This window comes from Corapipo altera, unplaced genomic scaffold (assembly GCF_003945725.1).
Source record: "Corapipo altera isolate COAL_440 unplaced genomic scaffold, ASM394572v1 61281, whole genome shotgun sequence".
NCBI classification, from domain to species: domain Eukaryota; kingdom Metazoa; phylum Chordata; class Aves; order Passeriformes; family Pipridae; genus Corapipo; species Corapipo altera.
In genome coordinates this window covers 3,052,525-3,196,021 of record NW_020884921.1, presented here as the reverse complement: position 1 = coordinate 3,196,021, position 143,497 = coordinate 3,052,525, and the positions used below count along the sequence as shown (strand labels likewise).

At 37.4% G+C, this 143,497-nt stretch overlaps 4 protein-coding genes and 1 long non-coding RNA gene across 37 annotated transcripts in view; 4 read left to right on the top strand and 1 right to left on the bottom strand.

The window, feature by feature from the left end:
* The window catches only part of PAM (peptidylglycine alpha-amidating monooxygenase), a 121,384-nt gene extending 65,563 nt beyond the window's left edge, over positions 1-55,821 (top strand). The window contains exons 6-27 of one of the 13 annotated variants that reach the window (XM_027656821.1): positions 4,417-4,502; positions 6,273-6,356; positions 14,565-14,613; positions 15,088-15,155; positions 16,744-16,824; positions 16,920-16,996; positions 17,279-17,382; positions 20,204-20,391; positions 20,976-21,047; positions 21,290-21,361; positions 32,090-32,395; positions 37,399-37,528; positions 42,467-42,583; positions 43,106-43,178; positions 44,477-44,684; positions 45,357-45,557; positions 48,294-48,412; positions 49,407-49,506; positions 50,853-50,906; positions 53,473-53,679; positions 54,436-54,492; positions 55,004-55,821. In XM_027656821.1, the coding sequence (XP_027512622.1) occupies positions 4,417-4,502; positions 6,273-6,356; positions 14,565-14,613; positions 15,088-15,155; positions 16,744-16,824; positions 16,920-16,996; positions 17,279-17,382; positions 20,204-20,391; positions 20,976-21,047; positions 21,290-21,361; positions 32,090-32,395; positions 37,399-37,528; positions 42,467-42,583; positions 43,106-43,178; positions 44,477-44,684; positions 45,357-45,557; positions 48,294-48,412; positions 49,407-49,506; positions 50,853-50,906; positions 53,473-53,679; positions 54,436-54,492; positions 55,004-55,188 (2,638 nt within the window). In that variant the 3' untranslated portion in view covers positions 55,189-55,821. Of the gene's footprint in view, positions 1-4,416; positions 4,503-6,272; positions 6,357-14,564; positions 14,614-15,087; positions 15,156-16,743; positions 16,825-16,919; positions 16,997-17,278; positions 17,383-20,203; positions 20,392-20,975; positions 21,048-21,289; positions 21,362-32,089; positions 32,396-37,398; positions 37,529-42,466; positions 42,584-43,105; positions 43,179-44,476; positions 44,685-45,356; positions 45,558-48,293; positions 48,413-49,406; positions 49,507-50,852; positions 50,907-53,472; positions 53,686-54,435; positions 54,493-55,003 lie in introns of all 13 variants that reach the window. The other 12 variants (XM_027656820.1, XM_027656825.1, XM_027656824.1 and 9 more) reach the window with 12 other exon arrangements.
* Positions 22,821-28,603, top strand: LOC113953568. Its single transcript, XR_003529923.1, has 2 exons — positions 22,821-22,921; positions 28,078-28,603. It is a non-coding gene; the product is annotated as an uncharacterized LOC113953568 (long non-coding RNA).
* A 10,275-nt stretch (positions 55,822-66,096) lies between the features above and the next one.
* On the bottom strand, positions 66,097-78,063 carry GIN1 (gypsy retrotransposon integrase 1). Of its 3 annotated transcripts, none has more exons than XM_027656890.1 (9): positions 77,962-78,041; positions 75,843-75,887; positions 73,702-73,847; positions 72,612-72,805; positions 71,267-71,572; positions 70,389-70,577; positions 70,126-70,293; positions 68,751-69,039; positions 66,097-66,964 (listed from the first exon to the last, which is right to left on the bottom strand). In XM_027656890.1, exons 3-9 carry the CDS (start codon positions 73,838-73,840, stop codon positions 66,657-66,659), a joined length of 1,593 nt encoding a protein of 530 aa, XP_027512691.1. In that variant the 5' UTR covers positions 73,841-73,847; positions 75,843-75,887; positions 77,962-78,041; the 3' UTR covers positions 66,097-66,656. The 3 variants fall into 3 exon arrangements, with proteins under 3 accessions (XP_027512691.1, XP_027512692.1, XP_027512690.1); XM_027656891.1 differs by lacking the exon at positions 77,962-78,041 and adding an exon at positions 77,547-77,695; XM_027656889.1 differs by lacking the exon at positions 75,843-75,887 and having other exon boundaries at positions 77,962-78,063.
* Positions 77,887-125,377, top strand: PPIP5K2 (diphosphoinositol pentakisphosphate kinase 2). Of its 14 annotated transcripts, XM_027656887.1 has the most exons (32): positions 78,093-78,168; positions 87,730-88,091; positions 89,542-89,737; positions 90,385-90,475; positions 91,434-91,519; positions 92,770-92,924; positions 93,296-93,397; positions 95,137-95,298; positions 96,406-96,527; positions 97,732-97,833; positions 98,384-98,470; positions 99,378-99,453; positions 99,535-99,644; positions 100,683-100,768; positions 101,401-101,526; positions 101,637-101,758; positions 103,188-103,370; positions 105,334-105,475; positions 106,528-106,751; positions 107,603-107,730; positions 107,925-108,039; positions 109,371-109,478; positions 109,564-109,680; positions 110,321-110,494; positions 112,832-113,005; positions 114,234-114,303; positions 116,341-116,460; positions 117,333-117,395; positions 119,080-119,139; positions 121,248-121,379; positions 122,909-123,037; positions 123,636-125,377. In XM_027656887.1, the coding sequence occupies exons 2-32, from the start codon at positions 87,948-87,950 to the stop codon at positions 123,737-123,739; spliced, it is 3,810 nt and encodes a 1,269-aa protein (XP_027512688.1). In that variant the 5' UTR covers positions 78,093-78,168; positions 87,730-87,947; the 3' UTR covers positions 123,740-125,377. The 14 variants fall into 14 exon arrangements, 11 of the variants coding, with proteins under 11 accessions (XP_027512678.1, XP_027512688.1, XP_027512677.1 ...); XM_027656877.1 differs by lacking the exons at positions 78,093-78,168; positions 119,080-119,139 and adding an exon at positions 77,887-78,004; XM_027656876.1 differs by lacking the exon at positions 119,080-119,139.
* A 2,917-nt stretch (positions 125,378-128,294) lies between these two features.
* Positions 128,295-139,288, top strand: CUNH5orf30 (chromosome unknown C5orf30 homolog). 6 transcript variants are annotated; one of them, XM_027656892.1, is made up of 2 exons: positions 128,295-128,311; positions 136,952-139,288. In XM_027656892.1, the coding sequence occupies exon 2, from the start codon at positions 136,973-136,975 to the stop codon at positions 137,594-137,596; it is 624 nt and encodes a 207-aa protein (XP_027512693.1). In that variant the 5' UTR covers positions 128,295-128,311; positions 136,952-136,972; the 3' UTR covers positions 137,597-139,288. The 6 variants fall into 6 exon arrangements, with proteins under 6 accessions (XP_027512693.1, XP_027512695.1, XP_027512698.1 ...); XM_027656894.1 differs by lacking the exon at positions 128,295-128,311 and adding an exon at positions 128,807-128,975; XM_027656897.1 differs by lacking the exon at positions 128,295-128,311 and adding an exon at positions 129,081-129,169.
* The last annotated feature ends 4,209 nt before the right edge of the window (positions 139,289-143,497 follow it).

Sequence of the window (143,497 nt, the reverse complement as noted above, 5' to 3'; positions counted from 1 at the left end):
TGTAACTGATTGCAGAGAGTATGTATGATTTAAAAGCATGTATTTTCCTATTAATTCAAATTTGCTGGAGACCTCTAACATAATTTGGTTAAAGTAACTTTGATGATTGTGTATAATTTGTCTTTATTGTTTTTGATTTTGTTTGTTTATTTTTTATTCCTTTTGTTACCTGTGGTCTAGCAAGTGATGATTTCTCTTGCTCTTCCATCAGCTAGGAGAAAGAATGGTTGTTTAAGTGCACCACTAAAAGACTTGTTTAGCAAAGATTCTTCTCTTACATTTTACATGGTCAACATTATTTTACAGACAGACTTTATTGAATTAAGGGCATGCCACATAGAATTTTTTCTTTATTGTAGTTTCTTCATTGAAGTTCTGGGCAACATCAGTTGCATGGTTTGTAATCAGTTATAAGAACATTAAAACAAGTCAAGTCAAGAGCTACTTCTCATAACTTCACGATGTGAACTAGTTGTATTACAGGAAAATGGGTCTTCAGGAGCATTCAGAACGCAAGAAAAAAATTCGTTCCCCTGGGATGTGAAGTTTTATTCAGGCCAGTTTTGAGTGGGGAGAAATGAGAGAGAGGAAGATACAGCATCCAGATAACTGTTGGGATTAGCTGCCCTCTGGCTGGAGCCAGGCTGAGCCAAAATCTGTTATACCCATTTGGCCTGCTGCCTTTTGTGGTGATTTGACACTACTCACGCAAATGCCCCCGGCCTTTTGAAAGACTCTCAAATAGTGTGGGTCCTGTACTGGCTCTGATGTTCACTGCAACATGGTAGAATCTTTATCTGTACAAATGCTAAAATGCACAGGCCTTTCGCTCTTTTTGAAATAACATGGCCTTTCCACAGAAAAAAAAAAGTAGTCTCCTAGGGCTCATTTTCTCAGGTGTTGCTTGGCGTGAAAAAAAAACCAGTGTAGCTGGTTCTGTTTCTTGATCGTAATTGACCCTAAAAACAGTTCAAATGTTATGGCAAGAAGTTTTGTCTGAGCTGACAAACTGTGTTAAATTGAAGTAACATGTCTGAACTGATTGATCAGAAGTTCAGATTGTCCATAGATAATAAGGAATGCACTTGAATGATTTAAAAGAAAATGTTGAATTATTCAAAACTTCGGAGTCTCGTGGAAAGACAGGTCTTGTGCTGCATCAAACCTAACACTGAAATGAACGCCCATGAATGAGCTGATTCATAGACGTAACCTTTAGTTTGAGATCAGGCAGGGCAACTTTAAGTAGTTATCTAATCTAAAGAAATGTACAAGTACAGGTCATAGATCACCACCCAGTAATTCCTGTGTCAGACTAGGTGTTTCTGTTGGCAGGAGAGGATGATTTTGGAAGTCTTTGACAGCAGTAGTTCAGTACAAGTTGCAAAAGATGTCAAGGCTGGTTCAGTGAAGTACTTGCATTTCACTGCATAAGGGAGAGTGGGGACAATAGAAAGAATTTTATTTCTGGGTGTAATTTCTTGCCATTGTCAGCGCTCCAGAATGTTCTGCAACGTTCAGCTCAAGAGCTAAAAACGATCATTTTTCTCAATCACCTCAATTACCTTTTTTTTTACAAGTCTTGTTTAGAGTCAAGGTGTAGAATGTAATAGAGAAAGAAATAAGAAAAGTTTTTTGTTACCCTAATCAATGCAAATACTCTTAAAACAAAAGCCAAATACTGGCCTTGCTGACATAGTAAAATATTTTACTTTCAGTCTAGGTAATCAGTCAAAACCCCAGTGCCATTAAAAAAAACAAGCTCTTGAACTTACCCAAGACTGGGGAGAATGCCATTGGGAAGTCCTGGAGAGTTTGCAAAAAACCCAAAGATTCAAGAAGCAGTCACCAGGCTCTATTTTCATGCCCTCCCTTACCTCTCTCACTCCCAAATTTTGACCACAGTCAAAATCAGTCGTCAATACAGCACTATAATGCACAGTAATAGTCCATTTTTAAGGTATTCTGTGCTACTCATTCTGTTTAGAATGTAATTTTTTGCATGTGAAGAAGCTATGAATTTCAGTGATGTGTTAAATTTTTTATTTGTTTGTTAAATTTATACTTTTTACTAGCCCCTTGCTTTTAAATCTGTTCATCGGTTATATTACCTCCTCGAGGATTGGTTTTTTTTCTGAAAACTTGATGATTCAAGATTAGCATTGATGGCTAAATGAGAGAGTTGACCATTTTTTAACTAAAGTGAAAGAATAGTGTCTGTATTTCATCTTTCTCCCCTGAAATCTTTCTCCTCCATTGGCTAATGTCTCAGGAAGAAAGTTTGAAACAGTCTTTGTAGGTTTTTTTTACCTAACTAATGTGTTCTTAAAAATACTGGGGTATAAACAAAGGCTGGCTGGCCCAGAGTGTGGTGATGAAGCTGTGACTGTGCTTGTAGTTTCTGCTGGTGTTCTTCCTAAACAATCTCTTCAGCGCGTTTCCAAACTTTGCGTCTCAATACCTGGTTAGACCCCTGAAGTCTCTTGTGTTTTTTATATTGTAGCACTGGGAAACTGTGTAGTTTTCAGCTGCAGCTGTGTCAATCAAAACATTTCATTTGCCCTAAAATAAGTTTTCCTTGTCCATTGGGGCATGTTTTAAGGGGCAGATGACCATGCTGTTAGTTTTGAAGGTCTAAAGATATATGTTGAGACCATAATTAATGGAAAGGAAGAAGTGGCATGTTCTCTTTTTCTCTTGACACTCTCATGATTATGGCAGTACTTTCTGTCAGAAACAAATACAGTAGCTTGGTTGCAGTAAGGCTCACTGGGGATCACAGAAAGGCATAATGTCCTGCTGAGGTGGTTTGACATATATGCCAGAAGAGCTGGTTATTCCTGAGAGATGCCTGGAAGGCATCATTGTAGTTTGCACCTGTGGCCTAACCGTCCTCAACGGGCGCATTAGTGAGCCTGCTGGATGTCCTGGTCTTCGATGCTTTTATACTCTTCCACACACTGTGTGGCACTCTGTTCTCCCCAGAATTTCAGGTGACTGAAACCATGCCTTATGTGTACAGACTTTTTTTCAGGTCTCATTTTACAAGCAGTAATAAACAGAAGGGGCTGTACCCTTTTGGTTTGGAATGAAAGCTTGGCATGGTTATCAACCTTTATCGCATCTGGCTTGGATCAGTTGAAGTAGTCTAAATAGTTTCATGGTAGGCTTTCTAGAAGTCATACCTGTGTATGCTGCACCTGTTGAATGACTTCTACACTCCATGCTCAGCAATGTGATGCTTTGCCACTGAAGAAAGTACAAATACACCCCATAAATAAACCTAGAGGATCAAGAGGGAGAAACATCTGCTAGGTAGGTGTTTGGAAAAGCTCCTTGGGGTCCCTTGTTTGATTATCCACGTATATCATCATATGGCCTACACCCATGTAGAGCAGTCAGCACCTTCTTGGATGTGATCCAGGTACATTGTGGAGTCTGTACAACTGTGCCTGACTGGCCTTTTACAGATTTGACAGTGTCTGTGCCCCAAGTTTACCAGCTCTTGCAGATTCAAGGTATCTAGAATTTTTCGGTCTTTTGAAGTCTTTCATTCTCCAGCCTTAGTGTCACCTGCAAGGTTAGTTTGCAGAGGCTAGGCACAACTCAAGCTCTAAGTTATTTGAAAGTGTTCATAACTTGTTTGGTCTGTAACTGGGCAAACTCTTCTTTTTTGTTTTTGTTTTCCCATGGGTTTTTGTTTCGGGGGTTTTTTTGGTAGTTTTTTATTTGGTTTGGTTTGTTTGTTGTTTGTTTGGTTTTTTTTTTAATGGTTGTTTCTATTTTGTGTATGTGTGTTGATTTCTCTTTTTATGAGAAACAAGAAATTGTGCAGTGGCATAAAAATTACCTTAAAGCAATGAGCTTGCATAAAGTACAGGAATGAGCATGAGTGCCTCCTATCTGTGGGTTCATACACAAATTCCTGTCATTTTTTTTAATTTAAGAATTAAACAATTTCTAAATAACCAATTTTAACTTAAGGCTGTGATGTCCTGTGGGAGGTTTTTTCTGCTTTGTGCATGAGTCCTGTCCCTGTGTAAATGTGGCAGTCATTGTCATTTTGAGTCAGTTGAGCTAATGGTGCTAGAAATTTTCATGCAGTTCACTCTCACAAAAGTTCCTTCATTTTCTTCCTCACTGGCTGTTAGGCTAACAGGACCTATCAGAACTGTCTATGGTTTTGATCCTATTTGCCTGACACTGTCTTAAGGCAGAGGGAGAGAAATAAAAGAAGTTAGAATATATACTGATACCTGTGAAAACAATCAACATTAAAGCAAATGTGTTTGATCAACATACATCCAGAAATATCTTCACAGATATGGAAATTAGTGGGTTTGCATGTAATTCACCTGCCATTTTCTGATTTCAAGATTTAAAAAATAATATTCCCTTTTCTTTACTCATTTTTAGGGACTGTGATGAAGGAACATGCAGAGATAAATCTAACATTTTATATGCTTGGGCAAGAAATGCTCCACCCACCAGGCTACCTAAAGGTATTGTCCCTTTAATGTGGAGTTCTTGTGTACAGGGGCAAGAGAAAAGAGAGGATATGGAAGTAAGCACCTGGCATATCTGGGAACCTCTTATAAAGTTTCTGTTATGTCTAGTTGATGGAAACTATAAACATGAGACTCACAAAGTATGACATTTATTATGCTAGCTAATGTGCTTGAGGGGTTTTGTCATTCTGTTTGCTATAACATTATGAGTTTCTGTAGGGGGAAGAAAGGTTGAGGGAGAGATAACTGTCATGATATAATGTTTATTTTTATATAGCATTAATCTTGTATTTCCTATTATGTGTTACTGGAAGGTTACTATTTATATATCTTTAGTGGCACACAAACTATACTGAAATATTTTTATGTGTTTGGAAAAGTACAAACAAATTCAATTGAATTTTTTCTGTGTCTTAAATATACTGTACAATGTAAAGTGTTTTGCATTTCTTAATGCTTTGATGCAGTTGAGCAACATGCATATATACCAATTTTCTTGTATGATAACTACTTTGCTGAATTAAAACTTTTAAAGCTCCTTGGAGTGGTATGTCTGGAAAACAGGAAGAAACTGTTCTTTAATAACCACTAAGGGTCCTAGAAATATCTGTATAGCCTCAGTCTGAAAATACCTTGAATTCTAGAAGTTTTTAATTTAGTCTTTTACTACCTATTTTCATAACCAGGATCAGTGCACAATATCGTAAAAATGTTGATTTTTTCATAATCTATTTACACACTTATCAACGTGAATGTTACTTGACTTGGTTATCAGAATGTCAGTTTAAAAAATTGTTACTTGGAAGGTTCTTTGGAAGCCTGGTTCTTGGAGGATTATGTGGAAACTTTGCTGTTAAAACCCAGCGAGTAATATTCTTCTTGTTTCTAAGCTGTCCAAAAATACAAGGTTTGTGGGGAGTATTCATAAAGTGGCCTCATTTTTGCACAGAGAGGCCGCAGTCCCATTTATAAATAGGCTTTGCTTGTTACTGTGGGATTCTCTGACCAAATATGAAAAAATTACTTTCTCTGCTTCTTCTGGAGAGTGTTCATTGCAGAATTGGTTTAGAGAAGTTCCTTTTGGTGATGGCGATATTTTGCAATTTCATTATTTCAAATTATTTTAAACTTCTCCATTGTCTTCCGTGCATGTGCTTGGTTCTGTCAACAAGTAACATAGCTGCATTTACTCAAGATTTTTTCTGCATATAATATGCAGAAATATAATATAATATGCAATATAATATTCATTTACATCTCAAAATATTTTACTGCAGAACTTTTTATCTTATCATTCTCAATGTCTTCTTAATAAGTCAGTGTTAATCAGTTTGTATCATGTACAGGTTGCATGAGAAATGAAAGTTCTACCAAATCATACATGGATGGCAAAACTTGACTTTTTATATTTAATTTGTTTAATAGTGTTTATATATATATATATATATATATGTAAATATATATGTGTGTATATATATATGTATGGAATCTATATCAATATTCTTTGATTGAGAAATTCACTGCACAAAACAGGTATCTGTTCATTAATAACTAAGTTATGGTCCTGCTTCCTAATCTGGGAACACATGTTGTGCTGGTGGTTTGCCTGGATTTCAGGACAAAGTTTTCTTTACTGGTGTCTCAGTGAAATTTTCTACCCCATCTCCTAGCTATTACAGTACTTCGTACTTTTTATATGGTTGACGATGATGAACCATCTTATATTTTATTGTTTCTGAAAACAATGCATTTTCCTTCTCTTAGGTGTTGGATTCAGAGTTGGAGGAGAAACAGGTGGCAGATATTTTGTACTCCAGGTGCACTATGGAGATATTAGTGCATTTAGAGGTATGTATTTTGGAAATTTGTTCTGTAAGTTGTATCAGCTGCAGCATCAAAATATTTGCATTACATGTAGAGAACAATTTTTCTGTTAGTACCATTTACAAAGGTAAAGATCAGTGGGCATATTTGTAATACAGTTTGTATATCAACTTGACTTTATAAATTTGATTTATCTATAAATGTTTGAAAAGTGAACACATTTTTTTCAAAATGTAGAGCAGATGACACAAGGTAATGAAGAAGCAGATTAATGATTCTAAATGTGGAGAGAAACTTAGGTTTTCTATATATAATTCAGTGTTCTCTTTGATAAAGTTGAAACAAATAACTGTGAACATCCTTAACCTATCCCTTACTTGAGTAGATGGTGAAAAGATTATGTACACTGGCCAACCAGTCACAGTATCTGTATTTGGAAGAAATATAACTTGTGGAGACAGTGTCACTTTTTTTTTCTTTTTTTTTTTTAAGGATGAAGCACTTATTTCAAGCATGGCAATATGCTTATTGTTGTCATTGAGTGCTTCACAGAAGCACAGAATGATTGAGGTTGGAACAGACCTCTGGGAGTCATCTGGTCCATCCCCACCCTGCTGAAGCAGGGTAGCCTACAGCCTGTTACCCAGGGCCATGTCCAGGCATCTTCAAGGGCAGAGACACCCCAATCTCTGCCGCTGTTCAGACATCTGCACAGTAAAAAGTGTTTCCTGATGTACGGAGGGAACCTCCTGTGTTTTAGTGTGTGCCCATCATCTGTGGTCCTGTCATTGGGCACCTTTGAGAAGAGCTGACTTCCTCTTCTTTGCACCCTCTCTGCAGTGTCCCAGCTAAAAGATAAAAGAGTCCCAGCTCTTTTATCTTTCTCACAGCAGAGATGCTCCAGTCTCTTCATCATCTTCATAGCCCTTTGCTGGACTCTCTCCATGTTTCTCTTGTACTGGGGAGCCCAGCCCTGGACACAGTGTTCCAGATGTAGCCTCACCAGGGAGGAGTAGAGAGGATCACCTCTGCCAACCTACTGGCAATACTTTGGCTAATGCAGCCCAGCATACCATTTGCCGGTGCAGCAAGGGCACACTACTGGCTTATGGTCACTTTGGTGTCCATTGGGACCTCCAAGGCCTATGCTACCAAGCTGCTTCCTAGCTGGGCAGCCCCCAGACTGTGCTGGTGCCTGGGGTTGTACCTCCCCAGGTGCGAGACTTTGCACTTCTTCTCGTTGAATTTCGTTAGGTTCTTGTCAACCCCTTTCTCCAACCTGTCCAGATCCCTCTGGATGGCAGCACAACCATCTGGTTACGCTTGTCTCACTCATTTGTCCCTGTGCATTGTCATCTGCAAACTTGCTGAGGGTGGACCTGACATGTATATGTATATATATATATATATGTATATGTATATGTATATATATATATATGATATATATATTCATCCAGGCCATTAGTGAAGGTGTTGCACAGGACTGGAAGCAGTATTGTTTCCTGGGCTATGCCATCCTCCAATAAGACAACCATTTAACCAGTGTTCAATTCACATCACTGCTCATCCAGCCCATACATTATGAGGTGGGATGAGTGAAATTTGGATTTCATTAATGCACCTTGAGATATTTGTGATGTGAGATTTTGGGGGATTATTTTATTTATTTTTTTATATTTCATATTGTACCTTTTTCTTTAACCATGAAATGCCTTGTTCAGACACCTTTGGGATGCGTGTATTCTTACTTTCAGTCTGTAAATCACATCCTGTGTAAAGTTTTTAGGTTATGACCTCTCTGGTCATCAAGAGTAAAAAATGAGTGGGTCGTCATTCTCATGGAACTGTTCTGTGATATGTTACTGTGTAGGATTTAAATAAGAATGTGGAGATCCTCGTGGGATAAGAGATACTGAAAATGTTGGATGAAGAAGAAAGAGGAAGTAGGCTGAATAACAACAAAAAAGGGAAGATATAATGTAGCATAATGGCAAAATTGGTACAGGAGGAGGAGGAAGGAATATACTGAGTGTACCAGCATTGTATATGAAGTATATATGCAAATATGCACAACTGAAGTTGAAAGAATTGATTTTCATGAGGAAGTTCATGAGGGACCCTTACAACCCATGGAATTCTCTGCCTGCTAAAATCCTGAATAATTAAAGTCACAAATCTCTAAAGAGAGTGTATTTATTGAGAGCCTGCTCATTATTGCTTGGGGACAGTGAGAGTTCTCACTGTTCATTTTCACTCTTAAGTGTAATATATGAGTATGTAGTTATTAAGAAAAAGAAACAAATGAGACCAGTAATCTTCACTGCATATTAGCTGAGAATATATTTGGAAATTTTTATTAATAACTTCACTTGTTGGTCAAAGCTTCTACTCAAAAAATTCACTTGCAGACTTAGAGAAACTACAGTGAAATGAATTATCATCTGAAATTAGGACATAATTTTATACTCCTGAAACATCCCCCCCTGCAGTAGTCACCCTTATTTTTTGCCTAGAATGTCTTGCAGGACTTAGAAATGTCACAGATATAAGCCTGCAAAATTATGAAAGTTTAAGAAGTGTGAACTGATAGGACTATGATGTAGGGGGTGATACTAGTGTCATTACAAAAGGTAATGAGTATGAGTTCCTATCCATTTTGGAGGGAAAAATGGACTAGTTAAAATCTGTCCACTCTCATGTTCCACTCTTTCTAAAAAGAATATTTCTTCATTTCATTAACCAGGTATTAAACTCATTCTCCTTTCCATCCCTTCTTAGCTTTAATCCTGAGCTAAGAATTCTTATTTAGGTATGTACTTTATGCTCTAATATCAAAATAAAGCTTATTGTACCTTGTCTAAAATGAACATATTAAAAAATAAGCTGGAAAACCAAAAATACATTCTACAAAAAAATGGGATATGTGCAAAGAGCCATCTTAGAAAAACATCAATTTCTTTACTTTACTTTCTTCACTTCTTATATTACAATAGCAAAAAATTATTTTTGTTTGCAGTTATGGCTGATAGTGGATACAGTTTTGTAACAAATAAAAAGTTTTCAGAAATTTGTCTGCCATGCTATTATCTTAGTCCTTTCCACTACATGTGAGAATTTAATTGTTATCCTCAAGAATCAAACTGTTTAGGAATTATCAATAATGTCTTTTAACTTAGTCTCTATGGAAGGTTTTCACATTGTGTTATTTTTGTGTGTGCAAGTGTTGCATTCTTTGAAGCAATTTATAATTTTTGTCAGATGCTTGGAGCAAACTTATGGGAAATTATTTGATTTTTGTCCAGCTCTGCCTCTTCCTTCATTCCCTTTCTTTTTCTCTCTCCTTCTTGCACAAGGAACAACATTTGCATTCTCAGCTCCTTCTCTAACTCCCATCTATCATTCCATACAAAAATTATGATACCCACATTACATATACTAACATAGATGTACCTGCTTTTGTGCAGGGTGTGTGTGTTTCTTTGTGTCGGGTTAGGTTTTGGGTTTTTTTGGTTGGGGAGAGTAATTATTTTGGGCCACCAAGCTGGCAGATATCTTAAAAATATCTGTTTCTTCATAAGTCTGTGAGTTGTATGTTGCCATTGAGTTGTAGCCTTATTTTGAACATTAGATTCGGTGTGCTTCTCTTTGATATTCTTTTGAATATCCTAGTGTCTTGAATAAAATTAATTTTGCATATTCACAGATATTCATGGCTATGACATATTATGATATCCTCTTAGCAAAGCAATCATCTGTGACCCTTACGAGGTATTCAACTGTTAAAAAATTATGCTGAAATAAAAATTCAGCAATTGTTAGTCTCCTTTCTATTGGAAAGTAAGTTGTGAAAATGTGAGTGGGGAGACTGTGTTTGCATTTTGTTTTTCACAAATTGAATAAAGGTAGAGTTTCATTCTATATGTTATTAGACTTCTAAAAAGAATTTTGCTGAATTGATTTTGGATGAGTAAACAGCTTGGCAATTGCAAGCACCTTCACTTCCATGAAAAAAACAAATTGAACTAGTTTTCTTTTATGTATATTATACTAGCTATCAGTATTGAATGTAACATACTGAGTTTGTCTCATTCTTTATGAAGACTTCAAGTTCATTTTTGTGCTGCATGTCTTTGCTTTTTAAATATAACTTGAACAAAGTTACTTCCCTGTGGGCATTAGCTTTGGAATTGCCTTGCTCAGAGGTTGTGCTTACCTTTGAGGCTGCTTCTTATCTTTAGTGAGGCAAAGCCAATTCTGAGGCTGTATGTGGAGATTCTGGTACAAATCAAAGGCTGACTTTGAAACAACAAGAGGTTTGGAGCTTCATGAAAAGTGCCGCACTGTTATAGTGAAAGCTTTTAAGTATTCTAGTCGCCATGGGTGAGTGCGATACTGTTCCTATGAAATATTAGAAATAGAATAATGAAGAAGCTGAATAAAAAGTTTGAGCAGTGTTCAGTAATTTATAATCTGTGTACCAAAAGTGCAAAGAAAGTAGGTTTTGAAGAGTGTTTGTTTTTATGAGTAAAAAAAACCCCAACCATATAATTATAAGCATCTACAAAGCCATGGAACTCTCAATGTCTATGGCAGATTATCATGCATGTAATTAAAGAGTTCAGGATTGTTGATCTGGAAAGACAGATTTAGCAGGAAGCTTGTCAGACTCGTATTGCAAGTCCTGTCAAAATCAGCTTACAGAATGAGAGTGTTTCTCTTCAGGATAATTTGCCTTCACTTCACATATGAGTATTTAATTTGACAAACTTGAGTATTTCTAATATTTGAGATATTTCTCCTAGAAAATATTATAAACAGGAGTAGCATAGGTGATTCTTTTTAACTAATTTAAACATTTATTGGCAGTTAAACTTGGAGTGACCATTACAATGTTGTCATGTACAAATTTTAAAAAGGATATATTTAAAATCTGAAGCCATTTTAACATGCACCGTCGATTGCCACGGTCCGAGGGGGGATGGGGCCGTGACACAGCACGGATGGCTTCGGGAGACAAGGTAGGGGTGTAGATGGAATCCTTTATTGAGGCGTGCACAGGATTTTTATCAGCTCAGGCAGGGAAAGGGCCAGAACATGAGGTGGAGCATGAGACAGACAAACGGGGGAACAAATTGGGATAGGGACACAGGCAAAAGGGGGAGGAACATGGGAGGAGCTGGGGAAGGAAAGGGAGCAGGGAAGCAGGCATGCCTGGGCACACTTGGGAAATATAAATAGAGGGGCAACATACAATGTGTATATTTATAAGCACATAAAAACTGTAAAGTCCGTATAATAAAGTCCTGACAATTGCTGTATATCTTCCTCCATGCCTGAACTGTTACCATCCTGAATCTTGCTCCTTCATAGTCGATTTTGTTTGACGTAGGTAAATAAAAACTGGGAATATATAATATGATTGTGTTATAATTGGACACGACACAAGGCAGTCATAAGCACAACTTCTGGTTTCATTTGAGTTGGAAATTCTGCATGGACAGTTTGCTTTCATTTGAACCTGTTTCTGAGTAATATAAAATTGCATTTTCCAGTCTTCACCATAAGGCAAATAGTAACTAGTGACTTCTTTGTCCTAGAGCAGTGCATGTGTGCTGAATATCTGAAACAGAAATCAAAGGAGTTAGGCTGGACTGACAGATCGCAAAAGAGATGCTAGATTTTGGTTGGTTTGTGCATTGTTTAAACGTATTTTTACTTAGGTCAGACAGTGAAGTTTGAAAAGAATTAGCCCTGAGAACTGACATGACCCCACTGAAGTCAGCATTCTTGGGTGGAGGGTTCAAAGCTTTGAGTATTTCAAAGCTGTAGCGAAGGAGAATCAAGAAAACATCATTTCCATTCTGTAGTTGTTAGAAGAATGTTTAACCAAGTTATGGCTAAAGATAACTACAAACAAAATAATAAATTGCTGTTGGAATTCCCTAAAATTCTAGACCAAAGTATCCATCTGTTATTTTACTCTTAAAACAGCACTGCAGATCAAATACTTGTGCCACAAGTTGATTTGTGTTTCTCCTGATACTGATTTAGATGGTTGCCTTGTATAGTAACAACCACAACTTTACCATTATCTTCACTTCATTTTGAAATTGCTCCAATTAGATGAAAATACTGAATAAAATCTTTTTCATAGTCTGAAAATGTAAATAGTGTTAAAATACCTTAATATTGCCAAACTTAAGTATATTGAAGTTCTTTCCTTCTTCCTGCTGTGCTATTTTTAAAAGAGGTACTATGACATAGTAAAGGTTAAATTTTTCAAGCATGACTCATATTTGGCACATGACAGGTTTGGTTTTATTTTCTTGGGATAGTTTTTGCAGCAATCTTCGAAAGTCCGGATGGTGATGTTTTCAACTAAAATTCCAAAACTGAGAGACGCAAAACTACTGATTGCATTTTAATTCTTCTAATTTTATTACTTCAAATGATAATGTTCTGAGAGGAAGCAAGCATTTTCCAATTTTCATTGAAATTGATTTAGTGCAGACTTTCTAACAATGTTAAACTTATGAAAACTGAGTTCTGCAACATCACCTGTATTACATGAATAGCCAAAAATTTAGTCAAAAAATTTAGTTTGAAATCAGGAGGGTGGGGCAAAAGAGACTTCACAAAGAACTTTGTAGCAACCATAGAGGTATTGAAATTGTAAGTGAAGCTTCCTACAGTGAAGGATAGAGGATGAACAATAAACACATATCTTGAAGTTTTTCTAAAACCACTGACAAAGAATTTAATTTCTCTTTCCTTGAATGTTTTCCAGCCATTCCCCTACTTCTGTCCTAATAGCTTAGTCTTTCTGGTGCTTTTGGATTCTTAATTTGGCAATTTGAAAGAAACATTTATTATCTGTGATTGAAAACTTGTGCATATTCTTGCATGACACCTATTCAATACAACTAAAGTAGTAGGAGATCTTGATGAAAGAGCTACTGTTGTAGCTTTGCTTTTCTGTGGATAGTGAAGACTCCCTTTTTATTGGTATTTTTAAAGGTTTACTGATTCAGATTTTTAAAACCAGAAGTGTTTGTGGGATGCACAGAACTCAAGTAGCTGAGAATTTGCAAATGCCATAATGATGAGCCTAGTGAAATTGTGTTAGCAACTAATTCACATGCGTAACACATGTATTAATTTATACACTTGCATTGTGAACATATGGAAAACAAATTCTAGTAAATTCTAGTATCAGTGGTGAGTAAAAAACAGAGCCCTTAGTAGTGAGATGGCATGTGACTGAAATAACTAATGTTTGAAAAACTAAACTGATACTTTTTAATCAGTAAAGTCTCCCTGTTTTGTCCCAATCTGATCATTGTCCTTGCTTCTGTTCAAATGCACTACTTTTCTCAGTTTGGAATCTAGCTATTGGTGGGAGGAAAACTCTCTGAAGTAACCACTTGTCAGCAGATCCAAAGCTACTCTGTTCTCTTTCTCATCTGAAGCATATACTGTTAGAGGATACTTTTTCAAAATCTTCTTTTTACTTCCTTTGGAATTAGACCCATCTTCTAACTACAGCTGTTATTGTTATACACATAAGAAAAATAATAAACTTCCTTAAAAAAGAACAAAGATTGAACTCCCAGATCAGCAACTAAAATTGAGTAACTACACAGACAATTTTTTCTTTTTATTAAAACATCAAACATTAAGATAATGAAGATACAGTACATTAACAAATAAAATAGCTATTTTTGCTCACCTTCTGGGATATCCAGTGTTAAACAGAATCACTTTCTGTTTTGGTATCTTAAGTTCACTTCTTGACTTTATTACAAGGATTTCTGGCAGTTGCATTATTAATGACTAATGTCATAACTTTTTACAAATCTTTCATTTTTCTAACTGTTATCAAAATACAGTTTTGTTTGAAGCTAAACAACTTTTTCTGCTGTTGTAAACACGATGCTGTTTCATCTCCCAGATGCTAGTTCATGAAGATCCAGAATTTCTACTGTCAGAAAAGCAGTCAGTTTTTCATCCACCACAGTTTTACTCTGTATTAGGCTTTTGCTACAAATGCAGTACTGAGATGTTCAGGTTTGTGCAATTTGAGTAATGTTTACATAGTACAAAGGTTTGACTGCAAACAATAAGATTAAAACTTGTTCTGATATTTTTTACGCAGTGAAAGAATCTTATTAATATGTAATAATTTGCAGGGCTTCAGTTGCTAATTATTAAACTGTTTCATGATTTGTACAGATAAACACAAGGACTGCTCTGGTGTAACTTTACATCTGACACATCAAAAGTGAGTATCTTTAAAATTACCTATTATTTTTTTCATCAGAATAGAAGGTATGGATTCCTTTGAAAACATGTTAAATAAAAAAAAAACATACTTCACAATATTAAGAATTTTGAAGTTATGTGATATCTGTTGGCAAAAGATTTAATTTCTGCTAAGAAACTTGACAGTCAAGTGGTGCTATCAGTACTGAGCTAATCCAGTTTAAGAGCATCATATTTAGAAATCTGGGACAAGAACAGCAATTATGTAGATGATAGTTTTGTCCTATTTCACATACTTTGCAAAAAATGCTTTAAGAATTGTAGCACTGTATGAAAAAAAGGAGGGAGGAGGAGGTGCTGTATAACAGCTTCTTTCTCAGCAAACCTGTTTCAGATGTAATTCAACATTTAGACATTAGTGGTGTTAAATGGTATTGCATATTGTGTCACTTGCAGAGGACTTGTTTACCAGAACTTGGGTTTTGAATTACAGGCAGCCTTTGATTGCTGGAATGTATCTAATGATGTCTGTGAATACTGTCATACCACCAGGCGAGAAAGGTGAGTCATTGCTCTACAAAGGGATTATATAATTTCAACATCTGATTTATTTTTATTACTTTTTGAAGAAGAAAATTTAGTAGAGACTTTCTGAATTCTAGATGGAAAAATTAGTTACTTAATTAAGCAAATTATGAAAAAATAATTATGTTGAAGATTGTATCATATTTCATGATGACTACATCAATAAAGGCAATCAATGCTGTAGAAACACAATGTTGTACAAAACAGTAATGATCTGTGCAACTTTGAAGATTCTAGGGTTCCTAAGAGTATTTCTTTGATTTACTTTCATCTTAATATTTTACAAAAACGTCTCTACCTATTTTCCTTCTTTCCCTCCTAGAAAGCCATAAAATATTTTGGACTCTTCTTCATCTGTATTTGTCATCCATGATACTTGTGATTCTACTAAGAGTTCAGGTTTAATGAATGAATTTCTACCAGTAAGGAGTTGCTGTTTAAGAATTTTATTCCTATGTTGCTGGTCGGTTAAAAGGTCAAAATGCTGAAAAAACATTGTAAAAGAAAGTTTCCTAACAGTTTTGATTCAGAATCCTACTCAGTGGATTTTATCTGAAACTTAGCTTGGATAGTCCCAGTATTCCTTCTTCAGGCTACTGTGCAACGTTCTGTTTTAAGGAAGTTGAACACTGACTTTACATTTTCCTCTGTTATACCACGATTTTAAATTAGATAGCTGAGAACACTATTTGTACCATTTATCGTTAGCTGCCTAAATAGGATTGAAGTGATCAAATGCTCAGCTGACTCTGACTGTTTAGTGAACTCAGAAACTTGAAACTTCACATATTTTAATATGAAATTTGATATGAAAACGTATCAAATTAATACCTCAACACCCTCCAGAATCTTTGATCAAAGGGACAGACAAACAGTTCTGTCGCTGTTGATAGCTGCCTTCTCACATTCAATTATATTTACAGTTCTTAAGTAGAGCATGAGGTTTGTTAGAGCAGGAAACATGCAGACACCTCTCAGAGAGGCATCGGCAAAGGGATTTTTCTGTAGGCTCTTCCTTGGTAGTAGCAATATGTACTGTACCTAACACAAGTACTAGTGTTCAAACACTGTACAACACTTCCCTACCAAAGTCTGTGTCTAACACTAGACCTCTAAGTCTGGGCCTTTAAAATCAAGCCTTCATTGTAAATTTCATTAGTTTAGAATTATATCAGTTTATTTTAGTTTTCCCCTGAAAGTTTACATGTTTATTTTAAGTGTCCCTCAACATAGTCTGTAAGCAAATGTATTACTTTATTTTGTTAAATATCGGTAGCGTACACTGGAAAAAATACTTCTGGCTTTCAGCCCAATTTTGTATGTATGGCATCACAGAAAGTAATTTTCAACTGACCTTTATTATATTTTATTGGGTTTTATTTGCAGATTTCTTGAGATAGACACTACAGAAATATAAGATGTTATCTATTATCTTTTGAAGTTGTCTGTTGTCCAGTGTAGGTATACTTTTTGTAAACCATACTGAATGAGTACAGTAATGTTACTTTTCTCTGTTTGATAAATAATGTGTTTGTCATTGTTTATTGCTGTCATATTTTAACAGTGGTTGATGCAGACATTGCCTGCCATTACAAAAGATTTCCAATGCACCTTTTTGCCTACAGAGTTCATACACACAGACTAGGTAAGTCTTGTTTCAACACAGGAGTATCAAATACTTAACAGAAAAATGCTGACACTGCCACATGTTTATGTCTCTTGTTCACCTGTATCTTACAGGTAAAGTAGTGAGTGGATACAGAGTGAGAAACGGTCAATGGACATTGATTGGTAGACAGAGTCCGCAACTACCACAGGTTGGTTGTTTTTTGTAATTCTAACTGTAAATTTTAATTATCTTTATTCAAAACTGAGAAGCTGGATTGGAAATTGTGTGCCCACGGATCTGCATCCTGGTGTTTCCACTGGTACATGTTGTGGTGCCACTGGGAGTGAATGTTGCTAAGTATTATTATCACAATTAGATTATGATGCAAAAACCATTTCACATGAGTATCACTGTCATTCTCATCAGTGCATATTGATGTAAATGATATGAAACACTTCCACTGATTGTGGTGAATCATCCTGTCTTTCAGGCTTTCTACCCAGTAGAACATCCGGTAGATGTGAGCTATGATGATATCCTGGCAGCCAGATGTGTGTTCAGTGGGGAAGGCAGAACTACAGAGACACATATAGGGTAAATTTTGTCTGTTTCCTCCATTTCCTCACTGTGTTTTTCCAGGATACTGGTTCTATGAAGAAATGTGTTTGTTTCATGTCTTCTTCCAAGGTAATTCTAAGACAAATTTTCTGCCAGAATGTTCTGTTTTGTTTCTAGTCTATTCAAGATTTAACTCTACACAATGTTCACTGGCTTTACTTACGTGAATATTCACTTCACTGAAGTGTTCAGAACATTTCTCCAGTGAAGCTTTGCTGCCAAACACCTTACTCAGATGTTGGGCTGATCTGCACTTAGAGAAGGATAGAGAATATCAATTCCAGAAAATACATTTTTAATAAGGTGACATTATTGACTGTTTATAGTGAAATAATAAAGCTTCCCAATTTCTCTGCACTATTCTGGAAAGAAAGCTTATAGAAGCTTATAAAATTCTGATAGTTTGACCTGTTGTAAAATCTAACCTTAAAAATTTGCACCAATACACCAGTTACCTTTTTTCAATATAAAAATGTACAGGCTTTTATCAAGAAAAATCAAACCAGAAATTAATAATAATGATAAAAAGGAAAATCTGAATGGTGTTAGTCAGTGGTGCTATTCAGCTGCAGGTGGCAGACGCAGCCCTATAAGATCAAGTTGACAAATACAGCTTTAAAAATAGATGTAATATTAATATTCTCTTAACTGTTTCTGGCTCTTTGAGCTGTAATTTATTGCATATGTAGAGATATGAAGATACCCTGCAGAAATCTGTCCACTCTGGGAGTATGTGCTGCAGCATCCCAAGGAAAGAAATTTTAGTGCACTGAGCACCCTAAGATTGTATCTCAGTAGAGGGTTAAGGATTCAACATGGATTTATGGCCTTGCAGTGAATAGTTAAAATACTGATGAGTAACAGCTGAGGCAAAATGAGTTGAGAAGAGGTTTTTACAAAGGCTGTAGCACTAAAAAAAGTATCTAAAACCTTAATTTAATTGTTGATCTTTTATTCGCAAGTTCAAAAAGTTTCTGCCGCATTTCTGGAACTTGCAAAAGTAGTTCCTGTTTGCTGAATAATCCTTACAGTTTAAGAAGCAGTCTTAGGACAATTAGGATATTTTCTTTCAATGTACTAGTATGCTTTCAATAGGAGAAGTCTCTGTCCTTTTCATTACAGTTATCGTTATTATTATTATAATTAGTATTTTATTATTTTTATTATGTGTATATAATTGTTATATCACATATAAATATATAGTATAAATAACGTATTATTTATTACTATTATTAGTGGTATTTTTAGTATTACTATTATTCAGTGTTATTTATTTATTATTATACTTTACTACAAGTTTTACTTCATCCCACTCTGAGGTAGGCAGGACTGGGGGGAGCGAGGGCCTGTGTGGTACTTAGTTGCCACCTGGAATTAAACCACCACAAATGCTTAGACACAGTAACACGTGTCAGGAGAATGAGGTTTCATGTGGTTTCCGCATCCCCTTTTCTATTGGAGTTTCAAAGATGAAGCAATTACAGTGACAGACATTGGAGGTCCAGCAGTGAAGTTAATGCTTTCTAAGAGCTTAAGCAGAGCTTTCCCAGTCCGAGCCTCATTTTTGTGGCCTCAAAGGAATGCTAAACTTTCAATGCATGGAAAAATACCGACTCCCCTTTTGAAACAGTCTCTTCTCCTCTGTTCCCCCTGTCTCCCCTCTGGCTTGTGTCATTATTGTTGCTATGGTGAATAAATGAATTCTGCAGGATGCTGCTGGAAAAGTCAGCACTGACGTCTTTTGCAAACAGCTAATAGGCCACCCCTGTATCTCTTTTATGAGTGTGGCTCACTGGTTAATTGTGAAAGTTAATTAAGAAATCTCAATGTAAACCCCTGTGTTTTGGGAACTTTTCTTTAAAAGTCCCAGTTTATTTCATTGTCAGGATTCTAGCTCTAAATAAAAGGTGTCCCCTTATATGGTAGAGATAAAAACAGGAACAGATCACAGTTGTAAAAAGGTCCTGTATGGTCTGCTTCACAAAGTAATATTTTTCAGAAAAAATCTTCCTTGCACCAGCTGTTTTTTCTATTGAAGATAGGATTATGTATCAGTACAGAAGAACCTCTTCTGTTTCAAATACATGCACAACATTTATGAAAGAACTGTGTTTTGCTAGTGTTTAGTCATTCCCCTTGCAGTCATGTTTTTGTTACAGAAGCTTATGAACAAGTTATTCTCAAGATGACAGTGCTATATTCTCTTTAAGAGATACTTACGGTGTTTTAATATGTAATGAAATTAAGTTTTACTGCTTTAGAACCAGTGTGATTGGACAATAAACGGATACACGTGAACATGGGGGCACGGCGAAGATTTGTCATAGAAGATAGCCACTGAAATCAAACGTAGATGTTATTTGCAACAATTTCAAATTGCATTTGCCCAAGATTGACAGAGAAGTGTATGAATAGTGATGTAATGAATGGTGCGGCTCTGTCATATTTCATCAGAACGTGTGCATAGTTAATCACACAGTGTGGACTGTGTGGAATATACTGGGGAAATGAGAAGGAAGAGCAGTTTAAATAGGTGATGCCAATTTTCTGTAGAATCAAAACAAAATTCTTAGGAATTTCTGAGGTACGTGGGGAGCATGTGCAAAGTGGTATGCTTCAGGATAAACCAAAAGAAACTTTTGGTATTCGCTGCAGTGAAGGTATTACATTTTTTAGTGTGGGACATCTAAACATTTCATTGCTACTTTTTAATATTCTAATAAACAAGTAGGATGAATTAAGTAACAGCTGTATTCAGGTCCTTTTTTTTTTTAAGTGCCACGTCTTTTCTGTGTAGGGGTACAGCCAATGATGAAATGTGTAATTTTTACATTATGTACTATATGGAAGCCAAGCATGCTGTCTCATATATGACCTGCACTCAGAATGCAAACCCTGAGATGTTCAGAAATATTCCACAGGAGGCAAATATTCCTGTTCCAATCAAGTCTGACATGCTGAAGATGACACATGGGCATCACGAAGGTGAGAAATAACTTGTAATCCATTTTATTCAAGTTGTCTTATGCTCACTGATGTGTTTCCCTGTGTTGTTTTGATATGCAAAATTCTCATAAAGAGGTAATGTAATTCTGCATAAAATTCAAATTGCTAACTAACAAACCATTATGGGACTCCACTGTTCATTTTGATGGGAATGTGTGCCATAGTCTTTTGTCCATTTTTTCCTAATGTTGACTTCCAGCTTTCAACATTTTTATAGCTGTATAAGCTGTGTACCCTAAAGATTGGCCTCTTTTTCTGTGCTACACTTTATATTAACAATTTTTTAATGTTTACCTTATCTTCTGTCTATTTCCTACAAAACCCAATCATAACATTTCCATAGTTTTAGGATCCCACTGCCTTATGGAAGGAATTGGATGTTTACATTGAACATTATAAGCTGCAGCAACAGTATTATACAGAAGTAATCTTACAGCTGCATTGTTTGGTAAACTTTGAATGGATATGTTCATTTCAGAAGGGCATTTTTTTCCCCAGTAGGGAGGTACTGAATTACCTTCACATGCAGAGGTTAACATCATATCCTAAAACCCCTTTTTCAGAAACCAAGGATAGTGATACAAGTTCCTTGCTGCAGCAGGCCAAAAAAGAAGAGGAAGAGATTTTGGATCAGGGTATGTGCTTGTTTATTTCTCTGCACATCTTTTATTTCTGTGTTTATTTCTATTTCTATGCTTTAAGTACAAATCTTAACTTTTTATTCCAGTTCTTTTACTGCTGCATTGTTTGGTACAACTACTATGGATAGATAAAATACGAAATGTTCATTATAGAGGGGCATTTTTTCCCCAGTACGGAGATACTGAATTCCCTTCGCATGCAGAGGATAACATCGTATCCTAAACCTATTTTTCAGAAACCAAGGATGGTGATAGAAGTTCTTTGCTGCAGCAGGCAAAAAAAGAAGAGAAAGAGATTTTGGATCAGGGTAGGTACTTGTTTATTTCTATGTCAAGTAAAGGACTCAGTAATGTAAAATACTGATAAGTTATATCCTGATTGCTAATGAGTTATAAATTTTTTAATTTATTTCTCTTTAATTGATACAATTTGCAATGTTCTGTGAAGCTAATATTGTTTAATGCTATATAAATAATAATAAAAAAAGAATAGTCTACCGCTGATCTCTAACCTTGCAAGTAAAATTTATGAGTGCATTTTAATCTCATTAGGTTTTCTGTTCTTTGTTTAATTTTCTAACAAGGGTTATAATTTATGTGTGTATGCATGTATTCTATATGTAATGCTCTGCTCTTAGCTCTTCAGTGATTTCTCACTTTGTATTACTACATATGTAACGGGAAAATGTTCTTATGCTTCATTATTGTACATGCAGTGGGTTGAGTACAGTTAATGTTTAATACTGAATTATTTTTCATTTTATTTGTGTATATGTGCATATATGCCTAACTCATGCAGAAATGTGTGTAGTACTTAGTTGCAGAAAAAAATCCAGGACTGTTATAAACCTTTAAGAAATACTCTGAATATTATTTATGTTTCAGAGATATATTAAGACTGTACTTTAAAGTTCTTTTGAGTCATATGCTATTAGATAAATACTGCTTTAGTGTCAAGATTTTTCTTGGCACTAAGGAGAAGACATCTCATCAGCTACAGTTTATACCCTTTTAATTGAACAGTGTTGAAGTTCAAAGAGTAAATAAAGGCAAATTTCCTTTTGCCTTTAAGGAGAGCAAAGATTGGGACAGCGTTTAGAATTTTTGGTAATGTCTCACAAAGGGGTTAGATTTTATACATACTCTGCCACTTTGCAGAGTTAACTCAATTAACTTACAGTTGCATAAAAAGTAGCTTCTAGAGTGTAAAATCATCTTGACTCAAGGTAAGTTGAACACCTAGGGACAATATTTGCAGTGACATATCCGAAATTTTTCTTAGTCAATTCAAGATGAATTTTTTAAGACAGAAAAACAATTCAAACTCCTTAAGCATGTTTCAGAGCAGAATGAGCTATTTTTTTCCAAATTTACATCAAGATTTATGCTGACAAGCTGCTTCACCCTTAAGTTACTAATAAGTGCATTGACATTTGGTCAAGGTTCTGGTTATCTGTGTGTTTTATTGAATTCATTAGTATTTGAAAAAAATGTTGAAACAAGGTCCTGCTTTTAAAATCTTTTTCATTTGTCTTTGAAATGTATTTCAAAAGCGTGTTTCTGCAATGCAGTTTGGTTTACTGAGACCACTGTTTAGTATATATCCTCATCTAACATGTTTCTATGGAAACACAGTGCATTGTTTTGTCCATTTGAAATCAGTTGGGTTCATGATATGACATACCAAAACACAGGAGTTGCTGTGAGAGAATTTCATTTCATATTCTTAATTGTTAGCTTAAGGTAAATTCTTCCATCGTTTACAGAAGCCTGTCTTCAATTTTATATTGATACAACTCTAACTTCAGTTGAATTATGTCTGAGAAGGAAAAAAGAAAAAAAAAAAGCAAAATGAAAAATCAGATCAGGTTTGATTTTGTTTTTGTCTCCAAAGAGGGAAAGTTGGGTGGCTGGTTTAAAAAGTGTGTTTTGGTTCTGAAAGCACATGAGCACCTGATAAGATACACTGGGAAAACCAGGAGGTAAAAACAGTCTGCTAAAATGCTATAAAAATTACATAGCAATTGGAGTCAGTTTTGTGAGGCAATCAGTTTTATGCAGTTGTGCTGCCAATTTGTCCATCTCCTCAAGTAAATTTAGTGAGTCAGCCAATATCAACCAAATTTGAACAAGGCCTTAATGACAAGAAAATTCTACAGGTTGGAGGGACCGAGGGGAGACCTCCTAAACTTCAAAGAAGAAAATACCTTAGCCACTGAGGCTAAGGTCATTATACATATTCAAACTTTCACTGAGGTAAAGGACGTAAGTCTTTCCATTTATGGTCTGGCATGACATACTCTGTGTGATAACCTTATCTACAAAATACAGAGCTGCTAAAACTGAGGCTTTGATTAGTTCCGTTGCTGCTGAGCTGTTGCTCAGTAAATTCTGCTTTTGATTTGCTCTGAAGAAAGCACTTCAACAATTTTTCCATAATTCTGTGTTTTATCTTGCATGTGTTTCTTTCCTCTATGATTCACTATGTTGCAGCAACTTATGTTTCCATTCTTAGTTTCAGGTAACCAAAGTAAACACTGTTACTTCACTAAAACTGAAATAGTTGTTAAATTATGCTGCCATGGAGGTACTTACAAATCTGGGGGTTAGAGGTGTCTTCAAAGAGACAATTTTTATGTCAGTATTCTTAAATCTAGGCATTTACCTCAAAAGGGAAAACAAAAAATCCTGCCATGTATCTACCTGCTAATACTGTGTGTATCACATGTTTACAAGGGCATAGATTTAGTGGTACCTCCTACCACAAGTAGTTTATTATATTGGTACCTCCAGATATTATCATGGCTTTTACATTAAATTTTCAATTTCATTATCTTCACTCATCAGAAGCACATTAATAAGCAACGCAAATATATTGAAATAGGCAGTAAACATCACAAAGCAAAGCACCACTCCACATCAAGATAAAGGTAAATCCCTGTCATGTTAAAATTTAACTGAACTTACCTTCATGAAAGTGACCTCATTATATTGTTTCTGAAACAGCAGCATCATTGTATGGTGAAGGTAAACTGTTCATAGGAAGTGAATTATTGTAGGAAATGCAACTGATTTAAACATTTGTGCATATTGGAGAGTTTACTGTTCCGGCTGAAGCACAAGGTCCATAGTAAAACAAATACTATGAATATTTATTTTTTGTTCATCAGTAGAAGTTTGATTTAATTGTACTCAATAGAGACAGTAGTGCTGTGGTGGTTTTTTGTCAACATTCACTACCTGTGCTATATGTCTTTACCTGTGGAAAAAAGGCCAAAATGTGTTTCATTCTGCTTGTTCATCACTTTCCTGGCTGTAAGGTGTGACATAATATAGTATAATGGAGTTCTGGTTTGTTTTGGTGTGCAAGCAGTGAAGCAGCCTTTACTACTGAGAAATTTCACTGCTGGTGTACCTGAAAGCTGTGCATATAAACATTAAAAACATAATAGCAAGAGTAGTTTCTTTAAAACAAGGAAGAAATAGACAGGTGATGGTTAATCAGATGTCCAGTACTTAGTTTGTTGGCTGGCTCACAATATGGTATCTCATTAGATGTATTCATAAACTTTTTGAACCAGAAGGGGCAAATTTTTTTCCTGGTAAAATAAATATAATTGTGTTGAAATGTTTTAAAGGAAAATTCGAGGTTGGCTTGAGCTAAAAATTTGCTAGCAGCATATAAACCAAAAATTAGATTTTGGGTTTGTTTTGGAAGAGTGCGTGTAGGCCTGTATACACTACTTGTACATATATGGGAGAGAAAAGAGAATTTTCATTTTACTTCTAGTATTATGTTTATTATGACAGGTACAAAAGTACAGTTTTACTTTTCTCTGACTTAGGGAACTGAGGAGTTAGTACCAAGATAGTTACATATTTTTTGCCTCTGATGATGAAATCTGAAGTGAGAGTCAAAGTAGCAGTTCTTTTGTTCTCAGGATTAGTCAGCTGTACTGCCAGTGTAGTGAGTTTTTTTCCCTTATCCCTCATTATTTCATGATTGCCATGAGAACAAGTTATTCCAGGAGTTCAAATGGGAAAGTTCAATGTAAGTGAACTTAAGAATGGATTGTCTCAGATAGACTCATTCTGAGTGTTTTAACTGAAATCCTGTTAAACCTCATACATTTAAAATAACATTATAGTTTGAGTCCAGCATTCAAAAGTTACTGAGCTGGGAAACTGAAATGTCTGTTCTGAGTTGTGCATTTCTGTGAAAAGCTCATACAATAAAAGTGTACTGAATGAGTTTTTTTGTATCTGGGATAGAAATTTGCGATTGATTTAAGTGGAAGAAAAAGGTATAGCTCCTCCTCTTTCTGCCTCATCTCTCTTTTGCTTCCTTCAGGAAAAAAAAAAAAGGGTGGGGGAATGCAAAGGGAGGCCTACAATGTCTGTGGGATAGGTGTTGAAGAGGAAAAGAGAATCAGTGTGCAGGCAGGTATTTAGTTTTTCAAGCAGAGCAGCAACTTTCAGTGAAGTGGTGTATTTTTTTCGTAATATTATATGACAAATCTGTGCAAGGAACATCAACCAATGAGACTTGGTGTATTTTTATGCCAGCACGGGTTACATTACTTTCTAAAATGAACGTGTCATAATTTTGTGTCTGGCTGTAAGAAAACAGAGGAGCTCAGTTTGGTAGGTAGTTTAAATACTTTCCAGTATTGGTGTGGGTTGCATAGAATGAAATTAGAGACTATTTTAGATTAAGGCCCGACATACAAGAAAGTCTTTGGATGTTTTCAGGCTTGGGATGCATGTTTGGTGCTCAGAGATAATATGAGGTCCCTTAAATAGAGCACAAAAGTAAGATAAAAGTGACTGAATTAAACCTTGGAAGAAACTGCTACTGAAAGATACTCAGAGCGATACACATCATTAAAGAATTGTAATTAGGAAGATTCAGAATCTCAGAGAATTTGCTTGCTGTTTCAGCACTGAGTGATCCTGCTCGAAGTTGTAAATAAAAGATGAGTCTTTGATTTGGTTAGAGTAAGGTAATCTCTATAAAAGCATCTTCAGCACATACCTCAGCAGAAAAAGAATATAACAAGCATGGAAAGAAGTAATTTTAAATTCAGTATTTCAGTCTTCACTGTCTGACACCTGCTTTATGTTCTCTGGTTCTTAAAACTGTAGAGGGATATTTCCTGTGTATTTTCTGTAATATAAAGGCTACTTATCAATGAAAACTACAAAAACTGCTTTTAATATCATTAGCATGTCTGAAGAAATGGAAAGCGTACACTGTATTAGTATAGAAAGAGTTCAGAGAAATTATGAAGTCATATCACAAATTTAAACCAAACCAACATTATATATTTATTGTTGTTGTTATTGGCAAAATGTTTTCCTTTTTTATAATTTTCCTGTCTTTTGGGTTTTTTTAAATAAAGCATAATGATGCTTAAAAGAAAAAAATTGAAGATAGCAGAACTACTTTTCATAATAAACATACTCTCGCATATGTAATTTTGTGAGTCTAAATGTGTTTAAAAGTATGTACTGCATGAAATAGAAATTTGCATGGAACTGGTGTACCCTGTGCCTGAATTACCAATGTCTGTAATATATCCAAATAAGCACAGTAAGGTCCTGTGTAGTAAAACCATTGTGTTTATTACTAGTCTAGTCATCTAGCAGTAGCTGATAAATATATTTTATTGTAACAAAATGATTGGTACTTGTCATGAACTTATTACTGATTGGGAAGGAAAGAAAAGAATAGGGCAGTTAGATATCTGCAAGCAGCTTTGGGTTTGAGTGTCAGGTTCTGATTTGTTGATGAACACGTATCTGTAACAAAGTGTAATCCTCAGTGAAGATTCTTTGTCTTCCTTCATACTGAACTTTAACATTTCCCGGTTACAAACTCCTATAACCTATTGATTTTAAAAACTGTGCTTGAACTCTCAAAACTTTTCTACATTAAAATATTTTGACAGATTAAGAAAAAAACAAAAAAGGATGAATAAAAACTGAAGGAAGTGCATTTACATTGCAGTAGTAGTAAACCCCTTTGTTAGGGACATGCAGACACAGAAAACGAGAAATTATTTTTTTTTTTTTACCTTTTCTTCCATCCGTTTTTTAGCTCTGTAAGCTGCTTAGAAATGCCTTGAGAGCAGATGCAATTCCTGGTTCTTCAGACATGTCGGTTTGGCTGTGCTGTAAGTGCGCATTACTTAGGGCAGTGAGGATGGCCAAGAATCTCTAGAGTAGCTTAATCTTTTCATTTCCTATCTATTTCTTCCAGCCCCTCAAATCCCTTCAAAAAGAAAACAGCCTTAATATTACTTAATATTTTTTGATTCTCATGAATCTTTCCAATGCTTTCATCAAAGCAACAGATCAGATCACAATTTGCATGAAAAATAATAGCAGACTAGAAGACATTTTGGAAATTATTTTGACCTGTTATGTCAAACTATGTCCAGGCATTAGACCTTGTTCACTTATGCAATGTCTTTCCATGCCTTTCTTCCCTTCTTTTATACCAGCGATGTTATCTTATGTATGCCTGTTACAGTGACCTTGGTAGCTTCATCTAGGAGCCAAAGAAGGCAAAGAAAATTTATATTACATGGACATTACATGAGCTTTAAAGTGAGGCAAAGTCATAGTTGTAGACCATGTCATTTAGACCATGATTTCAGAACTTAGGAAAAGGCAGAATCCCTGACTGCTTTTGCCAGTTGAACCCACTGAACAAGAAGCATGCAGTCTCAGAATACACTCCATTTTATTCAGAGATAATTGGGAAGCCCAAAGCTAGCTATGAAACGTTCTTTCCCGATCCTATTATGATAGGACCAAGACATAAGTTTGGAAGGAACAACATAAAGTCTGGAATGCCAGTAACAGGCTGGGGAGCCTGTCTGAACTGTCTCAGTGACACTGTGCAGGCATTATGATAAAAATAGAGATTCTGGAGATGAAAATTCTCAGACACCACCACAGTGTCTTGCCTTTTTCTCTAAAATGCAGCAAAATGAGTTTCACCTATGTATCTTAACAGGTACTCATTCAAGCTCTCTGGACAGGCTTACCGTGGCTGAAATTCCCAGCTATGTAGCTTGATCCTGCAGCACCATGGCTAGATACTTCATCTAAACTGGGAACTGGTGCTTCCATCAGCACAATGGTGTGCTGCTGAAGGACCACGGACAGCGACTGCTCACTGCAAATTGAGGAACTTGTGCTCTAGCACTGGAAAAAAAAGAACTGGTTTTAGACATAGAATCCTAGGACATCTCAATTTGGAAGAGACCTATAAGGATCGTTAAGACCAACTCCCTGCTCCTCACAGGACTACCTAAAACTAAACCACATGACTAAAAACATTACATATGTAAACTGCTTTATTAACCTTAAACTAATCTCACCTTGTATTGAGATCAGATGAAGTTCAACTCATGTTTTTCAGAGAAGTTGCCAATGTTATGATTTTATTTGTTTGTACGACTGTTTACCAAAACACTGTTCTGTAGAAGAGTTTTGCTAGTGTAAAACCACCATCAGAAGTTTAAACTTACTGGAATATGGTTGTGCATTGTTTCATTCTGGAGATGTTGGTCTCAACTGCTATCACTTCTTCCAGAAGAGAGTAAACTTGTAGGTATTTGTAACCAATCATCTTTTATGTAGAGGGAAGTGTTCTGATAGCTTACCCATAAGAGGTGCCTGTAAGTATCCTCTCTGAAAGTGACCTAATCATGCAGCTTCCCAGACACTGCACTGGTAGAATACAGTTTTTTCAATAAGAGAAGTTGTTTATTCACCCAGTCATATCCAGGCATTCTAAAGGCCAGGCTGACTCATCTCAAACAAGACCAAACAGATGACATATTGCATCTTGCTACTGTTCCTTTCCCACTGAGCATCTTCAGGCAAGCAACATCTTTCAACTGTTCCAGCTGGTAAAAGACAGCTGTAAAGCAGCAACACAAGATTGTGCTTTGATGTTTGCTGGATGTTGCTTTGCAGAGAGCAACTGTTAATCAGAATCAACATGAGTCTGCTATTGCTAGTTAATCTGTAGTGAATTCTGAGCTACTTCTTAAAATTACATTGCTTACAAATTTATTGGAATCTGCCTAGAGATCACGAGCAAAGCCAAAAAATGTTGGTCTCAAATAATATGAGACCTCCATTCAATGTGTGGACTTCAGGCTACAGCTGCATACATTAAGTAATCGGGAAACTTAAATTCTTCACTTTCACATCTGCACACATCTGTGCTATGTAAATACTCTTGAGTTGGTCAAGATGCCAAGAAATTGACAGAAGACTTCAGCCTTATGTTTATGCCAAGAATATGGAGATACTGGGCAGATATGTAGATGGATATCTTTTAGACTTAAGGTATAGAGATTTCATACTCATTTCCTCAAACACATTTACTTGAGGAAAGGATCGCAATTCAGGACACTTCCACTCTCTCAGGGACACCTTTTTCCATACATTCAAACAGTTCTTAAATACCTGCTGTGGTTACAGAACCCCTAGTTAATGAAAGCACCAACAGGACAAGCTCAGCTTGGAAAATATCTCATTTATAGCCACTGATAACAACATACTCAAACTGCCTTACTCTGTACTCCACTGTTTGAAGGTTCCTCATATATTTTATGATTACTGAATCAGTGCTGATTAACCTACTTGGAGTTGAATCCCTGATTAACAGCTTCTATAAAGACTACTAGAATTTTTTATTTTTCTTAAAAATTTTTCTCTGGACTTGCCTTGTTTTTAAATTGGATTCCCTTGCTGTCTTTTATTCTTGTCCTCTATTGAGCCCTGTGTTGTACCAGTTTGTTTTGTAGGAGCTAATATCAGACAAGTAAGCTAAAGCACTTTTTTATCTGTTTTGTGTGGGGTTTTTTTAAATCAACATGCAGTATCTATTTTGGAGGCTGAGTTAATTATTTTATGGCAACAATTGCACAACAGAGGTAGAATGCAATGCCTTTGACTGAAACGCGAAGCTGTCAAACTTCTTATTCAAGTAGAATGAGCATATGTGCTGTGAGTTAGGGTTCTGAAACCTTTATACAAACTGTAGTATGTTGTCCTTTTGCAACCACTAGTTGCAAGTTAGTTGATTAGACTGTTGGCACAGAAATAGGAGAGGGTGAACTGGGCAACTGTCACTAAACTTGCTTTAAAAAGGCCTGAAGTTTAAAATAGGCTAGACTTGCTGATTAAAGGGTGATTTTTCACAGTTATGTTGAGCAGAACACTGCTTTTACCACTGAGACCTCTTGTTGGAAATAATTGTTTGTAGGGAAGTCAGTTGGCCTGTGGGTCTCCAGTCACAGATAAAACTAAAAGATTTGTACATATGAAACACATTTACTTTTTCAAATGTTGGAAAAAAAGGCCAATAATAGAGTATTTTAGTACCAAATGTTTCCTAAGTAAAGGAAATTCCAGCTGTGTTTCTACTTCAGCACCAATTATTGGATGCTTTAAGTAGAGACTATTGAACCTGATTAATGTAATTGGAAACCTTTCTCAGAATAAATAGGGTTTCTATCCAAAACTCCTATGATATCATACTTTTAAAATATTTGGATTTGTTTTGAATCAGTACTTGGACTCGTTGAATGACAATATTAAGATGATGGGGTGCTCTAGCTTCACAATTGCATTTGAAGCAAATAATTCATATTTGTTATGTAGCTTAATGATTTTCTCTCTAATTTGCTTTGTTAATTTCATTGAAATGGGCCTTGTTTCGTCAGTAATTATTTTCTGACAGAAGATGTCATCTGGGATATTTCATTTCCAAGGGCAAGGAATAGAATCCTACTCAAAATCATTGAAGTGGGACTGTTTAATAATATGACAGATCCTTTTAGGTTCATTACAAAAGACTTAATTTACTCTGTCCCAGGCTGCAAGTGATGATTTCTGGTTCTGGGTGGTTTTTTGTGGTTTTTTTCCTTTGTTTTGGTTTTTTGTTTGTTTGTTTCTTGTGAAAGCTTCATTAGTTATAGTTTTGCTTTGCTAGAAAATGTCTTGTACAGCCTACCATAGAATAATATAAATTTTTAATTGAATGAATTGTACTTGCAATAAAAGTATACCTACTTGCATTAACTCTTAAAGCACACTGAATGTCTCTTTCCATTCAAATGATGCAGTTGATTTTAAGCCAAGATACTTGGTTAATAAATTCTGTTTTCATTTTTTGTGCTTTGAGCTATTATTCTGGAATTAACTGAAATTCTTGTTGATGCCTAAGAATGTTATGGGCATAAAAATACTGTTCCCTGCGTTGCCAGATGATATCATGGCTAAAGACTGTTATCATTTGGATTAAGAGGAGGGACAGGACTCAGACTGAAGTAATAAATGCAAGTTTAATGGATCATTCTGTTTTACTAGTTTGTCTTTTTTCTACAGTGGGTGCTATGGAATCTGTTTGCAAATGTGAAATTTTGGGTTTTTACAGCCTAAGCTTCTTATACATGACAGATTTCAAAAACATGTGCTTTGAAATGTATCATGATGGTCTATTATTGTCTTTGTAAGCAAAAAATTGATAAAACTATACAATTTTTCCCTCTTTGTTTTGTGAAAATATAGTAACTCTGCAGTAGCCTGGCAAATCCAGATAATTCCATCATAAATATTCTTTTACTGAAATGTGCGTACTATTTTCCTTTTCCCTTTCTCTTTTTCTCTTCCCTTTCTCTTTTTCTCTTCCCTTTCTCTTTTCTTTTTTCTCTTGTTCCATGTTTCCAAGAACATTTGTGCAGAGGTGATGATTTTTTGATGCCAGATTATCAGGTAAAAGTGGGAATTTGTATGTGATGTAAAGTCAATAACAGTTTGAGTTTATCTTTCATACCAGAAACTCACTCAGTTCCTGAGACTGGAACAGTTCCTCTTTACTACTTTTGCCAATAACTGTTTGAATAACTTTGTTACCGTATATTTTGCTGAAGCTTTCTAAAGTTAAACAATTTGTTATAATTATTTCTCTTCCTCCTTTCCTGTTATCTTTTCTCTTTTCTGTACAGGTGATTTCTATTCACTCCTTTCCAAGCTGCTAGGAGAAAGGGAAGATGTTGTGCATATGCATAAGCATAAACCTACAGAAAAGGCAGAATCGGATCTTGTAGCTGAGATTGCTAATGTAGTCCAAAAGAAGGATCTTGCCAGAGAGATCACAAATCATGATGAGAGGGACGATACTATTCTTCTCAGAGACAGAATTCACAAATTTCACAGACTAGAGTCTACTTTGAGGCCACCAGAAAACAGACATTTCTCTTTGCAACAGTCTAAACATGGTGAGGGAAGCTGGGAAAAAGAACATACGGGAGGTGGGTTAGGTGTTAATTTTGTACGATGAAATGCACTGTAAGAGCTGTGATCCACATTAGCAAAATCTGAAGGGAGTATCAGTTGAGGCTTGGTGGAAGTATTTTACATGATAATTTTCCAAATTATGGAAGTGTTCTCCCTCCGTTTTAGAGGTGTTTCATTGGGGTTCTTTCCCCCTCCATGTGTCGAGAAAGAAAGTCTACTGATGGCACAATACCAGTACTTTCTGGACAATAGAGTATTTTTTGACTCTGAAGACTTTTACTTAATGATTTTATATCAGTTATACTAAAACAAGGTAAATACAGGATATAGTAGTCACAGGAAATGAAGAACTTTAATACAAGTAACTACTATTAAATGGTCAATGGAATAATCAATACATTTTATGAGTTTTCTGATTACCTTCGTTTGTCAGATATACAATTTTATAAAATGTATTCCTGCAATTCTATTGGATATTTTTTCTCTCATTCAGAACGAGCGGTAGTTAATCCTGAAAAATTCTTCAGAAGTAAAATTTTCTGCATATTGATTTCAAATTGGGCTTGACTATCCAAATATTCTCAGACAGGCTGTTTTATTATTCTAGAATTACAGTTGTTTCCCTTCAGGTTTCTAAGACAGCAGAAACCATGGAACTGTTGTGTTTGTTTTACTTGCATTTTGGTCTCTGTGATATTGACTGTGCTTAGCCTTACCTGCTAATGTGGAAAGCCAGATAATGCAGCATATGACAAGTATTTCATAAAATAAACTGGAATGTATGCATGGAAGCCATCTGTATGTATAAGCTGTGGCCACACATGCCTGCTTTTTTGTTGCAACCACCCAGCCTGATGTTTCTGAGTACTCTTGTAGACAAATGTGTATTATTGATAATCCACTTGATTTTTATTTCTGTTTGTAATGTTAACATGTATTGTCTCCACTTATATGAGACTCTGTTACAATAATCAAGCCTAGCAAAATCCTGGATTTGTGTTCAACTGAAAAGTAAAGACAGGGACTTTCCAATGCTATGTTATGCTATACATTTAAAGCAGAGCCTGTTGACATAGGGGCAAAAAACCAGGTGGGATGTTACCATATGCCTGACATAAGTGTAAATCATAAATAATTCCATAAACCTCACTGGAATTAAGTGCTCAGAAGAGCCATGTGCATGAGCATTTCTGCAAAAGCAGTTAGCTCAGACTAATAACACATGGTATGTAGAAGGCAAAGACAAAAATTTCCTTCTGTTTTCACTGATTCAGAGGAGAAAGTCTCAGTGAACTAAATAAATGGCTTAGTGTGGCACATCTCATGGCATGAATTCTAACTACAGAAAGCATTTGCTCGGCTACATTAGTAGCCATATATTCATACGTGGGTAATTTGTTGGTGGAGGATTAGTTAATAAAAGGACTTTCAAATGATGCAATTTTGAGATACAGCAGAAAAGAAAACTCAAATTTCCTTAATTAGCATTGTTGGGGGGGGGTTCAGTGTCTGTTATACTTCTAAGGACAGAAGTTCTGACCTGAAGAATGTACCAGCGCCATCTTTTGGCAAAAGAACTTTTGTAGCAAAAACATCTTTAAGCCCGTTTAGTTTCTGCTTAGGGAAGTATTTACATATGTAAGAACAAAATCTTCCATAACACAATTTTCCTCTTCAGAGGAAGAAGTGGAACTTAAAGTTGTCTTAATTTAAGAAAAAAATTGCACCCTTTGTAAAATTCTTTGTTGTATTGAATTGAAAAAATTCCCAGTATTCTTAGGGCAAGACTTTGTTGTTAAATTAATTTCAATTAACTGTTAAATAATTACCAGAATTAAAATAGTTTAATATTTTTAGTCTTGCGAATATTCCAGTTTTAAACATGTAACTGTCCTGAAAAAGCAAATGGCCAATATGTTAAGTAAAGTTGTTATAAATGTTATGTTTGTAACTTTATACTACTTCCTGGTTGCTACCCTGCGACTGGTCACTAGTCAGTCAAGTTGTTTAACATGCAACCAGTACAATTATAACTCCTAATTAAGGCAAAGAGTGTAATTTTCTAATTTTAAAAACTTCTTTGTGCAGTGCTTCCTTAGATTTGTCAAGATTCAAATTACTACTCTGGTGGCAGAGAGTAATGCAATATGACTTAAAATTTGTAATGCTAAAAACTTGAAAGATCTTTCAGGGAATTCTGGACAGCAAATTGTAATTTTGCCAGTAAATAAGGCTTTAATATTTCATTTGTGGAGGATTAGAGGATGACTTTGATGTTCTAAATCTATGTCATTCTTAATTTAATTTTTTTTGTATGAAAGGAACTACTCTAAATTGAAAGAAGGAAGATCTAGTACTTAGAGATCTCATTTACAACAAAACTGGTGATCTTTTTAAAGAAATTGTAAATTATTTTAATAGGAAAAGTAATTTTCTTTGGTCTCACGTGAAACTATTCTGTAGACCACTTATTTTTGTAGGGAAATAGTAATAAGTCTTAGATAAACGAAGTCTAAATTTAGTGAGATTTTGTAAAAAGCTAGTTGGCTCAAGATAAACCTGTATCAAAGGGCTTTCAGTATGAGACTTGCAAAGGGAAAAGAAAATGTAACAATAATTAACCAATTGTGGAAACATTTGATGAAATCTAAAGGTTGTATAGAGGCTGGAGCTCTCATGATAAATTGTATTTCACTGTACATTCGATCTGTCAGAAATCTTTTAGTACATGCCTTCTGGGAGACTAAATTTTACAGAAGCCAAAATTTAGGGTTCCTGTGTTCAACCTTTTATTTTTTTTCTAGTTTTTTTGAAAAGGCTTGGGAACTAAGGGGCACTCTAACATGAAACATAGACAAGTTTACTTCAATTTAGCTTGAACTGATATGGGATGAGCAAGTGAGGAAGCAGACACTGGATTTCCCTCTTTTTATTCCTTTCAAAATCCAAGCATCCCTGAATATACCTGGCACTGCACCTGCTGTGATCAGCTGAACTGAGCAGAAGGCTGAATATATATCATTTTTTTCTTAATGGCTTTTATTTTAGCTTGGAGCTTTTGTTCAGCTAAAATTTCTACCGAGCAGAACATCTTATTTTAGAAGTTTCTGATTACTGTCTCGGATTCACTACAATTGCCTTAGGTTTATTTTGGGTTTGTGTAAACCTCTAGATTTTCTCTGTCACCAGCTCTAGCTATGATATCTAAAACTCCTATCTCCTAGTTTGCACTAGGTTTTCAGCACTGATTTTGTATTTCCATTGTGGAGATTGTGGAGAATGGTTTTCCTTCCACTGCATCCTTGTAGTTACTGCTCAGACTGCATCTCTTCCAAGTGAGATGAAAGGGGAGGTATGCTTATCACAACAGATGGGTTGCAAAGGTGGCCTATAGATTTTAGACATTGTGTTCCATTTAATTTTTCCTTTCATTGAAAGATCACTTCCAGCTGAACCCTTTCAAAGTCCTTGGGTGCTCTGTGTTAAGGTGTGTGATCTGCCTTTTGTTCAAAGCATGGATGCCCTGGCACTTCATGAGTGTGTTTCACCTGCCCAGATGGTACCCCACTGATTAGTGTTTAGGATCACAGCAAAACTCACAAACTTGGGTGAACAGAAAGTTGAAAAGTACAGCATGATGCTATCAAAACACGTTGAATATTAGTGAAGCAGTTTCACATAACTTCCAAGAGATTGCTTATTAATTCAGCATCAGTTTGGCTATATGTACCTACATACAAAGTATACATTGTAAAAATACTGAATTATGCTGAAAAAATTAATTTCTGAAAGGAAGCAGTGATGGATTTCCTAACATGTAGAAGGCGTTTTTGAATTTTTCTTTTTTTCTTTTATTGGAATTAGGGGGATTTTTCTTGTCATTACATTTTTTATTTTTGGTAATATAGTTCATTTGTCTCAATATACTGCCAGAGCAACATAAGAGCAACCACGTATGAATAGTATTTGAGCATTAAGTCTGCGAGAAAATAATCCTTGTAGTTAACTCTCTACAAGTTTTTAAAATTTTTAACTGGTTTTACCTTTTATCAGTGTAAGTCTGCTTTACGTAAAGCAGAGATTGAAGTAACCATTTTTTTATCTTTCATATATTAATTTTTAAGTTGAGACTAAATTAATCTCTTAGTTGAGGAGCTTTGCACTTTAAGGCAAGCACAAGAAGTATTTGACCTTTCAGTAGTGGTTCACTTGCTGAATCCTGTGCTGTTGATTTAGTATGGAAATCAGATTCGTGTTACTCAAAAGCTGTAGACTATTTCTTCTTAAAAACAGTGTGTTATGCCATAAACAATGACAGATATTCTACCCTTCTTCATCTTTTTAGTCAGATTTAGACATCTGTTTCCTACTTATGCATGTAGTATTTGAATCAGGATATGAGCACTATCCAGAGCTAGTGCATATGTTGGCTGTAAGAAATGTCGTAGAAAAACTTCACATAATTACTGTTTTATTTGTTTCTCTTTGCTGTTTTTCTTTTTTTCTCTGTATGTTTTTCTTAGTGTTAAAAACTTTATAGAAAAAAAAAGATCATGAATCAATCACTTCTACTACATAGTTGATTTAGTCATTCGTAGTATTTGTTATACATTTTTAATAAAACACTGATAGCTTAATATTTAAATTTGACTAATTATTTTGGATTGTAGTTGTATATTTTTGTAATCTGTCAGTATAGAAAGTATTTATAGAGCTCCTAAAAATTCTAGAGTCTGTGTCCATGTATCCTCACAAGATGGAGGAAAAAAAATGGAGTCAAAAGTGGTTTTGACATTTCTATCATCCTATGTGTATCAAGATGCCAGTGCTTGTTAATGCTTTACTGTATTAGAACTATGCTTGGATTAAATTGCAATGCATTAATGAAAATACTGTGTGTAAGAAAATGTCCATGTAATTCCCAATAGTCTGTACCACATGCCAGTTAACCATGTTTGGTGTTTTTTTATAAATATGCTACATAATTGTCTGGTTTTATTTGTTTTTTTTTCATCAGATTTTCACATAGAAGAGGCTGTGGAGTGGCCTGGGTTAGACCTCAAACTAGGCCAAGTTTCTGGGTTGGCTCTGGACCCTGAAAATAACCTTGTTATCTTCCACAGAGGTGATCATGTTTGGGATGAAAAGTAAGTAGAGACTCTTGATGAATGGCAAGTTAGAAGGTCAAACTGGAGTGTGCTGTTTGTAGACATTCTCAAGGAAAGACAGTTCTTTTTCCATTTAAAATTCAGTTCTTTGGCTGAAAGTGCCTTTCAGAGACTCGGGATGGAAGTGGCGACTGACAATTCAAGATGATGGGATTCCTGTCTTAAGGCAGTAAGAATGTGACTCCATAGGAAAAGAACATAGTACATTTGGTCCTTCCTTAAACTGTATGACCATGTTAATATGATATTCACAAAGATTAATCATCCCTACTTCTCCATGGGTTTTAACAGGAATAATTAGCTTGGGTGAGCGATGTTTTAGTATGGTGTACTGCTATTAGCACTTGGGTTTAAGACAAACACAGCTAGCTCCAGTGTATCCTCATTCTTCTTTTTGTTTATGTACACTGAACAGAATTGGATTCTTAGAAGATACTCTCTCAAATCAGACTTTTTTCTACTCATTTGATAAAATTTGCTACATTAAGCATCACTCGAACAAAAAAAAAATGTCCAAACTTTAAAATGTTTTCTAGTGTTTGTAAAGTAATATACTCAAAGGTGTATTATTTTAAGAACAGAACATTCTGAATGAAGAATACTGTCCTTATTTGTACAGTGTCCTTATGTCTCTGACCTTTAAAATTTTATAGGTGTTTATATGAACACATTTGAAAAACTTTCATGAAATTGTAAGAGGATACCGGAAGGAATTAGTATTAGCCTGTAACATAATATTATGGAGTACCCTTTTTAAGTGTGAGGTTTTATCTTCTCTCTAAGCATCTGTTCTACATATACATAACTAAAAGGCTAATTGGTAAGGAGTTTTTTTCAAATCCCAATGAATTCATTTTAAGGTAACATAGTTTCTAAAAAATGGAAGGGCAGCATTCTCAATGTTATAATAAGAAATTGTGCTTAGAATAGTGTTTTATGAAAGTAAGTAAGTTATTTGGGTTTTCAGTTAAATAACATAATGCAGCAGGTAAGGCAATAATTTACTTCTCATACATTTTTCTCATACAGCAGTGATCTCTCCAGCTCAAGTATACTTAAATACAGACTATAAAATTTGAAAGGATAATGCATTATGCAACTTGTATTACTCAGGCTTTAAGTATTCCGTAAAAGCTGATACTGAATTCAGTTTTTTTGTCCTCCTATGCATGAACATGAGTGCTGTTCTTTGTGTTGTTGAAGAAAGAATTTAAAAAAATATTTGAAAATAGAATGGTACTTGTATTTTTGAGTGTCTGGCAATTGAAGTATAGCAACAATCCAGAGCACAAAACTTGAGTTGTGGGTGCAGAAGATGATCACAGTTGTGGTCTGTAGCCTGGAAATCCACATCCCTACCAGCTGTGCTCAGTAGCACTACATGTTCACTTAACTCAGCTTTGTCCTCAGCAGTCACTGTAAGATGTGAGATAAGCTGCTGTTTTGGGCCTTCTGTAAAGGTGACTAAACATTAAATCTTAACTTATGAGAGGTTTTTTTCACAAGTTTTAGGGGTTTTTATTTCTTTTTGTGAAGCACAGTAAATCAGTTGGTAGGGGCCCTTAAGTCAGCTAGACTAAACCCACTGTTTTATACAGAATATGGTGACTTTAAAATGTATTGGGAAAACATGTTGGTGGTTAAGCTGTTGTTCCATATCTTGTGGCACAGAGAAGAGGCACACAAAATGTGCTCACCCAGTCAGCCTTCCCTTTTTGTCTTTGGGTATGTTGTGGGCATAAGAAATCGTTTTGGGTCCCTTTCATGGCTTGTGCTGAAAAAGGAAGGACTAATGAGTGTTCTCATTTTTCAAGAAAAGATTAGTATTTGAAAGGTGTTTATCATGACAGTCGTATGGGGGAGGCATAAGAAGTTACGAGGCTTTTAAGTCAACGTTTATCATTAGCTGCAAATATACAGTTAATTGAGTATAATATTCCTTGCCAAATCATAAATGTGATAAATCAATAGCCTGAAAGCCCAGAATTTATTTTCTGTTTCAATGCTTCACCTACATAGTATAGAAGCAAATTAAACAAAAATTATCTGTGCTGTTAGGCTATGCACAAATGTTTCCAAGGCATTATTAACATCTGCCACAAAAGGTAGATCCTTGTTTCACTAAATATAGCTGGTTGAATGTGCTGTTGTGCGTTCAAGGTAACTTCTGTCTGCTTTAGAAAAGCAGTTATGCAGTGACAAGCCCTGTAATATAGTAGCAGCTTTGCAGTGGCGGTAGCATTTCTTCTGCTCCAGATTAAAAAAAAAAAATCATCTTAAATAAGTCAAATTCTTCTACCACATTGTCTCCTCACTTTTGGAACAGTCCTTGCTATATGCAGCATGTGCTGGGCAGAATGAAACAAATCAGAACTATTCAGGTGTCTAAGTAATGAATCAGTTGGAAGTTATTTTGCATTTTGTGATGATAAATATATCCTCTTCATGGAATTTATAAAGAATATATTAAACAATGTGGGCTACATTCTTGTTACTGCATTCTTAACAAGATAGGCAGGTAAATTCAGGCTAAGCACAGTACCACAATGGTAATGGATATTGATCAAGAATAGAGCTCAGGGTTATGCTTTCAGGTTTTATGAGGTCAGGTGGTCTGTCTAAATTTAATAGGTAGCCCACCAGAAGGATGGTAAATTTAGCAATAATTTGTTTGTATTAGTATGAAATGGCCAGCTGAGAAGTAGAAACATAACTGTGGGATTACACTGAGGTTTGAAATTGGAAACAGTGAAATATGCAGCAGATTTTACTTGTCCTTCAATATCAAAGTTTAGAACCTATTAGAAAACCATGATGCAGAGCAATATGACATGTAATAGTAAGGTGTTCAGTTATTCTGGTCTTGATCTTGGTTTTGATCTTGGTCCTTTTAAGCTAGAAGTAGTCAGCATTGTTTGTGTTTTTATTTGTCAGTTAAAAAAAAGGAACATTGACTGCCTGGAAATTGGTCTCAAGTGCTGGGAGGAAGAGTGACTGTGATTCTGTAGCATACCAATTGTCCTCCCTGTCAGACTTCCTTTCTAGGAGAAGATGCATGGAAGATCACTCCCAAAAACTCATTTCAGAGTTCACTAGGCTTTCTTTGCATAACATACCTTACAATCTCTTATTTACACTGACAGCACTCAGTTCCCAGGAGAACTGGGAATAGAAGACTGGACAGCAGTGTTACTAAGAACTGAAATCATAACAAGGAAAGCCAATAATTATTTTAAGTTGTCTAGATAGTCAGTTCTCCAGAGATACAACGGTGTTTTCTGGTTGGTTTTTTTTTTGTACAATACCTGCCATCACTGATATTCTTTTCTGTGGTTGTCTGTGTAGATTAAAATAAGATTAGTTCAGTCTGTGCGGTGTTGGTTCTCCAGTTGTGGTCATTCATACCTACAGCAAGTCCTTACCAGTGTTGGACTCCTTTTAAAATAAAACTGTTTAAAACCGAGAGAACTTGTTATGGCAGATTACTGTCATTGATGGTAAAGAATAAAACAATTGTCGTCAAACAAGCAGGTACACACCAGTAGGCCATTGTGTGCCAGTACCGTTAATCCAATGTCTCCCTATAGCATGATGGCAGAGTGTTTAGGAGAAGTCAGTAAAGAGTTTTAGTAACTCACCTTGGGCTTAACCATTCGTAGTAAAAAAAGGATTCTATCAGAAGTGGTTTCTTCCAGAAATTAAATAGTTACAAATAGTTACAATAAGTAATGGCAATATCTAAATATTATTTTTTAATCATGGCCTATGCACAAGCTTAAACACATCGTGTCATAGATTTGTCTGGTTATATATGAAGCCAATATTGCTTTTCCACATTAAAAATTCTAGACATATAAATATTTAATGCTATGGAAATGTGAAGCTGCTAGAACTGTACAATATATCATTTTAATAGCTTTATTCATAGGCTTCTCTGTGACTGCAAAGTATATTCTTGTTTACCGTGTAGCATCAATCATAGCTGGATTTCTCTTGAGATTAACAAATGTATTTAAAAATACAAGGTGGGAGTGGGAAGTATGTCTTGTATTCATGCATTTGTCATCCACAGTCAAATACCATTTTCTAATATTTAGACTTAAATTTTGTTCAACATATTTTACACTCTGTTTATCTTCACAAAACGCTGAATGTATTTTTTAACAGGTTAGAGTAATAGCCAACTTCTCTGTAAGGGCACAGAAACTATATTTTTGGAAGTATGATACTTTTGTGCCTAGTAAATGTCTTCTAGAAAGTTAGTCCTGGTTCCTTATGTCTGAAATAGTGACATGCTTAAATGTTGTTTATTAATATTTTCCAGGTACCCTGAAAATTGAGTATAGTGTTGTGGGGGTAGGAGAAATACACATCATATCCTATAATCTTCTGTAAGCATACTCAGAGAAGGATAAGAACCATAAGACCTGAATCTTGTCCTAGGAAGCTCTAACAAAATATTGAACTGTGTTTGAAAAGAGAAAAAGCAAAAAACACACTAACAGGTACACATTGCCTTAGATGGCACAAAGGATACCTGGTTTTACTGGCACTTATGCCTTGGTCATGAGTTATATTTTTTTTCTGAGGCTACGTGGTTGGATTTTCCATTTCAGGTTTACCACAGCAAAGAATTGGAGAAAAAAAAAAAAAAAGAGGAGTTTTAATTGTTGATTTTCTTAATTCTTGCTGTGTTGATTCAGTGCTCCTTTAGTTTGGAAGTCATAACCTCAGTAGGAAATGCAGACATACAATGCTATTAACTCTTGCAATCATACAGTGATGTAATAAGGCTTCTATCTAAAGAAAAAACCAATCCAATAACCCCCCACTGGAATTGAACTACAAAACTCGACTTTCATAAGTTGTATGTATATTTTTCTAATGCTGGCTTCCTATGCCACTGTTTTTGTGTAGTTCTTTTGACAGCAAATTTGTTTATCAACAAAGAGGTCTTGGACCAATTGAACAGAACACAATTCTTGTGCTGAATCCAAGTAATGCAAAACTGCTCCATTCCACAGGCAACAGTCTGTAAGTTTGGGTTTTTTTGCTTTTATTAATTGAACTAATATTTCTGTATATTTTACACCAAAGAGTTCCTAAACCCATTTTGATGTGGTTTATATTACATTGTACAGTTATAGCCTCTGAGTTTATGTAAATAAATAAATAAATGAATATAAAATAAACAACTAATAGAAGTAATTTCCCACCTTTACTTCCTCTTCTTTCTAGTAATTCATACAATTTAATCTACCAGCCAGATGAACAGAAAGCCGAGCTCATGAGTATTGTACATTGTCCTCATAGATGCCAAGGTAGCCTGAGTGAGATGCTAGAAATCAACTGAATTTCAAGCTGAGACACTCTTGTCAAGAAAATTCTATCCTGTAAAGCTGTGTTTTTCATTAAATATTAACTGTAGTTATTTTGTACAGCATTTTTTGATCTGTAGGTAAAAAGTGAAATCTTCTTATCTGTATAATTTTCTTCCATAAAAATGATTTTAACTTTGTTCTTCTATATTTGTTTCTTCTATATTTGCGCTTGCAGATTTTATTTACCACATGGTTTGAGTATAGATAAAAATGGTAACTACTGGGTCACTGATGTAGCCCTTCATCAGGTATGTGTCTGAAACTTTAGTACCAGGACCTTAATATTTCACAAAAAAGTGTTTTTGTTTTCCTAGAGATTTAACATAAATTGCTTATCTAAACCTGTTAAGAATAACATTTGAATATGCCTGCAGAAATTCACCCCTGTGCACTTCATGGAATATAATCTTATTGAATAATTTGTTACATGGACATAGAATGTAGAAATCATAGAATCATAGAATGACCTGGGTTGAAGGGACCTTAAAGTTCACCTCATTCCACCCTCACCATCCAGTAGACCAGGTTGCTCAAAACTCCATCCAACCTGTCCTTGAACACTTTCTGGGATGGGATATCCACAGCTTCTCTGGGCAGCCTGTTCCAGTGCCTCACCACCCTCACAGTAAAGAATTTCTTCATGATATCCAATCTAAATCTACTCTCTTTCATTTTAAAGCCATTCCCCCTTCTCCTGTCCCTGTATGTCCTTGTGAAAAGTCCCTTTCCAGGTCTCTTTGAAGTATAGTGGAAGGAGCCCCTTTAAGTACTGGCAGGTGCTATAAAGTCTTCCCAAAGCTTTCTCTTCTCCAGGCTGAACAAACCTAACTCAGCCTGTCCTTATACAAGAGGTGCTCCATCCCTCTGATCATCTTTGTGGCTTCATCTGGACCTGCTCCAACAGATCAGTGTGCTTTTTCTGTTGGGGCCCCAGAGCTGGATGCGGCACTGCAGATGGAGTCTCACCAGAGCAGAGTAGAGAGGGAGAATCCCCTCCCTTGACCTGCTGCCCACAGTGCTTTGGATGCAGCCCAGGACATAGTTGCCTTTCTGGGCTGCAAGTGCACGCTGCTAACTTGTGTTGAGTTTCTGGCCAACCAACACCTTCTCTTCAGGGCTGCTCTCAATCCATTCTCTGCCCAGCCTGTATTTTTTGGTTGGGACTGCCCCAGCACAGGTGCAGGACATTGCATTTGGTGTCATGGAACTTCACAAGGTTCACATGGGCCCCTCTCAAGCCTGTAAAGACCCCTCTGAGTTTTTCTGCTGCATCTTTTGCTTATTGATGTACTTAAAAGTAGAATGTGAAACTAGCTCATTTACTTTGTAATGACAGCAGAATTATATTTTAAGCAGAAATTTTCTAGAATCCACACTGTTGACAAACTGGTAATATGTATTATAGTCAATATATTAAGATTATGTTTGGTATATAAATTTACTTTATACACAGTGATAGATATTTTTCCCTAGACAGTCATTCCTCTTAGATTTCACCTACCATAACTGAAACCTCTTCTCTTTTCCTGTTGACTGAAAAAAAAAGGTTTTCAAACTGGGAACAGAAGGCAAAGAACCATTACTGACCTTGGGAGTGGCTTTGCAACCAGGAAGTGACAGAAATCATTTCTGTCAACCAACTGATGTGGCCGTGGATCCAATCACTGGCAGCATTTATGTCTCTGATGGCTACTGTAACAGCCGAATTATTCAGTTCTCTCCAGATGGACTGTACGTGATGCAGTGGGGAGAAGGTACAGTCAGAGCTCTTGACACTTTACCCATGCTGCTGTTACCACAAACTCATCATGAACCACAAGATTGCTGATGTTACTGTTAATTTTTTTAACGAATTTCTATTACTGAAATACCTTCCAGGCCTCACCTGAATTTCAGCCTTGTCATTGCATTCAGATTTTCTCTCGGCTCTTCATACAGCTACTTTTAGTAGTTATATATTTACTGAGATTAAGAAGTGGGAATTTTTTAGCTTGCTTTCAGTATGAGCACTGGCATGTCCTATCAAGAAAAAGGTCTGACTTTAACAAAAGTAATTTTTTTTCTTAAACATTTAATAAAATAATACAAGCCTTTATCATTTTTGCAAGATTTATGTCATGATTCCATCTATTTTAAGTTTTATGAATAATTACATTTCTGCCTGACTCAGATTTATGTATCAGGCATTAAACTATGTTGAATATTATAGAGAAATAGCAAATTCATAAATTCAGGATTTACAAAGAAACTGCAGTAGGCTACCATGATTTATCTACCTAAAACAGTAAAAGTGCTGGAGAAGAAAGCAAGCCGACCTTGGTCTTTTCCTGGTGCTATATTGCCTTATTTGTCATTCTGCTGTTTCTAAGGAAAACTGATCATTTCAGTGCATACTTTAACACAAACCTGGATCTTTTGTATTGCAGAGTCTTCTCTAGGCAGATCCAGACCTGGACAGTTTCATATCCCCCACAGCTTAGCCCTGATCCCTGACTTCAGTCAGCTGTGCGTTGCAGACCGGGAAAATGGTCGAATTCAGTGCTTCAAATTAGAGACCGGGGAGTTCACAAGAGAGATCAAACACAAATCGTTTGGAAGAGAGTTGTTTGCAGTTTCATATGTTCCAGGTAATCTTCTTCCTGTTCTTCAGATTTCAAGTATTTCCTGTGCCAGGATGTCAGAGTGTTTCAGCGTTATTTCATGAAGAGTGCTGTCATGTTATCTTAGGGCAGATATTAATTCTCTTTCAAATTAGACCTGATGCAATGGAAAATTTGAGAACTACCTGTTTTCCTACTTGCAGATGGGGGAAGCTTACATATAATCTCTGCTTCTGAGAAATGACTGATTAGACTCCCTAAATGTGATGTCAACAAACAGATGATCTTGTTGGTTCCTGGTGACTGCACAGTCAATTAGTTAATAATAGCATATTATTACTAACAATAACATTTTAAAATATTCATTTCAAACTCCACTGAAGAGAAAAAAAATTAAAATGTTCCAAATTACCAGGAAAGGTTTTGGGTTTCATGAAACAGAAAAACTGAAAGCAAACAGTTTGAAAAAATTGTAGGTTTAATATCACAGTTTAGATTACAATTACTGTATTAAGTTTTGAGATTAGATTTTAATACTGATTCTAAAAGTAATGTAAATGTTAAAAACTGGATAAAGAATTTTGGCATGTCTGGCTCCTGATTCCTCAGATTTAATATCAGGGTTATCTCTTTTGCATCTGCCAAGAATGTAAAAAAACACTGTGCTAGAGGAGATACTTGATACCCCTGGCTCTGTCTCTGATGGTGGGAGCAAAAGAGGCATTCTGAGGAGGATGTGTAAACCTGGCTGCATTTTGTGGTCCATTCCTCTCCTACTCAGCATGCATCCACAAGCCCTTTATTTAGCAGTGCTAGGACGTAGACTCTGACTTTGTCTTCATAGTATCTTTCTATAGAGCTATTGCCCATGAGTTTTCTTAATCTCATTTTGAACTGACTTGTACTGTCTGGCTCATTGGCCTTCTGTGGTTACAGGCTCCAGAAGTTCATTACCTACTTTATTTTTTTTTAATATGAAAAAGTGACCTAGTTTCATTGAGTGCTTCTGAGTCCCAGTATTTGGGAGTTGAATAACAGTTCCACACTCACCAAATCTGATGCCTCTTCAACTTGACTTATCCTCTTCAAACCGAAGAACCCCATCCCACCTTCGTCCCTCCTCATAAGCCATTTAATTGCTTCAGCCCCTTGAGTGTTGTAGTTGCCTTTCTCTTCTTGCATCTTCAGCTTCATTGGGACCTCCTTGAGATGCAGGATAACACTCAGTACTCAAGATGTGGGCATGCTGAGCTTTTGCATAGTGACACAACTGTCCCTTCCATTCCTAATTTTCTTTCTCAGGATGTCAGACATTCTATTGAAATTTTGGCTGACACTGTATGTGGAGCCAGAGATTTGAGAAATGTTTCAGTAGTGACTTGGAGATGTCTCTTCTGAGCTGTAGCTGCCAGTTCCAAGCTTAAACATCACATAGGCATGATTTAAATTACTTTTTTGCAAAAGAATCACTTCATACTTGTCTTTGCTGAAGCTCTTCTGCCCCTTTTTTTGACAACTCACTTATAAAAAGTCTTTCCAGACTTTCTCAGCATCATCAAGCTTTTGACTACTCTGCAGAACTCAGTATCTTCCTCAGACTGGGTGATTTCATTGGTCATCCCATTTTTCTGGTCACTGATGAAGACTATTGAATAAAATTGTTTCTGACTGTGATCTCTGCAAAATCACACTATTCAGACTTCTCTGTCCTGAAGAATTATATGAACTCTGCCTGTAAGCTCTGTTCTTTGCTTCCTGTTCATTAATGGATCTTTCATTCAGCCCTGTGATAACTCACATTCATTAATAACCTCTGATGCACTACCTTGCCAAGTATTTTCTGAAAATCGAAGTATGACTGCAGAATCTGCTTTAGCTCTGTGTTTTTCTCCCTGTTCAGAGCTGAGGCGTAATCCTTAGAGAAGCTGAATGAGCTTGTTTCTGACAGGCCACACGTGCCCATGTCTTACTCTTCTTTATGGATTCTACCATCTTAGTGGAGATGGAAGCCAGAATTGTTAATGTGCGTTAACAGGCACCCTTTTGAGTCCTTCTTGTAGGTGAACATTAATTCAGCATTCTTTTAGTCTTCTGGAGGAATAGCTGTTTGCAGTGCTGGTTTACTTAATTTGTCCTAAGGTCTGTGATTTCCCATTTGGCTTCCTTCTGAATTTGAGTGAATACCATCTAAACCTGGTGAATTATTAACCTCCAACTTGTCCAATACCTTTTGCATATATCCTTCCAGTTGAGCTGGCTTCTCTGACCTCTTTGCTAGGAAATAAAATGAGTGTCATAATCTTCCCAACATATTAAACAGAAAAAAGTCTGCTTAAAACCAGCTTCTTTGCCACAGGCCTCTAATCCCTGAGTCCCCCTTTCACACCTTTTCCTCTTGTGGTCCCAGTGATTCCCAAGCTGACTTTCTGCTCTTGATGCATTGAAAGAACTTCTGCCTCTCAGATCAACCATCCTTAGGAAAGTATTCTTCAAATTATTTTTTAACACTTTCACATTCCTTGTACATTTAACCAATCTGTAAAATTTTACTTTGCTTATTCTTCTCGTTTGGACTAAATGTACATCTCTTAAGTGGCAGACTTTCAAGTGTTATACCTCACTTGTCTTTCCTCTGGCAGTTTAGTTTCCTGTTGAGTTACTTTTCTGTCTCTTAGAGAGACTTTTTCTCATCTAAACTATTACAGCTCATCTTCACTGCAGTTTACTGCGTGTGGGTTCTAAGGCAAGTGTATGTTGTTGCAGGTGGTCTCCTCTTCGCAGTTAATGGAATGCCTTATCCTGGAGAGGCAGAACCAGTGCAAGGATTTGTGATGAACTTCTCTACTGGAGAAATAATTGATTTTTTCATTCCACTTAGAAAGGTAGAGTATTACACAGAGTACCTGTTGCATATAGTTATATATATGAGAACATTGGTAACATCCTACTTTTCCAACTTTCATAAGACTACTGCAGGAAATAAGGTGTTTTATAATATAAGGTATTCAAATGGAATTCTTTATAATACTAATTTAATAAAGACAGTAGAGTTTTGGGTCTTAGTTTCTACATGTGGTATACATTTGAAAATTATATACCCTCAAGATGATTCCTACAGATAATGCCTTCAGTCAGAATAAGCCTACTTAATTGCTTCCAGACATTCTTAAAAGCTAATTTAAGAGAATAATGAAGGAATTGAAATACATATATATTTAGATGCTAGTAATTTGTCAAAAAGTAGAGCATATTCCTAAGCAGTGTTAATATACAACTATATGGTTACATCCCTTTTTTACAGAATACTAGTGTGGAAGTTAAGGCTAAATATCCTTCATACGATATTGTACATAAAAATTATGGGGTTTTTTTAATCTCATTTTCATACATGCTCTTAGACTAAAGAATGAATGTTAATATTCCCACTTGTGGGTAACACGTACACTCTTTATTTGCAGTCCAGTTTTAAATTATATTACTGAGAGTTATTTTTTCTGAGTATGTAGGAAATAGCTGTGTTGCATATAAACTCCAAGAAAAACTAAATATTTGGGCTTCAAACCAAGATTATTTTTGAAAATGTGTATGTCACAGGATAAAACTGAGTGCAATATTATGAATAGAAACATTATTAAAATAGAAATTTTTTTAGCATTAGTACATCAAATAATCTCCATGTCTTTATCCCTGGAGAAGGCAAACATTCAATAGGAATGGAATCCCTCTCCTTTCACATATGTTAGGCCTCCACACCAGCACTTGCTGCATTTTCCAGTCCAAGGAAGGATGAATATGACCAGTCTCAAGTTCAGGGTTAAGGAGACCTCATGAGCATGTAGACACTTACGGGTGACCTGTGACTGCTTGTCTTCACAGAGCTTTGAGATGCCACATGATATTGTTGCTTCAGAAGACAGAACAGTGTTCGTTGGAGATGTTCATGCCAGAGCCGTGTGGAAGTTTGCATCCACAGAAAGTATGTTCTTTTTGTTCTTAATGTCACAGCTTCACATTTTGTATCTTCGGGTCAGTACCACTTACCTGGTGTCACTGGCCAAGAACCTAGTGGCTTAGTGACAGTGATTTAGTTATACTACAAACTCTTCCTGCAGAAGTTGTGTGCTGCTGCTCAGCTTTCATTAGAAGACCATCCTTCAGCATTGCTGAATGGTCTGACAAAGAAGAGTCCCAAACACATGGGTTCGTTTGTCACAGAAGGGATTAAAATGCATTTGCCTCATGCTAGATCTGTCCCTTGTCATGTCGGTACCTGCTTAAACAAAAACATTTTGGTAATTTCAGTGTATCGTTTGCTTAGAATTCAACTGCTTCCTTTGAGATTATCATATAGAAAACTCCCAGGGGATGAAGTGAAGACATAAGTCAACTTGAAGTTTGTATTCATTTCATTGGGAGTACTTATCATTAGAAAATTGTTCTAGTATAATTTGAAGTCCTATTTCCACACAGAAGAAACATTTACCAGTGTTAATCTAGTAACCCCTAAGGCAAGCAGCCTGACTTCAGGGGGAGGGACCTGATTAGTCAGACATCAGTTTAGTAGAATTCAGAGAGGGGTTGTATGTTTTACAGGAATAAAAATATAATCCACTGCTACATTATATGGGATAAAAAATGTATGAGATAGATAAAGCCTTAGGCTTCAGGATGTTAGTCATCCAATATGAGTCTGCTGCTATAAATGACTAAGCTAGTTATTCAGTGTTTGTCTGTTTATAATTCATGGATTTTCCTTTGGGGCATCTGGTATCAACGGCACTTAATAACAGGAGACTGGACCAGATAAACTGTAATTCTGAGTGGATGTTGTTTTTTCCACATCTAGTAAACTGAACAAGAACACTCCTAGGCTTTTATTCAGAGAAACATGAGAATAAAAAAATCATGGAAGTATTACAGGTTTGATGAGAGAAGTCCTTGTATATAATTTTCTTTTTAGTTTTTGCTGCAGTATAAAACTGAAGTAGCTAAGAAACCTGAATTCAACCAGCCTTTAATCCATTGTGATTTTGATTATAATGAACAGTTTTATTTTTGTGGAAATCCCTGAACCTTTAGACATACCCATAAAATGTCTCTGTGGTGCATGAGTTGATTATTGCAAGCACCTTTCATGAATCAAGGTCTTTCTTCTTTTCCCATGGCTTGTGAGCTATTGAATGGTTTATATTTACTCTCCTTGGTGCTGATGGGATTGTTTACTGTAGGATTGTGCTGTACCTTTGAGAAAGCTAGCAGAAAAATGTCACTGACTGTCCTTCTGAAATGTCAGTTGTCCTGAAGAATGATTTTGTTTTACAGAAGTGGAACATCGGTCAGTTAAAAAGGCTGGTATTGAGGTACAGGAAATAAAAGGTTAGTCTGATTCATAATGAAATGAAGGAATGAGTGTGTTCACAGAGACTAGGGCTGGTTCTGCCAAGTTGGAGGGGAAAAATGCTAACTGTTTGACTGTTTCGTTTTCATGAGTTGGCATAGGAGGCTCTGGAAAGCAGCTTGTAACAGTGTTACCTGGTAGCTGCCATTTTACAGCCAATCTAAACATTTCATTTTCGGTGATGACAAGTGCTTCACAGATACTAAGATAAAAATTTAACTGGTGGATTAATTCCATACCACCATCTGGTATGGTCCAGATTGGTATCTATGGAAACTCCCTTAGATGCAGAAATAACTCTGAAATATAACCGTGATAGTTACTCCCCATCACCCTCCCCCCTGCTCCACAACCCTTAACCACCAAAAAAGCGTTATTTGAAGTGACAATTGGTTTATCTTTTTGTACAGTCTTTCAGTACGTAGCCTTGCCAGTCACACCATATGTCAAGAAATACCATTTTTTCTATTTAGATTTGTTACCATAGATTTAGTATTCTTTTTTCTTAATTTATCTGCATGAAAACTAAGAAAAAGAAAAAAAACAAAGAAGAAAAATGGAAAGAAAACCATGTAGAAACTATATTAGGAGATAAAGAAATACAAAAGTAAAATAGCAATTCACGTAGATGAAAAGTAATTTCAGCCATTTGTATTCTGTTACATAGGTCTTTTATGTTGAAAGGGAAAAGTTCATTTGCCTTTCAGAAAACCAGTACCAGGCTATGGTACTATTTATAAAAGCTTTTATAAATTGTTCGTATGTTCTTAACTGGTTTTCTTTGGTTAAATTCAGAGCTTGTGTAGTTTGCTTTAGCCACGTATATGCGGACAGAGGAAGGTACCAAAATATCCCAATTGCCAATTCAAAGCATATAGAATAAATCATAGAATCATAGAATCAGCTGGGTTGGAAGGGACCTCTGAGATCATCAAGTCCAACCCTTGATCCACTACTACTGCAGTTGCTAGACCATGGCACTAAGTGCCACATCCAGTCTCTTCTTAAAAATCTCCAAGGACGGAGAATCCAGTACTTCCCTGGCAGCCTATTCCAGTGTCTGACTACCCTCTCTGTAAAGAAATTCTTTCTAATATCTAACCTAAACCTCCCCTGGCACAACTTGAGACCACGCCCTCTCGTCTTGCTGATAGTTGCCTGGGAAAGTAGAATCAGGAAGGCTAACCTTATGAAACGATGAAATCTTTACTGCCAAAACTGTTAATCTTTTATTTTATCTCTGTTGGTATATGAACCCACCTGAAGCACTAAAGAGGGAAGTGCTGGCATTACAGCACGCTGTATATGCAGGGATATATTAATGCTTTTTTGGCTTTCTTTAGCTGACCCTCCTAATGTCACAGATTAAAAATACAGTATTATCACCAGGGTGAGAAAAATGTTTTAAGTAACAATCTCTAAAACTGATCAGAGTAGGTAGACTGAAATTAACATCTTTCAACTCCACTGGAAGAAAAGAGCCAATGGACTTTGTGGCAGCCTCTGCTTAATAAATGGGCAGGAGTGGCCTGCACTCTCACAGCATCCTGGTTGACAGACTGTCACTAATGCTTGTATTGCTGTGACATGGGGGAAAATATGTGGAAAACCATAGATTTGCCCAAGATGGTGGAGGAAAATTTTCCTTGGCTATAACTACTACTTAAACAGACAGTGTGTTTCCACTGTGTCATTGTTATCCTGGTACTTGTAATAACAGTGATATTGTTCTAGTTGTATTGATGTTGAGTGCAAATTGAAGCTTTTGCTGTTCTTTCAAAATAGAACTTCATTTTAATTTTGATACAGAATCAAAACAGATTTGATTCAGAGGGTGTTTGTGACGCAGCTGCTTGTTAAGACATGCTGTTCAGTCCAACATCAAAATATATAGCTGGGCAGTTTTACTTGCTCAAAGTTATCACAAGGCATGTGATACACAAATACGGCATAAAGGTTTTTTCTGAAATAGTTTTCCTCCTTGTAGGTGGAGAGTTAAAAAATTAGTCAGGAATGACTGGATGCAGTGTTCAAGAGCTCTCCAGATTTACAGAACCGAAGTTCTTTCTTGAGATGTAACAGTGGTGAAAATTTAACCCTTTGTCACAGTTTTATTAAGAAGAACTTTAAACTTTTCTGTTCTGTATATACTAGCTTTCCATATTTTTTATGGAAGTGTTATTATCAAAAGGAGATATTTAATTGATACTACACCACACACCTATTTCAAAAGTAGATCTTTGGAGGAATTTCTTGTATTTTAAATGATGAATGCTTTTTAAGACAAAACTGTCTCTGACACCTCTCCTTTCCCCACTTGAGAAGAGGGGAGGGAATCTTTGCTAGTGAGAGGTATCATTCAGACTCTCCCTGCTTTATATTTGGGATAACAAGAGCAAGAGCCAAAAATGTCTCTGTAAGGGTTTGTCTTTTGTTTCCTTGTTACTCAACACTTACTCAACTAGCTTGATCTTTCCTATAACGCCTTATTCTGTGTAGCTTGATGCATATGGGTTACATACAGAAATTGCTTTCTTTTTAAAGAATCAGAAGCAGTTGCAGAAGCAAGATTGAAAAACAAGCCAGAATCAACACACTCTCTAAAGGATGCGGATAAACAACCCTTGGTCCAACAGGCCAGCAGCACTGGAGTTTCCTTTGTCCTTATTACAACTCTTCTAATTATCCCTGTTGTTGTCCTGCTGGCAATTTTAATATTTATTCGGTGGAGGAAGACAACTGTCTATGGAGGTAACTGTGAGTAACTGTTTTAGAGAATAAGCTTTTATTATTCCAGTTCAAAACATTTGCTGAACACTGAGGGATGACAGTGTGAAGAGAGAATCTTACTCTCCCTTTGCCCTCCTAAACAGCTGCAGAGGTGTTGCACATGAACTAAGAATCATGTGCACACAACACCTGCATCCCCCTGTGCCTTTAGTAGTGCATCTCAAGCACTTTCATCCATTGCTCCCACAGCTTTAATTGGTACTTATAAGCAGTGTAAATTTGTTCTTAATTCTTACTGTAAAATAACATTATTTTTCATAAATTGGTAAATTGCAATAGAAGTTTTATCACTACGCTTCTTATTTTGTATCACAAAATTGTTTTATCAAGACAGTCTCATCCAGAGAAGAAAATGTACATGGAAGAGACAAATAACACAGTTCTGCCACTGGTCAGAGTAGACAATTCAGAGTAGACAATTCAGCAATAATTCAGCAATCTAACAAGGCTGTGCAACTGAATTTCATGTATTTTATTTGAAAATTTCAGCGTGCAGCTTCCTGACTCTTTGTATTCAAAGATATTTAGCATATCAGTTGTGCTAAATAGCATATCAAATATGCTAACACTCTGGACTACTGCAATACTGCCACTACTCGCTTCTCAGAGTTGTTGATTGATTTGTTTGAATGTCTGTGCTTCGTATCAGAAAATAATTATTTAATCATAGTATGTTGGGGAGTTTAGCTTATTTTTTAAATTTACCTTATTTTTCAGCTGATGAGGAACACAAACTTGATTCAAGTTCAGGCAGAATTTTAGGCAGACTCAGAGGTAAGTCTCGTCACTGAAGATCTTTTAAAATGCAGTAACTGGAGGCTATTTTCTGTATTCATGTTGAATAACAGATTTGGTGGAACTTTCTCAGAGGAAGGATTGTGGGCAAAGGTCAGGTGTGTTTTGGAAATATCTTTTACAACACCTTTAATCTGTCATTATCTGCCTACCAAAGAAGATGTGTCACTAGCAGTGGGAAGGAGGTGGCTATAATAAGTAGTCATGGATCTGGTGAATTAAATTAAGCATTTTGAGACTATGGGCAAACAAGTAGGAACACCTGTAGTCTCTGTAAAGACTTAATGAAACAATAGATGCTGAAAAAAATAGTTTGAAACTTCTACTGCAAATATGAATTTCCTTCTTCTGTCATGATGCTTACTGTTTGTGGATCACGTGCTGATCTTTAAAAACAGTTTCTGGAAGGCCACCACTATACTGTTAAGTTAGTAGATAGATTTTAATTCCCCTCCTACAAACCTTGTAATAAATCCTTTCCTTTCCACAGGGAAAGGTGGTGGTGGCGGCATTAACCTTGGGAACTTCTTTGCAAGCCACAAAGGCTACAGCCGAAAAGGGTTTGACCGACTGAGCACAGAGGGGAGTGATCAAGAGAAAGATGAAGATGATGGCACAGATTCTGAGGAAGAGTGTTCAGCATCTCCACCCCCACCAGCACCTTCATCATCCTGAAACCAGCCTTTGAGTTCTCCATTATACAATCAACCCAGAATGTCGGATTCCTTTTCCCTTAAGCACGTTTAAGATTTTGTGTATTTAATTGTAAACTGTTCTAGTCTCTGTGGGGCTGTACACTGGTTCCTTTAAGTTTTGTTTGGTTTGGTTATGTTTTTTAAGTGGAGGAGTGTATGGAAGTTCCATATCAGTGCCGTTGGTTTTTATGTGAACATCTTAATAAAGCAAAGTCTTCTAATTGCAGGACTGATTTAAAGCAGTAGTATTTTATCATCAAATATGGGGATCTTGTAAATAAGTCTTACTATCTGCTTCATCAAAATAGTTTTCCCGTAATTATTCAGTTGCCATTTCTGTTTTGTGCCTTTCCTCTTCAACGTCCTTAACCTGTTGCAGTACAGAGAAAATACAGTGCCACAAGAAAATGAAGCTGCTAAGTCTTCTTCTATTTTTTTAAAATCACTAACATTATATTGCATTGAAGGAAAGAAAAAAGTCTCTATTTAATTTTTTTCTTCTTCCTAACTTGATGTGTTTCTGGAATGTCTTATTTTTAGATTGTATCACTGTCAGAACACTATTTTGAGAAGCTGAATGTAATTTGTGTAATAAAGTATTCGCAGAGCATTAGCTGTCGGAGTGTATATTGGAATTTTTGCTTACTTTTTTTTTTGTATCCAACTTTTGTAAAAGTTACACAGGCCACTTAATAGAGTAAAAATTCTAATGTGTTCTACCAGCAGAGAAAAAAAAATGCTATTTTGTATGGAAGCTGAAGAAATATTTTGCTATGTCACAGGGGGATTTTTTGTTTGGTTTTTTGGGTTTTTTTCTTAAGACTAATAATCAACATACATGTACAAAGTCAAGCTTAAACATTTAAAGAGGAATTTTACTTGTGTAATAAAACTGCAGGGTATTTGCTTAATAAAACATGGTCACAGCTAAGAGGAAACCTGTGTCTCAAATTAAATATGCACATTAGCCAGGGTAGGCATCTAATACTACCTGATTGGAAGTACTGGTTTTCTTTTTTCTCCGCACTTCCTTTTCATTCATACAACAGGAGCCCTCAGCCCTGTAATGAGCTCTCTCTTTGAAGAAAGAGAAGAGAGACTTATGGAAGTCCTGCTACATAATTACTCTGTCTGTATGAGTCATCTGGAGTGTGAATCATCCTGTACGTCACCATGACTAATCAGTCTACTTTGAGGATCAGAGCATAATTAATGTTCTTTTAAACCTCTATTATGGGCAGACTGTACACAGCTGTAATTGCCACAGGGTTTTATGAAACAGTTTTCATTATCGTCATTGCAGGTGCTGTAATAGGCTATTGCTGGTGCTGGGATTGAAAAATAGGTGTTAGGTTCCTTGTGGTGGTGGTTTTGGGGGAATAAAGGTAATGATAGTGTAGTGAAAGGTAAGATTTCTTCCCCCAGCAAGATTCTATAAATCTCCTTCTTCTGGAACAAAAAACTTAAAATCCTTGACGAGCTGGTTTCTTTTCAAGCAAAATCTCCAGGATAGCCTTCTGAAATGCTGGAGTACAGGCTCAGCTTCATGTGAAATATATTTAGTGCATACTCTTAAGCTGCTTTCTCTCCTGCTGATTTCTGTTTTCCTAATGTTGCAACGAAAACCGTCTGTTTCTCACTTTTGAAAGTAATGCAGTGTTATTTTTAGCTGTGGCCTTGATCCTCTGGTATGTTAATGAAAATAGATAAGGTAGTTGGGAAGCTGTCTGCAAAGATGGCAAGTCACTAGTTTACAGAAAGTTCAGTGACGACAATTAAGAAAACTGTGGTGGCACTGCTATAATAGGTGATGTATATGGCATCAGTTCTAAAAGATCACAGGCTTTTCTCAAAAGCAATCAGTAAGGGTGTATTTTTCTAACATTTGGGTAGTTCACATTATGTCCATCTGATGTTGAGTGTTCTCTGCTTTCACAGAATTATTATTTGATCCATTTCTCCAATTTTAAAAAAAATGCTTTGTTGAGAGGGAAACAGACAAACAGTTTAATTGCAAGTACAAGCTAAAACAGATTAACTGAGAGTTAGTCATAATCTCAGCTCTCTGGAATTCTAAGATTGGTGTCAACTGTATTCCTGGGATGCCTGAAGTGAAGCAGATCAAGGGAGGTGATTCTGCCCCTCTGGTCTGGTGAGATCCCACTTGGATCATCCACTTGCTGCATCCAGCTCTGGGGTCCCTAACATATGAAGGATGTGGACCTGTTGGAGTGGGTCCAGAGGAGGCCAAAAAGATGATCAGAGGCTGAAGCACCTCTCCTGTGAAGGCAGGCTGAGAGAGCTGGAGTTGTTCAGTCTGGAGAAGAGAAGGTTCCCCAAAGATCTCATTTTGGCCTTTTGGTACTTAAAGTGGGCTTATAAGAAAGACAGAGACTTTTTACCAAGACCTGTAATGATAGGACAGGGGCAATGGTTTTAAACTCAGTTGGACATTAGGGAGAAATTCTTTACCGTGAGGGTGATGAGGCACTCGCACAGGTTGCCCAGAGCAGTTGTGGATGCCCCATTCCTGGAAATGTTCAAAGCCAGGCTGGGTGAGGTGCTGAGCAACCTGGTCTAGTGGATGGTGTCTCTGCCCATGTCAGGGGCACAGGATTAGGTGATCTTTAAGGTCCCTTCCAACCCAAGCCATTCTGTGATTTTTAATAACTGCTTTGACAGACAACCAACTACTTTCCAGCAGCAATCAAACTTCAGCACCTCAAGTTACATGCTCTAATTTCAGGAAATCTGAACCTGCTTGAAGGCACTGAATGTTCTTTCTTTTATTAAAACTGCATCTTAAGAAAATTTTGTACCAGAGACCTCATACTGCAATAGAAATTCATGTAAAAAGGAAGACATAAGCTTTCTGAATCATTGTTTTTGTTTTAATAAGCCAGCAAACCATCCTCCATCCTGGCAAGTTCTATGTGCTAATATTATTTATCGTACTAAATGTTGAAAACTGGTTATTCATCCAGATTACTGGATTTGGGGTGCATGTGTTTAATTCAGTTTATGCAGTTGTCCCAGATAAGACTGCTTTTTAATGAACAACATGTAATTGCACATTTAAGATTTAAAAGACATGATAGTAACTTCGATGAACTGTCAATTAATCTTTCCTTAAACCTATTTAAGATGCAGGAATCTTGGCTACTATAGAAGCCAAATATTTTCATTAAAATTAGGCTGATCAAGTAGCTAAAGCACCTTTCCATGTGGTTGTCCTGTGTTAAGCATCTCCCTATTTTAAATAGTCTGACATTTGGGAAATCCTGTAGAGCAATGAGAAGGTCGCTGTAATCCACTGGCAGGCAGTGTTGGGCAATTTTGGGCACCTTGCTTTGAACCATCTGTAAGGGAGAGTGGGCTAGGACAACTGCAAACTGCCATGAGGATGATGCATTGAACTGTAATGCACAGGTTGTCATCCATGAATCATAGGATCATAGAATCAACAGGGTTGCAAAAGACCTCCAAGATCATCAACTACAGCCTTGATCCAACACTGCTGTGGTTACTAGACCATGCCACTAAGTGCCACATCCAGTCTCATCTTAAAAATCTCCAGGGATGGTGAATCCACCTGGACAGCCCATTCCAATGTCTGATTACTCTCTGTAAAAATTTTCTTCCTAATATCCAACCTAAACCTCCCCTGGCACAGCTTAAGACCATGCCCTCTTGTCCTACTGCTGGTTGCCTAGGAGAAGAGACTGACGCCCACCCAGCTACAACCTCCTTTCAGGGAGTTGTAGAGAGTGATGAGGTCTCCCCTGAGCCTCCTCTTCTCCAGGCTGAACAACCCCAGCTCCCTCAGCCTCTCCTCATAGGACTTGTGCTTGAGTTCCTTCACCAGCCTTGTTCTTCTCTGGACCTGCTCCAGGACCTCAATATCCTTCCTGAACTGAGGGGCCCAGAACTGGACACAGCACTCCAGGTGTGGCCTCACCAGTGCTTAGTACAGGGGAAGAATCACTTCCCTGGACCTGTTGGCCACACTGTTCCTGATCCAGGCCAGGATGCCCTTGGCCTTCTTGGCCACCTGGGCACACTGCTGGCTCATGTTCAGCTTCCTGTCAGTCAGTACCCCCAGGTCCCTTTCTGCCTGGCTGCTCTCCAGCCACTCTGTGCCCAGCCTGTAGTGCTGCAGGGGGTTGTTGTGACCAAAGTGCAGGACCTGGCACTTGGCCTTGTGGAACCTCATCCCGTTGGAATCAGACCAACTCTCCAGTCTGTCCAGGGTCCCCCTGCAGAGCCCTCCTGCCTTCCAGCTGATCGACACTCCCCCCCGGCTTAGTGTCATCTGCAAATTTCCTGATGGTGGACTCAATCCCCTCATCTAAATCATCAGTAAAGATATTAAAGATATTAAACAGGACTGGGCCCAACATTGATCCCTGGGGGACACCACTAGTGACCGGCCACCAACTGGATGCAGCACTGTTCACCACCACTCTCCAGGCTCAGCCCTCCAGCCAGTTCCTAACCCAGCAGAGAGTGCCTCTGCCCAAGACACCTGAAGGTTTCCCAATCAAATGGAATTATGATCCCGATTAAGCAGTTGTCCTTGCCCCAAGTAGCATTAGGTGTAAACTGATTCCTTTTGAAGTATCTTGATTAAGTAGTTTTCTAATCAAGCAGTGCACTGTAGAGTCAGTGAGGATTTATGGATCAATGTGGTAAATTGCAACAGCTTCTTGCTTGCCAAAGCTAGATTTATTTATGTTTTCTCAGAACCTTTAGGTCAGTAATGTCTGTCATGCTACAGAGGATTAGGATTAAGCTGGGTCATGCTACAGAGAAGGGACTTGTGTGTTTGAATGGCAAGGTAATAATCACCAATGTGGGAACTCATTTGCAAGACCACATATGTATTATCAGTACAGGTTGTGGAAAGCAGATCACTGCTGAGCAATGCAAAAGTAACTTTCTTACTTTGTTATTTAAATGCACATTAGGACTTCCTTTAAAATTTGAAAGATTATGTTATGAGGTAGCTCACAGTTTGTGTGGATTCATGCAATGTACCAATAAAAAAAAAAACCACTAGAACCAAATACTCAAGTCAATTAAAATTAAGAGCTGAAATTAGGCCACTGTATTTTCTGTGTAAAACAGATGCTAGTGAACCCTGGAATTTTAGCACCCTGATTTGCCTTAACCTATTAGGCTTTTTTTATAGTTCTTAAATGTGAAAGTATTTTTTCTAAATTGTAAATTATCAAAGTTTGTTAGTAAAATTTATGCTGCAACTGCTCTTTAAACTCCTGTCCAATACTGATGAAAAATTAAGATTCATCTGTATAGCTAAGCATTACTGGCGGAAGAAAAGAGGGGAGTTGATAGTGTAGAGGATTTAAAATCACCAGTGATAGCTACTTATCCAAGCAAAACCTGCAAAATTCTGGACAAGGTGGCTGGAAAACCTAAAAGTGCATCTAACTGGCTTTGTTATACACATATTTGGAAAGGTACAAGGGAGAGCTGCATGGCAGTCTATTTGGAAGCTGTATATTTTCTAAATCAGGTCATGAAGGCACTTTGCTGAACTGCTTCTTTCTTTAGCTCCATTCCACTAGTGTTTCTTACTAATTAGTTGCATATGAAGCACAAAATCCTATGCGTGAAGCTCTGTCTGATTTCATTGTACAACTTTTTTAAAAATACACAGATGATGTACAGGCAATCTTTTTCAAGAGCACTGTGCCCAAGTACTGTTTTAAAGATGGAGTGGAACAATTTTTTTCCAAGCAAATAGTGGTAACAGTTCAGCAAACTAGGGAATTTATTATTAATTACAGGCTACATTTATTTTTTGAACTGAGACATATGAGAAACCTAATTCTTCTACTCTTTGGAAGAAGAGTAGGCTGGGGATAAGGCAACAGCCATAAGAGGCTAGAGTTGGTGCCACTTATCATTTAGGTTTTAAGGGCAGAACCCTGCCCTGGCCACTACAATCCTCAGTTTGATACTTTGATACCCTCTTCCCCGTGTTTGTTACTGCTTCCCTCAGCCATGGCACATCCTAAGACTGCTGCTTAAGAGAAAAATTCTTGCACTGAAAAGGACTAAATCCCACAATTCTGCCACGTTTCCTCAAGCCAGCTCTCAGGTCACACACTGTGCATAAGGAACTGGAGGCATGGCCTTTTTCCAGAGAGAATGAGAGATCTTGCTCTGAGCAACCAAAGTGCCCGGTTCTTAGGAAGCTGTAAAGCTGTACTGAAAGTTTGCCACAGTTGGCAGCTGTGGTACAAACCACCTGATGCACAAGCAGAGTACTTTTGTACCCTGACTCACATGAGAGGTCACTCACACAGCCTTTACACAACTGTGGGCCCTCTTGCTCTCAGAAACATATTTATGCTTCCATAATTATCAATTTGAAAATTAGCAAAAATTCTGTTGTGAACATAGTTTGGGAAAGAAAAGCCTCAGAAGAACCAATGGGGTAGCAGCTCCTCCGAGCCCTGTGCAGCCCCTGCAGGAGACAGGCTGAGTCTGCCACCATGTGACTGTGCCAGCTGGGAGGCAGACAAAGCCTGGGCACCACTGCATGCTCCAAAATAAATACCTAATGGCTCCCTGTGGAGTCGAACACACAGAATTTAAGACTCTGAAACAAAAAATTAAGATTGCCAGCATAATACCATGACTATGAGCTCTGTTCTTCTCCTTGGTCTTTAATGCGTGGGAGTGATGGATGATGTTTCTGACTAGGCAGACATTCAAAATCAGTCTGGTGGGGAACCACATGTATTATTTACTGCATATCACTGAAATTCTGCACAAAATATAGAACTCATTTTATTAAGGACTTTTTTATTGAGGCTTTCATCACTATGCCTGCCAGCTTTGTGAAAAGTAATGAATATTTTTTTCACCTAGTCTGGAAAGTGAGATGGTGCTACTCACTCTGTACTGAAGGGGGAAGTGAGGCATAGAGAGATCAAAGGCATCAATTGTCAAAAACAATCAGCTAGTGAATTAGTGAAATCTGATTTATTCCCTTTTAACCCAGTTATTTAGGTATCACTTTATATATTCAAGGCACGGGTGCTTGCCATGAGCTGCAGCTCTGAATGCTCCAGTCTTGCTGATGAAAGTTTTGAGATTCTTGTCAAGCACCCAGAAAAGGACCATGTGAGTAACGACTGGAACGTGGAAATGTACAGTTTTGGAAAGTTGTATCCAACTGATCTGCGAATCACTGCACTAGAAATCTGTAGCAGGGCAGCACTGCCTGGCAGAGTGGGAATGCTGTATTTCCTACATTCCTTTTTTATTGGCATCCCTGCTTCTGCTGTGCATTGAGGTTCCTGCAGATCCCTTCATCTCTGTAGAAGCTGAGAGGAGAGAGAGGTGGCTCAGTTTGAAGAGACTGGAATGTTTGCTAAGAAGATGAGTTATGAGACAAACCAAACTCCTCTCTCTCAGCAATTGTAAATTCAAAATTAAGGGGCTTTAATCGAAGAAGTGTGGAAAAAAACCAAAAGAAATAACAACCCTTTGTTAAAAGATATATGTATGTTGGCAAGAACAGTAACAGAACACACAAAACCCCCCCTAGACAATAGTCCTGTACCCAAAAAGTCGCCTTCAAACAAAAGAAAAATCTGAATACTTCTCTGTCTTCAGCACAGTCCTAATCGTGGCCGGCAGGGGGCGCTGTTGGGTCACTGGAGGTGCAGAGCCTGCAGTTCTCTGTGTTGGCCTGCAGGGGGCGCTGTTGGGCTCTGGCGGTCACCACACAGGGAGGGGTCTGGGGGGGGTCTCGGGTCGCGGGAGGAGCCAAAAAGAAGATGAGGAGCCTTCCCCCAGTGGAAGAAAGGGGAAAGGAAAACAGTCCACCCCCATGAAACTCACTGTTGTCCTCAGATGACGGTGTCCCAAGGCTCCTCCTTTTTTCTCCCAGTGAGCACAAAAACTCTCCGATGAGAACACAGCAGGTCCGAGTTGGAGACAAGACAGCTACCCCGTCTCTGTCCCAGAGAGACAACCCAGCAAAACTGACTTCTTCCCCCGTGAGCCGGGCCAGCTACCCCAAAAAATCCCAGACTCCTTCCCCCCCCCCCCCCCCCCCCCCGCCCCCCTCCAGCCATTAGCTAGGAATTTGGCTTTGCCGGCCAGACCTTTTGTAAAGTTAATTGACCCCCTTCTCCCTTCCCATTAGAACTCCGTTTTTCTTACAGTGGAGCAGAGGAAGGAAAAATTCCCTCATTGGATTTATAGCCTATAACAAGAGGAGAGGGAAGAACTGACTGGGGAATGCATTCTCAGGATTAACTGCTCTTGAATCAAATATTTTAAAATTAGGTTACTGTCTGGAAGTGCCTTCCTCTTCAAATTAAAGTTTTTTGTATACTGTTTTTCATTCCAAATTTCTACATAGTTTAATTACCAAGATGTAAACAGCAGGCCATCGGGTCTTCTAATATGTGTAGAAGAGTACAGTACCCATTTCCTGAAGGCATTGCTAAATCTTGTTTGTGTAAATTTTAGCCTTCTAATTTAAAGCAGTGTCTGGTCCTGGGGACTTCTGACATGGCATTTCCTTCTGTTGAATTCACAGGTGAGCAGCCAAACTCTCAGGCCCACAGACAATGGCAGCTGCTCACATGCTTTGCTGAGTGTTCACCACCTAAAGATAACCTATAACTCACAGGTTTTGTTTTAAGGTAGCCAATTAAGTGAATGTATCCATTTTGCTGCAGTCCCCCAAAAATTCCATTTGAAAGCACCAAGGAGGTTACTATGCAACAATTTTAATGCTTGGTCATTACAGTAATGTTTGTTGCAGAAAGCCATTGACAGAGATGTGGCACCAAAGCAAATGAGCAAATGAGTATAAGGCACTTATCTGGTTCTCAAAAGTGTATTTCCAGATTTGGTAACTGCTTGCTCTGAAAAGCAAATTGTGACTCACTGGTACCCTCCTGCAGGGAACATTCAGTTCCAGGGAGAAGAAGGAAAAAATTTTAAAACATCTGTAGCTGGAAAGCAGAAACCTTAACACAGAGTGGGCAAATGGTAGACAAAAGTTCAGGAAGTATTCCAACAAGAGGCAAAAAGTCTTCATTCCACAGTAAAAGAGTCTTGAGTGTTAATACAGTCAGATATTTTTATAGTGTTTTTCATCAAGCTCTGAGCTGGTAACTAGTGCTTTTAGCACACCCAAAGGATAAATGATCACAGCTCTGTGCTGGGAGGTATGAGGAAATTTGCACTTACTTTCATGTTGTTCTCCTTTCTGTTCCCAGCCTGTTATCAACTTGCCACAAGGGGGCACAACATTATTTCTAAGAATTCTGTTATTAAATTTTGCTATTGTCCTATCATAAATGAAATCTCTATGCCAGTAAAAAAGAGTACAGGACATTTGTGTATTTATATAAGTTGATTAAATACAAACCAAGAGTGGGCAGGTCACACCTCACTGTGGTCACAAACACACGCTTCACTGTGGCTGGAGCATGAGCTTCCTCAAGAACACTGTGCTGCTTGCAGTGTCTTGCATTTCCTGGTGGGGCTTTTTTTCAGTTTCTGTTGACTGTTTTTCATATCAATAAGCTTGAAACCCCTGTATTTTATTTCAATGAGCCTCCCACATGCAGAGAAGACCACATTTCAGTGCACTGACGAGACACTACTGCTTGTTAACACAGTAGATCAAAAGTACCAGGAAGCCAGAATGATCAGCATTACATGGTATGTGAAATGATGTTTTTTGTTTTGCCCATTCCCATCTCTCTGCAGCATTTCCTCTCTCTCCAGTGTAGCTCTAACAACACTACAACCCTTGCTTTACTAAAGAGCTTCCCCTCAAAACAGCTTTGCTGTACTGTGTGCAATTAAGGAATATCTCATTTGAACTAAAAAAAAAGAGGGGCTAGTTCTTTTTTGCACCTCACAAAGCAGGAAGGAATCTTACAGACAACTGCCTTACTCTCCAGTTTTATCACTGATGCTAATATTTATTTTTGCATGCACTATTACATAAACATATATATATTCCATGTGTGCATACACACAATGTATTCAGAAAGAGGGTACTGCCTCCCAGAACCATCCCTCTGAAACAGTCTCAGTGGAGAAAACCTGTATCTGTAGGACTGGATTTTCAGAAGACACAAAATAGTTTGAGTGTTAATTATTTTCCTTTAGAATTTTAAGAAAGAGTCCTGTCATGATGCTGAGATCTTTTCTCACACAGCTGCATTCCATGACATCAAAGACATACTGTACCATAGGCATGAATTTCTGTGGGGGTTAGGTACCTAATTAGCCTTGAGGACCACTCTTATTACCTAAGATTAACTGAAAACTCATAATAAATAGTACTTTCCTCCACTTGTGTTGTAAGTCACATGACATTCCGCAGCAGAAATAAGACACATTCAGAGAGCAAGATAAGCAAATCTTCCACAGTACTGGATAGAAATGGCTGCATTTCTCAATTCAGTTTTCTGCTAGTTTTCTTCCTCTTTGTATCAGTCCTCTGTAAAAAGAACTGACTTACACTTATCAGTTTCCCACATGAAAAAATTCCTTTTCAGCTGACTTTGAAATAGAGTCTTCTCAGCAGGAAGTCCAGACCAGTAACAACTTGCTCAAGGAAATCAGAGAATAGGTTAATACCAGTGCTTCACCTTTCCTAGCTCCCCGTCAGTGGAAATCTCCAAACCTGTACAAGCTCAGTGACCATGTAAATGTAATGGAAAACTGCAAGTTTGTGAAAAAAAGAACAAAGGAATACTGAATGCTCTTAAGATTTTTTACATGCTAGAAATATTAAAATTGTTCACCCTAGCAGTGTTTTGATAAGTGGGGAGCAGATGAAGGCCTCCTTCTTTCATGCACAGAACATTACATGTAATTCATTTCAGCAGCTTTATTATTTTGTGAGATCTTAGAACTGTGTGCTAGACTAGAAATTAAAAGTTGTAAAAGGCAGAGTTTGCAGCTTCCCAGAAAGAATAGAAAACTGTTATGTAACAGGAAAAGGAAGACATGAGCTTCTCTCCAGTAAAGGCAACATTTACACCAAGTTGTTTAGGTTATATTCATCCCACAGTATCGCTGCACATTAGGAATGAGTCATCTAAGGATTAACAAAAAAGGTCATTACAGTGAAATGAGGCATTTTGTCCTGAGAAGATAACAGTAAGGCATGGCCACACTGCCATTCTACCAACAAAATCTGAAATTCAAATACATGATGAAAACTTGTGCTCTTACTAGGGTGTGCCTGTTTTTGCTAACAAAGAATTTCCTTCTTAACACCCATGCAAATTAACCAGTGGGTACCTGCAGAATTCTCATGTTCATAAAGTAGTAAAGTGGATTTAGCTAAGTAATTTGGACCTATTATTTTTTTTTCAGTCTGCTATGGTAGATCCAAACTGTTTGGCAATGATATGTGACACAAGACTATGCTTAAGTAACCTCTATCTTGGTCTGAAGCGTCCAACAAGGTGAAGGCCATTGCTCTGGCTTTGCAGTGTTTGATTCAATGCAATTATCTTCTCTCAACTCAGACCCAAGTTTACCATCTGTTGATTCTTGTTCTTTGCAGGCTGCAGGTGAAATCTGTACAGCAGACATGACATCTCTTGTGTAGGCATTTATTTCCCCATCAGCAACGGAGTCTTGATTTATTGGTTGGCTTGAATTATTGGATCTTTCAGATAAGCCGATATAGTCATGGTCAACAACTACTGCACCTTGTAGAAAGTAATGGTTGTCTGTAAAAGGAAAGGAGCCATTAGATCAGGTCATTCAAGTCATACTTCAAATGTTGGTAAGGTGCTAACTTTCTTTTCAAAACAATTCCCACAAGAGGGCAAGAACGTTTGAGTGACAGCAGACTGATAATGTGAGTTTCCTAATTTCATTGAGTACCAAATGTTTGGCATCTCGTTACGTCCACAAAATGCTTACAATGTTCCACATAAAGAGCTTTTCTTAGCTACCTCGATGACTAAGTTGACATCTGTCATAGTCACCTGCTGAACTAATACCTTGAATGAATGGACATGCAGATTCTTTCATTTTGTGCATGCACACAGAGAAACATTGTTTCTCCAAGCTGTTGCTGGGAAGTCTTAATGCAACACAACAGGCTTTTTTAAGCTGTAAAAAGTAAGTAAAAAAGAAGAAACAAAAAGAAACCAAACTCTATCCCAGCCAAACCCAGGACAGTCACTTCCTGGAAAAAAAGGGGAAGAAACTCTGTTTACACACTGCTTCTGCAGTATTCAGTGGTAAACATATTAGGTTCTGATAATACAAAGACAACTATGTTTAACTTTTTATACAGTGACACAGTTCACCAAAGTTATTGTAATAGCTGTACGTTATCTGCATGCTTGCTATCCTGTGATTACCTCCTCATGCATCATTAATTTTAAGAGGAACTGGAAGGCACAGAGAGATCGTCCAAGAAAAAGTAGCGGCCTGCAGACATGACATAAAATTTGTATCTTGGTTATGAAATCTTCAGCTGACAACTGATATAAATATCAGCTTCTTACATCAAATTCCAGAATTAGTTTCAGCTTTGTCCATCCCAGAGCTTTAAGATGTGATGGAAGATACTACCATCTCAATGTAGTTTATTTATTTTCAAGAACCAAAGCTTAATCACACATGCAGATAGGGTTGGAATTGTTCTCCTTTTCAAGAACCCTGATGTAAAAAGCACCTTGATCTGTGACATAAGTCTTCTGAAGATCGAGTGTTTATTTTCCTCAAAATGCCTGTGGTGACTCAAAGACAGCATGGACACAAAAGAAACAGCTGCCACTTTTTGACTAACATGGCAGCACTGCAAAAGGACATGCTGAGGTCCAAGACCAAGAGCAGAATTTGGTTACCCAAATCTTTGGGAATTTCTAGCCATCCTACTGCAGAGCATGACAATTTTATTTGTTCTGGTAAGAGAAACATATTTAATTCTTCAGTAGCATGATTTAAAACAAACCATTCAAAAATCAGTTCTCTGATGTAGTCTTTCTACTTCAAGGCCTTTAGAGGACATTCAGATGTTGAAAAAAGTCCAAACATCTACCATCTGCACTAGTCAGGCTAAACAACAACAAAAAAATAAAACTGATGTGAATTCTGTCTATACCAAAACAGAAACACTGTCAGAAAATGCTTCTTGAACAGAGTTCAGCCTGCTTCTACTTCTAGCATGTTTAGCCAGCCAGGATGAATAGAGCCAGACCAGAGATCAGAAGCAACTTTAGTAGAAGCTATTTTTAAAAAGACTTCAGACATGATTCATTAGCTCTGTTCCATGCTCTGCATAGGTTTGACATCACTCACAGTCACTGTTCTTCCTTCTGAAAACCAGTTATTACATTATTATATAGTGTTAATTTAATTCCCACTGGTGAGTGAATGATACTTGTTCATCCTCGAAGACACGAAGTTAAAAAACAAACAAACAAACAAAAACCTCAATCTTTTTCACATATATAAAAATATAAATTAAAAGAAATTACATATATATATATATACACACACCTTTTTCACCGGACTCTCTTATGTATGGCTTGAGGTGAGACATTTTGATGGGCCTTTTTAACCTGGATCCTGTGGCATCTCTTAATATTGCACAGCCATTATTTGTGATATAATCTATAATACAAGGACCAACCCATTCTGACTGGAAACGACCATCCTTCCACCAGTTTTTTCTCTGCCTGAGGACTTCATGACCAACTTTAAGTTGCAGGCTATTTAATTGTTGTGTCTTCCTTTTGACTGTGATTTTGTTTCTGACTTTTTGTTCATCTGAGATGTTTTTCTCCACCTGCAGGAAGATACATATGAATTACATTTCCTTTCTTTCCAAAAGGAACAATGGATTTTCATAGCACTGGTTAATAGTGCATAAACATAACATCGAGTGGTTTTGTATGTGTGTGATAGTTTTCACCCTAGGCCTTCCTGGAGACCAGTTTGTAACCAAGAAGGAACTAGGGTAATGACTTAGGAAGTATTCCTTGCTATTCCTTTCCATAACACAACATATAAAAAGGCACAGATAAGAGGGTTGGCTCTCTTCTCTCTTCTGGTGGCTGAAGGCGACAGGTCTCTCCGTAGACAGGCTTTGCTTATATAGGCCAGGGCCTGCTACTCAGACCTGCCGTTATCTCCAGTCTCTCTGGGAGGTGTGGGGGAGTTGGCTGCTGCCTTGCATAGCTCTGCTGTCCCGATCCGGGAAGTATTGAATTAGTTTTTATATTTATTGACTAGCTCTCTATTAACGGGTATATTTAAGAGATATTTGTTTTTAGGCTTCTTTTTATCCCTGTTTCCCCCTCCCTTTTCCCTTTTTCCCCCCCCCTCGGGAGCTCCCTGTTGTGGATAATATATTCAAATTGTATATATATAATTGAAAATATATATATTTTTGATAGAATCCCGTTTAGTTCGAACTTCTTTCAGTTTTTTTCCTGTGGTTCGTTTTTTTCTTCCCTCTCTGGGAAGCAGGCCTTGTTGTCAAGTTTTGGAGACTTGGCGGGAAGCCAGCTCGAAACTTGCACAATGTGTATAGTTCATAATCATGTAGGGCTGAAGAGTTATGAAGAAATAGACTTTATCTTCTTAAATCAACAGTCCACAGGCAACAGTTTTCAGCTTCCGTAGATACTGTTTTACTCCTGTAAGTCAGAAATAGTAAATTTTCGACAACTGGCCAGGTTACTCCTTCCAAATACATATGAGATTTGTTACACTGAAATCTAGCTATCACAGAGGAAGGAAAACAAATGAAAAACCACCACACAAACTCCCACATTGTTTTAAAAGGTTAGTTCTACTTTGTGCTTCAAGCCTTTCCATCTCTTTTATCTCCAGTCTTCTTACCAGCAAAATTTGAATAGATAACATTTACCTGGCAATCTGAGGTCTTCTCTTCTTCCAGTGCTTGACTGACTTTTTTAGTTGCTTCAAATATTTTGGCAAACATACTGTATTCTCCTTCCACACATATATTCTTTGGCTCAACAACATATGGGTTACGTTTAAACATTTGGAAATACGGGGTGTTTTGATTTGGCTCCTATTTAAATGGGAACCAAAAGCAAGCAAATTTAGCACACAGCTTTGCAGACATTTTGGGGGACTTCAGTCAAAAGAGGAAGAATCTTCACATACCAAATTTGTCAAATTGAAAGCATAGGCAATAGCAGACAAATGTTCATCCCAATCATTTGGATAGTCAATGCAGTACTTGCTAAGAAAAGCTTTGATTGTCTTGGACATTCTTTCATTTACATCATCTGTCTGAGGATAAGACAATACAATTTGTTTCATTCCAAACAGTGCAAAGAGTTCTTCATTTATCTTCAAAAGAAAAAAGGACACAATTAGTGAACATTTCCCTTCTCCTTTATCCTATTTCAAGTAAACAAACTGTTTTCCACCCCTTTTGTTGATACGATGGTGACTGAGGAAAGTCTTACATACATAATACATATTGGCACCAAATACTCCAGAACTGTGAGTGAGAGCTAAAGGAGTAAGTATGGCTTAGGAGCCAGTAATTCATAGTTTCTAACTACACTTCTGCCACTTAATCTGTCATTTCCTCTGTATCACAATCTGATGATCTTACCATCTCTAAGAGGATCAAAGCATGGTAAGTTCTTCATAATAACCACAGGCCAATGTCAAAAATAGCCTTAGCTATTGCTTACTGGACAATGTGGATGAATGAAATACAGCATACTGGAGTGTGAAAACCCATGCCAGTTCAAATGAGTGACAAAACCTGCATTATGACTGCCAGGAAATAATTTTGCTTTATCCAAAAAATAAAGCCCTGGGAAACACTGCATAATGTTACAATTGCAAATAACTGGTTTGTCATGTGCTAACTTCTTTTCTACTGAAGAAAACTTCTTTTTCTTCTAAACTGAAGAAAAAACTACTTGAGTCTTTCTCAGGAATGGTCTAAAATTCAAATACAATATAGGGGAAAATTGTTTTTTCTTGGGAAAAAAAAAAGATTAATCAGCCATGGAAAAAATTACCTGATAAACGAGCTCCTTCCCTTCATCAATAGGCATTTTTTGAGGTGGGCCATATAAGAAAAACACATTTATGAGTGCCTTAGCAATTTCAGCTGCTGAAGTGTCATGCAGTGGTAAGATAACAGTCCATCTTGTAAATAAATCTGTCATAATTATGATGTATTTGTGACTTCTGTTGGTAACATTAAATGGTCCCATAAGCTCTATAGTAACTGCTGTCCATGGGTCTTCTGTTTTGAAAGGTTGTGTTTTGGGCCCAGCGATGGTTGTGTTCTTTGCCACTTGGCAATGCTGGCAAGCATACACCTAGAGAAAACATCAGGAAAGATGTTACCAATAAAAACCAAAGGTGAAGGTTTAAGACAATCATCAGAATCATAGATCTCCACTATTCCTCTCTAAATTAGCTCAGACCAGGCAATGCAAAACAAATTCATTTATCACCTTTCTTACAATTTTTTACTCTCAGATTTTTCAGTCCCAGCATAAAACCAAAATAAAACCAAACAATAGAAGGCCAGGAGAAAGACATGTAGAAATTCATAGCTGAATTCCCTCTGTCCTCAAAGCACTGTGCTCTTGCAAGTCCATTACCATCTGTAAATACTAAAGGAAGCATGAAGCAGCTGGGACTGACAGGAAGTCCCTTTTGGTTAACCTATGTATGCTGCGGCTGAAAAACACTGGCAATACATAATCTTACCTCATAACATGGATCAGCTTTATCTCCACGACAGAGGTCCTTTGTACAATCTGAGTTGAAGGCACAGACTCAACTTCAGTTCATGTTACAGTTGCTTATGACCCCAAAGTGTCCAGGTGATGTTACAAACCCATAGCAACAGTAATTTGGCCTTAAAGGACATTTACATACAGTTCCCTGAAGGACTGAACTCTACCAGGGACCATGTCCATGCGTCTTTGGGTAGAGAAGAAGGAACTTTCCCTAGCAGTGATTTAACTATTTCGTGAACACAACTAATTGTAAGGCAGAGACACCATTTTCATGTTCTTATCTGCCAGTAGCTACTCTGGCCACATATCCTTGGTATGGCACATTGCATCCTAACAAAGATAAGTCAAGAGAAATCACTCTCCAAGGCTGGATCTGCCTTCAAAGGCATCATGGCTCCCCACCAGCAGGTAGAGAAGTGTAAAAGCCATGTTGTCAGTAGTAACAGGGTAAAAAGAAAACACCAAGTTGACCATTTGCAGTGTTATTGTGAGCTCATGTTTCCTCATCATGAAGCAGTCCGGGTACTTGCTGTACCAAAGCCATAGGACTGCAAAACATTTGTAACTAAAAGACTACTTAAAAAATTATCCTGTAGCTATTAGACCATACCCACTGCTTGACATCATTTGTTACAGAGGTCCAGTAGTAATTAGACTCCACTAAAGTCAGTGTCCTTGATATCCCATGATGAGCACCAGCAGCATTTTCATGGCATTTCTTGAGCACCTTTTTCTTCTCTTCATCAGAAACAATTACCAGGCGCATTTGTTTTCTATCTTTTCCAACATAGAACAATTTATTTTCTGAAAGAAAAAAAATACCAGCAAATTACGTGCAAGTGCTTTGTCCCTTTGTTTAGTTTAAAAAACTCCTGAGCATGATTCGGAACAGAACTGATTAGAGTAACTTCACTTCAGTGTAAATGTAGTTTTTTGTTTACAAATATTTAAATTATTTCCTCCGAAGAGCCATCAGTTCACCTATGTTTATTGATGTGGACTTGAGGAGTTAAAAGGGCAGGTCAGAATGCAAAGTGATCCTACAGAAAGTCTGACTGAAACACAAGGGTGGAAAGGGGAGGTAGGAGTGCTGAGGTTTTGCTGTTTGAGAAGTTGTTGTGTGCCTGCCAGCAACCTGATACTGTAAGTCACAGCTTTAACTCCTCCGTTCCCTCTACATAGAATTGGCAGGTTTGATGGGACTGAGAGAACATAGCACACTACAGAGGCTCACGTATCTCCTCACAGGGCCTCAAAGCTGGGAAGGGCACAGAGGCTCTCAGGTGACTGATGGCAAAGTTGTCCTTGCACTTCTGCTCAGCCATACACAGCATTCTCCAGACAGGATGGAGCATTCCTTGTCTACAGCTGGAGATCTGGATTTCCCTTTCTGCAATCCTGTGAGTAATGGATGGCAATGCCTGTCTATTTCTGGTGTATGTAGAACAAGGTTTGGCTTTCAGATAGATACATAAATCCCTCTCGGAATGGAATGAAGGAGATCAAACTTCCATTTCTACAAACATCCTGTTATACATTAACCAGGGATATGGAGAGCATTTGTTTTATAGAGAACATATTAAAAAAAAAAATCACAGAATTCTGCAGAGCAAGATCCCACTTCTTTTGTTTTTTCCTCATATCAGCAAATCTTCACCTAAATATCTATTTTTCAGAGCAATCTGAGAGAATATTTTTACCTTCAAAAATGAATTTTTTGGCTGCCCTCCTGATTCCACTTCTTTCACTTGACAGTGTTGTGGGATGATACTCCCCTGTTCTCTTGTAGTATGCAATCTGCTTCAGGTGGAGACCACCACTTTTTCCACTGCGAACCATTGTCAATCTGAACAAAATGCACAGGATTTATGAGACGGAGCCACTGTCAGAGGAGCATATCCTGAGTTTTCACTGATTTCTTTGTAGCTCAAAGGCATCCTGGGGCTGTAGCCTCTAAGAGGATGTTACACCATTCACTGCACTTCCCTTGACACCCCCATACTCTCAACTTAAGCAATAAGAAACACTGATCGAAACTAATTTTGTTCTAAGCAGAGTTGTTTTCATCAAACTGTGTTTTAAAATTTCCACACAATGGGGACTTCTACTAGATTCATTGGACAGGGGAGGGAAATAGCACCAGAGAGAAGGAAACTGTTCTCATTCTTCAATGTTTGGATAGCCCTCAAATGCAGGTGTGCTGCAGACTGGATATGTCCAAAAATCCACCTTAGTTGAAAAAAAACAAACATAGACAAATAGGAAAAAACACCAACTTCCTAACTAGAAACTGACAGAAATGTATTTTGTTCATTAATTCATCTGACAATGAGATTCTGAAGTTCCAAATCAGGTTCTGCATGCAAGATAACAATTGACATGGGTTGACTTACCTGATCACATTCATAAGCTAAAATGTCACTAGTAAAATGGGTCACTGATACAGGGAATGTTTGAGTCTAGCAAGAATAGCATCAAAATAATTAGCAAATAATGAAAATCAGAAATATTCACAGGCAGAATTATTCATGCAGGCTCTAAAATATTTCAGTTATTTTTTTTTTTATTTCTTTTTTCCAAATCTGTTCCAGCAGCAATGAACATGTGAATGAAACAGCAGCTTGATCCTACCCTCATCAATGTCTACAGGAGCAGGATAAGGCTTAGAGTCTGCCATGTCATAGTGAATACTATTTATCCACAGCATTAAGCAAATGTGATAGGTTTCACCCTAGGCCTTCCTGGAGACCAGCTTGTAACCAGGAAGGAACTAGAGAGGTGACCAAGGAAGTATTCCATGCTGTTCCTTTGTGTAACCTGACGTATAAATAAAGCCAACCGGAGAGACTTCGCTCTCTTCTCTTCAGGCGAGGTTTGAGAATAGTAGATCCCTATGTGGTCTTGCTTACCTGAAGTTGAGGCCTGTATCGACTGCTGTTGTCTGCCACACGTGAGGAGTGGGTGCTGGGCCAGGTCTGACTGTCCTGTGTTCTCAAGGGAAGTGGTGAGATTTTGCCAGTTCTTTTAGTCTGCTGGTTACCGGGTTTTTAGATTGTGCATACCTGTTTTGTTTCTGCTCCTTTTCGTCCTTTTTTTGTCCTTCTTTTTTCCTTCTCCCTTCCCCTCTTCCCTTTTAGGAAGCTATTTGGGGTTTCTGAGGTTATAGGTATATAGTATTCTCACTGTATATATCTGTTTTATATGTAAAATATATATATTTTGCTATAGCTTGGCTGTTTGATTTTTTTCCCCTCTCTGGGAAGCAGGCTCTGTTGTCGAGTTTTGGAGACTTGGTAGCAAGCCAGCTCTAAACTTCCACAGCAAATTTCTTCCTTATCTTGCCAGCGTCCCAGGGCTGGACTGTGACAACATAACCTGCTAAGAAGAGTAGGTAGCTTGTCTGCCATACCTGCTAATTGGCATATAATTGTGGGGAAGTGACAGTATCCAGTCACTCTGGAATGTACACATGATGCTATTTGACAGCAAAATGTGTAAGACGAGATGTCTGTTTTTCAGTTTATAGATTCTCACCTACCTTCACTATGCAGGTGGTGGGAAGGGAGCAAAGAGCTATTAAGAGTGTTTATGCCTGCTTTACTCCATTCCTCTCAGAAAACAAAATGCTGTATGTTATTTACAGAATAACATAATCTACATGTATAACTAGGCCAAGCACTGCTGTGTTATTAATGGCAGATGCATGCCAGGAACTTCACGTTCCAAATGTGGCAAGACCTTTGCCCCACTGAATAATTTTTGTACTACCCAGAGCTGGCTTTCAAAACCAGCCAAGTCTATTGACATACAACATCAGTGTTTTAAAGAGAAATTTTCATACCTGGGACAACTAGCACAGATCCACTTTTTGCCACCACAGTCCTGCCTGTGAGGAAAGAGGGTGTTTCAGAGCAGGGAAGGAGAGGAGCCAGAACACAGCAGCTTCCTGTAAATTTACATCTGATAGCACAAGCCAAACCAATGTACTGGGTTGGTAAATTGACTAACTAACAGCAGAAAGGAAGGTGAGGCTGCCATGAAATAAATTCGTGTTTCTGATATTTAGAAGTCACTTAACTGGTATTTTTGACAGCAAAAGAGCACTGGTGAAGGGCAATTAAAATATCCCAGCTGCCAGGGGTAAGCATCCAAGTTTCATTCAGGATTTTCCTGATGGCCAGTCCTACACTTAAGTTACCTGTGCACAGCCTGAGGTCAAAACTAGCCAGGTATGACCTATGACTTAACCACAGAGATGATAGGCTGGCTTGGCTTGACACAGACTTTCACATGTGGCAGGAAAAGATGTTACCACAACAATCTTTATTCTTCCAGTGCTTCAGAAAGTCATGCCTGAAACAGTGAATATTCTCCATGTAGTACAAAATGAATGATCTTAACAAAATTAAGATGCACAGCAACACGATGCATTTAAGCAACACGATGCATTTAAGCTTATACTTCAGCTAAACAGAAGACCCATTCTCACTCCTGCAACAGCAGTTTCTGCTATAAGGGTTTGGAACAGCTTAGGGAAGACAAGGAAGAAAGAATATACTATGTAGCATCCACATGCTTTAATTTAGTAGGATCCTGATCCAGCAAACTCTTAACTGCTTCAACAGTCTGCTGGATTGCTGCCTAAGACGACAACATTATATGAGTTTCCTTCCTGGATATTTATTTTCTTGTGTCCCTACTAATCTTTTCCCACAATACCTAATTTACTTGGTTTAAAACACTCTTAAAAACAAACAAATAAACAAACAAGCTCTGACAATAACAAGTTATAAAACCTCCTAGTTTTGTTGTTTATTCAGATAATTCACATGCTATGGCTATCAAAACTCATAATGTATCTGGTAAAAAATCAAAGACATAAGAAGAGCAATCAATTTTTAGTACCTTTGAAGCTGGAAAAGAATTCACTGCCTTTCAGTCAAGGGTAGTATTTTGGCAAGAGAATGAAACTTCCATATAATCAGAGCTCTTTTTGCTCTAGTGTCTTGGCTCAAACAATTATACCTTCTAACACTTGGCTATTTTACCCTTTAATGCCCATTTTCTGCTACGCACAATCACAATCCTGCAAAATAGTTTGTCCCTGCAAAACTATTGTTTTAGACCAGCTTCCAACTAAGTCCCCTACCTCTGTCTGCAATTCCTATCAGAAATGGGAATTCCCCATGGAACTCTGAATCATAGAATAGTTTGGGTTAGAAGGGACCTCAAAGATCATCAGTACCAACCCTCTCACATGGGCAGGGACATTTTTCACTAGACCAGGTTGCTAAAAGCCCCATCCAGCTTGGCATTAAACACTTCCAAGGATGGGGCATCCATAGCTTCTCCAGGGAACCTGTTCTAGTGCCTCATCACCCTCGCAGTCAGGAATATCTCCATATATCCAATCTAAACTTTCTCTCTTTCAGTTGAAGCCGTTCCCCCTTGTCCTGTCATTACATGCCCTTGTAAAAAGTCCCTATCCAGCTCTCTTGCGGGCTCCCTTTAGCACAGAGCTTCAGGAACAGAGCCTTCCAAAAACCTGTAAATCAGACAGGCACATTCCCCTACATCCCTCCCTGGCCTGTGGGAGCTCCACAGAAGGCTGGGGCCGTCTTCCGAGAGACCCAGCGGGTAGGAATTCGAAACCAGCGCTTCGCCGCCCGCGGTAGCGCCAGGCGTCGTGCGAAATTCCCAGACGCGGAACTCCCGCCAGGAAGGCGCCCGCCCGCCGCGAGACTACATCGTCCAGCATGCACCGCGCGGGGCACGCCGGGAGCGCTGCTCCCGCGCGGCCCGTCCCCCGGGGGCTACGCGGCCGAGCCCCCCTCCCGCGCATGCGCTGAGCGGCGCCGACGCGACCTTTTTGCTGCCCGCCACCGCCTTCCCCCCGTCGCCCCCTCCGCGGAGACACCGCCCGGCACCGCCCGGGCACCGCCGCGCCCCTGGGCACCCACCTGCTCCCGCAGAGGTACCGAGGTACCAGCCCAGCGGCACGAGGTATCGGCAGACGCACAACCGCAGCGGCGGCGCCCCGGGACTTTTGTGGCGCCCCCGGAAGTGGCGGGAGGGGAGGGGAGGGGAGGGAGGAGGGGGGAGGGGAAGAGGGGGCGGGGCAGCGGCGGAGCCGCCTCGTGAAGGGGCCGCGAGGCCACCGCGGGCAGGTGAGGCTGCCGATCCCTCCTTCCTTCCCCGTCCTTCCAGCCCCGGGGGGCGCGGTGTCTGCGGCGAGCGGGAGTCTCCTGGAGCGGTGGGACCAGGGCGAGAGTGCGGGGGGCCCGGCCCCGAGCGCAGGGACACATCTGTGTCCCTTGGGAATGCTGGGAGCTGCTCCGAGGGATGCGGAGGGCACGGCCCTGGGCGCTCTGTGCAGCGCTTTGTCTCTCGGGGAGGGTTTCCACACCGGGCGTCCGGGTTTGCAGCGCAGGGAATGTCGGGTTAAGCCTTTTGGTGCAGGCGGGCACGGGGTGAAAGGTAGTGCGGCCGAAACGGGAACGGGGAGTGGTAGTGGAGCATCTTTCGGATCGCTGCGTTTGGGGCACGGTGTTAACGTCCCAAAACTGATGATGAATTCAGTGTAGAATTAGCTGGGGGCAAGAGAGATTGCTGTCTATAATAAAAAAAAAAAAATAAAAAAAAAAAAGGAAAAAGCAGGGTTAGCCCCAAAGCTGAGAATCGATTACATGTTGGAACTATAAAATAACCTGTTGGAAGCAGAGGTGGGAGAAATGAGGGGGTGAGTGGTCCCGTGTTAACGTTTCTCTTTGTGCCCGTGGTGGTTTTTTTCCTGAACCCGGGAACTCTACTAGGTATCATAAGATCTGAAAGTGCTGGGGGTTTGGCAGTTGTAATAGTTGACTCTAGTTAGTGAGTCTCCTCACTCAGGCAGTAAGACTGGGGGAGATCAGTACAACCACTGCAAGTAAGTGGTTTCTTTTCTCATCCGTACCATTTCTATCTCATGTCCTCTTCACAGTCGTTTGTCACAGTGTTTCTGCATTGTGTTGTGTGTCTTTCTAAGCATTATGTCCCCTTATCTATTTAAACTTCTCTGTTCCACCTTGTCTGCATCATCTTTCTACTCGAGTAACACGCCAAACTGCTCCCCCCGCAGTATCAAAATCCCATTGAATCCATCTTTGTCTCAATAAACAAGTTTTGATTCAACCAGTAACAAAGCTCTTCTTGCTATGTAAAACTTTTTTTGTGGCATATAGTGATATAATATGCTTTTTACGGTTCAGTATGTGAGAAATATGGATTTTTATACTGGTTGACTTGTCTTGTCTGTCTGGTTCATTCTGTGGAGAAAGTTTCTTCCTTCTTGCAGCTCTGGATAGAACAGATCAGAGCTCCAGAGGCTGAACCCAATGAACTGTGGTATAGATTTTTTTTTTGCCAAAACTCTCTCATCTCTACAGAGTTGAAGTAAAGTTCTTTGTGAGAATCTGGAGAAGCTGTTTTGACATCTTTGAGTGGGATCTCTAGAAGCTTGGAAGCCAACCTTTCCTGAGACATTCAAACCTTCCAGAAATATAAATGCCTTTGTGTGATGTGTTTGACGGGGTTTGATTTAGAAAGGAGCTTGGAGGTTAATGAATGTGAAGGTTATCTGTTCTCTGATTGTGCAGGAGACACTTGTAACACATACCAGATGTCAATTGGTAGTAGTTTGCCAGTTTAAAAAAGTAAAAATACTGCCTTTCTATCTTGAAGGTAATAGAGTGATATTTACCAGATGGGCTTTTATCACATGGCAAGGTACAACTCTTCTCAGGAGCTCTGTCCCCTGAACTACTGTAATATGGAGGGTCAGACTGAAGTCTTACTTAAGGCACAAACATTTAGGTGGCAAAGTTCTTGGAAAATAATCAGGTCCCCAGGAAAGAGTTAGGCAACTGCAGCTAGTCAGTTAGCCTAGCTGCATAGAATTTAAAGGAATGTTGAGTGCATCTCCAAATAACACTGACCAGAGTTGTTTCCAGTAGGAAATGCCAACAGTGCATTGGGAAAATGAAGTTGGATTGGTAACCTAATGGTTAGAACAGTTGACTGGAACAGGACCAATACTGTTTCTGTTCCCTCCTGTCTCAGTGGTTTCAAGTGCCTGTCTTCTGTTTATCAGAAGCATGTCCTCACCACCAAGCTGAAAAGACTGAGTGTAAAAGCACCTGCATGTTTATGTTACTACTGAGTGTGAGGAACAGTGCAGGAGGGTTTTTTTTTTTTCCCCAGAAAACACATTTTGAGTACTCTGGTGGGTTGACATCATTTACCTGGACTGGTGGAAAGCATCTGATACTGTCCTTGCAACATCCTTGTCTCTAAACCAGAGAAGTGTGAATTTGATAGATGAGCCATTCAGTGGGTAAGGAATTGGCTGGATGGTCGCACTCAAAGTGTTGAGTCAACAGCTTGACCAAGTGGAGACCAGGAAGAGCAGCATTCTTCAGGGGTTGCTACTGGGACTGTCACTGTTTAACATCTATGTTGGTGACATGGACAGTGGGGCCGAGGGCACACTCAGCAGGTTTCCTAATGACTCTGAGCCGTGTGGTGCATTTGACAGGATGGAGGGAAGGAATGTCATCCAGAAGGATCTGGACAGGCTTGAGAAGTGGGCCTGTGTGAATTTCATGAAGTTCAACAGGGGCAAGGTCCTACACCTGAGTTGGGGCAATCCCAAGCACAAATACAGACTGAGCAGAGAATGCGTTGAGAGAAGCCCTGAAGAGAAGGATTTGGGGGTTGGTTTACAAGAAGCTCAGTGTGACCCAGGAACATGCACGGGCAGTCCAGAAAGGCAGCTGTGTCCTGGGCTGCACCCAAAGCAGTGTGGGCAGCAGCAAAAGAGAGGGGATTCTTGCCCTCTACTCTGCTCTGGTGAGACCTCACCTGCAGTGCTGCATTCAGCCCTGGGGTCCCCAACATAAGAAGCACTTGGGTCTGTTGGAGCAGGTACAGAGGCTACGAAGATGGTCAGAGGCTGGAACACCTCTGCTGTGAAGACAGGCTGTGGGAGTGGGGCTTTTGAGCCCAGAGAAGAGAAGGCTTTGGGAAGACCTTGGGGTACCTTCCAGTACCTAAAGGGAGACTACAAGAAGGCTGGAGAGGGACTTTTTACAAAGGCCTGTAGTGATAGGACAAGGAGGAGGGAGTGACTTTAAGCTGAAGGAGGAAAGATTCGGATTAGATATTAGGAAGAAGTTCTTTACTGAGAGAATGGTGAGGCACTGGCAGAGGTTGCCCAGAGAAGCTGTGAATGACCCATCCCTGGAAGTGTTCAAGGGCAGGCTGGATGGGACCCCTGAGCAGCCTGGTCTAGTGGAAGGTTTCCTGCCTGCAGCACAGAGGTTAGAATTAGATAGTCTTTAAGGTGCCTTCCAACCCAGACCGTTCTGTGATTCTTAACTATACAGTGACACATTTTTTACACAGCTTTTCTAATATACGAATTTATTTGTTCATAAAGAACCACTTGAGCACTGAATATGATCTCCTGTATAAAACAGGGCTGCAGCTTGGAACGGTGTACTTGTCCATGTGTTCTGACCATGGGCTGCTATGACCTCCAGCATAGGCTCTCTGTGGGCTACATCTTCCTTTAGGGCACATCCCACTGCTCCAGCATGGGGTTCCCTGTGGGCTGCAGGTGGATATCTGCTCCTCCGTGGACCTCTATGGGCTGCAGGGGCACCACCTGCTTTCCAGTGATTCTTCTCCACGGACTGCAGGAGAATCTGTATGCCTAGTGCTCTCCTCCCCCTCCTTCCTTAAGGACTTTGATGTCTGCAGAGTTGTTTCTCTCAGTTGTTCTCACCCCTCTCAGCTGCTGTGCAGTGTTTTTTACCCTTTCTTAAATATGTTATAGCAGAGGCACCACCAGCGGTGGCTGACGTGCTCAGTTTTGGGCAGCAGCAGGTCCATCTTGGGGCTGGGTGGAACTGGCTCTATCCAACATAGGGTCAGCTTCTCATGTCTTCTCACAGAAGCCCCCTCCCCTGCAGCTCACCAACTACCAAAATTCTGCTAGTTAACTCAATGCAGGCACTTACCTGGCAAGGAAGGCTCGTGGCTCTTCTTCATTCCTAGGAATGTTTCTTCAGGTCTCAGTAAACTGAAATGGAAAGGTGGGTAGTCTCTTTTAGAGTGGAAACTGCTGTGATTTTTTTGGTAGAGTACATAAACTACTATATAGTAGTGCATTATAAAAAATATTTGCGGTGTTCCTGAAGACAGAAGGAACTTAATATGTTCACAGTTGTTATTTGCATAGATTATGGCTCTTCATTGCTCAGTCTGAGGGCTGTGCTTGGCTTGTAGCCAGTGCCTGGCTGAAAGCAACAAATAAAGGATAGTTTTCATCTTCTCTTCTGGAAGATTCTTCATGATGTTAGTGTATTGTGAAATCTAGAGCTTGATGTTTGTTTGATGCAGGATTGTAGCAGTTTTTGTAACGCTGTATGATCTGGTCTTTGTAATGTATCTTTTTCCTTTGTTATGTGTTTTTAACCTGTTTCTTGCCACTTCTTTTGTACATCATCGCAGTTACTTGTTTGATTTTACTGAACAGAGCCGAGTTACAGAAGGTGGTGATAAACTTCATAAGGCTGTTGAAGTTTGTATTTAGTGAAGAGAGCAGAAGGCTTTTCTCAGTTTGTTGTTGCATAGCTGGACCTTATAAATTCCAGTAATTATTGGAAACATTTATATCCCTATGTGTCTTCTGTGATTACTGTTTGATTTGTTTGTTTGTGGGGTTTTTGTTGAGGTTTGGGTTGTTTTTGGTTTTTTTTGTTATTGTGCAAAAGTATTATCAGGCTGTAACTGTAACATTCTTTGGGATAGAGCTGCTCAACAAATTTGTTTAAATTTAGTCTGTCTAAGTAAGGGGCTGACAGCTGCCACTCAGCATCTCACAGGATGTGTGGTAGAACAGAACATCATCCATGTGTAAATGTTAATTTTTTTATAATTAACTGTATGACACAGCAGACATTTTTAAATTAGAGAGAATATGTATCTTTTGCAGTGTAAGATACAGCAATAAACAGGTCAAGTATGGTTTTCTCACAGCGCTCTCTTCAGCAGCTTCTGTGTCCTAGCATTCTTTCCCTCTTTTTCTGCCTTTTTGCGCTCCTGTCTCTTCTTGGTCATCTGTCAGACCTGAAGAAATGCTATTCTTGAGTGTGGGCTCTTGTTACTGGTTCTAAAATCTCACGTTTAAGTTTGAAGTATTATCAAGTTTCCTTGAATCATCTGTAGAAAGGTGTTACATATCCACGAAGAGCACTTTGGATTGCAGTTGGTGCTGTCAGCTCTCAGACTCCACTGGTTCTTTCTTCTCACTGTCTCCCCTTGCTTCCCCCTTGCCCTGTCACCATACTTTTTTCTTCACCAGCAACCCAACAAACTGTCTGTCTTTGGTGGTTTGTTACACCATAAATCATGGTGCAGAATTAGAATTTCAAAATGGGTGAAATGCCTCAGCAGGAGTGAGGCAAACATTTTTGCTGTTAAATGTACTGTTAATGAAAATGTTAGGCTATAGTGGTTCTAGCAGGAAAATGTTGAAAACTTTTTTTCAGCTCACTTGAGACTACCTGAAAAATTGCTATTAACATTATTTGGGGTTTAACTTCCTAATTTGAATTGGAGGAAGCTGGTAAGGGATGCAGTTGGAATGTGCCTACAGAGGTAAAAATTGGAACTTTAAAAGGAGCAATATAGGGGTAGAGTGCAGGGGAGTGATCTGTTTTGTTACTGTTATGTATATATATGTGTAGAATCATGTAACAGATGAGTAACACTTATGATTCCTGTACCTTTACCCGTTTGTTAAATTCCACAATGTAACTCTCACTAAGTGTTTTGTAGTTGTTATGATATAATGGCATTTTGAAAAGTTGTTTTCCTGAATGGTTGGCTGTGTTTTATAGCTATTTAATGCATGATGTGCTGGATTTTTTTTTCTTGCAATAGCAGATGAGAAGCATTTGTACTCCTGTTTTGTTCCCTTTTGTTTCCATTAATGTGCAGTAGGGGCAATGTATATTTGTTCTTCTGATAGCTGTAAAGACACAGAAGAAAATCTGGTGAAATGCTTCTGTTTGTACAGGAGTTGTGTGTATTTTTATTAGTATTCAAAACGTGGCTGTTAAAACTTTGAGCCCCTTTTTCACGACTGTTCAGACCATTGCTGCTGTGTTGAGCTGATTTGTTGCTGACAGTTACTGGAATGCTAATCTTTATGGTCTAAGTAAGCATGGGAAACACAAGGGCTGGATTCCTGAGCTGCTGAAAGATGTGGAATGGGGACAGAAAAACTGTGGGTATATATGTTAACACTTACCAAGGTCTATGTTTTGGCTTATTTTCTCAGAATATACTTGTAGAATTTGTTTAGAATGGAGAAATGTTCTGTTAGAAGTAAAGTCTGTAGTGCAGCACTGAAGTGAACATTGCAGTTCTTATAAGACGTATCATGTTGTGAACACGCCATGCATTTTGTTGAAAAACCTTTTAAGGTGCAACACTGCATTTCTCAAAATCATTGAAGACTTTTAAATCTGTGAGCTGTAAAACAGAAGCCCCATGTAAAGTTTGAAGAGAACATAGTCTAGTTAATTTTACCTGGAGAGGTCATTGCACCGTAGGAGATTGCTGCCTGGATGTTCTTGCTGCTATCTCTTTGGAAGTGGGTCAATGTAAATTCCAGCACAAAGCCGTGGGTTTTATCTTGCTTACATTGCAGTCTTTCATGGTTGAGACAAACAGGTTATCTTCTGACCTTGACTGTCTGAGGCTTGTGCTCATGCACTAGGTATGAGAAGATCTAATGCAAAGTGTCTCTGCCCCTGTATTGCACTGCTGCTCACTTCTTAAAACAGAAAAAATGGTGCTGGGAAGACTCTTCCCTGCTCCAGGGGCAGGAAGATGAAATTCTGCATAGGACATCATGTACTAGAAGCTTCCCCTATCAGCACTGGCAGTACCTCTGAAGCAGGAAGCATCTCCATCTTCTTGCTCTGCCATTTATTATTTCTCCTTGGTGTACAGGTTGAAGCCCATGTGTTTATTCAAGTGCAGTCTTACTGCATTTTTTTATGTCAGATAACTGTAGATGTTTTTTAGAAGACTTGTGAAAAGTTGTTCATTGTAGTTGCAGTCACTTTCTTGCTCTAGTATTTCTCTTTACTTATCTCTTTTCTTGGTTTCTTTGTATTTCACAAACCACAAGAAAGAAGGGGATATCTCATTTTTACTGTAGCATTTGCAGGTAATTTTAATTCCTATCTCTGAAAGCATTAATTCTAAAAAATAGCTAATTTCTTAAATATATCCTGACACAAATTTATGCTAATGACAGTAGCTTACAGCATCTGCTGTTGGGCAGATAAGCTGGTCACCATCAGCAGTCAGAATGCCAGTTTATATGCAATTCAGTAAATTCAGATAGTAGCTTACAAGACTGAAAATTGTCAGTATCCTTTCTGGATCCTTTGTCTTTGGTGTTATTTTCACAAACTGTATGAATACCTGGGGGCCTAGTGACGTAGCATGGAGTGGCAGTCTAGTTATTCATCCGCCTTCAGACGGGTGAACAGTGTTAATCTTGAGGAAAATAGTTTGCTTGGAATGGACATGTTATGTGGCTGTTCAAAGTCTCTTTTCCACAAGTGAAGCTTCTCTTGACACAAGTGCACTTGCCACCAGTAACACCAGCAGTCTCCAGATTGATGAATGAGGAAGGTAGCAGGACACTGAGTTTCAGACAGGTTTGTTAAGGAATTAAGCTTGTCAAGTTATAGCTTTGTGTCATTTGTAGACAAATAAGTTGCGCTTTCCCTTCAATCTATTTATATGGTTTCCACTTTGAGAAGTAATCCTTTTGGGTCAGACAGTCTGGGATAGTACTCTCCATGAAATAACTAATTATTAATTGCACACAAACCTCACAAGTTCTACTGCCCTCACAAAGTGCACTATAGGAAGAGGTAGAGGAAAGAAAACTTTAAAAGCTGTTTTTAAGACCTCCTGCTTATCTGCATCAGGTCATTCTTCTTCTTTATGGCAAAACTTCAGGTTTTAAAAAGCTATTAAGAAAATTGTTTCCAGTGTACAGAATTTGGGTCATGGGAGGAAGCTGATACAAGAGGAACTATTAAACTTAATTTTCAGGCTTTACCAGAGTTTTTCTGGGGGGTCTTTTTGGTTTTAATACCTTTACAAAATTCTGTGGTTGCCAGTACATGTTGACAATAACTTCTGCCTTTCTGAAGCTTGCTAGAAACAGGATTCGGAAAGCTCACTTTTGTCACCCTGTCATAGACAGGATTCATTTACCTTAACACCCAATTCCTAACTCTCACAGGAGCCAGATGAATTAGGTGTTTGAAATTCCATTTTGTTCTTTTTGCTCAAAGGGCAAACAGCTGCAGTTTCACATTCTAAGGGAAAGTAATTTTTTGTTAGCAGAATTGAAGGAGAGCAGATACATAGCAAAAAGTATTAAGAAATAAATCTTGTTAATGCTCTGTCGTCAGTCCAGGATCATGATGTTCAGATCTCAGTTTCAGCTTTGAATCTTGAACATCTGTATTGTTGACCCACACTTAACCTTTGAATTAGGACAGATTCTTTCTGGGCAACTTTTGCTTTGTTTACCATCCCCTTTCCCAGGAAGCTGAGTGGTTGATCCCCATTCGGAATTTACTCTTGCTTCACTTAGTTCATAGGACAGCCGGAAGTAATTTTGACCGGTTTTTAAAGACAAATTCAGTTCTGCTGAGACATCATTGTTGAATGGCACTTGTGTAATGATCTGACTAATAAACAACTTAACCTAACCCCGTTGGATGAGATGAGCTTCTAAACAAGTAACTGCTTGTTAATTCTCTAAGTAGTAGTGATGCATTTTAATTAATGTTATAAAGCCATGTACAACTTAAAGCAACAGATACCTACTTAAAACAACAGATGCCTGAGCTCTGGGTCTCTGGTTTTGTGTACAAGTTATTTTGCCAATATTTTATTTTCACATGACGGGTTAAAAGGGTACAATATGTGTCCGCTTCACTGATACATTAGTGGTTAGAAGTACTTTTGGCAGAAGACAGTGTGAGTGTACATCTCTGTAATTATTAATTTCTTACTGTGAAAACAAGACAGGACTTTGTTGAAAATAAAAAAACATCAAGCTGTCACATACATTCTGCTTTCACAGAGAAGATTCACTCAGGCTTTGAAAGATTAGATTTCTATTTAGGAATAGTCCTAATTGTGACTTTATAGTTTTTGTAAGCACTTTTGTGTGTTTGCCATTTGTTCACAAAATTTATGTGGAAGAAACCAGAAACAGGGATAGTGAGTTAAATATTGCAAATATTGGAAAATATTTTTGTTTGTTTATTTTTCACATAAAATATATACCCTGCAGCTTACCCTTCTTAAGAAAAAAAATCCATTTGCCAGTCTTTACTTCTGTTATATTGTCTATTTTTAAAATTTCTGCATCAGTAGTTTGATACCAATTTTGAAATTATTCCCCTGCTCTAAACACACCTGTAAAAGTGTAGACTGTGTGTAGTCTGCACGGTTGTATTTCTGATGCTTTGTTCATAGGTATGCAAATGTCCAAACACTTCTTCTAAATGAGAAGGGTTTATTTAATGTCTGTTTATCAAGTGTGCCTTTTCTTTTGTTTGTTTGTATGTTTCTTGTAGGTTAAAAAGTTGTATCATCTCAGGGAAGCAGCAACTCAAACCAATAATGAGCAGATGATACCAGTTAAACAGTGCCTGGTAGACAACGTGATCACAACGCACAAACAGCATCGAGAAGCAGGGACATTATTGTTCCCAGGTCAGCGGGAAACATGCCCAGTATCTCGGCTATCAGAGAGGCTGCAGTTTCCATGTAGATCTTCATAGATCTTGTAACCATGTCAGTTAATGCAACGGAGAATGATCCCCCTAGATTCTTCGTAGGTGGAGAAGATGGAGAAGGATTATTGGATTCAGCCAGATCGACAGATTATGAACACTTCTATGACCATGGGGAAGACGAGGAGGAAGAGTATGACTCTGTATGTACTTTAGGGGCATCTGTGTACTGTTCTGTGTGTTCTCTAGCATTATTTTTCATTGAAATGGCAAAAGCTCACATAAGTTTAATACTGAAATGGTGGTGTAAATGGAGAAATTGTTCATATTCAGATAATAATCTGTCAGTAATGTTTGGAAATACAGCTCACTTGAAAATTAAGTATACTTTAAACTTTAAAGTACACGTGCTTGATTTTAATACAGAGTTTCATGGCAACTGAGGTTGCTGTGCCTGCTTTGCAGACTTAATTTGGATTCTGGGAATGAACTTGATGGCATAAGCCTTCATTTTATTTATTTGGATAGTTGATAGCAAAAAATTATTGAGAATTTTTCTTTTGTGTGTTGTCAACTGCTTCACAATTACTTTTCATGTTTTAGTTTGTTCTTCCCTGTCTTGGTGTATAGGAAGTGCATACTACATTAATCTGAAGCTATACCTTAGTTTATTATCCTCATAGAGTGTTCTGAATTGCATTTTAGCACTGTGCTTACCAATTTTTGGTTTCTTTAAGACAGACTCTTAATTTTACTATGCATGAGTTGTCATGGCATTTTTTTAACTGTGTCTCACTTTTTCTTTTAGTCATTTCACTGTAGGGACTAGTCAGATTAAATTTTTACTGATTGTAAATGTGCCTGAAAAATTTAAATTCAAGACAATATTGCTAAACATCTTCTGGGAAATGCAAAGTAGTAGTGCAAAATTAGCAGCTCAGACAGCTCAATTCTGCAAGTTTGTTTTAGCAAGGGAAGGTAGTTGGCTGTGTTTCAAAAAAGCAGTAAGTTGAATTAAAGGATTGTTCTGTGGTTTTTTTTGTTTGCTTGCTTTAAACAGGGGTAGTTTGGCTGTTGCCTTTAGAAATACCCCTGGGGGAATGAAATTATTGAAGGTTTAACATGAAGGTAAATACAGAGAATACTAAAGAAGGGTGAAACTGTTTATGCACTAAAGAGTTCAGAAATCTAGAATAGTATTTTCTGGTTCACTAGTTTTCCTGTTCATAATTGACTTGTAATATTAGGTGATGAGAAGTTTTATGACTATTAAGTAGACATAGAAAAATTACATAGTTAAAAAATTATTTGCTAGTTAATTTTAGAGTAATCTGTAAGTATGATGATGTTCCAATTTGACATTTCTGACTTAGATTTTGATCGTGTCTGTTTTTTCCTGATATAATACTCAAAAAGTAGTATATAGCTAGTGCCTCCTGTTTGAGGCACTTTTCATAAAGATGCATCGTGATACGCTGTCATGCTGCGTTTTGTTGTCTGCTAGCAATGTAGCTGATGAAGTACTAAACTAAAGGTTAGTATTAGGTGAATTTTAATGGAAAATATCTACTCGGGCATTGTGCTGCTAAAACCCTGTTGTGTTCTAAGAAAACATAATTATTTTACCTTCCCCCTCCCCCCCCTCCTTTTCAGCCACCAGAAAGACAAATTGCAGTTGGGATTTGTTCAATGGCTAAGAAATCAAAGTCCAAACCAATGAAAGAAATTCTTGAGCGCCTCTCCATGTTTAAGTATATAACTGTCGTGATATTTGAAGAGGATGTTATCTTGAACGAGCCAGTAGAAAACTGGCCTTTGTGTGACTGCCTCATTTCTTTTCACTCTAAAGGTAAATCTTCTAATGATACCATAAATACTTTTGACATTTAAACTATTTAAGCTATTTGAGGGTGCTTTTATGTTTTTTTATCATGTAGTTTTATTGTATTTCCCTAGCAAGTGATTAATTTGTCTTGTTACTATAATACAACTGACTTTTAAAATACAAGCTTTTGAAATGATACTGTTTTCATTGTTTGAGAAAGTCCTATCTGACATGGTATTGAAATAGCGGTTCCATTGGCAAATACTTGTGGAGCCAGTGGAAATGGTGACCTAACACTTGGTCCAGTGATTGTGAAAGCGTTCTTCTTTCTCAGTGGAAGTGTTGGGTCTCTGAGTTTCTGTATCTCTGCTAGTATCTGAGTTTTATTGTGAGGCCAGGGAATGAACCAAAGAGGGGTGGGCTGAAATTTAAAATCATGTTTTCAAACAAAGCCTTAGTTCTGGCCTTGTGGAAGTGGAGGGCATGTGGAGTGATGAGGAGGAGGGAACTGAAGACAGGAACACTACTTTTGGCAGACTGTACAGAAATTAGGCTGTAGTTTCATGATTGTCTTAAACTGATATTATGTTTGTCTATACTTGAGGGAGCATCCTTGCACTTAAAGGTATTGTTTTGTGATTTTAATTTATTTACCTTAATAAACATTTTAGGATTTCCACTGGACAAAGCAGTTGCCTATGCAAAACTCAGGAATCCATTCATAATCAATGACTTGAATATGCAGTATCACATACAAGACAGGTAAGTAACACTGACTGCCTGTAAAAGCAAGCTATTTTTGTCAAAGACTGGAAGGATTTGTTGTTATTGCATAGCAACAGTATTTTCCCTGCCCATCGAGAAAGGGTTGGAACTAGATTTTTGACATCCCTTCCAATTCAAACCTGTGATTCTATAATTGTACAGTAGTCTAAATAAAATTACAGTGAATGTTATGCTTCATTAATGTGTGCATCATTTCCTGGGATGTGTCTTCATGTGTGGGGTTTTTTTGCTGCTTTTATATTGATACATCTGAACATTTACCAAGTTAGAAATTTGGTGATACATTTTTCTAAAACTTAACAAATAAAAAGTTTTAAACTCTGAAAATATATATAGCATAGCTATGTATGTACATAGCTGTACAAGCTCCTATAATTGTACAACTCATGTGACTTACTAATGGTATCTTTTTATGAAAAGAGGATACTTGACAGAACTTGGTACTCAAAGATCCTGTGGTTATTGAAAGTGAATTTTCTTTTGGAGTTGCAGTCATACATAGTAAATATTAATAAAACAATAGCGAGCTGAATACATAAACACTGGAGACTCCTGAGCAGTGAGCAGACTTGCTTTTTTGAATGCCTTCAGTTGCTGTTCTGTATTAACTTTTTCGATCGTTCATGTTAACAATCGCCTTTATCAAGAGAACTGCTCTATGCAAATTGTTGTTGCACTGCCAGAGAGGAGAGGAAAGGGCTGGTTTTGCAAATTGCATTGTTATTAATGTTGAAGAGATCACTGCAAAGGTACAGCTGTGTCGGTGACCTTAAAGCATTCTATTAGTAAGTAGAGTATTATATATGTAATCTTACCCTGTGTGATTTAAAAAAAATATTGTGTTTATTTTTCTCCTCCTTTACTTGTGGACTGTAAAATGCAAATATTAACAGGATTTGCTGGCTCACTGTGCAACATTTGTTCTTTTCTTTAGAAGAGAAGTCTATGGTATTCTTAAAGCTGAAGGCATTTTACTTCCTCGCTATGCAGTTCTGAACCGTGATCCAAACAATCCCCAAGGTAAAAAAAAACAGTGGCTAAACTATGAACATCTTTTTGTTTCCACTGGAGAACAGTACATACATAGTGGAAAGCTAAATTTTATTGGCTAGACAATGGATTTATGCAGAGTTTAATTTCTCCTCCAGCATTTTAAGTACTGTTGGGGGGGCAGCATGAAAAAGGAGGGGGTTTGAGGCTGTATAAGTGTTGTTTAGCATTAATGAAAACATCAAGACTTTTGTTTTGGTCACAAGTTCAAAACGTATCAGCTTCAGGGAAGAAAATTAACTCCATGGCAGCCAAAAGCAGTACAGTTTTGCATCTGAATAGTGTGATTCTGACATCCTACATCTTATAGATATCATAGAACTGCTAGAATATTAAGGGCCTCCTTACTCAAACTGAGATTCTAACATCAGCAAAGAGAGCAGCATTCATGATGTTATATTTACCACAATAATTAGTGATTTTTACTTAGAAGGCAGAAACAAGTCAGGCTATTGAATACTTTCCCTTCTTAAGTATAAGCAGCCATGTAAAGGAAATCTATTCCAGACATATCTGCAGGTGATATACTCTGAGTATAAACTGGAATTAATTTTTTGTGTAGCTGAAAACAAACTTTTTCTACTAAAATGAAAACTTACATCAACAGTAAGAGATTGCAATGATAGGTCAAGACAAGGGAATTTCGCATTAAAATGTCTGTGTGATCAGAGAATAGGACACTTTTGTGCTACTAAAGTCAAATAAAAAGCTTCTGCATGCAATTAACCAGGATTGAAGAGATTGCTGATCCCGGATACCAGAGAATCTTCTGTGCAGGGTGCATGAATCACACAGTATGAGACAGTTCTCAGCCTATGGAAGGTACTGGGCATCTGACGCTACAGGATGTAGGCTGTCCACCTGCTAGCTCCCTGATAGTTCAGAAGAAGGCACTGAAGAAGAAGACAAACAGTGCTTCCCATTCTCCAAAATACTTCCAAAATATACCACCCATCCAAGCTTAGGCATCTGCAGAAGACTATTTCCTGTCTGACACTGAAGGAATCAACAGAGATTCAGGAACATAGTATTAAAATAACATAATCTAGACCTGGTGCACAGACATGATCATCACGTCTTTGTGCAGTCAGTAACAAATCAGAGAAATGAAAATGTAATACAATATTTTTATTTCAACCTGCAAAATTAATTCAGATCTCTTAAAAATTTGGTTCCATTAGCACGCTATTACATCTCAGTTCTTTGCACTGTTTCTTCAGAATGCAACTTGATTGAAGGAGAAGATCACGTGGAAGTGAATGGAGAAATTTTCCAAAAGCCCTTTGTAGAAAAGCCAGTTAGTGCTGAGGACCACAATGTTTACATTTATTATCCAACATCTGCTGGGGGTGGAAGCCAGAGACTCTTTCGAAAGGTGAGAGTGTGGTACTAAAGCTGTCAAAAAGCTGTAGATGTCTGACAAGATTGCAGAGTAATTCTGTCATGTCCTGCTTGCTTAGGAATACTGACAGATCAGAGAGTTAATATCAGGAGAACATGCAGATTGGATGAAAACCCTTGTTTCTTGCAGTAGATTGTCAGCCACTGCAGATTCTTCAAGATAAAAGAAGCATACACTGTGAATGCATTTTAAGAATCTTACCAAAACAATTTTGGGAACAATCAAAATCTTGCTTCATTTGGTACAGAAGATGTTTTCTCAGTACAATTGCATTATATTAAGGAGTTATGAAGTTTCTCAAGCAGTAGCCCATGAGATTTTTAATGGAAAAATATGTCTTTCAGATTGGCAGCAGAAGCAGTGTTTATTCGCCTGAAAGCAGTGTGAGAAAAACAGGTTCCTATATTTATGAGGAATTCATGCCTACAGATGGCACTGATGTGAAGGTATGAAAACTGCTTGTTCTTGTTTATATTTAGAACAATCAAGTGATCAAAGAGCTTGTCAATTTTAAAGATGATAGTGTATCTTTGTGTCAGGGATTAATTTTAATTGTTTTACTAGAGTTCATTAGTAAAGAACGTAATTCTGATTCTAGCTAAACACAGAGCTGGGTTCTGGCTAAACATAATACTTGCAATGTAGATTAGCTGGAGGCTTATTTCCCAACATATTGTCTTTTTTTTTTTTTTTTTTTTTTCTTTTTTTTGCATTGTATTAGTGCCAGAGCAGCATCTACTTTCCCATGCTAATAGAGGCTCCCTAGATATATCATCTGAATGGTAAAGGTTACAAAAAATCTGTAATTAAAATAGATGTTACCAACTATCTTAGTATGCTAATTAATAAACAAAGGTTACTTTCTAAAATTTTATTAGGTTGAAGAAAATAGCCTTCATTAACCTTATTTGTAATAATTCTCACTCTATCGTTCATTTTTTTCTTAACAGATATAAAGATTAGGTATCATAAAATAATGTTAAAACAGAGCAATAACAAAGTAGGTGTTAAGCCAGCCATGCATGACGATTACTTTGTGTTCATTCTGGCTATTTTAAGCCTATCTGAAAACATGTGAAAAAAATGCATAAGTATGCATAAGAGATTTAGACAAAAAGTGTAGATGTAGAAAGTGTGAGGTCTAATCCAGTCCTAGGCAAAAGAGCCTTTTTATGTATTGCAATCAACTTCTTGGTATCACTTGGTGAATGCTCTTTTCATCTTCTCAGAAAAATCCTGATCTTTAAGTCACTGTATTTTAATGTATATTCTTATTTTGTGCAACACTTTGCAGTAGGTTAATTTGAGTTTACAGACATTTGTATAAGAGTTTTATCAACTTTCCGAAACGTTTCTTGCAACATGAAGAAATGCAAATGAAGGATGGCATCTCTTTGACTACTTATAGTATAGTCATGAAGCAGCAGCTGTGGGCTTTTAACACAGAAAAAAACCCCAAACTTTTCTTAACAAGAAAATCGATTTTCTTAGCAATTTGGCAGCTTCTCTTAACTCACTCTCTTGCCCAAATTCAGTAAAGTGGTATTTGCAATCATCTGGTTTAGCTGAATACTTTTTTATCAGTGCTTGGAGTTTTGTTTTTAATTAAAGAGACTGTAGCCCACTTTTGACAGCTGCTGCTGAGTCTCTTCTAGCATATGCCCCAATCCTTTCAGTGAGCATCAGAACTGCAGTGGAGAGATAACACAGTTGTTCTCTCAAGCTCCTACCTTGTCATACTGAAACTGGGCAGATCTTTTCTTTGTTTAGTCCTGTCTAAAATGTAAAAATATTTTTTTAATGAGGAGGATCGCTTATTGCTGCAGCCAGATTTCCATAAGTAAATTGAAGTAATTCTCAAATTAACCTGTTTTCCAAGTTCTGCAGATGTTTTTGAGAGGAAAATGTTATTCTTTACCTCTCTGCCACCATAACTGAGAAATTAATTTTTATTCATCAAGTTTTATAATGACTGTTCTTGTGTTGTTGTAGGCTGTGGAATGGATGTTCTCTGAAGGCAGAGAATGCCATTGAGGAGGAAAGTTTGGTGTGACCTTTTCAATGATGAAAGCAGCTAGTATCTTTTGAAGTCGTTACCCCAACTGGGATAAATTTAGCAAAATGTATTCATACGTGTAACATAATTTAATCACACTGAATCAAGAGCTCGTGTTTTTCAATTCAGGTGTATACAGTGGGTCCAGACTATGCTCATGCTGAGGCCCGGAAGTCTCCAGCTCTGGATGGCAAGGTAGAACGAGATAGTGAAGGAAAAGAAGTGAGGTATCCAGTCATCCTGAATGCAAGAGAGAAGTTAATTGCTTGGAAAGTATGCCTTGCCTTTAAGGTAAGCTGATTACTTTCCTATCTGATCAAACATTTAGTGTTAATTAGTTGTTACATGAAACTTCTGTAGGGTTTTAGAGCACAGAGCGAGCAGTGGTAATGGCCGCAGAACACCTACGAAGGTGAAAAGTTAAACTTAAACATCTCTTTTTAATCTAGAAAAATTCTTCTTTTAATATACTGAAAAGTTCTGGATGAGTTGTTTATATTGCATTGGTTTCCTGAATTCACATGTTACTGTTGTGCTTTGCTAGCTCACAGTGTATCTATTCCATGCATAATATTTTCACACCTTTTGGTAATGGTTTTACTATTACCAAACTCAGTTTCAGTAACATTTTTGTAACTTTTGTTACCCAGTATTTACAGTGGGTACAAATTAAATGTTAATTTGGTATTGATATGACTAGGTCCTAATTTGAAGTGTTTATTAGTTTCCATTTTTTGTATGATTTTAAAATTCCTTTGTTCAAAACTTAGGTCTTTTACCCTCCTTTCACCTGTTCCATTAAAAGGCTTTCAGTCTGTTTCCTTGCCTGTATGTAACTGTGATGGCATTCTGGAGCCTGTAGGATTTGAATCTCTATCAGCAAAGTGGACTTTGAGGTCTTAAGAAGTAATCCGTTGAAATATCTTTTAGTATCCTGTACTAATGATGTCAGTAGTATGTCAGTGTCAAAACTATTCTGTCAATTTTTGATTAAAATTTTTTTTTCCAATATTTTTGTGATTTTTTGCCTACCACCCTTATAAACTATGTCTAGGGGAAAAACACTGTTAGAAAGGGGAATTTGTAGGCCTCTCATTGCTTATGCTGTAAATCTTGAAGGTTAAGTTTGTGCGTATGTGAACTTGACATTCAACACTGATACTGCTAGGGATGTGCAGGAAGGGTATAATCAATTTGGGGATACAAAGTTAGAAATGGGAGGATGTTTGCATGACATGAGTGAACCTAACATGGAACTGACAAAAGGTACTAAGTATAAAATGTGTCATATTTTTGTCATGTTTTCAGATGAATACTCTGTTAAAATATAAAGTTTGTTTAGAATAAACAGTTCTAAGGAAGGTGATAAATTACTTGAACCCTTATTGTTAAAAACAGCAAACAGTTTGTGGCTTTGATTTGCTGCGTGCTAATGGACAGTCCTATGTCTGTGATGTGAATGGCTTCAGTTTTGTGAAAAACTCCATGAAGTACTATGATGATTGTGCTAAGATATTGGGGTAAGAGTTTACTGATTTATTTCAGATTTGCTTCTTCACTCAGTTGCATAGTTTATATACTACAGATTTCTTATTAATTAATTATTTAAAATTAAATATCACATAAAATAAGTAATTACATTAAACAATAAAGTAAATATATTATTAAAGAGAATCATCAGTCAATAAATAAATAAATACTAAAAAGCAAGTGCTGTCCTCAAAGTAGGCGGATCGCATTTTGGCCAGTTAAACTGGCTTTACAGTAAGATTGCACTGATGAGGTACAGCATGACTTTCTGCATCATGTAATGGCCTGGAATCTTATTATCGAGGAAGAGCTAAGCTGAAATCCTAGATAACAGCTGTAGTTCTGTTGCTTTAAGTCACTTTTTGAGTTAGAGTTACAATTCTCAAACCCATTTTGATTTCTCTTTATTTAAATTGTTGTAGCTGTTGAATTCTCTTTTAAAAAAGTTACTTCATTGTTTTTTCTCACAATTTATTCTCTAAGGTAATACACTACAGTGTTAAGCCACAGCAGGTTTTTTCACACTTTTTAGCAGTAAATTTTGCCTTATTCTACTTTAGGATGCACAATTGTTTTCTTCCATGTTACTGCTTCTTATGTAGGTATTAATCTGAAGTTCAGTGTATTTTTATGAGACACTTTTGAAACAGAACATTAGCAAGATGTACCAACCTTCTTGAGGTGGAGAGTGTGTTGTTATTTTGTGGTTATTACCAGAGACTGTACCTATATTTCCAGTTTTATCACAGAGACTTTTGAGAAATTACCAGTAAAAGGTACCAGTTACTCTTTGAGAATGGCTTGGTGATTATCAGGGGCTTTTAGCTGGGCAGTGGAGTTAATTGTCTGCATATTTAAGAGAACAAGACTAATTCATACCCAAGCAGTTCCTTTAGGAGCTGGAGTTGAAAAGCTGAAGTTTATTACAAATACAGGGCCAGTAGTCTAACATCTGTGTAGCAGCTGTAGTAGCTTTAAATTGTTGTTTAAGTAGGTTTTTATTATACAATTAAAAGAAAAATGTGCATCTAGAGGCTCATGGCTACTAGTACTCTAAAACTACATTAATAAAAATGCACATATATATATATGTATATATAAAACTGCTTTGGTTTGGAGTTCATGTGTGTTTTGTAAACTGTGCTTTAAACTTACTTAATTTTTTTTTTTTCTTTTTAACCCCTTTTTTTTTAGAAATATCATAATGAGAGAACTTGCTCCGCAGTTTCAGATACCATGGTCAATTCCTTTGGAAGCTGAAGACATCCCTATTGTGCCAACCACCTCTGGAACAATGTAAGAAAACAGTTACTACACTTGGATTGTGCAAACTCCCGATGTAACTTTTGTGTGAATTTTTTTTTCTCTTTACAAGGTGTGCCCACTTTGGCCTATGAATGCTTGTTTTGTGTGCTGAAAACAAGGAAGGAATTACAATTGCTATGCCAGCAGTCAGAGTTTCTCACCCTTAGTCAAGCTGAGTATAGAACAGCAGATTTTCAAGTGTAGCATCTTTTATGCATAGCTTCCACTGCTAATCACTGTTCCAGCACCAACTTAATATGCGCTTCTAATAAACATCCTCTCTCATTTAATGATCCTCAAAATTGCCGTTTTAAAAACTACTTAAAATAGATACTCTGTAGTTACCTAAGTCTTAAAATCAGTATTTATATTTTACACTTTACATCATTTTCAGTTAACCTTATATTCTTACATATCCTTCCATCACTTCTGTAGTTATGTCAGATGTCTACAACTTTGTCAGTTGTCTTGATTGTGGTTGGTTTAATGTTAATTAAATCTGTAGGCAGAATTGTGAAATATGACTCTCTTGAAATTTCAGGATGGAGCTCAGATGTGTTATAGCTGTAATACGCCACGGGGACCGAACACCAAAGCAAAAAATGAAAATGGAGGTAAAACATCAGAGGTCAGTGGAAACTTGGTAAAAATTATTGCCCATGTTTTAAAGCAGAGGATTCTTGGCGTTGTGCAAGCAATGAGTTGAGCAGGAATTGCATAATTGCACGTTGTTTTTTGCTTTGTTTTCTTTTAAATCTAACTGATACTGTAGTTAATTAAAAAGCATGCACCTCTCTTCCTAACAGAACTGTCAAATTACTTGAGAGATTTCTTTCAACACATGGCTTGTGAACTGTCCTGTTTGATCTTAAGGAAAATGTGTTTATATCTGTAGATGTCTTTATTCAAAATAATGCAGCAAAGAATATTTCTGGTTCTCCTTTAGACCGTGACTTCTGCGTTTCGCTTTTTGTCATAACTATTCTTGTGTGAGGTGTCATCTTGCAGTAACACCTTTTTGTTCTTCATTTTTGTCAAAGTATTATGACTCAGAATTTCTGGTAGATACCATGTTTATGTTAGCATTTATAAAATGACTTATGTAATTGACCTGGAATTTGTTGAAATTTCAGTAAAAAAGAATTAATTGTTTTGTGACTAGATTCTCGCATTCAAAACATGCTGAAGAAGTGTAGGACTGCTCCTTTTCTGTGTTTTGGTCCCTACTTCTGTTCAGGATCATTCTTGAAGGTTAAGAATTCACATTATCTGCATATTGAAATATGTAGAATATTCTTTGTCTTTTTTTTTTAATACTTAGCAAGTTAGTAAAAGAACATTTTTAGTGCTCTTATTTCTCAACTTTCTGGGAAAATAGGATTTGAATAAAATCTGGTTTGACCTCTGTAGCGCAGGTTTTAACATGATTTTCATATAGTGTAAAGGTGCTAATTTTAGTCTACTTTAAGAGGCACTTGTTCAAGTACTATTTTAATTTATTAACTGAATTTTAAATGACTTTTCTTTTTTTAAAGATTTTTTGATCTCTTTGAAAAATGTGATGGATATAAATCTGGAAAACTAAAACTGAAAAAACCAAAACAATTACAGGCAAGTTGGTCTTTATTGTCTTGATGTAGTATTTTGTAAATAGAAATTTATTTAAATAAATCCTATGTTTCCTTTCTTTAGGAAGTGCTTGATATAGCAAGGCAGCTCCTTGTAGAACTTGGGCAAAACAATGATTCTGAAATTGAAGAAAGTAAAGCAAAACTTGAACAGCTAAAGACTGTGTTAGAAATGTAAGTGTCTAATTTTTAGGTTTCATAGCAACAAAGTTCTGTCTGCTGTTTTGACCTCAGCGAAGTTCTGTCTCGTGTTTTGACCTGTTTCACCAGTTACTACCTGAATTGCAATGTTACCAAATATGTAATGATATAGTAATTCAAGCACAAAGGTTATGAAGAGAAAGGATGTCATGTTTGAATCAGGCCATTGCTCTTTTCTTTTCTTCTTTTTAATTGAACTTGTTTCTGTATCTAGTGTCTTAGTATACTTTTGACATGAGAAGGTTGCTCTCTTGGGTATCAAATTTTGTCTTCTTGCATGTTTTTAAAATGAAGGGTCTACTTCTTGCAGTGTGACATAAGAAGTCTGATAGAGCCAGTAAAAATTTTCATCATGTGTACTTGTCTACTTACAGCAGACTTGGAAGATTGCAAATAAATCATTGTATAATATGCCTGAAATATTAAGTAACTTAAAAAAAATAAAACTCCAACCAAACAAACAGAAAACAACAGAAAAAAAATAAGGCTTCAAGATTTGTTAAAGATCTGGAATCTTAGAATGCTAAATGGAAGTGGATAATTTTAATTTAAAAATTATCAGAGCACAGACAGCTATTACTGAAATTTATGATGATTGTTTGAAATCTTAAGTTCTGCTTTGAGAACCTAATGGGCTAAAAAAATAGTAGCCATCTACACTGTCAGACCAGATTCTTGATAGCCATGTAATTTTGTGTCTGAATAGATAAATTACTTGTGCAGTCTACCAGTGCTGCTTGTTGTTGTTTAGGATTTTGTTTTCCAATTTTAAGAGTTGTAAAAAAATAGTAGATCGTATTTTAAGATATTTCATTATCGCACAGTTGTTACTTCTGTTAGTTCTGTTCTTGTTGAATTAATGTTTGTTCTAAGCACTGCTTCAATAAATGGTGGTCAAATGCACAAATCAGTGAACAACATCCTGTTACAAGATCTTAGTAGTTTTGGGGGAAAATATTTTAAAAGTTTCTCTCCCACTTCCTCTCTCACTTTTTTTTGTCCCCACTTCAGGTATGGGCATTTTTCAGGCATCAATCGCAAAGTTCAGTTAACATATCTTCCTCATGGCTGCCCTAAGACTTCCAGTGAAGAGGAAGGTATTGCATTACTTTTGCACCTAATCACTTAATACCATGTGTATTTTAATAGTCACGGACTACTGGCATGACATGTCTTGATGTTAAGAAGAAGGGATATTTTGTTTTGAATGAATGTTTGTATTGTTGGCAGATATTTACAGTCTCTTAACATGCTGAATTGTGTACCTAAAACTATTTAGTAAATTTTTATTCTAACACTATTCTTTTGTAATAGAAAAGTAGCATGAAAAGAAACTTCAGTAATTTCACCAAGATGATGTTTTGAGCTAGGATAAGAAAATCTCACTCAACAATTACTACTATCTTTAAAACTTTTATAAGCTGTAGGGTGTTTAGCATCCAATTTGTTTTAGTTGTTCTGTCTTGATTTACTTTCTGCTTCAGATTGCGTGCTAAATATTTTTTACTTATATTTTCTTCATAGTTTACCTACTTTGGTTTTTACTATTTAAAGTGCCCACTTAGTTTACCAGGTCAATATTTTCTTAATGTTAGAATGCTGTTAAAGATTCATAATGCTGAAGAGATCCTTTACTGAAGCCCTGCAGAGACCAAATATTTTTTGTTCATTTGGAAAAAAACCTTACAATTTACTTCATTGCTAAACTCCTCTCTTTGTGTGCAATTAGATAATAGAAGAAATGAGCCATCCCTGCTTCTGGTTCTAAAATGGGGAGGAGAATTGACCCCTGCAGGCAGGGTTCAAGCAGAGGAGCTTGGAAGAGCTTTCAGGTGTATGTATCCAGGTGGACAAGGTAAAAAAAAATTATAGTAATATTTCTTTTAAAAGTGATGAATGTCATAAATCACTTTGGAAGATAATCCAGTGGAAAATGAGAGTCTGAGCAAAATGTTTGTTTGATAGGAGATTATGCTGGATTTCCTGGATGTGGTTTACTTAGATTACACAGCACTTACCGACATGATCTCAAAATCTACGCTTCTGATGAGGGACGAGTTCAGATGACTGCAGCAGCTTTTGCAAAGGTACAATGTGAAATGGTATTTTCAGTTTTAAAATTCTTATGTTCTCACACCTGTTTTTTCTTTTGAAAGCTGGAAGAGATTTATGGTTTATCAGAAAAATGTATTTTCAAAGAGTAGTTCAGTGTGAAAAAGTATTCCGTTAATGAGCCAAGCATTTGAAATTCTTGAGCAGATGAAGACAGGTTTTAATTAAACAGCCATGTCCTAGGCATCTGTGTCCTTCACGACAAATCCATAGAATTCCATGAACAAGCTAAAGTCTGCTCATTTGAAGACCAGAGCTCTAATGCAAGTATTTGTCTTGTTCACTTGTCCAAGGATCTGTTATGAGATTTCAGTTACCAAGAGTGCCATTGACCTTCCCATTCCCGAGTAACACTTCTGAGTGACAGCTCCAGGGCAATACCTCTGCTCAATAGTTCATCAGTAACCTGTGTCGAAAGAATTGTGCTGGTTGTTTTCCAGAAATCTGGATTGCTTGTCCCCTGCAATATTGCCTATGCATGAGGTATTCAGGGCCAAGTGCACCCATGGAAAACAGGGTCTGCAATCAGGAGGCTTTCTCCAGTTTTGTTAAGAAAGCTTTATCCATTTCCCCTTTTAATTCAGATGGTCTGTAGCAAAGGCCCACCCTGTTGTTGTCCTATGCTTATTTGTCCTCTGATCCTTACAAATAAGTTCTCAACTTGTTTGTCACTAGTTTGAAAGCAGAAGACCTCATGTTCAAGCTACTCCTTGATGAAGAGCCCAACTCTATCTCCTTTCCAAAAGGCCCTGTACCTAGTTATAGCAAAACACCATTCATGTGAACTGTTCTACCACGTCTCTGTAATCTGACTTAGCTTTAAGCTCTACAAGTCTTCAAACTTCCTGTTTCTCCTGTTTGATTCCGTGCTGCATCTGTTTGTACAGAAATATTTCAGCCACCTGACCTGCTTTTTCCTTGGTCAGCAGGCTTGAAGAGACACCACCCCATTTCCTTCCTTATTCCAGAGGCTTTCTGTTGCCAGAAAATTCATGAAAGTTTTTAGCCTTCTTCATTTTGGAATTCTCCGTTCACCTCTTTTTCAAGGCCTTTGGTTGTCCTGTGACTCACAGGACTTTTGCCTCTGCAGAGTCTCTGCAAAGACCTGAGCAGCTGTCACCTCCCAGGAGCAGTGTTGGCACCCAGTGATTTGGGTTGCTTCAACTGGTGCTGGGGAGTATGCTCTGACATGTCACCATCACTGTTGCACCATCTGTACCAATCGTGCACACTGAGACAGTGTTTTGGGGGTCATTTCTATGCAAATACCTGCACTGTGTCTCTGTTTATCCAACCCATATACAAGTGATACCATCTCGAATTTAAATTAGTGGTTTGGGTGGGTTTTTTAAGATACTCATATTCTTATCTGTTTTGCCTGAATAGTTGTGTTATTTGCTTCAGGGACTGCTGGCCTTAGAGGGAGAGCTGACTCCTATTCTTGTCCAGATGGTAAAAAGTGCTAATATGAATGGTCTATTGGACAGTGACAGTGATTCTTTAAGCAGCTGTCAGCATCGTGTTAAAGCAAGACTCCATGAAATTCTCCAGAGAGACAGAGAATTTACTGCTGATGACTATGATAAGGTTAGCATATGATTAGTTTCCTATGAAATAAAATAAGTAGCCACAAAAATTCCTGTGTAAAAGTAATGAGCAGTGATTTTACATATCTATTTTGAAAAATTATTTGTGTGCTTTCAAATAGTTTGAACTACAAGGGAAACGATACTAATTGTGCTGTAGGTATTTTGTCTTGTAAGTTGAATAATCAGAATAGCTACAAACTTTGAAATAGGAGTAGATAGGGACCTCATTCATATGTATTTTTCACCGTTCCATTAAAAATATTTTAAGTATTCAAGAAATTAAGTTATATTGTTCAGAGTTTTTGTAATACTTTGACAGTATGTGGTATTACAAAACGTTTTCCTGCCTACTGTGGTTGTTTCAATATTTAATCTGCTACAAGGTTTTTGCTTTGGTTTGTTTTTTTTTAAACTAAGAATACTAAGATGCTGAAAACCAGTAGAATACTTTCTAATGAATGAAAAGGAAATACTTTATTAATATGCTAAATTAGTGCATAATAATACAGTTTATGTTGACTTAGTACAGAACACTTGCAATTGTTCCTGGTTTTAAGTGTAAGTAATATTTGTTATTGGGAAGAAACTACTCTCTTTCAATTGTTTTCACTCTGTCTCATGTAACAGCTAATACAAGTCCTCAAATGAGGTTTAATCTTAAACTGCTATTTTTGGAAAGATATGGAGAGCAAATTAATGAAGAACAGTTTTACTACCCTGCTTGTATACTCTGTGGATTCATTTAAATGTGTAAAGTATCCTTCAAACCACTGCCAGCAGTGGATTCACCAGTACTTGGAAAAAGGGAGTGGGTACAAGCTGTCAAGGATTTACTGATGTTTGCCATATAGAAGTCATGGGATTTGAAATGTGACTGGAACTAACAGAGCAGTCCTTCAGTCACTGAAGGAACTAACCTTTGGGATTATAAAGCGATAATAACTTTTGTGAGGTTCATTTATATGTGGGTGTTATTTCAACTTGCTTGTGATTTGGGAAAACCACATGAGGTTTATTCCTGTGCCCCTCTCTCTGTTATGCATAAATAAATCAATTCCTTGATTTACTTGGACATGATATGGAGGTAGAAACTACTTATTATTAGGTAGAGGGCAGAAGTTTTCCATATCCAAGTTATTCTACACATTTTAGGAAAGGAAGGAAAGTGCAAATATATATGTGTTATGTGTATAAATTACTGTTTAATCTCATTGCTGACTTTGGTTTCTGCAGACTTTTCCAAAAAAAAGTGAGGCTAAGGCTCACTTACATGGATTTGACTATTGTTTTAGTGATGCTGGATGGTATAATTTGTAACTTCTACAACTTCTAAAGAACATCTTATATGTTCTTGATATATGTGCATTTAAAGGGTGTCTTTTTGCGTTTGTGTCCTGCAGTCCTATAGAAACACAAACTGAAAACAGGAACAAACTGGTTTTTTAGGTTTGATTGCTATTGCAAATCTGGTTCTTCCCCCCAGTTTTGCTAAGAAAGGTACTTTATGGAACAAAAAGTATTTTGTGCAACATGTAGCCTAATGACAACATTTTTCACAGCTTTTTTTCATAAGCTTTAGGATACAGAAGTTACTTGAAAGGGAGTTATGGAAGCTTGCTAAGTATATACAAAGTTTTAAACATCTTTAAAATTTTCCTGTCTTGGAACGAAAAAAGCAGGTTTATGAATTCCTGTAGTAGCTCACATTTACTGTATAGAATTAACTACCGTATGAATTTCCTGTCACCTTTGAATTTCTAGTCAATCTTACTACCTTTCAATGTATTTTCTTTTTGTAATGCCTCAAAGGGAGTATCTAATTGAGAAATGATTAAAAAGAGAACAGCAACCTGCTTGAATGCTTTTTCTCCAGTACTTGGAATCTTTCATATGTTCCATCTTACCTGAGGTCTTTCAAATATATTCTGTTAAGGTATTTTTTTGTTTATATCAAATTGCAGCTTACTCCATCTGGAAGCATCTCATTGATAAAATCAATGCAGGTTATTAAAAATCCTGTAAAGACATGTGACAAGGTCTATTATTTGATCCAGAGCTTGACATCTCAGATCAGGCAAAGAATGGAAGATCCAAAGTCTGCAGGTACTCAAACAAATCTGTAGTTTTATTTAGTTTCTCTTGTTAATGTATGAGAGATAATTGTAATATAACTTTTTGTCATCAAACTCACTTTTAGAAGAACTTCAGTCAACCAGTGGGTTAGGGATTTTCACATTGTGATTTCATATGCATAATTTTAAAGTAAAAAGCAAAAGGAACATGTGGCCATATTGCAGGTAAAGGTTCTGTGGTGGTCAGATGTTCAGGCCTCCAGTGCTTGCAGAAATTCTTGTCTTAATTATTTGAAACTCGCCATTCCACAAAAGTAACAGGAAAAGCAGATGGTACTAAAGCTAGCTTATATAGGTACATTTTATATTTAAGTATCTTTGCTGAAGATCTGTTGCTTGCTGTATGATGTGTTGTAGTGTTGCATAAAATGATACTCAGTATTAGTGGTGGCCAACCAGTGAGCTGGAGTGGCCACAGTGCTTTTTCATTGCTAGCTAAATATTAGAATGCTTGCTGTCAATGTTCTCTGCAGTGTTGAGTATGCAAACAGCTTCTGTCTGAGGCTGAACAGTGCAAGTGTCACCTGTACAAAGTATCAGTGTTTTTTGTCTACTTGGTCTAATCTCCTGTCCCAGGATGGGGATAATTCATCCTTTTTACCTGTCTCTTGCTGTTGATGTGTGCAGGAGAGACAAACGGAATGTGTCGTCTCTTCTAAAACAAACATGTTGGATTGCTCCTCTTCCTCCCTCCTAGAATTTTCTTAAAGCTTTTTAGTTGCTTTTTTCCCCTTTTTAATATATATCTGTGCTATAGGACACCTTATTCTTGGTGCTGTAGTTTTGATTAAAGGGCCAGTGATGCATTTCTGCAGCACTGCTTTGTACTATGGTAGTGCTGTGATGCTTTCCACACTAAAACTAGCCATATGCACAGGTGTTTGTTCTTCTTAGAAGTAATGAAGTTAACTTATGCAATCCCGTTTATCCCTCTGTAATTTCATTGTTACTACCATGTAATTCAAATGTCCTTTTGTTACTTGAATGGTCTTGATTACTTAGAAGAGGTATGTGTCTATCCAGATATTCAACTGTACCACAGTGAAACTCTAGAGCTGATGCTGCGCAGGTGGGCCAAGCTGGAAAAAGACTTCAAAACAAAAAATGGAAGATATGATATTAGCAAAATTCCTGATATTTATGACTGTATAAAATATGACGTACAGCACAATGGATCCTTAAAATTAGAAAACACAATGGAATTATACAGGCTTTCAAAGGCGTTAGCTGACATTGTTATTCCTCAGGTAAGCATTTTTTAGTTATTAAATAGAAGAAATTGTAGAATAAGTGCTTTTTCAAATATTTTGAAAATGTCTACTCTGTCTTTTCTATTGAAGTTCCTGTATTTTGCAATAATAGAAACCTCTAACATTATCCCTTTTTTTTCAGTACCAAGCTGATTGGTTTTTATAGGAAAAATTTGATTCATAATTCATTAAGATGAGTTTGAGGTGAATCTTTCTAGCAATTTAAGATGTGAACATGCCTCCTTCCTTTACAGTAGTGTATTAAAATAAAGTAGTTTATCTCATTCATCTTCATAGATTTAAGTGCAGCCTTTTTGAACACCTGTGTGTTCTGACATTGCTTTTAATTTCATTTTTCCTGCTTATAGCAATTTGATTTTTGGGCTCTTTGCAAATGAGACTGTTAATCGTAATCTATGTAATTTAACCTGTTTTAAGCAATGTAAATTTAAAAAGACATTCCTGCTTTTTCAAAATGCTGACACTCTGTGATAAGAATGTAGACATCAAGTTCCACAGAATTTCAGGCAAGATAGCAGATGGAGATGGTAGCAGGAAGGAGGAGTGACCCCCTAGATGTTTTGCTTAAGAAAAAGATCATGCCAGAAGATGAATCTTCTTTTATGGTTTAACTAATGAATGAAAAACTATTTCTCTGTATCAAATCAAACAGCGAAAAGGCAAACTGCTTGTTTGGTACATAAGTAATCAAATGTCGTAAAAGTGTTAAAATGGTTTGCAGCCAGGGCAAACTAGTAGATGAGTAATTTGGTTTAATATAGAAGCTTTGAATTAGAAGGCATTTTAATCTTTAACTGAATTTTAAAAGTCAATTTCTTCTTACACAGGAATATGGTATTTCTAAAGCTGAGAAACTGGAGATTGCCAAAGGGTACTGCACTCCTCTAGTCAGAAAAATTCGTTCTGACCTTCAGAGAACTCAAGATGATGACACTGTAAATAAGCTTCACCCTCTGTAAGCCAGTTACTTTTTTACATGGTTACAATAATTCCTGTAAGAATTGATGTAGATATTCCGTAGCTTTCATATTTGAAGTGTCTTTTTAGCTCATAGTAATCAGATATTATTATTTATTTATTTGTCGACAGCTTTTTTTAAAATAGGGACACATCTCATCATGTTCTAATAGCACTTTTCTTTCTTTTAAGTTACTCCAGGGGTGTTATGTCCCCGGAACGCCACGTTCGCACACGGCTCTATTTTACCAGCGAGAGTCACGTCCACTCCCTGTTATCCACCCTTCGTTATGGTGCCTTATGTGATGTGAGTTCAACACTTTCTCTGTTAAAGCTCTGAAGAGGAACCTTAAGGACTCAATCTTGCTATGATTGTGTCAACTGAAAGCATAATTTTCTTAAATGACTTTGAAATTTATCACATTTTTTAAAATATTTGATTTCTTATTATATATGCAGAGACACGTTTCAAATTGCATTGGCTGTGTTGTGTTAGTCACAAATATATTTGGAAAGGACAGATACTTTTTTTTTCTCCTATGTTGTCACCAGTAATTCTTCCAACTCTTTTTCCTTCCAGTTATCATTTAGCATTTTCTTGAATTTACTTCTGGACTGGCTTGTTATTTTTGACTACTGACATATTGTCAGGACCTCCCTACCTGACTTAAAGAATGCTCATGTAGTGCAAAGTTTCTCCTGTACAGTGAATTGTCTTACTTTTCTATACTGTTGTAGAATACCACAAAGGGGGTGCATTATTCTCCATCTGATTGTCTTTGACACCAAGAACTAAAAAAGACAAGGTCTTCAGATTCAGAAATTACTTAACTGAGTTCTTGGACAGGATAAATGCAGCACGACAAATCCCAGCTAACTGCTTGTAAAACTGACTAACATACTAGCTTTTGAAATCACTGTATTGACATACTTGCTTCTGGTAATGGATGACTAAACTCACTGATGGCAAAAGCATTTTTCATCCTAGACCTCGGTGAAATGCTACAACAGATGCACTCCAAGTTTTAGTCTGATACACATTTAATTTTTCTTTAAGGTGGATTACTAAATGGTTTCTTTCCTAGGGCATGAAAAAGGTAACTACTCATTTCAGTAGTTTAGGATGTGATGGTTGTATTTCCTCTATATACTAGAAAGCTTCATTTACTTTGTCTGTTTGACTGTTAGCATGATACCTGGAAACAGTTTCCATAATATAGTTGTTAAAATGAGTTTCTTGCTAAATTAGTGATTCTCATTGGGAGAATTTTAAAACAGTGCCTGATACAGGGGGGTAGGCCCAAAAGAATTAACTAAGAAATTTGGGCCTGCTAACAAGCTGCCAACATCCAAGACGACCTGTCTACAAGACATATCATCATTGTCAAAAGAACATGAAAGACACACTGAAATAAAATATGAAAAGTTCTCCCTTCCACTTCTCATTCATTTGATGAGTAATTTTAACTCACTTGGTTTTTTGGATGTATCTCTGCATTTTCCTTAGGTGTGATAAGCTTTGTGCTTCTGGTGTAAATTTAAAATCTGTGTAAGTGGGGAAAAGGCGAAATCATCAGTCTTTTTAAAGAAAATAGCAAGGTTTTTGTATTGATTTTTTTGTTTTTGTCCCTTCATAAGGAATCAAAAGATGAACAATGGAAACGAGCTATGGATTATTTAAATGTGGTCAATGAACTCAATTACATGACACAGATTGTTATCATGCTTTATGAGGACCCAAACAAGGTATTTAAAATGGATAAGTATCTTCAGAAGTGCCTAGGGCTGAGCTATGTATTACAGTATAAACCTATGTAATATTTTCCTTCAGGAACTTTCTTCAGAGGAACGTTTTCATGTAGAGCTGCACTTTAGTCCAGGAGCCAAAGGTTGTGAGGAAGATAAAAATTTACCAGCTGGATATGGATACAGACCTGCCTCCAGAGAGGTAGTAGTTATGCCTTTCTTTAAAGCAAAAGTTAGTTTTTCTGGAGAAACACCTAAAATAAACACTGGAAAATAGTTAGGTAAAAAATGAAAGTGTGATTTTTTTTACTTTGGTAGAAAAATGTCCAGTAAAATATAGGCAGTCCCAATCTTCCATTTTGAATGGGCACTGAGGTAAAGGACACAGATAATTCTGACTGTCTAAGGCTTTGCCAGAATTTTTGCTAGAAATAAAAAGTACTCTTTGTAAGAAAAGTGATATCAACATTACTGTCACATGAATGATATTCTGGCAATTGAAAGAAATATTTAAGAAAGTTCAGCATGCTTATGAATACAGATTGTTGAGGAAGGATTGATGTTTTCAAAGATGTATGGTCAGGTCTGTGGACTTACCACATGCTTTTTGAGAAAGGATTGAAACAAAGCTTGGCTGGAATTCTTCTAATAGACGAAGAAAGAAGAACATATGTAGATTATTAAAATCTAGAGCAATTTGGTCAATTATCTGTGATTTACATCTTGTATGTTTAAAATCATCTTACTTTATCTTTACAAAGAGGATTTATTTAAGAGCCGCTTCTGTCTACGTGTTTCAAGGTGCACAGACAAATTGAAAATGAATTATGTGTTGTTTGTAGAATGAAGGCTCGAAGAAAACCTCTCACAGAAATGATAGTGATGAGGAGGCACATGCTCCTAAAAGAGATGAAACAGATCGATCAGTAGTAATGTTCAAGCCAATGGTATCAGACCCAATTCATATACACAGAAAATCACCCCTTCCAAGATCCAGGAAGATTGGTTCTGTTGAAGTAAGTGTTTGTGTTCCAGATAATATCTTTGACAGAAATTAACTTTTACTTGCTTTTAACAAAACAAAACCAAATGTAATTCTGCTTTTGGCTACACAGCACCAGTAGGATGCATCTCACAGAAGATTTGCTCTTGCTCTATGGGAAATCCTCCATGACAGTAATTTGTCTGAAGGAATTTAAAAAACAAAAAAATTACTGTTCTGTGATAAGACTTTCTTTCTTTTTTTAAGCCATCAGTATTTATAAATGAAGACTTTTACAATCTAAACCTGCATCTACAAACTAACAGACATTGCTTTCGTATTCATCATTACAAGAAAGCTGCTACTGGGAACTAAGCAGACTTTCAGGGTGAACCATGCTGAGAGGGAACAGAGGGATTGAGGGTGGTAGGGGAGGTACAGGAGGAGAGACATGTCTTCTGCTGTGTTTGCTTTCACGTGGGGTGAAAGTGACTCCACTTATCAAGCTTTTGAAGGTAAGAAAATAAACCTGGAGCTTTTTATTAAGTGGCTGGGGTTTGTGTTTCATGAATTCGCTAGATAACATCTTGAACAGTTGAGTTTGCTGTGTTGAAGGCCATGACATTTAGATGTGCTTCACAGACATGGCTTTAATGTCACAGAGATGGGGGGATGCACGGCTGTATCACTGATACCATTTGGATGGTTGGATAGTTGAGTGGCAGAGCTTCAGATGGTGCATAGTGGCACTTCTGTGATATTAATGCTGGAAGCAGACTAACAGCTTCTTATTGCCTCATTTTCAGTTGCTTAAAACCATCAGAAATGAAGATTCACATCAAAAGCTTTTTCTTTCATGTTTGTGTTGAGAATGGGCTGTTTGTATGCAGTAAAGTATTATAGATTTGCAAGTTACTTGGTTATTGGCAGTGTGGAGAGAAAAAGATGCATGGTTCCTTTCTATAAGGATATTTGTATAACTTCACATGACTTCCATAAATTAACAGACATAATAAATGTTAATGTCTTACATTTTCTATTTCCAAGTTTTTTCATAAACAAATGCTCACAACATCAATATTTTTGATTTTTAAAAGCTGTTTTCACTATGATCATGCAAACTCCCCTCCTAGTTATGAGTTCATATACACACAGTTCAATAGTCTATTACTTCAAACTTCTAAACATTTTCATAAATCATGTGGAAGTTACTTTCACAAGATATCAGTAGCACAAATTGCCAAATTTTGACTATGCAGATAGTATATATTGAGATCTAATGTGTTTCAGCATTCTGTGCTTGTTTATCTGCGGGAAGAAATTAACCAATTTAGAGAAAACATACACTATGAAATATTTTTTCTTAAAAGTAAAATTGGAAGTTTCATCTGGCCTACTGAAATCTGCAAAACCAGTATTTGGAATATTTAAACCAAACAAAGTGTTTAAAAAAAAAAATGTCACTGCAATTTAAACTGCAACTGCCTTGACCTTTTTTGTATTTCCTATTTTTCCCTCCTGTAAGGCAATTCTCTCTTCACCTATGTCCGTTAATTTGAAAGGACACTGTCAGGTGTGAGATTATGTGGAAGTTTTAATCTGGGTTATAGTCAGCAATATTTACAGAAGGATTTGCAACTGTAACTGAGTCACAAAAAGAAAAAAGAGCAGAGTTTTAATAGTAAAACAAGAACATAAAGTTCATCAACATTGGAAAGCAAATTCTGTATTGCAAAAAATGTTACTGCTAATGATACAAAATGATGTAGGGTATAGGGGGGCTCTTAGCCTGACACTGTCCTCCCTTGAAGTCTTAATAAGGTGTCCAGCATCAGCTATAGTTCAGGACTTAATTAAGTTTGGAAAACTACTATCAGTCAGGTTGGTGCTACTACCAGTGAGTCAGCTGTAAAGTATCAAAGGCAATTTAAAAAATGAGAGTCTTTCAGATAAGCTTATAGACTAGAAATGGACACTATTAAGTAATAAATAGGAAAGTTTAATGTACTTAAGAGGGGAAGAACTATTAAACAGGATGTCAAGGGTAATAGATGTTCTGTTTCCAACATGTGGAAAATTCTTAAAATCATGAATCAATTATTGTTAATAAATACCTTTCTCTCATATTTAATAATTAGTATACCAGACATTTGACTGAAGTGTTATATTAAAAGATATAGCTGGATGAAAAGAGTGGAACTGCTAACTTCCTAATATTGAATTATTACTCTTCTCTATTCGCTGTTTAATAGTTTTAAAAGTAGTATATAAAAGGGTGCAAGCAGATTGGGTTTTTCTTTTCTGTTCATTTGGCTCTGTTGAATCTAACTTTGCATGCTTTGCTGTTTTTTGCCCCCTTTCTCACTTCCAGGAAGAGAGCCCCCTGAGTGTGTCTAGCCCAGAGTGTATTGGTACCTGGCTGCATTACACCAGTGGTGTGGGTACTGGGCGTCGAAGACGCAGATCAGGGGAACAAATCACTTCTTCCCCTGTCTCCCCTAAATCACTGGCTTTCACATCCAGTATTTTTGGCTCATGGCAACAGGTTTTTAAACTTTACTTCATTAAACATTTTATGCATTCCAAGCAACAACTGTCTTTAAGGACATCTAATCCCTTGTTATGGATTATGTTTCAAGCAAAATCTTCCACTTCTTAAAATTACTTGCCGAGAATGTTTGGGGGAAAAAGAGCAAGTGCATGTTTTTCCACTGAATGTGTTACATGTTTTCATAAAAATTTGGTTTCTTTATAGGAATTGCAAATGTTACCACATTAAAAAAGACTTAGTGCAACTGCCTAATGAAAGAGATTTCTGCTTTGGTTTAGTTGTCCTTTAAGACTTTAAAACCAGCATTGCTTAATTTGGTGGTAGGTAAATTGAAAAAAAAATAAACATTAATAATTGCAACCAATACCATTTAAAATAATTTATTTGGTACTTCATGCTGCTATTCAAAACTTGTTTTGCATATATTATATTTTCAGTGGCCTGGTATTAACTATTGCAGGGAAAAAACTCCTAGCACTAATAATTCTTGCCTTCTGTATCCAGAGGTATCTGAAACTCCCAACACAGTGCATCATCCATTGACTTGTACAATATTTTGAAGATTGTTCTTTATACTGGGGGGTGAGGGGAAGGCAGGAAAAAAAAGAAACGCAAAATGTCTTAGAAGTACCAGTGAAGATCTAAAGATGTTCAGAATGTCAAGATATTGTTTACATGTATGACAATGGATGGTGTTCTGTTAACCATATCCTTTTTCTCTGAAAATTTTCATAATTTAATATTGAAAATTCTAAAACTATTTACATTGGAAAAGTTTATATCAGCAAAGGCTGTGAGCATCTGAAGATTACACTGATTGAACCCGTGCATGGATCAGTGATTGTACCGTGTCCTCAATAGCTTGTCTGTCTTTCCTTCCCTCCCCTCCTTTTTCCAATACAGGCGCAGTTTAGGAGAGTGCATTTGGTAAAATGAAATAAAATGTCTCAAATGTTTGTTCTCATATCGGTCTTGGTCTGTGTCCTTTCTCATTCTGAATGCTTGCTTTGCACCACTTCATTGCAAGGAACTCATATGTGAAATGGACTCCCTTCAGAAGGGGATATTGCATGATCTTTCATGTTTCCTTTACATATTTTTACTAACACTTATCATACAGCTTATTAACACGTGTCTGTCTGAAACAGGCTGCTGTATCAAGTTAAATGGATGTTTCATGCTGCTGTTCTACTTGCCCTTATTTTTCTGTTTTTTCATCCAGGTCCTATCAGAAAGCAATAGTAACTTACGAACACCACGAACTATTCTGGAACAAAAGCAGAGTGGTCTAGGTATGTGCCTACAATTGAAATTTTGTTTGATGTTATCACCTTTTCATCTGCCTGTTCTGTACAGTTGTGTATTCTTTGAATAGCTTTTTTTTTAACAGGACCCAATAGTACTTGTTATCAGTAATGTATGCTGAGTGTCTGCCTACGAACTGGACAGTTTTTCTGCAGGAAAAGTTTTAAAATAAATTATAACTGAAAGTAGCAAAGTGTTCGAGACTGTTCATACTACTGATTATTTACTGCTCGCAACAGGTGCACAGGACTATTTTTAATGTAAAGTAGATTTTCATTATAATGTAGTTTCTGATGGAGTTTTCGGAATTTGCAAGAATCTTTTGGATTGAAATGGCCTGCACCAGAAACACTTTTCTTGAAAATTTCTGTTTCCTGCTGTGGGCAGTTGATGAAAGTGAAGGTATTTTAACGAGGGGACTGGGATGGGGAAAAAACCTCAAGTTTCTTAATAGTATCAGGGGTTTTGTACATATTCCCTCTCCTAAAATTAATTTCTTCTTTTCAGCATTAGAATGAATCATGCTATAATTCAATGAGTTGTTTCAAATTCCCTTAATTCAAGTGGTGCTTTTCTGCTGCTTCTTTTAAACAGGCATACATATGACTCATATGCAAAAAAAATGAAATCATGCACTACTGTAAATCAGTCTTGCTTTTTTTTTCTGTGTGCTTTTTCATGGGAAAAATCAAGTGTAGAAAATGCATAAGCTATATGCATAAACTCAGAAGTAGCTTTTCCTTTCTTTGTAAAGATACGTACTTTTTGTATTATTTTTTATATGTCTAATCTTTCTGTGATACTTTTCTTCCTATTATATTTTCTCTTAGTAAAATGCATACATCAGGTGCTCTTGCTTATTGAAGTCCTGTTTTTTGTTATGTGCTTGATAAAGTTAAATGACTTTTCTTTTATGTGACACAATATGGCTTGTGGAAATTGATGTATTTCTGTGTGTAGATTAAGGTATTACATTTGGTGTGAAAGGCTTTTGCCACAGACCAGGCACCAATTTTTTTTGGCTGTGATTGGTCACATATGCTAGTAATGTTTCCCCTCACTGGATTGCTAAAAGTAATGAAAGGAAGCATCACTGGATAGACAGCTGGTTTTCAAAAGAAAAATCTGCTGCTACTCATCAAAAATAAAAAGATAAGCTCTGAGTGATAAACAGCTTCTCCTTTCAACTAGTAATAAAATGTTAAGGAAAAAAATTGAAACATTTTTTTCCATTTTGTTCATGTTGTATGTAAGTTTCATTTATGGTTGATGATTACAAAAGTTATTTTTATATTTTTGTCTGTGGCTTTCAATGATTTGTTTAACTCTCATTCTGATGAGTTGTAATAAAAGTACTGTCACTTGCATGGAGCTGTGCAAAAGTCTTCTCAGGAAAGGAAGTTAAGCTAAACTTTTAGGTATTTTCAGTTTGTAACATTGTCAGTAATGGTAGCTGAAATATGAATAGAGTTATTTCCAATTTGGTTAACATTTTCTTGGGTTAGAAGGGACATATTCCTATAATAAGTCTGTGGAAATGCGTGAGTACTTTATTGCAGCCTATCATCTCAAAGGTTGATTTGGATGAAAGCAGTGAGCAGTATCTTTCCAGTTTATATTTGTTTCATAAATGCAGGTTTTAAAATACACAGCTTTCACATCATCATCCTCCTCATCATCTTCATTTTGTTTTGTTGTTTTGTTTTATGTTTACATTGATGCTAACTGGTAACTTTTTTTTACCAAAAGTGAAAACAGGACAAGAACTCACTTTGGTTAAAGCCAATCCTCTCTTTGCACATAGAGCAGAGGGTGCTGTCTCATGAGTAGAAGCACAATAAATTATGATAGTTTCAGCCTACAAGTCCCACTCTGACATTACAAGCATATTGTGAACCTGTCCAAGGCACTGCCAAAAGCTGCCTTTTGTGTGGTAAGAGCCATGTGCTTGCATGCTGCATGCATCCCCAATGTGAATGGACGAACACCTGGTTGTTGTATGTATTTTCTCTAACTCCCATCAGGGTCTCACTGTGCGGGCCTGTTTAGCACCTCAGTGCTCGGGGGTTCTTCAAGTGCACCTAACCTACAGGATTATGCTCGTACTCATCGTAAAAAGCTGACTTCTTCTGGCTTCATAGATGGTATGTGCACACTCTCGCACATGCACGCACAAACCCATGTGCCACATTGAACTTCTAAAGATTTTGGTGGAATCCTAGAATATTTTGCCTTAGTATTAATTCTGTGAGTTTCTATTCCTTCTTTATTTGCCTGTAGGTTGCTTATGTTTTAATTTGATAGCGCAGTTAATTCTTGTTTGTCTTGAATTGAACACTAGCTCACAGGCTTGTAAGGCGTGGCAGGAGATTTCAGCAAGTCCATTTTTAAAGTAAACTAAAATTTTTGTTTTGAAATTCTGTAACCATTTTAAACATTGGCTTTTATCATTGCTAATTGATCTTCAAATTAAACAAATTACTTGGAGCATATGTGGGGAATGAAAGAAATTATAAAGTAATAAGTTAAATACTGATGGTGAAAATTTTAGGATTCCTAACCTTTTTTTTGGTGGGGTTTGGATTACAAAGGAGCAGGAGATTTTCAGTTTTGGATAATCTGGGGTAGAGAAGAAACTCTCTCACTAGATTTCAAATGTAAAGATGCCAAAGCACACCTTTATAACTGAGGTGAAACTATTCACGCTGTTTTCCCCCCCACTTCACTACTCAGTGTTCGACTCTAACCCAAATAACCTTGTATGCCAGAATCACCAGCTCATTCTGCTTGTTTTCATACACTTCATTACACATCTTGTAGTTACCAACAATCCAAATTTTCTTCTTTTTAACCTCTATTTAGATTTTTGCCCTTTTCCTTGATCCCCTCTGCATGCCACTCAGTTCTAATACCTTCTCATATTTTCTTTTTTTCTTCCTTCTTCCTTTCCTATTTTAAAATCTCCCTCTTTTGGTAGCTGTTACAAATTTCAGGTACCTGTTTTTCTCTTTCTCAGACACCACACGCGGTTCTGCTGTTAAAAGGTTTTCTATCTCATTTGCTCGACACCCAACCAATGGTACGTTTTGCTTTTATTTTAAAAACGAAAACAAAAACAAAAGGTTCCTTGCTTCATCCCTTTTATTTTTATTTAAAATATGGGGTGTACAGTATCATCCAACTGTCTGTTGTTCCTAACTTCAAGCACAATTCCAAATATATTTGTAATCATTAGATATCCTAAATCCCTTCTTTACCATTCATTAGTATAAATACAACATCAAAGTTCATTTCTTAGAAAAATCCTTGAAAAAAAAGTGCTACTGTTAATCATGATCTCTGTAATAAATTATTCTCCCCAACTTCTTGTGTGATCAGACTGTATGGTACAAGATAAACACAGAATGAAATCTGATCTTATTGGACATTACACTTCTTGATAGCTGCTGCTTCTTCTTTGTCTTTCTCCTGCTGACCTGATTCCCTGAGCCTCCTGATTCTAAAATAAATCACTGAATTGACAGCTGGAATTTATGACTATCTTCTTGAAGTGACGCTAAATTAAAAAAATTAAAGCAGAAGCTTTGGTTCCATTCCTGCTAAATTGCTATGTTATCACAGGACAGAAATTTATTTTACCTTATCATACTTCTCTGTTCATCAGATGTGCAAATTACTTAAATATTGCACTAAAAATCACAGCGAGAGAGCTGTGACTTCTTGAGCAGCATTGACCTCTTGAGCTTCAAGAGTGAGACTTAACTTGTCTTCAGTTTGCAAAAAAGGTCTGGTTTAACTCACAGGACAAAGGTATGTCTTTTTCTTCCTCAGCAAAATATTTTGCACCTCCTTTTCTACATGATTAAATAGGCCCCAAATATATCCTATTCATGAAAACTAGACTCAGTCTTCAGCATCCACCAGACCTTAACGTAGCTTTTCCAGATTTCTTAACTGCAGTTTTAAAAAGTGCGTGACTGGTGGCTGATGGTGATGATATTGAAATTGCAGTGGAAATCATCAGTATTTTCATGATAGATTCAAAATATATTTGTTTAAAAACAAAGTTAATTAAAAAAACCAATCTGAGTTTTTGTTTGGCTTTGCTGAGAAACAAACCCATAGTGACTTTTTTGCACTGCGGTGCGTCTTGAAGGGAAAGTGATACAGTAAGCCTGAATTACTGGCATTAAGACTGTGTTTGATCTAAAAGGCCAATTCTAGTGTCCTATTTCAAATAGGAAAGTTAGGAGTCCGGTTTTTATCTTTATACTCAAACCAAAGAACATTTCCAAAACATACACATTCAGAAAGTAGAAACTGCATTTGAGTGTCAGTGTCTAATAATATGATTACTCTCTATTCCATTTAGCACTATCTTTTTGTGACTGTATTCTTTAAAAAAGGATCTAAATTGCTTGTATTGATCACATTGATTGTTCAGATTCATTTAATGCAGCAGTTTTACCACACATCTTTGACAAGATTAATGCATGCAGTACGAGCTCTTCTGAACCCTGAGTGTATTGGAGGTTTCCAAGGGTTCTCTACTAACATACGTCCATATTGATGTTGTTTCGTCTGTCCTCTGGACTATCACTTTGATTCTCCTTGTCCCTTTCACTCTGTTTTTTTTCTTATTTTTATGTTGTTATCACACCCTCTTAACTCATTTCAGACTACCCCCCCATCTTTAGTTCAAGGAACATGGTGAAACAAGTATCTTCTGAAAGTGCTTTACCTTATTTTCTGGGCCTCTGCAGAACACCCACACCTCTATAGGTGCTGGTCCATTTCCTCTGTGGAATTTCTAGGCTCCAGTGGTATGTGTCTGTAGTTTTTGAATCTAAGACAGCAGGGTGGCTTTTTGAGATGCTGCGTTAACCCTTTCATTGTCTTGCATTTTGACGCTTTAAGAATTAATACAGCCAAAGTTCAAAGGCTGTTGATGTACAGGAAATTGCCTTTTTAAAGGGATACTGTCGGGCTTCTTCATCATAAAATTTCAACTTTATTTATCATAACATCCTAGAATATTTATCATAAAATATTCAAATAAAACACTGCAGATAGATTTCCAGAGTATCTTTTAAGCCATATCCCTTAGACATAAAGTTACTACTACAACATTCTGCAATACGACTACCTGACAGCAGAATTGTTAAAACTCAACAAAAATGTTTGGAGGGGAAATTTATGAAACAAGAAAAAACTTTCCCCCTCCTCTTTTTTTTTTTAAGGGCATGGCTGTATTTTGAAATTCCTTCCTGGTTTTCTGTAACATGCACTATGACAATAATATTTACTAAAAAGTTAACCTGACATTGTCCCACTTTGTTATTTGCAAATAGAAAAATAAATTCTCATGGAAATTTTGGTGACTTTTCTGTCAAGGTAAAGAGAAAAATCTTACATTTCACTGTAATGCAACGAAAGGGTTTGTGCTTTGCATGCATGCAAATAGTCATTTAGGATATTAATATGTATGCCAAACATCTTAGTGCTTACACTGAAGCTTAGCTACTGCCTTTGTAGGAGAATAGAAATTAATTATATTGTGGTGCTTCTTTTGTACACAGAAACCAAGTTTTTATGAAATGCAACATTTTGTTTATAATCTGAATGAAGCTGTCATGAGTACACTTCAGTTGATTGTATATTTGTACCAATTGTCCCGGAAATTTGAGTATTGGCCAAGGTGGATCTAATAATAAAGATATACAGACAGACATTTTGGGGTTGAAACCTTGTTGAATTACTTCTCTCTGCAAAGCACTAATGGGGAATGAATGGGGAACACTGCATATCACAGGAATATTGTTGCTTATTATTTTATGGGAAAGAACAGTTCACAGTCGTAATGCTATCTTTAATAAATGTGCCTTGAACTGAAATTCTAAACATTATTTCATTCACTATTGCTTCTTCATTTACTTAAAATAAATTTACTGTATTGAATTGCAAAGTTGTAGCATTACAGCTGAATGTTGAAAACACTAATGGACATATTTTCCTCTTCTGAAATGCAATTGGATGAAGAGCTGTTCATTGAGTTATCAAACTTGCATCACTTTATAGAACTGCAAATTTTTTTTAGCCAAGATGTTGAAATACTTTTTAGTCTGCTAGTAATATGGATATGCATGGTTAGTGTATGATCAATACTAACATAGAAAAGCAAAGTCCAATAAATTTTTAGATTTTTGGGTTGCTTTACTTACCTCTTCTAATATATGAAACCTCTAGTCTTCTAAGTACTGTTTTTAAATGCATAAAGGTAGGTGTAAATCTCTCTTAGAAAGTAAAAACATGTAATCTCAAGGTACAAAAATGCTAACAGTGGTTTTCCTTTGATATTAAAGGCAACAGTTTATTTTCACAGAATACTGAAGATGATAGAACATGAATTCTGCAAATTTCTTTCTTGGAAGATGTAGCATTTTTAGCTCTTGTCTGCTAACAGTTGACAAAATAGCTATATCCTATTTTCTTGCATGAATGAGTTATCTATCTATTTAGTCATGTGCCAGGTATGAGAATGAGTAGGAGAAATACTATCTTTTCCTGACTTTTTTTTGTAGTGATCTACTGAGTTTGTCTTAAAGGAAAATTATCTTTCATTAACTGATTTGGGAGTAGAGCACAGTTCTAATGTTTGAATAGTTTGTGTGTACACATGTACTTCATGTGTACAGGGGATTTGTATCCCATGGTATGTTACATGGTGTCTTTAGTTTAGTGCACCCTGGAAACTGGCTGGCCCATTTTGTTCCAACTCCTGTGGTATTTAATTTCCATGATTTCAAGGGTCCTATCTGCATGTGCTAATGTAAAATAAATACTTTTTATCATGCATTAATACTTGCATATGCAAAAGCTTAAATCCTGTCTTATGTTTGGAAATCTCTCTTTTTTATTATTTTTCTTTTAGGTTTTGAACTGTATTCCATGGTGCCTTCTATTTGCCCTTTGGAAACTCTACATAATTCCTTGTCTCTGAAGCAGGTGGATGAATTTCTTGCCTCTGTTGCTGCTCCATCAAGGGAAAATCTACAGGAGACATGTACTGGTTTTAGTTTGTATTTATGTTAATTTTAAATTCTTAAATACTGTCTAATTTTTGCAATGTTTTACAGCTAACAATTAAACTAAGGATACTGCTTTAAAGAAAATGAAAATGTACATAAACTGTAATTCTAAATTTTGCAGTATCCTTTTGTGGGTATGGATACTGTCATAATTCATTGTAGTAACGTCTCTGTTGAGACATTGTTGGGGTATTAAATTAAGGATTTAATGCAATCATAGTAGGTTTATTTCCCTTACTATTACATTGACTCCTTTGTTCTGTCCACAGTCAGCTGAGTCACAGGTCATACTTTTTACTGAGCATTCAGTATTTCCAGCTTTATACTGTGCTGTTGTACTGACAGTAACCACAGCAGAGGAGTGTTGCATTTACACTTAAAAATGTGTTATTTCCTGTTTCTTTTAATATTACTTGGAGTTTCACCTGTAAAGAGCCTTGCAGTTACTGAACTTTTTGGTAGTTTGTGCTGCATGTTTGAAGTTTAAATGAGCTTGAAATGAAATACAACTAAGTTCTATCCATGTGCACATCTCTGGGAAGATGACTTCCCATTGTGATTCTGCTGCTGTGTCTTTGGAAGTGGTTTAAGTTAGGTCAGATTTAGGTCATCTCCATATTAGGATACTTATAATCAATGTGTCAGGTGATTGAAAATCATTCTTCTTGAGGAAGTGTCTAAAGACTCATGTTTTGATCAGAAAACTTATACGCAGAAACAATTACTGATACAAAATCTGTTAGGATTTTTCTTTTTTCTGTTACAGGATTTTTCCTTTTTCTTCCTGTTATTTTATACAGTTTAGTTTCTGTTAGTAGCTAAACTGATAGAATAGGCCATCTGTATCTGAGAAAGAAGATGAGCAATTTAAGAAAACTGATGCTGCTGTATATGAAGTATATGAAAATTCTCAGCTATGCAAAATGCCTTGTTATGCTGATGAGGAGGTTTGTCATCAAAACCTGTTCAGAGTTGAGAATACACAAGATGAAAAAATACTTTAAAAAACCCTGGTCACACTCCTAACATATGGTTGTCACCTTTCTACAGAGGAGAGGTTGGAAATTAGACCTGATACAATTAAGGCCAGTTGTATCAGGTTGTCTGGAGAGGTTGTCTGGAGATAAATGTTTTGTGTGCATTTTTCACAGACATTTTGGACTAAATGCCTACTCAGGTGCAATTTTCATAACCTACGAGAAGCAGCACTAATGCTTTCGCTAATCTCCTAGCAAGGCCAGTGTTACTGAAATTCAGTTTAGCTTCCTTAGCAGCATGAACTCATTGTGTTGCTTTCTTAAATAAAAGGGAGATTTTTAGATTTGTCTTTCATGTTGTGAAATTTTGACACCATAGTCAAAAATGGGCAGCTGAGCTGTGTGATGGTGGTGTCTATCTCTGGACAGATACACAGTCCTATGGCTGCTGCTTTTGATGTTTGGCTTGGGTGAGCGTATTTTTGTTGTTAAATGATGTGTATATTCTTTTTTTCCCACCATTTCAGCTTCTCCAACTTACATGATGCCACTGTCAGGAAGAAAAATTTCTTTAAATACATATACCCCTGCAAAAATTCAACCAACTCCACTTGAAACTTTGCCTGAAAGGCTAGCAATAGAGAAACCAACCTTATGTAAGTAACGTCTGTCAGAGGCAGAATGACTACCTTGATTCTTTCCAGAATGATTTTGTAGGGCAGCTATTTCTTAAGATTCCCTGTCTGTGTAAGGGGGATCATTTTGTGGATCAGCAAGAACACAATAGCATTGCACAAATAGTTTTAGCAGTAAAACTGTTATTACTTACTTTCCCTTATCCTCTAAATTGTTTCAATTTCTATGGGCTGAAAATTCATGGGGTTTTGTTTTGAAGTAGACAGCATTTCCAGCTTTCTCCAAGTAAAACAAAGGAATTTATTTATTTAAATGCCAGAATTTCTAGAATGTTTTCTGAACATTTACTGTAGAGCTCTGTAACCAGGTTCTGACTGAAGCTGCCAATAACACAATCAATCATTCAATCATTAGTATGTTTAGTCTGAACTGTTGGCCAGCTATACTATCTGCTTTTGGTTGTGCTATTTAGAGAACAAATTCCATGTGGGTTTCTGATTTAATTAGCTAGTGCAGCTTGTTTGTGTTTCTTTGCTAGGTAATACACACTTTTGATGCTTTTTAGTGTGAATATTAAACATAAAACCTAATGCTTTTTTTTCCTCTCTGTCTGCACAGCTATCCCTGGATCTCCTGTTAATGCATCTGATGTTAAGCTGTCTCTTGAAGAGGCCTCACTAGAGGTAGAACTTGGTGGTGAGACTCTTTCCGAGAAGAAATGATCAGACAAAACTGGAAACAACTTCTTAAATGTTCACTTTAGTGTGAGTTCAGCTAACTTACTGAGCTTTTAAAAGCCATTCATGTCTGCAGCTCATAGTGCACTTAAGAATCTTAAGCTTATTTGTGGTTAACTAGTGTGCACACTACATGTTTAGATCAAGTGTCTTTTCTCATTCTCTAAATTATTTCAGGAAATATATTTATCAGTTTGATGAACTGCACACCTTTGATGGAAAAGCTGCACATGAACCTCTTCTATGTCTTTAAATATCTACTGTAAACCTGTACAAAAAGAAAATGGTATGTGCTACAGTGGCTCTGTTTACGTCACTGTAATGCATTTTCTGTTGTCATCATAAACTTCTATATTCAGGACTTTAAAATCTGTGAATTTCTTCTGTAGGCTGAAATGTAACACACATCTTGACCTTTTTTTAATTTAACTACATTTCCAAAGATATCTCTTCTGCCTGGTTTGAAGGCAAGCAGATATTTCTGCATTTTAATTATTTTATATCATATATGCTGCAATAATTAGGCATGATGGAGTGAGTTAATGTATCAGCACTTTTGACTACTCTCATTTTTTTTCTGTGTTTACGTCAGACCTGTAACATTCAAATACACCTTCTCTTTTTATTATTTAGTATACATGTTTGTATACGGGTACCTGTACCTCATCATCCAGCAGATGAAACTGTCTTCTATGTGCTTTTATCAAAACCTTCTTTTGTTTACTAAAAAAGACAGTTTTATGTTCTTTGCCATATGTTTCTACAAAAAGGTGATATTATAAAGCACATTTTGTAGAATGAGAAATGGTTACAGTTGTTCTGCTGGTAGGTTTATTCTAAAAATTGTAAATATTCCACCTATGCTTTATTATCATCCCTTCAGAGTAGAGAGAGGCTTTGGACTACCAGAAATCAGTGCATACTATTGTAGAATACTCAGGATTCATCACTGCCTGGGGATTTTCATATCTCTCTCCTTCCAGTCTAGGTGGTTGAGAGCAGATCTCATTAAAAAAAGAAAAAAAAAAAAAAGATTTTATAAGAGATGTTAGAAGTGGAACATGGAGTTATGGGGTTATATAGAATAATCATCCAGTCTAAGCAACTCTTTCTGTGGCATGAAAAATTACTGAATTGTAATTATCCCAAATGTACAAAACTACTGTCCACTTTTTTAAGTTCAAGTGGCTGAGTAGTAAGAACTATGAGTTAGGTAATTCTTTCACGTTTAAGTTGCGGAAGACATAGCTTATGAGTTATATGTTTAAGTAGGGCTCTTCCTTTTCTCCAGAGCCAGTGCAACTATAATTATATTCAGTTTGCCACAGGATCTGTTTTCAGTGTTTACCATATATGTAATGGCTTCTGCAGACTAATGCTAACAATGCTGGTTAATTACCAAAAATATGAAGGTTTTCACAGCTATATACTTCAAACATTTCATTTTCTGTAGTGTAATAGTGTTATTGACAGTGTTGGTCTTGCACACAACTGAATGTACACTTGTTTACCATTTAAAAAAAAAAAAGTTAAAATTTAAGTATGCCTATCATTCCAGTCAACCAAAGCTGTGGCTTAAGTTTTTTTTATGTGCTCTGAATAAAAAAACAAGGTCACTGGCAACTTCTCTCCATTGTGTTTTTTTTTTTTAAAGTGCTGTGAAATATAGTGGGTAGTTGATGCAGTAGTCTCAGTGGAAAACAATTTGCAGATAAGCCATTAATTTACAAATAAGCCAAAATTTCTCTTGGTGGTAAAGGACATGACTCAAAAGAAATGTCAATATCATTTTATGAGTAGATCAGTCCTTAAATAGCTAAACAGTAGTCCAACATTCTGCAGGGTGTCTTCATGTTCCAGAATGGTAACATAAAACACAGAACCACAGGGAGGGAGGGAGGGCTCTTCTGCTTTGTAATGGTGCACTTAAAATAGGGCAGAACATGGACTCAGCAGATTTCAATCTGTTTTTAGACCAGTTCCTTTATGTAGTTGCACTGTCTCACACTGAACTTTTTGAGCTCTACATCCTATTCCAGCCAGTTTTGACAGTGGTCAAAGAATATGCTTACAGAAAACCAGTGGTTGAATATGCCTGTAACTCCCAAAATACTGCTACTGCAGTATAGTTTAAGTGATCATTTAACATTTCTTCAAGAAGCAGCATTACCAAATAGACCAAACCACAAAAATGTTTGTGAAAGCTCCTAAAATTACTTTTAATTCTTGTTTTATGTTTCTTTATTATAATAAAGACATAAATTTCAGTTATGTAATTATCCAGCCAAGTAAAATTTTTAAGGGAAAGCAGATGTTCTTTCAAAGTTCAACTGTGTAAAAATCCATATAAACAAGGCTAGGCAGGTATGCATACAAAAAATAATTATCATACATATCCTTATATAATGATATGTCAAAAATAATGATCATACACTGAACATTAGCATCAAAACCAGAGTTCAAACGAAGATTGCAGAAGAGATGTAACAAAGATTTCTAATAGCCATTTCAGTGCCATAGACAAGTGGCAGAATGTAGGGATTTAACACTGTTTTCTGTCATCCAGCACAGAGGGAAGCATAATATTCCTTTGTTTTTCTTGTATTTTTTCTTTATCAATTTACAGCAATTACATTGTTGACAGACCCACAAGTAATTTGCTAAAACAAAAAATGCAAAAACTTTTTCAAAAAGTCAATTCTGCAAAAAATAGTGAAAGAAAAAACATGTACTTTCTAGTAGTTGTTCATGTTTGCTTTTATTTTTATTTTTAAATAATGATTTTAATTTTACTTGGTTTTATGAAGAGGACAAATTTTACTGAGTATTTTCAAATACTGATTTCTTGACTCCCTCACTTAGCCCTTAAAAACAAACATCTTGTGCTCTGAAATACAGAAAGTGGTGTAATAACAAAGCAGTCTAGAGTGCATTACTGTGAAAAACAGATGTTGAATAAAAAAATGAACCAAATATTTTATCTATAAATAAAGGAATGCGTGTGTGAATGCCATCAAATGTGGGCCTAGGAGGAGGAGCATGCAATGAATACAGAGAACATCCATATCATAAAAGAGGTAGAAGACCTTTCAAGAAACTTAAATTCTGTTTTAATACAAAACCAGTTCTAAAGTGTACTTACTTAGAAAAAATAAAAATAGGCTGAATTAAAAAGTTGTTTGTCACTATGCCACGCATGGTTATGGATTTCCAGCAAAATTCAGATTTTCAAAATAATGGCTACAATTCTTCATAAGGGTAAGTGAATATTTAATAAAAAATGTTTGTCTCATTAGTCTTTGGAATAAAATCCATGTGCAAAGAACCAAAGAAACACACTGAGTAAGCGTTCTCTAAATTGCTCAGCTTTCAGCCCTTATGATTAATAACTTCACTAATGCTCAAAATACCATAGCAGTTTCCAGCGTACAAACCTGAAATACAGGAATAGCAAGGGAAAAAAGCCTTCTGATAAAAGCTCTCTTAGGGTAATAAATAAGGAAGAACCTGCAGAGAATAATAGAAATTGAACCCTTTTTCTATGTGTTTTACCTTTAATATTATGTTTTCTTTTCCATATGGTGTTGTAATGTTATTCCAATTGACTCATTGATCTGAGAAGCTACTGATGAGCACAGCCACTGTGAGATGTAGGTTACTTCGTGTTCTGGCCAGGGCGACCATGCAGAGAAAATGGTCTGTAATGGTCTGTTTTGTTGTGCCACGGTTGTTGTGGCACTAAAAAGTGTTAAGATCTTAGGTGGGAAAACAAAGCCCAAGCTCCTCAAAATCTCTCTGTTCTTCATAAAAAATCTTGAATGATTTGAAAAAACATTGCAAAAAAAGCATTGAAATACAGTAGTCAGTCTGGGGAAAATCCTGGTTGCATGGAAAATGCAGAAATTTGAAAATTATTTAGGAATTTAGGGATTTAGGAAGCTGTAGGTTTTATTTTCAAATATTTCGTGTGGAATGTGAAAACTGTCCTTAGGAGAAGTTGTCAGGATCTGCTTTTCTTTCAACATGTAGAAATTTAAGAATTTTACATCAGGTTAATTCTGTCAGTGTGATGAATGTTATTAAATATTACAGCTAATTAAATAATAATATATCTGATTGGGGCAGGGGGAGGATGCACAGAACTGCTAGTCTGTAAAGCATTCTTTCTTTTAAATGCAGCCAGAACATATTATGACCACCCCCAAGCATTTGTTGCCTCCTGAAGTCAATGACCACTACTGCCTGCCCTCTCCTTGGAACTTCATCTCTGAACCTGACAACACATGGACAGCAAGAGAGGGAAGTTGTTGGGAGGAAGTTCTTTGGGGGGAAAGTTGGGATATACTGATTCTTAAGAGTTTATAGCCTCGTTTATACCACAGAACAACACAGGTGGGATATCTGGCTCAGTCTGATAGTGCAGATGTCAACATGAACCAAAGGAGTTTATGTACTGTAAGCAACACAGAGCATCATAATGCCTCTGAATTACACTCCAGCTTCATTTTCAGAGAATATTCTGAGTTGGAAAGGATCTACAAGGATCAAGTGCAACTCGTAAGTGAATGGCCTGTACATGGATCAAACCCATAACTTTGGCATTATTAGCACCATGCTCCAACCAACTGAGCTAATCTCTGTGTGGGTTCTTACACTGCTGCTTGACCAGATATATTCTCCATATTCTGTACTGAATTTACTAATTTAGTTCTTAGAACACTTTTGTGAACTCACAAACTCAGTGACTCTTAAGGGCTTGCAGAGCCTTTAATTAAAATTCTGTACAAAGACCTTGTTCTTTACGTCTCCATTGTTTGTCCTAGGTGAGAATTTCCAGCAACGCAAATTCCAGGAGCATTTGGGTGCACAATGGTTGGCTAGTCTGGGTGCATAGGGAATGCCAACACCCTTCTCTGCAATTGAAGACCAAATGACCTGCAACCCTCTTGGCAGGACCACTGGGATGAGAGGGAGGACAGAGCATGGCCTTTGCATGGGCAACATCCAATTACTCATATTACCTAGTCACACATAAACCATGGCCAAACTTTGTGTGCATGAGATACCACAGGGGTTATGGGTGGAGACGAGCGGTATTTCAGGGAAGGGCGAGTCAGGAAGAGATTGCTACTCGAGAAATGGTTACTCAATCCATCCTCACAGTCGTGTACGAAGAGAAATGGCATGCGACGCTAAAGCTTGCTAAGGAGTATCAGCACAGGTGGGATAAGAGCAGGAGCCGGCTGCGGCCGGGGAGGGCGGGGAAGGGCGGGCGGTGCGCGGCGGCGGCTCCGCGGCGTGTCCCGGCCGCTCCGCCCTCAGCCCGCGCCGGGCGGGCCCGGGGGAAGTGGGGTCCCTGCTCACCGCCCCGGCCACTCCTCCGCCCGGGCCCCGCGCCCCGCGCGCCGGCCGCAGGTAGGACCGGGCGGGAGGGGATGGAGCCCCGGGCCCTGCCCGCGGCTTCTGGAGCGGGGTCGGCGACTGGGCCCGGGCCCAGGGAGGTGCCGCAGGGCGGGCGCGGTGCGGGGTGGGCCCGCCGGGGAGCCGCGGGGATGCCGTCCCCGGTCTGGGGGAGCCGCTCGGCGCGGCCTGGGCCTCCCGCGGGCGGCGGCCCTTGCCCCTATGTGCCCTCAGAGCCGCGGCGGGGCCGCCCCGGGCGGCGGGGCCGGGGCAGAGCCGGGGATCGCGGCCCCGGGCGCGGCGGGGTTGGGCCGGCAGGAGGAGCAGGGCAGGTCTGGGAGGACACGGGGCGCTGGTCCCGGCCGCCCTGTGTGTGCGAGGAGTGCCGTGTGTGCAGGGCCTGGAGCCTGCGAGAGGCCTTTCCAGGGCGCTTTCTCTGCCAGCCAGGAGTAGCGGTGTAAGCGGTGGAAAAGCCACAGAGTTCACCTGTTAGCACCTGTATCTAGTGTTAGTATATATATGTATTTATATGTATGTTTTTAGTATACATAACCATTTATACATCTCTTCAGTTGCAACTTATCGCCACGGGCATTCCCCATGCTCAGACAAGTGATAAACTTGAATATGACCTCACTAGTAACAAAATGCACTAGTGCCCAGCTTTCTGTGCGTAACTGTGTTTCTCTGTAATAAGTCTTGCTTAGTGAAGAGTAAAGAGAGGCTGGGAGTTGTGTTTAAATGTTCACCGTTCTGCCTGTGATGCTCGCTGACTGCCCTTGTGCGCTCTCAGGTGCATTGAAGAGTTGCTTTACAGAGTATGGAACTTGCTCAGCTGCTTTGGTTCGTTGTAGGTATGTTTTGCCAATGCTGTCTCTGCATATTAAGATTTTGGGGGAGTGTCTCTGTACAGTTGAGGTGCTGTTTTGAATGGTCTACAGCAGGTCTTAATTGTTTATATATGTTATTTATATGCTATTTTACATAGGGGCACCAGTGTGTGTATGTAGCTATTATAAGGAAAATAGGAAATTATGTACATTAGCAGATGTTTCCCATGAACATGTCTTTGTCAGGGTGTTCTCCAGAGTGGGCCAGTGTGTCATGCACACCCATGCATATGTGCTGGCATAGCTGCCTGCAGAAATAAATTGATGGCAGAAAGCTGCTCCTCCCACCACCAACCCTCCTGCTGTTGGTGTATTTTGAACCATATTCTGTGTGACGTGGTGTGCTTGCTTAATTTTATTTTTTTTCCCCCTTGAGGGAGAGCCTTTTTTAGAATAATGAAGATGAAGGAGGGCAGTTCTTGTAGTGGCTGTGAAGCGGAGAGAAATGAGGCAGTGGCAGTGCAATCACTGAAATTAAGTTCTTGCATAACAGCACTGACATTATAGCGTGGCTTTCTCTATAATCTCTTCTTTGACTAGCCTTATGCTGCTGGTCTGGCCACCAGGCATGCGTTATCACATGCAAATGCAGTGTGTTATGGCAAAGTCAGATGAACTCAGTGTTCTGGGACAAAGATTTCTGTTTGCACTAGTTGTAAGTTTAATAGAAATTTACTGTGCCTTCATGTGCTGTTGGACTTTCAATAATTATTATTCCATACTTGCATTACTTAAATACTTGCTCTTAGGTAGCATTTCGATAGGGAAGGAGCATTTGAGAAGTAAGCAGACAACTTTAAAGCCTTTGTATATGTAACTCTCTTGAACTGGAGGAAGTGACCTTTAGTGGTGTGATTGTATAAACGAATTATACACCCTCCCAACAAATATCTAGATATCTGCTGCAGGTTGTATCAAGTTAAGACAAAGAACTAGCAGTTTGAAGTGCTTCTGTTAAAAAATAAAACTCTTGCATAGATTAAACATGTTTTTCTTGATATCTTTGAGTAGGTCTTATTTTTTAAAGTGTATTTATTTGATTAGCTGTTCTGAGTCTCAAAGGGCTTAGTGTGGTTGTTGAGGTTGATAGTTTCAAAAAAATGTCACAGAGCTGTATTTTGAGATTTGGCAATAGAGAATACCCCCCAACATGAATTTCTTATCTTACATAAAACCAATGCAGATCTCTAGTCCCATTAGCATTTTGGTTTTTAAAGACAAAAATAATGCAGTGAAATCTGTAATACTTTAAATACTCTGCTTTTTTGTTCTGTTTTGTTTCCTATCTATTATTTCTGAAAGGCAGTTTAGTTTTTTATTGACGAGTCAGGTTGTTAGTTTTTTTTTTTCTAAGTGGGCTAACCTGAAACTAGAGAGAACTCTCAAAATGAAACTTAGATATCGATTGATGAAAAAATGAACACAGGAAATACAGAGAAATAGAAATGCAATTACAAGGAGAACTGTCTCTTACTTACTAGCTAGCTAAAGAATAAAAACCGTGTTTTACAATATGCATCAGGTTCTTTACATGTATCTCACTGTTTCATCTTTTGATGAGTAAAAATGGTAAACAACCACCTTTATGCTGACCAGGAGCATCATTTTGCTGACAGAGTGAGTGTTCATCTGTGATTCCATCCAGCAAGAAAGTCCCATTGTTCCTATGAAAGACTAAATATTTGAGAGAAGTTATCCTCTGTTAAACACTTCCATCTAGTATTACTTGGCAAAGGGATGTTAAAGTGGCCTTCTTTCCCACCCTTTGCTTTTACTTTTCCTGCTTCCTAAGTCTGCTCATACAAAATTCATTAGGCCAGTCAGACTCTTGACATTCCATCTGTCTCTCTTTTGTGTAAATTGTATGCTCTGCCATGCTGGTCTGGTCTGAGCTAGTCACTGGAGTTGCTAATTGTAGTTCCTCAGTAGTGCACTTAAGATCCTCCTTAATTTTAAAAGGTAGTTTCCTGGGTCATAATTGTTTTCTGTTTAAAGCTACATTAATAACAAGAATTAACAAACTGGTTAAATAGTTCTTGGTACTCAGAGTAGGAACAAATTGTTAGAAATTCATGTAATCTTCTTTTTGAAAATATGTTATTATTCCTAGCTCTATGTCAGCCATGTGGTATTTATTGTCTAGTATACTGGAGAGCTGAGCGGCTTAACACTTTACCTGTTGACAAGATCACCCCCCTCCAAAACTCCCCTATCACCCTACCCCATTTTACTGGTTGTTTTGTGGGCTTTTGTTTTACATCACATTCTGCAGTTATTGCACTGGCTTTATTAATTCAGTAATATCCATTCGTCTGTTTTCTTAAGGCCTGTAGGATTATAACATATGCCTTATGCATGATTTCATTTTCTTGCATGTGATTTTGAGGAAGGAAATCTGTCCTAAACTTAGTTCTTACGCCATTTGAATGTTGTCTTATGCAGTGCAACAATTTAATGTTACCTCGGTTCTCTTTAGCTTAGAGTACTTTGGAATTTCTTCTAAGAGAAAGAGCTGTTGAAGAATGTGTGTATTTTATTCATCCCTTTCATGGTTGTTCTCTGAGATTTATTTTTTTTTTTAACTCATGTCTCTACAAACATGGTATCAGTCTGTAAAACAAAGCACTGTGAAGCAACATAGTAGTCTATAAGTCCCTTCAGCAAAGGTAAAGAGGATGACTAAAAACAAGTATCCTTCTCTGGAAGAGTGGGCAACAATATCACTAACTTGCCCAGGAAGAGCCTGGGAGCTGACACATCTCAAGGTCCATGGCCTTGCTGCCCCAGCTTTAGAAAAATAAATGTGGCCCTTTTGTGGATGCTCTTACGTAGCTGGGTTTTAGCTTGATTTTTTTTTTTTTTTTCATTTCACCCATATAGTTCAGTTCATTTAGTTGCAGGTTGGAAATACTTATTTTCAGAAAATTTTGCTGTACAAATATGTAATTCCATCAGCACATTTCAGTGACAGAGAAACAATAAGGGATTTCCAAGAGCACATACTATATGTCGGTGATTTTTTTTCAGACTGCCGGGGGAAAGATGTAGGCCTTGGTTTTTGCCCTTCACAAACAGAGACAATTGAAATGATTAAAAGTGTGTGACTGAGTTCACATGTTCTTCACACATGCTGGGTGACTTCACTTACTGCTGATGCTTGATAGACAAACATTATATCTTTTAAGTGCAATGTATATATTGAGTAATAGCAGCATAGAGAAGGGAAAGTCAAAACTGGCCTTATATCTCCTATTCAGTACATTTGACTCTTGTACAGAGTTGGTGTAACTGAATCTGTTGCCATCTCCATTCTGCCGTTTGCTTGTTGCAATTACAGCCCTTTTATCAATTAGATAGATCTCAGTGGTTCTTAACGAATATTGTTGCCTACAGGCAACAATAGGGGGAAATAAAAGATTGATTCTTAAGAAAAAGTAAAATCTGCTTGCTGGATGGACAGAAATTCAGTGCTTATCTAAAACAAAAAAGGGCATCTTCTCAAATCAGTTCAGAGTCCAGGTGAGAAGATAAGTAACAAGAAATGCCAACTTACAAGGAAGCAGTTATTTTGTTGAGAGCAGTTGATGATGGTAGTTTCAAAATAATGCAAAATTTTTACAGAGCATGGGAGTGTCAAGGGAGACACCTCTTCATCTTTCTTTGTTTGTCTTTAAATTCTGAGTAAAAAGTTTATATTTTTAAGTCACATTTCTCTCCTCAGAAGGACAGTGGGTAATAAATGTAACATAAAAAATAATCCAAACAGAAAATGTTATTGAGTGCAGTGAGGCACGTGGTGAGAATGCATTTCAACAACAAATGATTTACAATGCATATATTATAGCATGATGTGATGTCAGGCATTAATGTGTCATACATGCCTGGTTTTCGTTTGTCCCTTGCTGTGGGAATGGCATTAAGTGGTATCTGACACCTTTGTGTCAATAATTCAATAATCAGAAAGCCTTTGTATTTGCAAAATGTGGCAATTTTGAGGGTTTTAACCTCAAAGAACTATCCCAAGCATATTAATGTATTCTTTGAGGTCATACAATGATTTATAGTATTTGATCTAGGATTTCCCTTCACTGTTTCTTGGCTCTGTGTTTTAGACAACATTATCCTTACTTAGCTGGATTGGGCCAGATTAATTTTTATGCAGAGCTTGCTTTATATTACAAAGAGAATTGATAAGATCTTGTAAAATGTTACTGGAGTGAATTGTATAGTGGAAGCACTTCTGGTGTGTATTGGTCAAGTGAATCCTCTTGGTGACTGTTACTTTTAGTTATTTTCTGTATTTTTTAAGTATGTGGAGGAGCAGCAAAGCAGAGGATATGCCATCTTGTTCCTCTTCTCTTTGCTTTGATTCAGTAATAAATCTTTAATTATGAATTACCTTGAATTGGCATCACTCTGTTATTCTCTTTGACAAACAAGAAGACAAATCAGCTGCGATCTGAAGAAATAATCTTTTTAAACTGAAGTACTGTTTTTTCCAGTATTGTAGTTACTGCTGAGAATTACTGATGAGCTTACACTACTATACACCAGTGAACATAACAGAAGTCATCAAGTGCTTTATAACTGTAGAAATGGTTTTTTTGCCTGATAAACATGTTGAAGCCATATGACAGCTTGAGTTAACTTGCATTTAAAAGTCTTGGGAAAGAACAGCTGAGCACGTACATACTGAGTTTTGGACCTCTGCCTGTGGGACTGGACAGTCATTCCTGTCACCAGCCAGTAGTGCTGGTCACCACCCTTGAGCTTTTCATGTCGATGGCTCCAGCTTCTGGTGCTACTGATGCTTTTGAGTGTTTGACAGATTTCTTGGTTTTAGGGCTGTTCTTCAGACTGGAGCACAGAAACGGGAGTTCTGCAGTTCCAGGCTGAAGAACAGTCTGGAGCTTTCTCTCTTGAAGGCTTCTCTGCTCTGAGTTTGGTTTGTAGTGGGTTTGGCCAGTGAGGGGTAATTGCTGGGCAGTGAGCTGCTGACTCCTTCCCTCCTGCTTGCTTATTTTTTGAAGTTCTTTTCTGTTATCAGCACACACACCCCCATGTTTCGAACAGAAGTTCTAAAGGTGCATTTTGAAAGGTGTGTTCTGAGAAGGGCCTTTGTGTTGCTTTCAAGTTCCCAAGGCTTTAACTCGAAAAGTCCATGAAGACATTTCTTCCTCCTTCCCTTTCTTTAGGGCACGTATTGCTGTTGCAGGTGATTGTTAATTTTGGGGGGGTTTTTGTTGGTTTTCCTGTTTATGTGTGACTAGATAATATGATTAATTTCCAACCTTGCTGTATGACTATATTATTTATACTTTTTTGTAGCATAATTTCCATTTCTTTTAACAGAACAAGTTGAGTCTTTGTGGAAGGTTCCTGGAAAGATTTCTAAACTGCAGGGTAAAAACAAGCAAGAACAGATACTGAGGATTTCTTGGCTAAATCCATAGGATAACTGAAAGTTTTAATGAGAAATTTTTGTGCTATGCCTCCAGTAATCATGATTGCTGATGGTGCAAAATTTCTACTTAAGAAATTGCCATTAGTGTCTTTGACTAAGTGGCTGAAACCTCATCAAATCTGTTGTCTCATTGCTTGGTATGGTGCTACAGTAGGAAACAACAACTGCTTCCGCTATTCTGAAAGTGTTAATTGACTCCATAAATATACATTGAATTCAGATAAGTATAATTGGCAACATTATTGAGTTTTATGTGGACTTCTTTCAGTGAGAAATTTCAGTGTTTAGTGTTTTAATTTTTTATTTAGCTTTTGCTGTATTAGCTGTATTGCTTGATTCACAGAATTACAGAGTTGTTACAGTTGGAAGGGACCTTTGGAGATCATCCAGTCCAACCCAAAAGTGCTTAAAAGCTCACTGATGAAGTGTATCTGTAGAAGTTATGCTATGCAAAAATTGGTAATGAAGAATATTAAGCAGACCATGATTGTGAGAATTAAAAGAACACTTAAGACTGAAGGAATATTACTAATAGTCTCTCCATATAGAAGTTTGTTAATAGCAAATAAAATCCTCTTCAGCAGAACTATGGAGATTTTGTTTGCTCCTAGTTTATTAGCATAGGAGGCAGCACCTTGGTTTGAGACTAAGCAGGGAAGCAGAGTTGGGAACATTACTTGAACTGCTCCTTCCCAGTCCCTGAACAGAAACAAATTTTTCATAAAGGTAGAATATTTTTTTTTTTTGCCAAGTGATATTTGCATCTAATTGCAGAAGATTGAATAAAGTGTTTTCTTGTTTGTTGATGCTTTGCTACTTGGCCTGTGACCTCCTAAGCCTCAGAATGGCAGCAAGTAGCAGTTTAAAAATTGTTAATAGCAAGTTTTAAGTCAGTTTCATTTGTGAAGCATTACTGAACTTTTGAATGTGGTTTATGGTCATGTGAAAAGAATTTCAGAATTATTTCCGCTTGACACTTGGATAGTAAATTTGCTTTCTTCTTTGAGTTTCATTGCCTTTGAACATGACATAGCTATGCTGAATTTTTTTGTGAACTGTACTGACTAGAGAGCTACTAGATTCTGTTTAGAGCAAAGGTGAGGTTGACAATGAAGAAAGCATGGATTTGGAAAAAAATGTGACCTTTCTGTTTTGTGAAGTAGCTGTGTCACTGAGATGGTTTAGATGATACTGAAAACAAAGAAATGAAAAGAAGGCTTTCCTGTTTTCTGGAGTATACTGGTGTATATTTGCTGTGATAGTGACCACATCTTTCCATGTTAGAGGTAGGAGTGGCTTGTGTGACATCCTGCTGAGCCTAAGTCAAGGCTGAATAGAGAAGTACTGGTCTGGGTGATACAAAATCCCATTTTTGCGATCCTCTCTCAGCTCCCTGTGTTGCATAAAGGCTCTATTTTCTGACCAAGCTCTTTTTATTTTTAGGAGGATAGCCTTGTGTTTAAAATGGAAATCGACATAAATGGAGAGTCCAGAACTGCCCTGTCCACTCTCCCTGTGCCTCTTGCAGAGGTGGGCTCTGCAGGCAGGACAGAAGCTGAAAAGCCCCGCTGTTCCAGTACCCCCTGCTCACCCATGCGGCGGACAGTTGCAGGATACCAGATTCTCCACATGAATTCTAACTACCTGGTGGGCTTCACAACTGGAGAGGAGCTGCTGAAATTAGCCCAGAAATGTACAGGAGCTGAAGAGAACAAAGGAGAATCTGGGCCAAACTTGCGCTCCAAGCAGCTGGATCCAGGACTTACACGCTCTTCCCGTTTGTACAAAACGAGAAGTAGGTACTACCAGCCATATGAAATCCCAGCAGTAAATGGGAGGAGGAGGAGGCGGATGCCCAGCTCAGGGGATAAATGCAATAAAGCTTTACCGTATGAACCTTACAAGGCACTTCATGGTCCCCTGCCTCTCTGCCTTTTGAAAGGTAAAAGGGCTCATTCAAAATCCCTGGACTACCTCAATTTAGACAAAATGAGCACTAAGGAACCTGCTGACACAGAAGTGCTACAATACCAGCTCCAGCACCTCACCCTTAGAGGGGACCGTATGTTTGCAAGGAATAGCACATGAGCTGTCATCTTGAACTTAGAAATGATTTCTCGTCCTTTCTCTTTTGCTGCAAAAATCCACTGTTGTACTGTGTACATGACTGTCCACATTGTAGGTGGTTGTATCAGCTAAATATTACCAGAAAGTAATTTATTTGAATAGAGTCTTGGCAATGCAGTGTGTTACAAATACTTGAAGGGAGAAATCTTTCCTGAGCAAGAAGCTTCTGACGCAAATTTGACTGCAATCAGTGGATATTTCTTTGGACATGTTTAAAAAAAAAAAAAAAAGCTTTTGATTTTTGGTTTTGTTTTTTTTTTTTTGTACAGCTAGATCTACTATTTACAGTAATTTAACACTGAAAAATTGGTGATGTCTGCTTGGTTGTTGCTAATTTTGGCTTGACCTTAGAAACTGCTCTTGGATAAGTACTCAAGTTTAGGAGGTTCTTTGGTTTTACTTTTTGTTTCTGTATTCTATAGGAAAATGAATGGGTTTTGACAGCATGGAAAGTGACCGAATAAATCACTTTCTATTTAAACAATCTAGTTCAAACATTTTTAGACTGTGCTTGTGCTTGTGATAAGAGTGAGATTTGCTCATAAAGCAAACCTTTGCTACTTGAATCCTCTTCAGTTATTTTTTTTTTTAATCTCTGCATGGAAGCAATTGCTTTGCCTTTCCTATAAAACATGTTCAGAATGAATATTTGGGTTCTTTAAAGCAAATCTTTTGAGGAGTGAAGATTTTTTTGTTATTGTTGATTTTATTTTTTACACTGTCTTGAGAGACAAACTGGAATGTCTGCACTGGTATGTCAGTAATGTTTTTGGTTTTAATTTATGATTTCTCTACCATGTATAGTAGCAGAAGGTGTCAAATAACTTCAGCATAGATTTGGAAATTCTGTTGACTTGAAGCACTGAACACTTGAGATCTGGAGGGCTGATTTTATTTGACAGGGTGCAAGTGAAGTATTTCTGTATCAACATTGAAGAGATAATCCTGGATTATTCAACAGAGTAGATTGAATACACCAGCTTACTTTTGTTACTTAATGAATTTTTATCCAAACATGACATCAAACACAGGTTTTGACAGCTGTATTCCTAGATGTATTTGAAACATTTTAATAACTTATGTTTAAAAACGAAAACTAGTTTTCATACTTTTTTTTTATATGCAGTCTGTTACTGAAGGAGTGTGCAACTTGATTTTGGCTAATGACCTCTGCAGAAGTTAAAAGTAATGTCATACTGGTTTTAAATGTAAATGATTTGATCAGTTATTTCTGATAGAATTAAGATTTGTTTTGTTTGTTTACTTATCACTCAGAATGAATAGAAAGCACTAGTTAGTGCATGTGCTATGGAAAATGAAAAGTTCTAATTCTGTCACTTACTCCACAGTTTTAAATGAAGGCAGCCCAGTAGTGAGCATTTTGTGGTTGGGTTATCTTTTGTTTAGGTTTGTTAGAAACATTACAAAAAAAGTGTATTTTTGAAAGTTAACTACACTTGTGTAAATTTAATGTATCAAACAATGACCTTGAAAGTAAAGTCTTCCTATATAGTCTTTAGTTTGAAAAACAGAGTATGGTCAGATGCCAAAGAGATGAGGGTTTTGTTTAAGGAATAAACACCATTGTTTATTGAAATACCCAAGGAAAATGTATTTCTGGCTGAAAAATAAAAAAGGTGGTATAAACAGCTATTGTTGTGGAGTCTTTTGCTGTGCAGGAGAAAGTGGACGTTTAAAAAAATACAACTTCAGACCAAGGAATATTTAAAAACAACCTGAAAGGAAGGATCCTGAACTTCTGTGAAATAGATGCTTAGGTTTATTACTTTGTTTCAGGAAATGTGCCACCCATTTACTACTGTTTTGTGCTTGTTTCTGATGTCCAGTGCTGTAGTTGTATGGCTACACTGAGGGAGAGGTTGATGGCTTTCTAGGTGAGTTCAAACGTAAAAAATGTGTTAGTATTTTATCTGTTTTGGTGATATACTAATGAATGTGCTCAGACGTGGTTATGTTTGCTTAACTCATACGCACTTGCAGCTCTCATAATGTGGGAAATACTACTGATACGACCTATAATAGAGACTAAGTAGAGAATTGTTAGTGGATAACTTAATTGTTTTTTCTAACGTTCAGTGGTACCAAAGAATCAGAAGCAATTATCCAACATAATCAATTTTTAAATGTTTTATAGCATGGTCTGGCTGAAGTCAGTTGTTAACTTCTCCTTAAGACGTGCTAAAGAGAAACTAGAAGAAAATAATCTTCAGTGAGAATATAGGCAGTAAAAACTAGAAAAAATGCTTTGAAGATGTATAGTGGAGCTACATAACAGCTACATAACAGCTTGGAAATACAAGTTATAAACTGCTGTAAGAAAAATGGAGATCCAGAACTGAAAAATGTAGATTTATTACAATGCTAATAACTTTAAAGACGATGTCAAGCTTGGCAACCAGCAGTAAAAGAGCACATTTCTTTGCTTGTCTGAGCATTTGGCAAGTACAGTTTTATTGATGTTTCTTTCCGGGGACTGACTTTTTGCATGATAGTTTTCTGTGATTTGATCTGTTAACTAATCTGTTAGTTTCCATGATGTGTGATTACACTGAACACTGTAAGAGTGGCACAAAAGTGTCTGTTAGACAGACCCTCAGAAGAACACAATAATTTTTGGATTATTGATTTTTTTCTCCCCCCCCCCCCCCCCCCATGTCATAGTACATTTTTTTTAGCCGGAGGTTAATGTGAACTTTCCAAGTCCTTGAAAACCTTAAGACAGATTACATGGAGGGGAACTTCCCTAGATATTTTGCTAATGAAGTTCTTTATTACATCACCAAGGCACTCAGGGAAGGTCAAACTATCTTCAGGTCTACAGAATATGGAAAACTTCCCTTCTTGGAACGAACAAGGGGGATCTGTAGTGATCTGCAGTACTTGCTTCTGATCTTGTAAAAGCTGGGTATCATTGTCAAATGTATGATTTTTAAACACAGAACTTACATGAGCTGTAAGGTGCTTCTTAGGTGTTTTCTTCTGGCTCTTAAGCACATGTGCAACTTGAAAGAGTGTAGGTTGTTACAAGATGCTGGTAACTGGCCTACAAAGCATCACAGGCTTGTTAAAAAAAAAGGAAATCAACAAGGTAAGAGTCTCTCTCGCATCTCAGGAGTCATTATTGACCAGTTTTTCTGCCTTTTTTCCTTGTATCACATCATGATGAATTCCATCAACCAATAACCATTTCAGCACAAAAATCATTCATAGTGTTGCTGCTCCTGGTTGCTGCATTTGGCTGCTCCTGGATGGCAGCAGTTCAAATTCAGTGCTGCTGCTCCTGTGGTGTAAGTGCCAAAGCTAATTCTGTGCATTTCTGTGGGATGGCTCGAGGGAGGGAGCATTACCCTACTGCTTGAATACCCAGTCCGTCTTACATCCTCCTTCACTTAACTCTTAGCTTTAGTGGTTTGTTGGTAGAGGATGATATTGGGTCAAACTTACAGAGGAACTATCTAGGCCACATTAGAAGAGCTCAGGAAAGAAGGCTTGTTTTTCTGTGGGGAAAAATCCAGAATCAGTTGGATTGCACTGAAAGCAAAAGAGAAAGTGAACATATTAACTGACCGCATTCCATCCATTTTTAGGAGACAAGTTCTCTCACCCTGCATATGGTTGATCTTGCCTATCAAAGAATTGGTCTGCAGTAAGAAGAGGGAGCGGACAAGGAAGGAGAACTTTGCACTGTGCTTTTATTTCTGTGAAGCATGGAAGGGCAGAAGGAATTCATAAAATATCAGGGGAAAGTCTGGAGAAATAAATGGAAAACCTCAGAGGGAGAGTGCTGCAAGAGTAGGAATAGTGAAATAGTGTGTGACTTCAGTGTCAAAATAGGCAAAGACATAGAAGAAAATAATGTGCTGGTCTCAGATCTCTGTGGAAAGCAATTGACTGGTTTTGTACCTGATTAAGTAGGGTGATAGGAGGTTTTAGCAAAATGCAGAGATACCAGCTGGGCTGCAGTGAAGATAGGAAGCCAGAGCTTGAGGCTGTGTGTGTACACTTTCATACTAACAAGCTTAAATGAAATTTTGGTGAGAGTTCTGAAGGAATAAAATAATTTTATTCCATTTGAGTATGGTCTAAATCCAAATCCTGTGATGTTTCTATGATATTGGGCAGCTCTACGCAGTGACTAGAGGTAGATGGTGCAATGGCATAGTCTGAAACGCTTCCTGAAAAGGAGGAAAACTTTTGTCTGATAAGTTCCTGCATTATTAATCTCAGTTTAAAAAGAAGAAAAACTTTCAAGCTTCTCTATGTATTCTGGTATAAATACCAACTATGATGTCTGGTAGGATTATTGTTCCATTTCATTTTGTGAGACTCTCACCTGCTGGAGCTCCTGGTGACCTGTTCTTTCTGTGGTGGTGAAGGAGATGCAAGTGCTAAAATATACAGGAACTTTGAGAACAGTATTGACAGCTTGAACCCTATGAAAAAATGGAGCAAACCATGATTTGCTGCAGTGCTTTACATTAAACTATTTTTCAGAAACTCAAAAAATGTTCAAAAAAAGCGTTAGGTACTGGGTTGCCTTTCAAAATCTATTTCAGACCAGAAATGTTGCAGCCTGTGGTGGGGAAAAAAAAGTGGTTTTCCCCTGGAGTTAAAAAAATGGTAACCCCTAAGGGCGTGGTGTCAGAAGATGTTGACCCCTGACAAATTTAAACATATCACACCAGACCGGAAAAGAAGGATGACGATGTAGTTGGAGAAGAAGTGGCCATCTTCTGAGGCCACGAGGGGAGAAGGGGCAGGAGCCCCGCTGGGGGCCATGGCCCTGGGGTCTAGAAACTCGGAAACAGTGTTAAACTGGACCGAGTTCTGTGACTGAAGAGCTGGGGGAGTCTTTCTCCACTGTGAGTGGGCAGCAGGAGCGGCGGCAGAGGCAGCACTGAGTGGAAGGCTATGGCTGAAAGCCAAGAAGATAAAAACCAAGCAGCAAAGACAGCATGCAGCAACTCAGAGAGATATCCTGCAAGGAGAGAGAGCCAGCAACAGAGCAGAGAAAGCTCAACAGAGACAGTTTTGGGGTAAGAACTGAATTAAAACTCCCCCAAAACCCCTTTGAGACCTCTCCTAGGAGGAGGGGGTGGACTCCTACTTGAGGGGAGTCTTGGAATACAGCAGCACCGAAGAGAGGAGCTGAAAAGCTCGAGATGTCCTGGAAGCTGGACCGGGACGCCCGGACGGGATGCAGGGGAAGTGGCCTTGTTCCCCTCCTCCGCTGCTGCCACACTGGCAGTTTTGAGACAGAGCAAAGGAGCTCTGATAGAACACTTAGGGCAAAGACTTTCAACTGAAAGCTACCTTAAATGTTCTGACTCGAGGGAACTCAACCCCTCGAGGAAGGGACCTTCATGGGGGTCTTACACCCCATGATATGACGTGGTGAGGCAAGCTTTTGTCCCGGGACTCACAGTCCACAGGAGAGAGACCTTCGCTTGGAGACGAAGGGCTGAGAGGGGTGAGAGGAGACCCCCTTGTGTGTAATGGGAAGAGATCCAGCTACAACTTCAGCTACGACTGCTGCACTGAAGAAGAGAGACACTGCTGCCCTGAACGTGAAAAGGATCTTTCCTTCTTCCTTTCTGGACTTTTATTGGAGGGGGAAGAGATTTGATCCAATGTTAATACTGCTTTATCACAGGAGAGACAGTTAGGATTATGTATATAATGCATTATAATATTTATTTTTGTATAACTGTAATATAATTCCCTTCCCCCCATATTGAGTCTTGTGTTGTGTCTGGAAAACCCCTCTCACACTGGGGTAAGTTGTGGGGGGGGGACATTTGGACTCAGGAATTGGATTTTTGGAGGTCTCAAACCACCACA

Bases quoted from the DNA above. Each gene is read 5' to 3' on its own strand.
- GIN1 (XM_027656889.1), bottom strand. From the start codon at position 73,840: ATGGTTCGCAGTGGAAAAAGTGGTGGTCTCCACCTGAAGCAGATTGCA. The intron at 71,573-72,611 runs GTATGGTCTAAT...TGTTTTCTCTAG, and splicing joins CAAATGATGTCAAGCAGTGG to GTGTATGCTTGCCAGCATTG. The intron at 69,040-70,125 runs GTAAATGTTATC...ATCTTCCTGCAG, and splicing joins AGAAGACCTCAGATTGCCAG to GTGGAGAAAAACATCTCAGA.
- PPIP5K2 (XM_027656887.1), top strand. From the start codon at position 87,948: ATGTCAGTTAATGCAACGGAGAATGATCCCCCTAGATTCTTCGTAGGT. The intron at 96,528-97,731 runs GTAAGAGTTTAC...CTTTTTTTTTAG, and splicing joins GATTGTGCTAAGATATTGGG to AAATATCATAATGAGAGAAC. The intron at 100,769-101,400 runs GTATTGCATTAC...GTGTGCAATTAG, and splicing joins GACTTCCAGTGAAGAGGAAG to ATAATAGAAGAAATGAGCCA.
- CUNH5orf30 (XM_027656893.1), top strand. From the start codon at position 135,929: ATGAAGTGTATCTGTAGAAGTTATGCTATGCAAAAATTG. The intron at 135,968-136,951 runs GTAATGAAGAAT...TTTTATTTTTAG, and splicing joins GTTATGCTATGCAAAAATTG to GAGGATAGCCTTGTGTTTAA.